This window comes from Chrysemys picta, chromosome 1, assembly GCF_011386835.1.
Source record: "Chrysemys picta bellii isolate R12L10 chromosome 1, ASM1138683v2, whole genome shotgun sequence".
In the NCBI taxonomy this organism is placed as follows: domain Eukaryota; kingdom Metazoa; phylum Chordata; order Testudines; family Emydidae; genus Chrysemys; species Chrysemys picta.
The window spans coordinates 357,928,592-358,066,474 of record NC_088791.1 but is presented as its reverse complement, the minus strand read 5'-3'; the positions used below and the strand labels follow the sequence as shown (position 1 = coordinate 358,066,474).

The 137,883-nt window shown below is 60.4% G+C and overlaps 5 protein-coding genes across 6 annotated transcripts; 1 reads left to right on the top strand and 4 right to left on the bottom strand.

The window, feature by feature from the left end:
* Positions 1–28,771: 28,771 nt before the first annotated feature.
* CNGA4 (cyclic nucleotide gated channel subunit alpha 4) lies at positions 28,772–50,852 on the bottom strand. The gene is made up of 5 exons (XM_065589448.1): positions 50,593–50,852; positions 46,403–46,510; positions 33,897–34,003; positions 29,858–30,853; positions 28,772–29,465 (listed from the first exon to the last, which is right to left on the bottom strand). Exons 1-5 carry the CDS (start codon positions 50,850–50,852, stop codon positions 29,071–29,073), a joined length of 1,866 nt encoding a protein of 621 aa, XP_065445520.1. The 3' UTR covers positions 28,772–29,070.
* A 6,265-nt stretch (positions 50,853–57,117) lies between these two features.
* FHIP1B (FHF complex subunit HOOK interacting protein 1B) lies at positions 57,118–89,742 on the top strand. 2 transcript variants are annotated; one of them, XM_065581924.1, is made up of 13 exons: positions 57,118–57,230; positions 58,146–58,190; positions 67,941–68,229; positions 78,233–78,844; positions 79,931–80,089; positions 80,641–80,727; positions 81,168–81,335; positions 81,717–81,796; positions 82,480–82,646; positions 82,864–83,820; positions 86,073–86,251; positions 86,524–86,686; positions 87,525–89,742. In XM_065581924.1, exons 3-13 carry the CDS (start codon positions 68,092–68,094, stop codon positions 87,779–87,781), a joined length of 2,967 nt encoding a protein of 988 aa, XP_065437996.1. In that variant the 5' UTR covers positions 57,118–57,230; positions 58,146–58,190; positions 67,941–68,091; the 3' UTR covers positions 87,782–89,742. The 2 variants fall into 2 exon arrangements, with proteins under 2 accessions (XP_065437996.1, XP_065437997.1); XM_065581925.1 differs by lacking the exons at positions 57,118–57,230; positions 58,146–58,190 and adding an exon at positions 58,818–58,955.
* On the bottom strand, positions 88,872–90,848 carry C1H11orf42 (chromosome 1 C11orf42 homolog). The gene is made up of 3 exons (XM_005289638.2): positions 90,777–90,848; positions 89,479–90,148; positions 88,872–88,990 (listed from the first exon to the last, which is right to left on the bottom strand). The coding sequence occupies exons 1-3, from the start codon at positions 90,846–90,848 to the stop codon at positions 88,872–88,874; spliced, it is 861 nt and encodes a 286-aa protein (XP_005289695.2).
* Positions 90,849–93,904: 3,056 nt separating this feature from the next.
* On the bottom strand, positions 93,905–103,800 carry LOC101952480 (ankyrin repeat domain-containing protein 50-like). The gene is given in 5 exon segments (XM_065581923.1): positions 93,905–97,254; positions 98,824–98,973; positions 98,976–99,052; positions 100,486–101,014; positions 103,656–103,800. Coding segments are annotated over 4 exon segments (3,708 nt in total). The 5' UTR covers positions 100,881–101,014; positions 103,656–103,800; the 3' UTR covers positions 93,905–94,168.
* A 25,744-nt stretch (positions 103,801–129,544) lies between these two features.
* LOC101952937 (olfactory receptor 52R1-like) lies at positions 129,545–130,543 on the bottom strand. The gene has a single exon (XM_042846885.2). The coding sequence runs from the start codon at positions 130,541–130,543 to the stop codon at positions 129,545–129,547; it is 999 nt and encodes a 332-aa protein (XP_042702819.2).
* Between the last annotated feature and the right edge of the window lie 7,340 nt (positions 130,544–137,883).

Here is a 137,883-nt window from a genome sequence, read left to right as displayed (position 1 = left end):
TTTCTCCACATCTTTTTTGAAATGCGGCGCCCAGAACTGGACACAATACTCCAGCTGAGGCCTAACCAGAGCAGAGTAGAGCGGAAGAATGACTTCTCGTGTCTTGCTCACAACACACCTGTTAATGCATCCCAGAATCATGTTTGCTTTTTTTGCAACAGCATCACACTGTTGACTCATATTTAGCTTGTGGTCCACTATAACCCCTAGATCCCTTTCTGCCGTACTCCTTCCTAGACAGTCTTTTCCCATTCTGTATGTGTGAAATTGATTTTTCCTTCCTAAGTGGAGCACTTTGCATTTGTCTTTGTTAAACTTCATCCTGTTTAACTCAGACCATTTCTCCAATTTGTCCAGATCATTTTGAATTATGACCCTGTCCTCCAAAGTAGTTGCAATCCCTCCCAGTTTGGTATCATCCGCAAACTTAATAAGCGTACTTTCTATGCCAATATCTAAGTCGTTGATGAAGATATTGAACAGAGCCGGTCCCAAAACAGACCCCTGCGGAACCCCACTCGTTACGCCTTTCCAGCAGGATTGGGAACCATTAATAACAACTCTCTGAGTACGGTTATCCAGCCAGTTATGCACCCACCTTATAGTAGCCCCATCTAATTTGTATTTGCCTAGTTTATCGATAAGAATATCATGCGAGACCGTATCAAATGCCTTACTAAAGTCCAGGTATACCACATCCACCGCTTCACCCTTATCCACAAGGCTCGTTATTCTATCAAAGAAAGCTATCAGATTGGTTTGACATGATTTGTTCTTTACAAATCCATGCTGGCTGTTCCCTATCACCTTACCACCTTCCAAGTGTTTGCAGATGATTTCCTTAATTACTTGCTCCATTATCTTCCCTGGCACAGAAGTTAAACTCACTGGGGTCTGTAGTTTCCTGGGTTGTTTTTATTTCCCTTTTTATAGATGGGCACTATATTTGCCCTTTTCCAGTCTTCTGGAATCTCTCCCGTCTCCCATGACTTTCCAAAGATAATAGCTAGAGGCTCAGATACCTCCTCTATTAGCTCCTTGAGTATTCTAGGATGCATTTCATCAGGCCCGGGTGACTTGCAGGCATCTAACTTTTCTAAGTGATTTTTAACTTGTTCTTTTTTTATTTTATCAGCTAAACCTACCCCCTTCCCATTAGCATTCACTATGTTAGGCATTGCTTCAGACTTCTCGGTGAAGACCGAAACAAAGAAGTCATTAAGCATCTCTGCCATTTCCAAGTTTCCTGTTACTGTTTCTCCCTCTTCACTAAGCAGTGGGCCTACCCTGTCTTTGGTCTTCCTCTTGCTTCTAATGTATTGATAAAAAGTCTTCTTGTTTCCTTTTATTCCTGTAGCTAGTTTGAGCTCATTTTGGGCCTTTGCCTTTCTAATCTTGCCCCTGCATTCCTGTGTTGTTTGCCTATATTCCTCCTTTGTAATCTGTCCTAGTTTCCATTTTTTATATGACTCCTTTTTATTTTTTAGATAGTGCAAGATCTCATGGTTAAGCCAAGGTGGTCTTTTGCCACATTTTCTATCTTTCCTAACCAGCGGAATAGCTTGCTTTTGGGCCCTTAATAGTGTCCCTTTGAAAAACTGCCAACTCTCCTCAGTTGTTTTTCCCCTCAGTCTTGATTCCCATGGGACCTTACCTATCAGCTCTCTGAGCTTCCCAAAATCTGCCTTCCTGAAATCCATTGTCTCTATTTTGCTGTTCTCCCTTCTACCCTTCGTTAGAATTGCAAACTCTATGATTTCATGATCACTTTCACCCAAGCTGCCTTCTACTTTCAAATTCTCAATGAGTTCCTCCCTATTTGTTAAAATCAAGTCTAGAACAGCTTCCCCCCTAGTAGCTTTTTCAACCTTCTGAAATAAAAAGTTGTCTCCAATGCAGTCCAAGAATTTGTTGGATAGTCTGTGCCCCGCTGTGTTATTTTCCCAACATATATCCGGATAGTTGAAGTCCCCCATCACCACCAAATCTTGGGCTTTGGATGATTTTGTTAGTTGCTTGAAAAAAGCCTCATCCACCTCTTCCCCCTGGTTAGGTGGCCTGTAGTAGACTCCTAGCATGACATCTCCCTTGTTTTTTGCCCCTTTAAGCCTAACCCAGAGACTCTCAACACTTCCGTCTCCTATGTCCATCTCTACCTCCGTCCAAGTGTGTACATTTTTAATATATAAGGCAACACCTCCTCCCTTTTTCCCCTGTCTATCCTTCCTGAGCAAGCTGTACCCATCCACACCAACATTCCAATCATGTGTATTATCCCACCAAGTTTCAGTGATGCCAACAATGTCATAGTTGTATTTATTTATTAGCACTTCCAGTTCTTCCTGCTTATTCCCCATACTTCTCGCATTTGTATATAGGCATCTAAGATACTGGTTTGATCTTTCCTCCCAGTTTTGTCCTGACCCTCCTTTCTCTCTGCCAATATAGCCCACACTCCCTCTTGTTTCCGACCCATCTCCCCGGTCTCCATGTTCCCCACTTACCTGTGGGCTTTGCTCACCTGTCCCCGTCGAACCTAGTTTAAAGCCCTCCTCACTAGGTTAGCCAGTCTGTGTCCGAATAGGGTCTTTCCTCTCCTCGAAAGGTGAACGCCATCTCTGCCTAGCAGTCCTTCCTCGAATAGCATCCCGTGGTCTAGGAAGCCAAAGCCCTCCTGGCGACACCATCTTCGCAGCCAGGCATTCACCTCCATGATGCATCTGTCTCTGCCCGGGCCCCTACCTTTGACAGGAAGAATTGAAGAGAATACCACCTGCGCTCCAAACTCCTTCACCCGTACTCCCAGAGCCCTGTAGTCACTCTTGATCCGCTCAGTGTCACACCGCGCAGTATCATTAGTGCCCACATGGATGAGTAGCATGGGGTAGTAGTCAGAGGGCTGGATAATCCTCGACAATGCCTCCGTAACGTCTCGGATACGGGCTCCCGGCAGGCAGCATACCTACCGAGATGAAATGTCAGGGCGACAGATGGGCGCCTCCGTCCCCCTCAGCAGAGAGTCTCCGACCACCACTACCCTACGTTTCCTATTCGCAGTGGTGGCAGCAGACTTTCCAGCCTTAGGGGTACGAGGCTTCTCCTCCTTTACTGTAGGGGGTGATTCCTTCTTTCCTGTATCAAGAAGAGCATAACGGTTACCTATAACCACGGCAGGAGGGTTCGGAGCAGGGGTGGAGCACTGCCTGCTGCCAGAAGTAACCAGCTGCCAGTGTCCACCCTGAGCCATCTCCTCCTCCACCAGTGGTGTATCAGCAGTCCTGTGTACTGGGACAGCTACCTCAGCTGTCTCCACATGGACACTGTCGAGGAATTGCTCGTGGATACGGATGCTCCTCAACCTAGCCACCTCCTCCTGTAGCTCTCCCACCTGCTGCCTGAGAGATTCCACCAGCAGGCACCTCTCACATTGGATGGTCCCCCCAGCCTGGATATCAGTAAGTGGAAATTGCAAGTTACAGTCTTTGCAAAACCACACCAGGATCTGGGTAGAGGCATCCATGCTCAGGTGCTCTGTCTGGCTACAGGCACAGGTGGAGGAGACAGTAGCAGTGCTGGCACAGGTGTTGCGGGTCTTCCTAACCATCGTAAGCCTCCCTCTGTCAAACTCCCGTCTGCAGCCCCCTGTCAGCCCAAAAGGGTGCTGTATTGCTCCTCCTTCACCTGGAGAACTCCCTTGTGAAACTCCCTGTTACTAGATGGGGATGGGAAATAAGGGGTGATTTCACTGAAGGATGACACTTGTTGGCCAACACATAAAGGATGGTGGCTGCCCTTCGTAACCTGAACCAGGAGAGGGTTTAGGCCAGGTGACACCTTTTGTCTGGGAAACTGGACAAAGGCTGGAGGAGGAGCCAGGGGGTGTGGCAGGGTGAGACGGCTGGAGGAGTTTCAGTTTAGAGCTGGCTGTGGAAACGGAGGGAGCCCCAAAGCTGAGGGATAAGCTCCTTACCCCCCTGGGGACCTGACTGAGGGGTCCTGGTTATACCTGTGAGCTCTGTTTGGGACTGTGTTCCTGTCATCTAATAAACCTTCCGCTTTACTGGCTGGCTGAGAGTCATGGTGAATTGCAGGAATTGGGGGTGCAGGGCTTTGACTCCCCCCACACTCTGTGACAACTGGTGGGAGCCGTGGGATCTACTGCACACCATGAGTGGCACTTCCTGCAGTAAGTGACTGGGGAGCAGTAAAACGAAGGGGGATTGATGAGGACCAGGCATGCTGAAGGCTCAGAGAGGAATGGTTTGGAGGGGCGGAGGAGCTACGCTTAGCCCCTGGGAGTGTGTGACCAGCGAGAAGGACTGTTGCAGTGTCGGGGTCCCCCTGGGGACTGTGGCAAGCGGTCTCAGGGGCAGAGAAGTCTGCGACTTGACCCTGGCAGAGAGGTGGTGACCTCGAGAAGGGCTGGCACACTAGGGGTCCCCTGGGAACTGTGGGGAGCTGTGAGCACACAGGCCGGTGAGTGGCCAGCAGGAAGATGTATGCCAAGCGGCTTAAGAGCGACCTGGTGGAGCTGTGCAAGCAGAGGGGGCTGCGCATTCGGAGGCTCACCAAAGAACAGCTCATTGCCCAGCTGGAGGAGGAAGATCGCTGGAATGAACTGATCCCTGTTGTTGAGGGAAGCCGCCCCGCAGATGCAGGGCAGGCACCAGGGTCTGTCCTGGCTGGGAGGGGTCAGACTGCTACCGAGGGCATCCCAAGACCCCTCCTACCTATGCCTAGGGGAGCGGCTGGAAGGAGTCCAGCGAATACCGAGGGCACCATGACCCCCGCAGCCAGCAGGGGATCCTCCCGGCAGAGCTCCCCGTCCCTGGAGCTGAGGCGGCTGGAATGGGAGAGGGAGCTAAAACTGAAAGAACTGGAGCTGAGGCAGCAGGAACTGCAGGAGGAGCGGGAAAAATGGGAAAAGCAACATCAGTATGAACTGGAGGAGAAGGAGAAACAGCGTCAGCATGAACTGGAGTTGGCGAGGCTGAGAAGCAGCGAGCCCCCTGCTGCGGTGAGTGAGGGGGGACCCAGGACTGTATGGAGCTTTGATAAGTGCTGTGACGGTGTGTGACGTTATGAATGTAATTGAAGGGTGACAGGGCCAGAAAGAGTTAATTAACTCGTAATGGACAAGACTTGTTTGCCTCCATCACAAGACCTGAGCAAACACCTCCCCTTCTACCTCTAACAATGCCGGCTGCATTTCAAAGCTCTGTTCATTTACAGATCTTCATAACCAGTCTCTACAGTTCAGCCATAGGTCAGGTCAGTTTGAAAGGCTGCAGGAAATGTATAAGAACCCTGGGACACGATCCTACTTCATCTCAGATCTGCTTTGGGTTTCAAGAGGGGGAAACCTTAAGCCATAAGGACTGAGATCCCCAGTTACTGACTGGAGCCACCCTGAATATGGACATTGGACTATAACCTCTGGACTATTTCTAAAAGGACTTTTGGCAACTACAAGCTCACCTCTGCTATGCATCTGGACCTCAAGAATTGAATTCAAGTCTGTCTGTATATTGATCTTTTAACCAACACTCCCTCTCTTTTCTTTTTTAACAAATTTTAGTTTAGTTAATAAGAATTGACTATAGGGTGTATTTTGGGTAAGATCTAAGTTGTAATTGAACCTGGGTATGTGACTGATCCTTTGGGGTTGGAAGAATCTTTTCTTTTATATGATGAGATCAGATTTTCAGAATTTATCATCACATCTGACAGGTGTGTCTGGAGGGAGGCCTGAGGCTGGGCACTTTAAGGGAACTGCGTTGTTTGGACTCTGAGTAACCAGGGAGGTAATACAGAAGCGGTTTTGTGCTGGTTGGTAAATCTAAGTATTGGAATAACTACCAGCATTTGGGGTTTGTCTGCCCTGTTTTGTTTGCAGTTCACCCTAATTGAGTGACCTGAGCTGGCTCCCACGGGCAGCACCGTCACAGAGTGCCACCCATAAGGCTTTATGGAAATATACTTATGAATGTATATATATAACATAACTAGAATGTGTTTTATGCTACATATGCCATGTAACATATCTCTGTAAAGGTTATGATCTACTGAATCTATTAATCCTATTTGTATGCATGTATCATTGTTGTATTCAAAGTTGTGAATATTGGCTGCATACTTGTTTGAGTCTAAGTAGGCTGTAGTGAAGCAGTTGGTCGGCTTCCTGAGAAAAGACTATTCTCAGTAAGTGCCCAATCAAGAAACACTTAAGCCAACAATGAACTTGGAGACACCAATCCACATCTGGGCTTTCCCAGGAATGTGGCTTGGCTGGTGTCACAGAGTCCCCGGGCGATGCTCTGGAACTGCTCCCCACAAAGCCAGTCAGGACTTTGGGGAACCTCTTCTCCTTCAGAGCAGACCGTCTTCAGGGCAAGAAGCTGACACGGCTTCACCTTCTGGGTCTGATCTTGGAGCATTCAGCATCCCCTGCCCCTCCGTGCACTTCCCACCCAGGCGGGTTCCTGGGGAAGCCAAGGGCCCTGCACCCCCACTTCGCAGTCAGACCTGACTCTCAGCCAGCCAGTAAACAGAGGTTTATTAGACGACAGGAACACAGTCCAAAACAGAACTTGTAGGTACAAAGAACAGGACCCCTCAGCTGGGTCAATTTTGGGGGGCAGTGAGCCAGACAACCCCGTCTGCCCTCACTCCCCGTCCCCAGCCAGCTCCCAACTGACACCCCCTCCAGCCCCTCCTTCTCTGCTGAGTTCCTTTCCCGGGCCAGGAGGTCACCTGACCTCTTTCTTCTCACACACCTTTAGCATCTCCTTGCAGGGGGGAAAGGCCCCGGTTATTAGTTGCCAGAGGGTCAGCCAGAAACTGAGGCACCCACAGAGTATTCAGAGGAAACATTAAGAACAGTCGCACTTCATCACAGCTGGTAAGGAACTCAGTCATGCATGGACATGTGACTTGCCCAGGTGACTCCAATACTCCATTTTGTAGCTGGACTGTGCATAGGAGAGAGGAGGGGGTCTCCACCCACAAGAGAAAGTCTATTTAAGTCCAGGGGAGACCCCTCCATTTTGTTTTCAGCTGGCTAAAGAGAGAACTTCTCTATCCCCAAAGCTACCTGAAAGAACCTGGAACAAAGGACAGTGACTGCAAGGGGTGGGAGTGATTGCTGGACCCAGGCTAAAAGGAGATTAGTCTGTAAAAGGGAGCATTCTGGAACTGGTGAGGCTCTTATCTATATTCAGTTGGATTAGGCATAGAGTGGTGTGTTTTATTTTATTTTATTTGGTAATTCACTTTGTTCTGTCTGTAACTACTTAAATCCTACTGTCTGTATTTAATAAAATCACTTTTTACTTATTAATTAACCCAGAGTCTGTATTAATACCTGGAGGGGGCAAACAGCTGCGCATATCTCTCTATCAGTGTTATAGAGGGAGAACAATTTATAAGTTTACTCCGTATAAGCTTTATACAGGGTAAAACAGATTTATTTGGGTTTAAACCCCACTGGGAGTTGGGCACCTGAGTATTAAAGACAGGAACACTTTTGTAAGCTGCTTTCAGGTAAACCTGCAGCTTTGGGGCAAGTAATTCAGACCCTGGGTCTTTGTTGGAGCAGACGGGTGTGTCTGGCTCAGCAAGACAGGGTGCTGGGGCCCTGAGCTGGCAGGGAAGGCAGGGGTAGAAGTAGTCCTGGCACATCAGGTGGCAACTCCCAAGGGGGGTTCTGTGATCCAACCTGGCACAGTGAGCAGGGTCTGTGCACAGCTGACTGCTTTGAGATACTGGTAGTGATTTTAAGTGAGTTTTAAGTGTGGTGGCTGGAGAACAGACAAAGTGGTTACTAGTTTGTTGTTTTCTGTTTGCTTATTTCGGGCAAGGGAAGTAGGGACAGGAAAGGAAGCAAAATAAGTAAGAGGGAAGTTCAGAAGAAGCTAAAACTGCACAAGTTGCAAATTGCCCAGAAAGGCTGAACAGTGGGCACTGGGAAAGTCTCTGTTAACTAAGAAGCCCCTGAGCTGAGGCATCCCAGGTTCAGTGAACTGCAGCGGGGTGTGGCCCAGCGCAAGAGAGCAGGAAAATGACCACCAGTGAAGCAGCTACTAAACTAGAGCTGGCCAGACTGGAAGCAAGAGAGAAAGAAAATGAACACAAGAGACGGATGGAATGAAGACAATTAGAAATGAACGCAGAGGAGGCTGCCCACAAGAGAGCTGGGGAGGCAGAAGACGCATGAACTGGCTGTTATGGGGCTGAGGAGTGTGATGTTCTGAGTGTGATATAATATCTCATTGAAAGGTGACAGGGCCAGAAAGAGTTAATTAACTCCCAGACTGACCTGACCCATGGCCGAACTGTAGAGACTGGTTAGGAAGATCTGTAAATGAACAGAGCTTTGAAATGCAGCCGGCATTGTTAGAGATCTCAAGGGTAGAGGTTTGCTCAGGGCTTGTGCTGTAAGCAAACAAGTCTTGTCTATTGCTATAACTTTAATTCAAAGCTCAAAAAGGAATATTAACATTTAGGATGATACTTGAGGGAAATAGTATTATTGTCTCTATGTCTCTTTGAAGGTTGTGGTAACCTGTATCTGAACTGTTAATGAGTAAATTACCGTGTGCTAATTGCCAGGATGTTTAGAAGAAGGAAAGTTAAGCCTATTGTTTTCCCAGGCCAAAAGGCTGCTGGAAATGTATAAACACCCTGGGGCACAATCCTGCTTCATCTCAGATCTGCTTTGGGTTTCAAGAGGGGGAAACCTTAAACCATAAGGATTGAGATCCCCAGTCACTGACTGGAGTCACCCTGAACATGGACATGGGACTATAACCTCTGGACTATTTCTAAAAGGACTTTTGGCAACTACAAGCTCATCTCTGCTATGCATCTGAACCTCAAGAATTGAATTCAAGTCTGTATTGATCTTTCAACCAACACTCTCTCTTTTCTTTTTTTAATAAATTTTAGTTTAGTTAATAAGAATTGGCTATAAGCGTGTGTTTTGGGTAAGATCTAAGTTATAATTGAACCTGGGTATGTGGCTGATCCTTTGGGATTGGGAGAACCTTTTCTTTTATATGATAAGATTTTCAGTAATCATCATCATATCTAACGTGTGTGTCTGGACGGAGGCCTGAGGCTGGGCACTTTAAGGGAACTGCGTTGTTTGAACTTCTGAGTAATCAGGGAGGTACTACAGAAGCTGTGTTGTGCTGTCTTGGTAAATCTAAGTATTGGAATATCCACCGGTGTTCGGGGTTTGTCATTTTGTTTGCAGTTCACCCTAATTGAAACGGAGAGTCTTGTGGCACCTTTTAAGACTAACAGATGTATTGGAGCATAAGCTTTCGTGGGTGAATGCTTATGCTCCAATACATCTGTTAGTCTTAAAGGTGCCACAGGACTCTCTGTTGCTTTTTACAGATCCAGACTAACATGGCTACCCCTCTGATACTTGACACCCTAATTGAGTGACCTCAGCTCGCTCCCATGGGCAGCACCGTCACAAGGGGACAAAACCCTCCACCTGCTGGCTCCACTTCCCCCAAAAATCCACAAATGGGAGCGACTGTGTCCACAGTATGATGAATCCAGCGATATTGCTGAATATTTCATCACTTTTGAGAGACTGTGCACCCTCCATGCCATCCCTAAAAACCAAAAGATGACCACATTGATGGCAAAATTGACTGGCAGAGCTCTGGACATATTCAATAAGATGCCTATTGATGATGTTTCAAACTATGATAAATTTAAGGAACTGGTTTTGAAACCGTTTCAGATTACACCTGAAACCTACAGGGTTAAATTCAGGAGTCTTAAGAGGGGATCTGGATTGAGTAATGTGGCTCATGCAAATGAAATGAGAGATTTGGTACATAAATGGGTGTGGGGAAAAGGAATTACAAGCTTGGAAGAAATGTGTGATTTGGTTACTCAGGAACACTTCCTAAATATGTGCAGTGATAATGTAAAACAGCATTTGTGGGACAAAAAGGTAAATGCAGTGGGTGAATTAGCTCAGTTTGCAGACTCTTATGAGCAAGCACAAGCTGCAATTAAACATAAACCACTGGCAGAGGGGTACAGGGTGGAGGGAAGCAGAATCACCGTTTTACCCCTGGGGAAAAAGGAGGCTGGGCGTTCACCTCCCCATTCCCCTGTTACTCATCCCAAATTTCCTGGTCAAGCAGAGGAGCCCAAGAGGTGCTATCGTTGTAAGTCCACTGAGCACCTGAGGAATAAGTGTCCTTGGCTGAGTGGAAACAGGCAACAAGTAACACATGAAGCAGCTGCTTCTCAGAGCCCGGCTGCTGACGCTTTCCACGCAGGATTTGTAAAGCTTGCTTCCTGTAGAGGAAAATGGAGTAGGCCTAAAACTTTGGTCAAGAAAACTGTGTATGTGCTAAAGTCTGGTCAGGCGGTGTGTTCGGGTCGAAGGGCAGAAGGAGGGGAAAATTACCAACTTTGACACAATTGCAACAGCCAATCTTAAGAAATGTAACCGCAAAGGAACAGCCTGTGAATAACAGGAAAAGCTCCTTTTTCTGTAGGGGAAAAACACTAATGAGGAAGTGTGCTTAACTAAATGTGGTGTTTTAAGCTAGATACGCTTCTGTGCTCCTTTGTTAGACAGACCCGCTAGGCTGGCTGTGTCTCCCTGCATGCTTGTAATACAGTGAGCCTCCGGCTGTTCTGATCCAAACACAACGCGTGGTTAACTTTTCCACAACACTTCCACACAACCAAGCCGTGAGCATATGCATGTTGTTAAACTGAACGGTAAATGACTCGTTGGATTAAGAGATACAGGTGCTGAGATTTCTGTGGTCAGGAGGGACCTGATCCAGGAGCAGGATTTGTTGCCAGGGAAAATGGCAGAATTAGAGCTGGGCGGGGGTTACAAAGTCCTGGCACCTTTAGCTAAAGTGCACGTGCGGACTGAGGGTCTGCAGGCTGAGCTGACTGTTGCTACAGTGGCACACAATTTTGCACGGTTTCTACTAGGGAATGATTTCTTTAGTGTGGCAGAATCTGTCCCAGGGTTGGTTAGCAGCGAGAAGGGATCTTGTGCTAAAAGCCCCGGGGGGGGGGCGCGGAAAGGGGAAGTCGTGTGGACTGCTGGGGGAATAGGAGAGTGTCTCTTAGATTCCTCTGCAGTGGTGACGGATGCAGCTCTGGGGGCAGGGCTGGTTGTAGCCAGTTCCTGTAGCCCTGGGGCTCAAGGGAAGTTCCAGAGGGAGGAGCTGGATGAAGCCAGCTCCTGTCCCGTAATCATCTCCCCGGGGGAGGGGGATGTACCACCTTGTAGCAAGGGGGCCGGGCCTGCCCTGGGGTGCGCAGAGGCGTGTGTCCCAAAGGTGGAAGTTGGGAACCTGGGGACCGCTGTAGTGGGAACAGACCCCATGGACTCTGTAGCTGGAAGCAAACCCAATCTGAGTAAAAAGGGGGGGATTTTGCTGGCCAGCAATGGGCCTGTCATAGCTGGTAGCTGTGAGCCCACAGCTGGAGCAGGGTCACCTTCCCTTTTGGGGGGGACACAGGAGGGTCTGACCCAGAGGGGAGCCCAGAGAGGGAAGCCCAGACGGAAGGTGAGGGGGGGCCAGAGAGTCCACCCACCTCTTGTAGGAAGAAACTTTCCCAGGAGGAGGGTGAAAAGTCTGCATTTAAAATGCCAGACCCCCTCTCCCGTGGATCGGGTTCTAAGAGAAACCTGGGGGTCAGATCTCCTGGAGGGGTGGGGGGTGTCCATCCAGCTGACCTGTTGAGAACAGAAAGTGGGGTGTCCAAAGGAGTCCAGAGCACTCCATTGAAAGATGTTCCCGCTACACTTGTAAGCGATAAAACTCTCTCTTCAAGGCAGGAGGGGAAAAATCTCTGCATGGGTGAAACTTCACAAGGGAGTGGGGTCCAGCCCACAGAAGTTCCAGAGGGAGGGGCCGAGGCTGCAGCCCACCCCTTCCTGGCCAAAGACCCAAACACATGCCTGAATTGAAAGCCTTCCCCAAAGAGGCAGAAGAATCTGCATCCGAGGGTCCACCAGGGGGCACAAAAAACTGGGAAAATCCAGTAGACACTAAACAAGCCCAATTGAGTGAACAAAGCCTGTCCACCATAGATTTGCTGTGAACCTTGTGTCTTTTACTACTTCATCTATGGAATAAAATAAAGGCGTTAATGCTAATGGTGAACGCTTTAAAGAGGTGGGACGTACCTGGGCCCTGCACCCCCGGCTTCCTGCGATTCACCATGACTCTCAGCCAGCCAGTAAAGCAGAAGGTTTATTTGGATGACAGGAATACAGTCCAAGACAGGTCTTGCAGGCACAGACAACAGGGCCCCCCTCAGTTAGGCCCAGCTTGGGGTCCCAGGGCATGCCAGCCCACCCCCCTTTGGGGGGGTCAGAGCCATCTCTGCCTCCCAGCCATCTCTCCAGCCTCCCTCCAGCCTGCTTCCAGCACTCTGCTTTCAGCGACCCCACCCACAGCCTTTGTTCAGTTTCCCGAGCTAAGGAGTCGCCTCGCCTTCAACCCCTTCCTGGGTTCTCATGTTACACACTCAGGTATGCGCCCTCCGGCGCCCTCGGGCAGATCCCATCCTACAATGCAGACTATCCCAGCACACTCCCCTGTCAGCATTCACAGACCACAGTGAGAACAGGCCCAGTTCGTCACATCTCTCCCCCCTTCGAGACCGAACTGAGCAGGGTCACTTTAGCCAGTGACCCGGGGAAGTTCGAACCTACCCCCGTTCCCATGGATGCCCCCGCATCCCTCCCATTCCTTGGTGAGAATTACACCAGGCCCCTCCAGTTTCACGCTCCCCCTTAGGTTGGGGGTGCTTGATGGCACTCGCAGTTCGCATGTGGGAAGGTTTATGCGGCCTGCGCCCTTTTCCCACCCCCATACCTCTGGGGCTCCAACTGGGCTGTGGTCTTCTCCCAGCGCTCCAGTCTGGAGGTCTGTGCTTTGGGCTCTCTTGGTTTAGAGCCGCCCTTTTTACCTTGGCCACCCTCCGAAAAGGCTCCTCTATGCTGGGCAAGGGCCCTAAAGCTGTTTTCCCCTTGTCCCAGGCCTTCCTCCCCCTCTGACAGGGGTCACGGGATCCGCAGTACTGTCGGACAGTAACAAACACCCCAGGCCAGTAAAAGCTCCGTAGCAGCCTCTGCTGGGTACGCCAGGTTCCCTGGTGCCCTGAGAGGGGAATGTCATGGGCCCGGCACAGCAGCTGGCGGCGATACTTCTGGGGTACCACCAGCTGCCTCCTGATCCCCCCTGACTCCATTTTCCCTGGGGGAGCCCATTCTCGGTACAGGAACCCCTTCTCCCACAGGAATCTTTTCCGGCCACCTCGTCCCATGGTCTGTACCGCATTGAGGTCGGCCAGGTCCCTTATCTTCCGCAAGGAGGGATCTCTCTGTAACTCGGCCTGGAACTCAGCAGCTGGGACGGGGATGGCCACCTGCTCTTTCTCGCCCGCTGGGTCCGAAGCTGCAGCCTCCCTGAGCCGCGTCCCTGGGCGTTCCCTCCCCACCAGGTTAGGGTCCCGCGCCTCAGGCAAGGCACCCCCCCCAAGGCCAGGGCGCAGTGCCCCTCGCCGGCTCTGACCGCGGGTCACAACTAAGGCGGTCTGGGGGCTGCTGGGCCAGTCCTCTAGGTCCCCCCCCATCAACACCTCAGTGGGCAAATGGTGGTGCACTCCCACGTCCTTGGGGCCCTCCTTGGCCCCCCATTTCAGGTGTACCCTCGCTACGGGAACCTTGAATGGGGTCCCGCCCACCCCGGTCAGGGTCAGGAAGGTGTTGGGCACCACCCGATCTGGGGCCACCACCTCGGGCCGGGCCAGTGTCACCTCTGCGCCTGTGTCCCAGTAACCATAAACTTCCTTCCCATCCACCTCCAGGGGAACAAGGCACTCGCTCCGCAGGGACAGCCCCGCGCCAACCCTGTAAACGGAGAACTTTGAATCTGGAGCATCTGGCCCCCCAGAGAAGCTAGCCCGGGGCTCTCCTCCCTCCTTAGCAGGTGGTACCCTGCCAGCCCCCCTTCCCTGGGAATGCTGCCTCTCGCCGGGCTGGGTCTCTACCCAGTCAACCCTCTGTGGGTTCGGCCTGCTCAGTCTGTCCCTGAGCCTGGGGCACTGGGCCCGTATGTGGCCCTTTTGGCCACAGTGGTAGCAGCCCATGTCCCATGGGTCCCCTTGAGTGGGTCGGATGGTCCTGATGCCGGATGTTTCCCTCTGATGGGGTTTTTCTGTATTTTCCCACGGGGAGGTCCCATGGTGACTCTCTCTCTGCACTGTGGTGGGACTGTTCCTTTGGGACTCCTCCCTTTTATCTCCTGACCGGCTCTTTACGAACTCATCGGCCAGCCGGCCTGCCTGTCGCGGGTTCTCTGGCTTTCTGTCCACCAACCACAGCCTCAGGTCAGATGGGCACCGCTCATACAGTTGCTCCAGTACCAGCAGTTTGACCAGGTCCTCCTTCGTCTGGGCCCCATCAGCCCACTTGCTGGCGTATCCTTCCATGCGGGCGGCTAGTTGTAGATATGAGATCTCAGGGGTTTTATCCTGACTCCGGAACCTTTCCCGGTACATCTCAGGAGTCAGCCCAAACTCTCGTAGCAGGGCCTTTTTGAATAGTTCGTAGTCCCCTTTCTCTGCCTCTTCCAGTTGGCGGTACAATGCCATGGCTTTGGGGTCCAGTAAGGGGGTAAGGACCCGGAGTCTGTCCGCGGGATCAACCCGGTGCAGCTCGCAGGCCGTCTCAAAGGCCTCCAGGAAGTCATCCATGTCCTCCCCCTCCTTGTATGGGGCCATGATGCACTTATCAAAGCTCCGTGCAGTCCTGGGTCCCCCCTCACTCACCGCAGCCGGGGGCTCGCTGCCCTTCAATCTCGCCAGTTCCAGTTCATGCTGACGCTGTCTCTCATTCTCCTCCCGTTCATGCTGTCTCTGTCTCTCTTCACGCTGATGCTGTCTCTCTTTCTCCTCCCGTTCACGCTGATGCTGTCTCTCTTTCTCCTCCCGTTCATGCTGACGCTGTCTCTCTTCATGCTGTCTCTGTTGTTCACGATCCTCCAGCTCCCTCAGTTTTAGCTCTTTCTCCCATTCCAGCCAATTCCGCTCCCCGGATGCCGAACGTCGCCGGGAGGATCCTCTGCTGGCCGGCGGGCTTCGCCGGGGGGACCCCCTGCTGGCCGGGGGGGTCACGGCGCCTTCGGTATTTGCTGGGCTCCTCCCCACCCTTCCCCTAGGCATAGGAAGGAGGGGTCTCGGGAAGCCCTCAGCAGCCGGCTGACCACTCCCAGTTGGGACAGACACTGGTGCCTGCGCTGCATTTGCCAGGCTGCTTCCCTGAGACACAGGGATCAGTTCATTCGCGCGATCTTCCGCCTCCAGCTGGGCAATGAGCTGTTCTTTGGTGAGCCTCCCAATGCGCAGCCGCCTCTGCTTGCACAGCTCCACCAGGTCGCTCTTAAGCCGCTTGGCATACATCTTCCTGCTGGCCACTCACCGGCCTGTGTGCTCACAGCTCCCCACAGTTCCCAGGGGGACCCCTAGAGTGCCAGCCCTTCTCGAGGTCACCGCCTCTCTGCCAGGGTCGAGCTGCAGACTCCTCCGCCCCTGGGACCACTCGCTGCGATCCCCCCGGGGGACCCTGTTACTGCAAAAGTCCTTCTCGCTGGTCACACACTCCCAGGGGTAATAACCGTCTCTCTCCCACTCTTCAGCCGGCCTGGTCCCCGTCAATCCCCCTTCGTTTTACTGCTCCCCAGTCACTTACCGCAGGAAGCGCCGTCCACGGGGTGCAGTAGATCCCACCGCTGCCACCAGTTGTCACGGAGTATTGGGGGACTCAGGGCCCTGCACCCCCGGCTTCCTGCGATTCACCATGACTCTCAGCCAGCCAGTAAAGCAGAAGGTTTATTTGGATGACAGGAATACAGTCCAAGACAGGTCTTGCAGGCACAGACAACAGGGCCCCCCTCAGTTAGGCCCAGCTTGGGGTCCCAGGGCATGCCAGCCCACCCCCCTTTGGGGGGGTCAGAGCCATCTCTGCCTCCCAGCCATCTCTCCAGCCTCTCTCCAGCCTGCTTCCAGCACTCTGCTTTCAGCGACCCCACCCACAGCCTTTGTTCAGTTTCCCGAGCTAAGGAGTCGCCTCGCCTTCAACCCCTTCCTGGGTTCTCATGTTACACACTCAGGTATGCGCCCTCCGGCGCCCTCGGGCAGATCCCATCCTACAATGCAGACTATCCCAGCACACTCCCCTGTCAGCATTCACAGACCACAGTGAGAACAGGCCCAGTTCGTCACAGGCTCCCATGGGCAGCACCATCACAGGGGCCAAGGAGGGCCCCAAGGACGTGGGGGTGCACCACCATTTGCCCACCAATCAACCCCCAGGGTGCCCTGGTTGTGACCCGCAGTCAGAGCCGGCGAGGGGCACTGCGCCCTGGCCTTGGGGGGGGGGGGTGCCTTGCCTGAGGCGCAGGACCCTAACCTGGTGGGGAGGGAACGCCCAGGGACACGGCTCAGGGAGGCTGCGGCTTCAGACCCAGCGGGCGAGAAAGAGCAGGTGCCCAGCCCAGCCCCAGCTGCTGAGTTCCAGGCCGAGGTGCAGAAAGATCCCTCCTTGCGGAAGATAAGGGACCTGGCCGACCTCGGTGCGGTACAGACCATGGGGAGAGGTGGCCGGAAAAGGTTCCTGTGGGAGAAGGGGTTCCTGTACCGAGAATGGGCTCCCCCAGGGGAAGTGGAGTCGTGGGGGATCAGGAGGCAGCTGGTGGTTCCCCAGAAGTTTCGCCACAAGCTACTGTACCTGGCCCATGACATCCCTCTCGCAGGGCACCAGGGAATCCGGTGCACCAGGCAGAGGCTGCTACAGAACTTTTACTGGCCTGGGATCTTTACCAACGTCCGACAGTCCTGCCGATCCTGTGACCCCTGTCAGAGGGTGGGGAAGGCCCGGGACAAGGGGGAAGCGGCTTTGAAACCCTTTCCTATCATAGAGGAGCCTTTCCAGAAGGTGGCCATGGACATAGTGGGACCTCTCAGCAAGTCGACCCGGTCAGGGAAGAAATACATCCTGGTGGTGGTAGATTTCACCACCCGCTAACCCGAGGCAGTGCCCTTATCATCCATCGAATGTGGCAGATGCGCTGCTGACCATTTTCAGCCGAGTGGGGTGTGATGTTATTGACATAATCTGGGACCATATAGATCATTGTTGCAACCAAAGTCCCGTAGTGGCACCAAATATTGTATAAAGGGGGTCAAATGGGGTGTCTAAGACAAGGTTATGGTTTACTGGTTATGATTATGCTGTCTATATGTGTGTATCACTTTTGTAGTTGAAGTTATGAATATTGGCTCTATACTGTCTGTATTTCAAACTTATGCTATGCTGCTGGTTGACATCCCAGACAAACTGGTGTTAGCTCTGCCTAGCCTGCTTGATGGCCCATTAAGGACCATCAGCTATACAATGGACCCATTGAGAGAAGGCAGATACGCCTTGTAACCCAGCAAAGTATGCAGGGACTGGCCCATGTGACTCCAGACTCCATTTTGCTGTAATTTTCCACAGTAAGAACAAAGGTGTTCTTACACCTGGAAAAGACTATAAAAGGCTGATGCCTCATTTCCATCTTGTCTTCAATCCTGCTTCTTACCTCTGGAGGGACTTTGCTACAAACTGAAGCTCTGAACAAAGGACTGAGGACCCATCCCAGCTGGGGATGTATTCCAGAGACTTGATTTGAACCTGCAGTTTATTCCATCGCTGCTGCAAGCCTGAACCAAGAACTTTGCCATTACTGTATGTCATTGATTCCATTTAACCAATTCTAACTCTCATCTCTATCTTTTTCCTTTTATGAATAAACCTTTAGATTTTAGATTCTGAAGGATTGGCAACAGTGTGATTTGTGGGTAAGATCTGATTTGTATATTGATCTGGGTCTGGGGCTTGGTCCTTTGGGATGGAGAGACCCTTTTTTCTTTTACTGGGGTATTGGTTTTCATAACCATTTGTCCCCATAATGAGTGGCACAGGTGGTGATACTGGGAAAATGGAGTGTCTAAGGGAATTACTTGTGTGACTTGTGGTTAGCCGGGGGGTGAGACCAAAGTCCTCTTAGTATGGCTGGTTTGGTTTGCCTTGGAGGTGGAAAAACCCTAGCCGTGGGCTGTAACTGCTCTGTTTAAGCAATTTGTCCTGAATTGGCACTCTCAGTTGGGTCCTGCCAGAACTGCATTATTACAGGCCCCTAGACGTGATGAGAGACGAATGGGAGGGGAAGGCCACTCCCGAGGGAGAGTCGGTGGTGGAGTATGTCCTGACCTTCCGAGAAAGACTTGCTGAGCTCATGGGCCTGGCCAGGGAGAATCTGGCCAGAGCCCAGAGGAAGCAGAAGGTCTGGTATGACCACACAGCGCGGGGCCTGTGCCTTTGCCACCGGGGATCAGTGAGGATAAACAAACTCCAGGCCACCTGGGAAGGGCCCTTTCAAGGTTGTCAGGTAACTAAATGAGGTAAATTATGTGGTGGAGCTGTCGAACCGGGCACACCACCACCGGGTGTACCATGTGAATATGATGAAGCCATATTATGACAGGGGGAATGTGGTGTTGGCCGTGTGTGAACATTGAGAGGGGCAGGGAGATGACCCTTTAGTAGATCTACTCCCTGGAAGAAGCTGGTTCCCCCCTGGAAACAATTCCCCTCTCTGATCGTCTGACCCCTGCCCAGCAAGCTGAGATCGGAGGGGTGCTGCATCTGTACCGACAACCGTTTTCCAGCCAGCCTGGACGCACTAATCTGACTGTCCACAGGGTGCAGACAGGATCGCACCCGCCTTTAAAATGGCTTTGGGGGTGATCCAGCCGTCTTCCAGCCCTTGGGCCTCGCCGGTGGTGCTGGTCCCCAAAAAGGACGGGTCGATCCGGTTCTCTGTGGACTATCGGAAGCTCAATGCCATCACTGTAGCCGATGCTTACCCCATGCCCAGGCCGGACGAGCTCCTAGACAAGCTGGGAGGTGCTCGGTACCTTACCACCATGGATCTTACAAAGGGCTATTGGCAAGTGCCGCTGGATGCAGATGCCAGGCTGAAATCGGCCTTTATCACCCCTCTGGGGCTCTGAGTTCCTGACCCTGCCTTTCGGCCTCAAGGGCGCACCAGCCACCTTCCAGCACCTGGTGGATCAGCTACTGAGGGGGATGGAGAGTTTTGCCATGGAGTATATTGATGACATCTGTGTCTTTAGCCAGACCTGGGAGGACCACATGTCCCAGGTTAGACGAGTGCTGGACCGACTCCAGGAGGCTGGGCTGACCGTAAAAGCAGAGAAGTGCAAGGTGGGGATGGTTGAAGTATCCTACCTAGGTCACCGGGTGGGGAGCGGCTGCCTAAAGCCGGAACCAGCCAAAGTGGAGGGGATCAGAGACTGGCCCGCTCCTCAAACCAAAAAGCAGGTCCAAGTCTTTATTGGGATGGCAGGATACTATCGGAGGTTCGTGCCCCACTTTAGCGCCATAGCCGCCCCCATCACTGAGCTGTGCAAGAAGGGGAAGCCAGACAAGGTGGTCTGGACCGAGGAGTGCCAGGAGGCTCTCCGGGCGCTGAAGGAGGCTCTGGTCAGTGGCCCAGTTCTGGCAAACCCAGACTTTGACAAGCCCTTTATGGTGTTCACCGACGCCTCAGACACGGGACTGGGGGCGGTGTTAATGCAGGAGGATGAAAAGGGGGAGAGACACCCCATCGTGTACCTGAGCAAGAAGTTGCTACCCCGGGAGCAGAACTACGCGGCCATCGAGAAGGAATGCCTGGCCATGGTGTGGGCCCTCAAGAAACTAGAGCCATATCTCTTTGGGCGTCACTTCACCGTGCACACCGACCACTCTCCCCTGACCTGGCTGCACCAGATGAAAGGAGCCAACGCCAAGCTCCTGAGATGGAGCCTGCTCCTGCAGGATTATGACATGGACGTGGTCCATGTGAAGGGACGTGACAACCTGATAGCGGACGCATTGTCCCGGAGAGGGAGCCCTGAACTTCCCCAGGTCACTGGTCAGAGTGACCCCGCTCAGTTCAGTCTCGAAGGGGGGAGAGATGTGACGGAGCAGGGAGCGGGGCGGATTTGACCTGGGAATGTTGCAGGGGGGTTGCAGTGGGGATGTGGGACTTCCCTTGAAGGAAGCTACCTGAGCTGTAACCTGAGCCAGGAGGGGGGTTGGGAGAAGTGACACCTTCTGCCCGGGAGACTGAACAAAGGAGAGGAGGAGCTGGGGGGCAGGGGTAGAGAGCTGCTGGAGGAGTTTTTAGTTTCAGTTTGGGGCTGGGTGGTGCAACGCAGGGAACCCCAAGGCTGGGGTCTAAGTTCCCTGCCCCCCAGAAGGACTTGACTGAGGGGTCCTGTCCTGCAGCCGTATCTATTTGCTGTAGACTGCGTCCCTATTGTCCAATAAACCTTCTGGTTTCCCGGCTGGCTGAGAGTCCCAGTGAATCGCAGGAAGAGGGGTGCAGGGCCCTGACTCCCCCACGCTCTGTGACACAGGCTTTCATTGGGATGGCGGGGTACTACCGGAGGTTTGTGCCTCACTTTAGCTCCCTGGCAGCTCCCCTCACGGAGCTGTGTCAAAAGGGAAAGCCGGACAAGGTGGTCTGGACTGAGCAGTGCCAGAGGGCTCTCTGTGCGCTGAAGGGGGCACTCATCCAGGGGCCGGTGCTGGGAAACCCAGATTTGAACAAACCCTTCCTGGTGTTCACCGACGCCTCGGACGAAGGGCTGGGGGCGGTGCTGATGCAAACGGATACTAAGCGGGAGAGACACCCCATTGTGTACCTGAGCAAGAAGCTGCTGCCCCGGGAGCAGAACTACGCGGCCATAGAGACGCAATGCCTGGCCATGGGGTGGGCCCTTAACAAACTGCAGCCGTATCTATTTGGGCGGCACTTCACCGTGTGCACCGACCATTCGCCCTGACGTGGCTGCACCCAATGAAAGGGGCTAATGCCAAGCTGCTGAGGTGGGCCCTGCTCCTCCAGGGGTATGACATGGAGGTGGCCCATGTGAGGGGGAGGGCCAATGTTATAGCCGATGCTTCATCATGGGGCGGGAACCCTGAACTTCCTCAGGTCACCGGCTAAGTGACCCTGCTCCGTTCAGCCTCGAAGGGGGGAGAGAGGTGACGAAGTGGGGGAGTTTCTTGTTTTTCCAATGGTTTGCATGCAGGGGGGTGGGACTCAGTTTCCCTGGGTGTTGCTGGTTTAACGAGGGGAGGGGAGAGGGAGTTTGTTGTTACACAGGACCGGAGAGGGAACTTGGGACCCCAGCCAATGGCCTGGAGAATGGAGATCCCAGTGACTGGTGACCAGGAGGCCCAGCTCGGGAGTCACAGCCGGTTCTGGCCAGTGGGAGGACAATGGGCTACGGGGAGAGGACCCTGGTGACCTAACCAGCCGGTTCCAGACAGAGGGGCCACAGGACAGAAGAGGGGAGAGGAGGCCCAGGCAACCCAGTTTACCTGGAGAGAAGACAATGGACAGAGTGGGGGCCTGGGGCCGGGGATCTCAGATGCCCAGCTGGGAGCAGGGGGGCTCTGGGCTGGAGAGGGGGAGCAGGCAGAGCCCACCTGGATGCTGGGAGACTGGGATGTGCTGGGCTGAGGGAGGCCAGGCCTGAGGCCAGAGAGTTTCCTATGCTGGGTTCAATGCTCAATAAGCCTTCCTGTTTTATGCTGGCTGAGAGTTGCTCCAAGCTACAGAACAGGGTGGCATCAACCCCTTCGGGGGTGGAGGCCCCGGGGCCCAGAGCGAGTGGACTCCCTGAGGGGGCCCACGGCAGAGACAGACGTGCTAAGGCTCAGAGAGGTGCGGCTCCAGGAGGTGGAGGGGCTGGACCCCTGGGAGAGAGTGGACCCCCGAGAAGGCCTGTCTCACTGAAGGGGGTTCCCTCCACAGACTGCACGGGGCCAAGAGTGGGCAGGACCTGGGAGTCCATGACGGTCCCATTCTCACACCGTTACACCAGGGCCGTGTAAGGTCCGGCTGGGAGAGGCTTTGCCCAATGGTGCCCACTGTGCCCAGACGGAGAAGCCGTGTCGGCTGGGTAAAGAAAACGTTGTCGGCAGCGTCTGTCTGGCAGTGGCATGGGGGCGAACTCCCTGCTTCTCTATGGGCGGTAACAGAGCGAGGCCTCACCGGCGTGGTACCTCCTGCTGGCATCTGGGAATTAGCTCGTCCTCCGGCCCCGGGCCCCACCAGGTCACCAGTTGCTGGGGATCGGCCTGGGGCAGCCCCCCACTCAGCCCAGCCTTCCTGCACCGAGCGAGCAGGTAACTGCCCGGCCCCAATGCTGGGCCTGGTTGGTGCTGTCGGGCTCCGGGAGGCGCAGGATCTGACTGGGTGAAAACTCGTCCGTCCGGGGCTAGGAGCAGGAACTGTCTTGCAGCTCCCGAGTGTAACACGCTGGTGTGATGTTATGAGTGTAACATATCTCATTGAAAGGTGACAGGGCCAGAAAGAGTTAATTAACTCCCAGACTGACCTGACCCCTGGCCGAACTGTAGAGACTGGTTAGGAAGATCTGTAAATGAACAGAGCTTTGAAATGCAGCCGGCATTGTTAGAGATCTCAAGGGTAGAGGTTTGCTCAGGGCTTGTGATGTCAGCAAACAAGTCTTGTCTATTGCTATAACTTTAATTCAAAGATCGAAGAAGGAATATTAACATTTAGGATGATACTTGAGGGAAATAGTATTATTGTCTATATGTCTCTTTGAAGGTTGTGGTAACTTGTATCTGAACTGTTTAATGGATAAATTACTCTGGCCTGTGCTAATTGCCAGGATGTTTGGAAGGAGAGTTAAGCCTATTGTTTTCTCAGGCCAAAAGGTGCTGGAAATGTATAAAAACCCTGGGACACGATCCTGCTTCATCTCAGATCTGCTTTGGGTTTTAAGAGGGAGAAACCTTAAGCCATAAGGATTGAGATCCCCAGTCACTGACTGGAGCCACCCTGAATATGGACATTGGACTATAACCTCTGGATTTTTAGATCCACCATCTAAAATGGGGGAGGGATAGGCTCAGTGGTTTGGGCATTGGCCTGTTAAACTCAGGGTTGTGAGTTCAATCCTTAAGGGGGCCACTTAGGGATCTAGGGCAAAATCAGTACTTGGTCCTGCTGGTGAAGGCAGGGGGCAGGGGGCTGGGGTCCCTTCCAGTTCTATGAGATAGGTATATCTCCATATATTATTATTTGACTATTTCTAAAAGGACTTTTGGCAGCTACAAGCTCACCTCTGCTATGCATCTGGACCTCAAGAATTGAATTCAAGTCTGTCTGTATATTGATCTTTTAACGATGTGACGAACTGGGACTGTTCTTGCTGGGGTGTGTGAATGCTGACAGGGGAGTGTGACTAGGATGGTCTGCATCGGGGGATGGGAGCCGGCCCAAGGGAACATACCTGAGCTTGTAACAGGAGAACCCAGGAGGGGGTTGGAGGTCAGATGACTCCGGGGCCCGGGAAACTGAACAAAGGCTGTGGGAGGGGTCGCTGAAGGCAGAGTGCTGGAAGCAGGCTGGAAGGAGGCTGGAGAGATGGCTGGGAGGCAGAGATGGCTCTGACCCCCCCCCCCCCCCCAAGGGGGTGGGCTGGCATGCCCTGGGACCCCAAGCTGGACCTAACTGAGGGGGGCCCTGTTGTCTGTGCCTGCAAGACCTGTCTTGGACTGTATTCCTGTCATCCAAATAAACCTTCTGCTTTACTGGCTGGCTGAGAGTCATGGTGAATCGCAGGAAGCCGGGGGTGCAGGGCCCTGAGTTCCCCCATACTCCGTGACAACTGGTGGCAGCGGTGGGATCTACTGCACCCCGTAGACGGCGCTTCCTGCAGTAAGTGACTGGGGAGCAGTAAAACGAAGGGGGATTGACGGGGACCAGGCCTGCTGAAGAGTGGGAGAGAGACGGTTATTACCCCTGGGAGTGTGTGACCAGCGAGAAGGACTTTTGCAGTAACAGGGTCCCCCGTGGGATCGCAGCGAGTGGTCCCAGGGGCGGAGGAGTCTGCAGCTCGACCCTGGCAGAGAGGTGGTGACCTCGAGAAGGGCTGGCACACTAGGGGTCCCCCTGGGAACTGTGGGGAGCTGTGAGCACACAGGCCGGTGAGTGGCCAGCAGGAAGATGTATGCCAAGCGGCTTAAGAGCGACCTGGTGGAGCTGTGCAAGCAGAGGCGGCTGCGCATTGGGAGGCTCACCAAAGAACAGCTCATCGCCCAGCTGGAGGCGGAAGATCGCGCGAATGAACTGATCCCTGTGTCTCAGGGAAGCAGCCTGGCAAATGCAGCGCAGGCACCAGTGTCTGTCCCGGCTGGGAGTGGTCAGCCGGCTGCTGAGGGCTTCCCGAGACCCCTCCTTCCTATGCCTAGGGGAAGGGTGGGGAGGAGCCCAGCCAATACCGAAGGCGCCGTGATCCCCCCGGCCAGCAGGGGGTCCCCCCGGCGAAGCTCGCCGGCCAGCAGAGGAGCCTCCCGGCGACGTTCGGCATCCGGGGAGCGGAATTGGCTGGAATGGGAGAAAGAGCTAAAACTGAGAGAGCTGGAGGATCGTGAACAACAGAGACAGCATGAAGAGAGACAGCATCAGCGTGAAGAGAGACAGAGACAGCATGAACGGGAGGAGAATGAGAGACAGAGACAGGAGAATGAGAGACAGCGTCAGCATGACCTGGAACTGGCGAGATTGAAGGGCAGCGAACCCCCGGCTGCGGTGAGTGAGGGGGGACCCAGGACTGCACGGAGCTTTGATAAGTGCATCATGGCCCCATACAAGGAGGGGGAGGACATGGATGACTTCCTGGAGGCCTTTGAGACGGCCTGCGAGCTGCACCGGGTTGATCCCGCGGACAGACTCCAGGTCCTTACCCCCTTACTGGACCCCAAATCCGTGGCATTGTACCGCCAACTGGGAGAGGCAGAGAAAGGGGACTACGAACTATTCAAAAAGGCCCTGCTACGAGAGTTTGGGCTGACTCCTGAGATGTACCGGGAAAGGTTCCGGAGTCAGGATAAAACCCCTGAGATCTCATATCTGCAACTAGCCGCCCGCATGGAAAGATACGCCAGCAAGTGGGCTGGTGGGGCCCAGACGAAGGAGGACCTGATTAAACTGCTGGTACTGGAGCAACTGTATGAGCGGTGCCCATCCGACCTGAGGCTGTGGTTGGTGGACAGAAAGCCAGAGAACCCGCGACACGCCGGGCAGCTGGCTGATGAGTTTGTAAAGAGCCGGTCAGGGGGTGGCAGGGAGGAGCCCCAAAGGAACAGGCCCGCCGCGATGCAGAGAGAGAGTCACCCTGGGACCTCCCAAAGGGGGAATATGGGGAATCCCCTCCCACGGGGAATGCCCAGCGTCAGGGACAACCGACCGGCTCGAGGGGACCCACGGGACCTGAGCTGCTATTACTGCGGCCGAAGAGGCCACGTTCGGGCCCAGTGCCCCAAGCTCAAGGACAGACTGAGCAGACCGAACCCGCACCGGGTTAACTTGGTAGAGGCCCAGACGGACGAGGGGCAGGCTTCTAACGCAAGAGGGGCTGGCAGCTTATCAACTGCTCAAGAGAGAGAAGGGCCCCAGGCCAGCTTCTCTGGGGGGCCAGATGCTCCGGATTCAAAGTTCTCCGTTTACAGGGTTGGCGCGGGGCTGTCCCTGCGGAGCGAGTGCCTTGTTCCCCTGGAGGTGGATGGGAAGAAAGTTTATGGATACTGGGACACGGGCGCAGAGGTGACACTGGCCCGGCCCGAGGTGGTGGCCCCAGATCGGGTGGTGCCCAACACCTTCCTGACCCTGACCGGGGTGGGCGGGACCCCATTCAAGGTTCCCGTAGCGAGGGTACACCTGAAATGGGGGGCCAAGGAGGGCCCCAAGGACGTGGGAGTGCACCACCATTTGCCCACTGAGGTGTTGATGGGGGGGGACCTAGAGGACTGGCCAAGCAGCCCCCAGACCGCCTTAGTTGTGACCCGCAGTCAGAGCCGGCGAGGGGCACTGCGCCCTGGCCTTGGGGGGGGTGCCTTGCCTGAGGCGCAGGACCCTAACCTGGTGGGGAGGGAACGCCCAGGGACACGGCGCAGGGAGGCTGCAGCTTCGGACCCAGCGGGCGAGAAAGAGCAGGTGGCCATCCCTGTCCCAGCTGCTGAGTTCCAGGCCGAGTTACAGAGAGATCCCTCCTTGCGGAAGATAAGGGACCTGGCCGACCTCAATGCGGTACAGACCATGGGACGAGGTGGCCGGAAAAGGTTCCTGTGGGAGAAGGGGTTCCTGTACCGAGAATGGGCTCCCCCAGGGAAAATGGAGTCAGGGGGGATCAGGAGGCAGCTGGTGGTACCCCAGAAGTATCGCCGCCAGCTGCTGTGCCGGGCCCATGACATTCCCCTCTCAGGGCACCAGGGAACCTGGCGTACCCAGCAGAGGCTGCTACGGAGCTTTTACTGGCCTGGGGTCTTTGTTACTGTCCGACAGTACTGCGGATCCTGTGACCCCTGTCAGAGGGGGAGGAAGGCCTGGGACAAGGGGAAAAGAGCTTTAGGACCCTTGCCCAGCATAAAGGATCCTTTCCAGAGGGTGGCCAAGGTTAAAAGGGCGGCTCTAAACCAAGAGAGCCCAAAGCACAGACCTCCAGACTGGAGCGCTGGGAGAAGACCACAGCCCAGTTGGAACCCCAGAGGTATGGGGGTGGGGAAAGGGCACAGGCCGCATAAACCTTCCCACATGCGAACTGCGAGTGCCATCAAGCACCCCCGACCTAAGGGGGGGCGTGGAACGGAAGGGGCCTGGTGTAATTCTCACCAAGGAACTGGAGGGATGCGGGGGCATCCATGGGAACGGGGGTAGGTTCGAACTTCCCCGGGTCACTGGCTAAAGTGACCCTGCTCAGTTCGGTCTCGAAGGGGGGAGAGATGTGACGAACTGGGACTGTTCTTGCTGGGGTGTGTGAATGCTGACAGGGGAGTGTGACTAGGATGGTCTGCATCGGGGGATGGGAGCCGGCCCAAGGGAACATACCTGAGCTTGTAACAGGAGAACCCAGGAGGGGGTTGGAGGTCAGATGACTCCGGGGCCCGGGAAACTGAACAAAGGCTGTGGGAGGGGTCGCTGAAGGCAGAGTGCTGGAAGCAGGCTGGAAGGAGGCTGGAGAGATGGCTGGGAGGCAGAGATGGCTCTGACCCCCCCCCCCCCCCCAAGGGGGTGGGCTGGCATGCCCTGGGACCCCAAGCTGGACCTAACTGAGGGGGGCCCTGTTGTCTGTGCCTGCAAGACCTGTCTTGGACTGTATTCCTGTCATCCAAATAAACCTTCTGCTTTACTGGCTGGCTGAGAGTCATGGTGAATCGCAGGAAGCCGGGGGTGCAGGGCCCTGAGTTCCCCCATACTCCGTGACAAACCCACACTCTCTCTCTTTTCTTTCTTAATAAATTTTAGGTTAGTTAATAAGCATTGGCTATAGCGTGTATTTTGGGTAAGATTTAAGTTATAATTGAACCTGGCTATGTGGCTGATCCTTTGGGGTTGGAAGAATCTTTTCTTTTATGTGATGAGATCAGATTTTCAGTAATCATCATCGTATCTGACAGGTGTGTCTGGACGGAGGCCTGAGGCTGGGCACGTTAAGGGAACTGCGTGGTTTGGACTCTGAGTAACCAGTGAGGTACTACAGAAGCTGTTCTGTGCTGGTTGGTAAATCTAAGTATTGGAAGATCCACCAGCGTTCGGGGTTTGTCTGCCCCGTTTTGTTTGCAGTTCAGCCTGATTGAGTGACCTCAGCTGGCTCCCATGGGCAGCACCGTCACAGCTGGTTACGAGACAGCTGAGCCGGACCCGTTTAACGACACACACGGGGTCTCCAGGGACGTTCTCTGGATCCGAGCTGCCAAAGCTCAGAACCTGCCTGGCTGGAGCCCCCTTCCCACTGGCTGCCTTATGGGGGTGGGGAGCGTGTACTCGAATCGGGGCTCCCCGTCATGGGCACGCAGGGCCTATGGGAGCCAACTGCACCCCTCCCCCGTGGGCCCCGAGCCAACTCCCCTCCCCCGTGGGCCCTGGGCTATCGCCCCTCCCCCATGGGCTGCGGGGCCTTTTCCTACAGAAGGAGCCTCACACAGTGATATTCGACCCCTGGATTTACTGCCAGGGACCAGACAGGTACATGCTGCGCATGCGCGGCCCTGCCCGCGGTGTGAGCGTCCGGGCGCGGGGACAGGACCACCCCCCCCCCGCGGTGTGAGCGTCCGGGCACGGGGACAGGACCACCCCCCTCCCCGCGGTGTGAGCATCCGGGCGTGGGGACGGGACCACCCCCCCCCCCCGGTGTGAGCGTCCGGGCACGGGGACGGGACCCCCCGGTGTGAGCGTCCGGGCGCGGGGACGGGACCCCCCGGTGTGAGCGTCCGGGCGCGGGGACGGGACCCCCCGGTGTGAGCGTCCGGGTGCAGGGACGGGACCACCCCCCCCCCCCCGCGGTGTGAGCGTCCAGGCGCGGGGACAGGACCACCCCCCCCCCCCCGTGGTGTGAGCGTCCGGGCACGGGGACGGGACCCCCCGGTGCGAGCGTCCGGGTGCAGGGACGGGACCCCTGCCCAGCCAGCCGGAGCCCTCACCCCCTCCCGTACCCCAACCCCCCTGGCCCAGCCCAGTGAAAGTGAGCGATGGAGGGAGGGGGATGGAGTAAGCAGGGGTGGGGGCTCAGGGAAGGGGGGCGCAAGGGTGTTTGGTTTTGTGCCATTAGAAAGCTGGCAGCCCGGTCAGAACCGGATCCCAGAACCGACCTTTCCCCCGGGGGGGTGGGGCTGCAAGGGAGCTGTGGGGCTGGGCTCAGCCCAGGGAGGGGTGTCCTGGGGACGAGAGGGGGCTGTTCCCTGGAGCAGGGGTCTCAAGCGCTTTCTCTCTGAGCCCCCCCGTGCCACAGCAACTGGGTTTTGGTGGCGTTGCGGGATCGCAAGCTGGGCTGCCCAGGGCTCCCCCACCTCAGCAGCCCAGCTCTGCACTGGGGGGCTGGCAGGGGCCAGGAGCTGGCCCTTGTCCCTCACTGCCTGGGCGCAGCCCCCTGGCCCTCCCCACTGGCGCCAGCCCAGCCCCGCGTCTCCCACTCCAGGTGCTCGATGCGCAGGGCTAGCTTGAAGGCGCTGGACTCCAGCTCGGCCAGCAGACGGGCGAACTTGGTCTGCAGGGCGTCCAGTGCGTCCTCCAGGGCCCCCGTGCGCCGCTCGGCCTCCTGCTGGCGCGCGGTCTCCTCCGCCTCGGCATTCACGTCCAGCTTGTCCATGCCCAGCAGGATCTCCCGGCCCTTGGCCTCCAGCGCGGCCTTGGCGCTGGGGAACTCGCCCAGCACCTCCCGCAGGTCCTCCTTGGAGAGGCAGAACAGGTCCGAGTAGCCGATGCTCCGGATGTTGGCCGTGCGCCGGTTCCCCGACTTGTTCCCTGGGGAGACAGGACCTGCTGGGACCAAGACCCCCCACTCACCCCAGGGGTGCAGCCAGGCAAGCCCCCAACATCCCGGCTGGGCCCGGCAGGGTCAGGAGTGAGGGACACTGGCAGAACTGGTTGGGCTGGAGGCAGGGCTGGGATAATGGGGGGCTGTGGGTCAGGGCACTGGCAGAGCTGGGGGGAAGCCCACCCTATGCTCCAGGAAGGGATAATGGGTGGAAGCAGGGGGCTGGAGGCAGAGCTGGGGGGAACAGGGGGTTGCAGGTTGGGGCAGGAGCAAGGGGTGGGAGCAGGGGGCTGTGGGACGGGTGGGGGGAGCAGGGCCTGCGGGGCGTGCGGGAGCAGTGGGCGGGGGCAGGGGGCGGGAGCCGGCAGCCGGGTGTTACCCTTGATGTTGATGATGCTGATTTCGCCGAAGTAGAGCCCCTCGCCCAGCACGGCGAAGCGTGTGCGCCCGTCGTCGCCCACCACGGCCAGCTGCCCCTCGCGGATGAAGTACATCTCCCGCCCGATGTCGCCCTTCCGGCACACGTACTCGCCCGGGCTGTAGACCTGGGGCCGCAGCTTGAGCACCAGCTCCTCCAGCAGGCCCCGCTCGCAGGTCTGGAAGAGCTGCACCTTGCGCAGTGTGGCCAGGTGCACGCTCACCGCCACCTCGGCCCGCAGCCGCTCGGGCAGGTGCTGCAGGACCTGCTGCTCGTTGGTCACCTTCTTGTTGAGTTGCAGGTGCTGGTGCCAGCGGGCCACGCGGGTCTCCAGGCGCCGGCCCACGCGCTGCAGCCGCAGGTAGCCCTTCAGCCGCTCGGCGTCGGGGTAGAAGGCGGCCTCGGCCTTGCTCATGCTGGAGATGACGGAGCTCATGCTGCCCATGATGGTGGCGAAGCCCATGACGGCCAGCAGGAAGCCGGCCACCATGAAGAGGAACTCCTCCTGGCGCTGGGGCGGGGGCGTGTCGCCCACGGTGGTGAGCACCAGCGTGGAGAAGTAGAAGCTGTAGAGGTACTGGCGCAGCGGGCGGGCGAAGCCGGGCCGGCTGTGGTTGGGGTACACCCAGGCGTCCGCCCCGTAGCCGATGGCGCCCGAGAGCGCGTAGTAGACGCAGGCGTTCCAGTGGATGGTGACGAAGACGTAGAGCATGAGCTTGGCGATGCGGAAGGCGTGGGGGTAGGCCGTGCGCGTCTCCCGCCGGTCGAAGGCCTCGAAGAGGCGCGGCGTGCGCAGGAACCGGTTGGCCCGCACGGCCGGCACGTGTAGCCCCAGCCGCAGGTACAGCAGGTCGGTGGGCAGCACCGAGGCCACGTCCCACGGCAGGTGTGCGGAGCGCAGGTAGCGCCGGGAGATCTGGGCCCGGTCCCGCACCAGGATGCCCTGCTCCAGGAACCCTGCGGAGGGAGGGCAGACGGGGCGGGGGGCTGAGCACAGGCCCCCACAGCTCTGTGCATGCGCCCCATGCAGGGCTCCAGGGGGGGACCCGGGGGTCGGTGTTTGCTAAGGGCTGGGGGTGCAGCTGGGGCAGAGCACAGCACGTCCCGGGGCTGGGGGCTCTCTGGGGGGCTAAGAGAAGCATCCCAAGCCCCCGGCACCAGCTCTGGCCTTGGCACTGGTTCCTCCCGGGCGTGGTGCGGCCCAGGGTGCCGGGCCTGCAGCCTCCTGCGTGCTGAGGGTGACAGTGTGGTCTGTGCAGACTACGAGTCCCAGCATGCACCGCTCTGTGCTCAGCCGGGGCATTGGGGTCTGGGTGTAGCGGTGCATGCTGGGAACTGCAGTCCCCATGGGAAAGAGAATAAGGTGATCGGCCCCGGTGCCGATTCCTGGGGGCCTGGGGACAAGCTGCCAGCACTTCCCCCCGCCCAGCCAGGCCGGGTCCCCGGGTTCCCCCTTCGGAGTCACTGCCCAGCCAGAGCCCCCAAATCCCCATGTGTGACGAAGTGGGGCAGGGGGGCTGGGTGCAGTGGGCTGCGGGGTGGCGGGCAGGGGCTTGGGGGCAGTGGGGTGGGGTGCGGCAGGTGGGTGGTTGGGGGGCTGGGCGTGTCGGGTGGGGGCAGGGGGTTGGAAGGTAGTGGGGCGGGGGTTGGGAGGCAGTGGGGCGGGGCGCGGTGGTCAGGGAGCTGGGGGGAAGTGGGGCGGGACGGGGCATGCTGGCTGGGGCCGCGGCACTCACCGGTGTGGAAGCGCAGCGGGCAGGGGGCTGAGGGGCAGTGGGGCGTGGCGCGGCGTGGCGTGGCACGGCACGTGGGGGACTGGGAGCAGTAGGGCGGGGCAGGCGGGGCTAGGCGACGTGGGGCGCGGCAGGCAGGGCTGCGGCACTCACCGGTGTGGAAGCGCGGTGGGCAGGGGGCTGAGGGGCAGGGGGCTGAGGGGCAGTAGGGCTGGGCGCGGTGGGCAGGGGGCTGAGGGGCAGGGGGCTGGCGGGCAGGGCCGCGGCACTCACCGGTGTGGAAGCGCGGTGGGCAGGGGGCTGAGGGGCAGGGGGCTGGCGGGCAGGGCCGCGGCACTCACCGGTGTGGAAGCGCGGTGGGCAGGGGGCTGAGGGGCAGGGGGCTGAGAGGCAGTAGGGCTGGGCGCGGTGGGCAGGGGGCTGAGGGGCAGGGGGCTGGCGGGCAGGGCTGCGGCACTCACCGGTGTGGAAGCGCGGCGGGCAGGGGGCTGAGGGGCAGGGGGCTGAGGGGCAGAGGGCTGAGGGGCAGTAGGGCTGGGCGCGGCGGGCAGGGGGCTGAGGGGCAGGGGGCTGGCGGGCAGGGCCGCGGCACTCACCGGTGTGGAAGCGCGGCGGGCAGGGGGCTGAGGGGCAGGGGGCTGAGGGGCAGTAGGGCTGGGCGCGGTGGGCAGGGGGCTGAGGGGCAGGGGGCTGGCGGGCAGGGCCGCGGCACTCACCGGTGTGGAAGCGCGGCGGGCAGGGGGCTGAGGGGCAGGGGGCTGGCGGGCAGGGCTGCGGTACTCACCGGTGTGGAAGCACGGCGGGTAGGGGGCTGAGGGGCAGGGGGCTGGCGGGCAGGGCCGCGGCACTCACCGGTGTGGAAGCGCGGTGGGCAGGGGGCTGAGGGGCAGGGGGCTGGCGGGCAGGGCCGCGGCACTCACCGGTGTGGAAGCGCGGCGGGCAGGGGCCTGAGGGGCAGTAGGGCTGGGCGCGGTGGGCAGGGGGCTGAGGGGCAGGGGGCTGGCGGGCAGGGCCGCGGCACTCACCGGTGTGGAAGCGCGGCGGGCAGGGGGCTGAGGGGCAGTAGGGCTGGGCGCGGTGGGCAGGGGGCTGAGGGGCAGGGGGCTGGCGGGCAGGGCCGCGGCACTCACCGGTGTGGAAGCGCGGTGGGCAGGGGGCTGAGGGGCAGGGGGCTGGCGGGCAGGGCTGCGGTACTCACCGGTGTGGAAGCACGGCGGGTAGGGGGCTGAGGGGCAGGGGGCTGGCGGGCAGGGCCGCGGCACTCACCGGTGTGGAAGCGCGGCGGGCAGGGGGCTGAGGGGCAGTAGGGCTGGGCGCGGCGGGCAGGGGGCTGAGGGGCAGGGGGCTGAGGGGCAGTAGGGCTGGGCGCGGCGGGCAGGGGGCTGAGGGGCAGGGGGCTGAGGGGCAGGGGGCTGGCGGGCAGGGCTGCGGTACTCACCGGTGTGGAAGCGCGGCGGGTAGGGGGCTGAGGGGCAGGGGGCTGGCGGGCAGGGCTGCGGTACTCACCGGTGTGGAAGCGCGGCGGGCAGGGGGCTGAGGGGCAGGGGGCTGAGGGGCAGGGGGCTGGCGGGCAGGGCCGCGGCACTCACCGGTGTGGAAGCGCGGCGGGTAGGGGGCTGAGGGGCAGGGGGCTGGCGGGCAGGGCTGCGGTACTCACCGGTGTGGAAGCGCGGCGGGCAGGGGGCTGCGGGGCAGGGGGCTGGCGGGCAGGGCCGCGGCACTCACCGGTGTGGAAGCGCGGCGGGCAGGGGGCTGAGGGGCAGGGGGCTGAGGGGCAGGGGGCTGGCGGGCAGGGCCGCGGCACTCACCGGTGTGGAAGCGCGGCGGGCAGGGGGCTGAGGGGCAGGGGGCTGAGGGGCAGGGGGCTGGCGGGCAGGGCCGCGGCACTCACCGGTGTGGAAGCGCGGCGGGCAGGGGGCTGAGGGGCAGGGGGCTGAGGGGCAGGGGGCTGGCGGGCAGGGCTGCGGTACTCACCGGTGTGGAAGCGCGGCGGGCAGGGGGCTGAGGGGCAGTAGGGCTGGGCGCGGCGGGCAGGGGGCTGAGGGGCAGGGGGCTGGCGGGCAGGGCCGCGGCACTCACCGGTGTGGAAGCGCGGCGGGCAGGGGGCTGAGGGGCAGTAGGGCTGGGCGCGGCGGGCAGGGGGCTGAGGGGCAGGGGGCTGGCGGGCAGGGCTGCGGTACTCACCGGTGTGGAAGCGCGGCGGGCAGGGGGCTGAGGGGCAGGGGGCTGAGGGGCAGGGGGCTGGCGGGCAGGGCTGCGGTACTCACCGGTGTGGAAGCGCACTGCGATGTCCAGCAGGTAGAGCAGGTCACTCAGGTAATCCAGGCTCAGCCACAGGGCCAGGTGCTGCTGCTGCACCGCGGGGAAGCAGGACCTGCGAAGGAACGAGCCAGTGCGTCACCCCGGTGCCCGGGACTGCAGCCCCTGCTGGGCACAGGCGCCTCCTTCCCCTCCTGGCGTGGACACCCCCCACCCTGCCCGGGGGCCATTTGGCTCGTGGGCTCAGCTGCAGCTGGGGCAGGCGCCTGTGACGATGCGGTTCTGGCGGGACCCAACTGAGAGTGCCAAATTGCTCAAACAGGGCACTTACAGCCCAAGGCTGGGGTTTCTCCACCTCTAAGGCACCAAACCAGCCAGACTAAGAGGGCTTCGGTCTCACCCCACTGGCTAACTGCAAGTCTCACAAGCAATCTCCTTAGACACTCCAGTTTCCCAGTATTACCACCAGTACCACTCGTTATGGGGACAAATGGTTATGAAAACCAATACCCCAGTAACAGAAAAAGGTTCTCCTGATCCCAAAGGACCAAGCCCCAGACCCAGGTCAATATACAAATCAGGTATTACCCACAAATCACGCTGTTGCCATCCTTTAGAATCTAAAATCTAAAGGTTTATTCATAAAAGGAAAAAGATCGAGATGAGAGTTAGAATTGGTTACATGGAATCAATGACATACAGTAATGGCAAAGTTCTTGGTTCAGGCTTGCAGCAGCGATAGAATAAACTGCAGGTTCAAATCAAGTCTCTGGAACATCCCCCGCTGGGATGGGTCATTCAGTCCTTTGTTCAGAGCTTCAGCTTGTAGCAAAGTTCCTCCAGAGGTAAGAAGCAGGATTGAAGACAAGATGGAGATGAGGCATCAGCCTTATATAGTCTTTTCCAGGTGTAAGAACACCTCTTTGTTCTTACTGTGGAAAATTACAGCAAAATGGAGTCTGGAGTCACATGGGCCAGTCCCTGCATACTTTGCCGAGGTACAAGGCGTATCTGCCTTCTCTCAATGGGTCCATTGTATAGCTGATGGTCCTAAATGGGCCATCAAGCAGGCTAGGCAGAGCTAATCCCAGCTTGTCTGGGATGTCACCCAGAAGCACAGCATAAGTTTGCCGTACAGACAGTATAGAGCCAATATTCATAACTTCAACTACAAAACTGATACACCCATATAGACAGCATGATCATAACCAGCAAACCATAACCTTGTCTTAGACACCCCATTTGACCCCCTTTATACAAGATTTGGGTGCCATTACAGGACCTTCGTTGCAACAGTGATCTATATGGTCCCAGTTTATGTCAATAACGTCACACCCCCAACGCAAAATGGATGCAGGAAGGGATGACACAAACATCTCTGACTGCATCATGGTGGTTAAGTCCATTAATGGCTATTAGCCAGGATGGGTAAGGAATGGTGACTCTAGCCTCTGTCTGTCAGAGGATGGAGATGGATGGCAGGAGAGAGATCACTTGATCATTGCCTGTTGGGTTCACTTCCTCTGGGGCACCTGGCATTGGCCACTGTCCGTAGACAGGATACTGGGCTAGATGGACCTTTGGTCTGACCCGGTACGGCCGTTCTTATGTTCTTAAGAGCTCCCCATCCTGGGTTCTGTCTCACTACAGCTAATATTGGGTTAGAAGCCGTACCACTGTATAACAGAAATGGTTTGTCAAAGTCATGTTCAACAACATGATCGAACCTCTTTGCAAACTCAAGGTACAACTTAGTTAGAACAATAGTGGATTGGATCTGCTCTTATGTCTCGTGATCTTGCCCAGAGCTAAAGAAAATAGCTACTTTATCCACACAAGCTCGGGCAAATGTTTGGAACCCAATTAACATCAAATAAATGCAGATATTAATGTTCTTCATAGTACAGGAATCTTGGCATTTAGCCATGAAAGCAATATGGCAGTGTGCCTCAGTCTTCCTTTTCATACAGCACATTAGGTCTGGAATGTCTTTTCCCCCCGTGAAAAGTTCCAGTATTGTTTACAGGCATTAACTGTGAAACCCCAGTGTAACAAGGCCTTTTAACGTAACGTGTGTTCTCATGTATTCCTTTTTACATGTTCAAGGGATTCTCCAAAAGTTTAGGCACATTGTACATTTTTACAGTTTGTGGCAATAGCAACACATTTGTTACAGGTTTCAGAGTAGCAGCCATGTTAGTCTGTATCCGTAAAAAGAACAGGAGTACTTGTGGCACCTTAGAGACTAACAAATTTATTAGAGCATAAGCTTTCGTGGACTACAGCCCACTTCTTCGGATGCATATAGAATGGAATATATATTGAGGAGATATATATATACACACATACAGAGAGCATAAATAGGTGGGAGTTGTCTTACCACCTCTGAGAGGCCAATTAATTAAGAGAAAAAAACTTTTGAAGTGATAATCAAGCTAGCCGAGTACAGACAGACAGTTAGACAGTTAGTTAGTACTAACTGTCTGTCTGTACTCGGCTAGCTTGATTATCACTTCAAAAGTTTTTTTCTCTTAATTAATTGGCCTCTCAGAGGTGGTAAGACAACTCCCACCTATTTATGCTCTCTGTATGTGTGTATATATATCTCCTCAATATATGTTCCATTCTATATGCATCCGAAGAAGTGGGCTGTAGTCCACGAAAGCTTATGCTCTAATAAATTTGTTAGTCTCTAAGGTGCCACAAGTCCTCCTGTTCTTCTATTTACAATCATGTTTGTCATGCCACACCTTTGGCTCAATACCATTGGAGTTTGGGCATTTTAGGGTTAACCTGTGGCTTCCCTTTGCAAAATTCAGTTTTCTCTTTCCTCCTTGTCCTGCAGAATCAAACCCTGATTTCTCTTGCTTAACAGAATTCACTGGCTGATGGGGTGGGCCCTCTGTGCTAACAGCTATTAGCAAGTCCTTCCTCTCCCAGCCAGGCAAGTAATTTGCACTACCCCAGACCGGAGCCCGTCCACCAGTTTTCATAAGACAGAGTCCAGCCTTGGAAATGATAGCAGTTACGAATATGAAAACTGGTGGACGGGCTCTGGTCTACTACACAAATCTAAAGAGTCTGAGGGTGAGAGTTTGCTTGCTCTCCCCCGCATCCTCAAGCATTCGGTCATAAAACTGCTCTGCTCTGACACATCAGTAACCAAATCAGTCCTCAGACCCTGAAGCACAAACTGCTCATTTAAAGAATCAGAAAGGAGACATTCCTGTTCCAACACCATTGTCTCCCCAACAAGTTGGCCCCACACAGCCACTTGGTTATAGGGCTGCCTCAATTCCTTAACAACTTTTACTTCCTCTGAGACCTTCTCATAGCTACCCACACTGGATCTTTTACAAGGAAAGTCAGTGGATCCATTCACAACAGACAATTTTTGGCTGCTAGGAACTGAAACTTCCTTGATTAAATCACTCTCACACCCTTCAGTTGCAGGGAACTGCTTGCACCGAGTACCATGAGGATTCCTTTCTCCAGGAGCTTTTCTAAGCAGCAATTCACCCCTCACAGAAATTCTGCCCTTACCCCCTTCACCTAGGGCTTGCTCTAAAGGAACACTTTCCTGAGCAACAACAGACTCTGTCTGGGTCTTACTTGCATTCAGGATCACCTTTGGCCCATCAGGCAGATTTCTACACAATCCCCTTTCAGGTAAACCAATAGACTTCCTAGATAAAAGGTTAGAAATACTTCCCTTCTCTTTGCCACACACAAGCTTAGGAATTTTTTCCTTTTTGCTACAAGTTGTTAAACTGTCCGTAGGTACCACAACCAAATTACCTTTCTGCTCTCCTTGTGCCCTGGCTAGGGTATCACCCTGATCAGACAGAGTTGCTACACCCTTCTCCAACCACACATGAGCAACAGGCAAAATACAAGCACCAGAATTGTCTGGTCTCTGGGATTTTGCTAAGACACTAACTGGATGCAACCTATGCATCCGCTATGCGACCTATGCGACCGCTATGCCTACCTTCATGCCTCCAGCTTCCACCCCAGTCACACCACACGATCCATCATCTACAGCCAAGCACTGAGGTACAATCGCATCTGCTCCAACCCCTCAGACAGAGACCAACACCTACAAGATCTTCACCAAGCATTCTCAAAACTACGATACCCACACAAGGAAATAAAGAAACAAATCAACAGAGCCAGACGTGTACCCAGAAACCTTCTGCTACAAGACAGGCCCAAGAAAGAAACCAACAGAACTCCACTGGCCATCACCTACAGTCCTCAGCTTAAACCTCTCCAACGCATCATCAGTGATGTACAACCCATCCTGGACAATGATCCCTCACTTTCACAGACCTTGGGAGGCAGGCCAGTCCTCGCCCACAGACAACCTGCCAACCTTAAGCATATTCTCACCAGCAACCACGCACCGCACCATAGTAACTCTAACTCAGGAACCAACCCATGCAACAAACCTCTATGCCAACTCTGCCCACATATCTACACCAGCAACACCATCACAGGACCTAACCAGATCAGCTACAACATCACCGGCTCATTCACCTGCACGTCCACCAATGTTATATATGCTATTATGTGCCAGCAATGCCCCTCTGCTATGTACATTGGCCAAACTGGACAGTCACTACGCAAGAGGATAAATGGACACAAGTCAGATATCAGGAATAGCAATATACAAAAACCTGTAGGAGAACACTTCAACCTCCCTGGCCACACAATAGCAGATGTTAAGGTAGCCATCTTACAGCAAAAAAACTTCAGGACCAGACTCCAAAGAGAAACTGCTGAGCTCCAGTTCATTTGCAAATTTGACACCATCAGATCAGGATTAAACAAAGACTGTGAATGGCTATCCAACTACAGAAGCAGTTTCTCCTCCCTTGGTGTTCACACCTCAACTGCTAGCAGAGCACCTCACCCTCCCTGATTGAACTAACCTCGTTATCTCCACACTGAGTTATACCTGCCTCTGGAGATTTCCATTACTTGCATCTGAAGAAGTGAGGTTCTTACCCACGAAAGCTTATGCTCCCAATACTTCTGTTAGTCTCAAAGGTGCCACAGGACCCTCTGTTGCTGGATCAACCTAGTTACAGTGCCATTCTTCCCAGCAGACACAAACTTAGGACTCAGGTTTCAGAGTAGCAGCCGTGTTAGTCTGTATCCGTAAAAAGAACAGGAGTACTTGTGGCACCTTAGAGACTAACAAATTTAGGACCATTCCCTTCCTGGGCTTTAGTTGAATCCAGAACCAACTCTGAGACAACTGAATTACTCTCAACCATCACAGGCCGAAAGGCACCTTCTGTCTGCTCCACAGACAAAAAAGAGTTGGAGACGCATTTTCCTTTACTAGACATACAGCTTGGGATTTCATTTCCCTTGTCCCAGCACCCCGGGCTGTTCACAGACAACTGCTTGGAGACCAAGGTAGCTTCCTCCATAGGCAAGTCAATACCCCTGACAGACACAGGCACATTTCCTTCACTGTCACTATTCTTCGCACAGGAAACAGATAAGGTATAGGGACACTCATCTTCCACTCTCCTTGCCTTCCCAAACTGCTGACTAGATAAAGCCATCAGCTCACAAGACTGCCTAGGCTCATCCAAAATCTCCTTGTTCTCCTCTCCCTTCGCTTGATCTAATTCCAGATTTACTTCGGAGACATTAGATAGACATTCAGAAACTTCATTCACAGCCAAACAGCTACTTTCCCAAGACAAACTTTTGGAGAAACCCTCCATAGGCACAACCTTAGGATCAATCCTCTCTTGTGCCTGGTTTGTGTTAACTTGACTGACCATAGCTTTAATATCATTTCCAATCATAATATCCTTAGGGATTGTGTCTTTTATTCCCACAACCATGGTGCCCTCCAATCCCTTCCATTTCAGGTGGATTTTAGCCAAAGGCACCCTGACAAAATACTTAGATAAGGCTACAACAGTTACATCTTCACCTGGCAAATAATCTTCCTCCCTGACAAGACTTGCTTTAACCAGAATAATATCTGCTGCGGTGTCCCTCCATGCCATACACCTCACTCCATTCACTTCTGCACTGCTAATAAACTCTGCGTTATTTTTTCCATATTTAGTTGTAATATGAGTTTTAAGGTCAAATTCTTCAAAGACCACAGAAACAGCATTTGCACACAGGGCACCAATGCTGGGCTCTGTGTGGCTTGCCTGTGAGTTTACAACAACAGGGTTAGCGTTGGCCATGGCATTTGGGGTTGTTGTTTTTGGGCTGCCCTTTAGTGTCGGGCAGTCTGGTCTCATGGGGCCCAGCATACCACAGTGATAGTATGTAACCTGTTCCGTCCTGGGATGTGAGTTCCTACCCTCCGGGCGCCCTTGAACTCCTTTAGAAGAGTCAGGTTTACTTTTAAATCCTTCCCTCCTCTTGAACTGGGGAGAATGGTGATTAGTTTTCCCCCCTAGGGTTTATACCCTCTCGAGTCCTGTTTTGGGTATGGGCATCCGCAATCTCTGCTGCCCGTAGGACTGACTCAGGGTCCCTGTCACACACAGCTGCTCTCACATTGTCAGGCACAATGTGTAAGAACTGTTCCAAAGTTATTAAATCCAGCAGTTTTTCAAAACTCCCATGCGCCTTGGCTCCCATAACCCACTTTTTAACAAAACCCATCAGCTTATGAGCACATTCTACAAAAGTACAATCCTTAGACATTTTAAACTCTCTAAACATAACCCTGTAAAATTTGGGAGTAACCTTGAACCGCCTTAACACAGAATCTAAGGCTTCTTGTTCCCCCAATTCATTAAATACTTCCCTGGCATTTCCAGTCAGTCTGGTCATCAGGACAGGCATTCGCTGACCCTCGGGGATCTGGTACAGATTGCAGAGGCGTTCAAAGGTAGACAAAAACTCCTCTATATCCTCAGTATCATTGTAAATGGGACACATCCTTTCCCAGTTTTTCTCATGGCGGGGGGGAAGTGGAGTACCAGGTGGGGACGACTTTCTCCGCTCTTCCATTACTTGGAGCTGAAGTCTGGCTGTCTCCTGTTCAGCAGCGAGCAGCTCTAGACGCCCCTTACGAGCTCTCTCTTCTCTCTCATCTGCCTCCTTCTTTCTTTGATCGGCTTCTTTCTCTCTCTCAGCAGCCTCTTTCTCTCTCTCTTTCTAACTCTGCTATTTTTTGCTTCTCCAGCAATCGAAGATCTGCTAGCTTCTGTTCATGCTCAAATTGCAGTTTACTTGTTGCCTTTTGCATCCTAATTTTTTCTGCATCTTCTGTAGCCTCAGGTAAGGGCTGTGCTCTTGCCCCCTGATCACTGGCTATTAGCAGATTTCTCAGTTCTTGATTTGTAGCTTTCTTTCTAAAGCATATCCTCTTTTCTGAACACAATTTTTCCAGGGCTTTTTTGCCAAGTCCCTCATATGCCCTTTGCTCAGCCATTGCAGCAGCTCTTTAACCAACAAAACTCTCAATCCCAAAATTCAGATTTGGATAGCGTGGGGTTCTGACCCAAAGCTTAATTGACCTGGTTCTGTGGATCCAAGCACGACTACGCCACTGTGACGATGCGGTTCTGGCGGAACCCAACTGAGAGTGCCAACTCAGGACAAATTGCTCAAACAGGGCAGTTACAGCCCAAGGCTGGGGGTTTTTCCACCTCTAAGGCAAACCAAACCAGCCAGAATAGGAGGATTTCGGTCTCACCCCACTGGCTAACCGCAAGTCTCACAAGCAATCTCCTTAGACACTCCAGTTTCTCAGTATCACCACCAGTGCCACTTGTTATGAAAACCAATGCCCCAATAAAAGAAAAAAGGTTCTCCTGATCCCAAAGGACCAAGCACCAGACCCAGGTCAACATAGAAATCAGATCTTACCCACAAATCACGCTGTTGCCAATCCTTTAGAGTCTAAAATCTAAAGGTTTATTTATAAAAGATAGCGATGAGAGTTAGAATTGGTTAAATGGAATCAGTTACATACAGAAATGGCAAAGTTCTTGGTTCAGGCTTGTAGCAGTGATGAAATAAACTGCAGGTTCAAATCAAGTCTCTGGAACATCCCCAGCTGGGATGGGTCATTCAGTCCTTTGTTCAGAGCTTCAGTTTGTAGCAAAGTCCCTCCAGAGGTAAGAAGCAGGATTGAAGACAAAATGGAGATGAGGCATCAACCTTATATGGTCTTTTCCAGGTGTAAGAACACCTCTTTGTTCTTACTGTGGAAAATTACAGCAAAATGGAGCCTGGAGTCACATGGACCAATCCCTGCATACTTTGCTGAGTCTCAAGGCATATTTGCTTTCTCTCAATGGGTCCATTGTATAGCTGATGGTCCTTAATGGGCCATCAAGCAGGCTAGGCAGAGCTAATCTCAGCTTGTCTGGGATGTCACCCAGCAGCATAGCATAAGTTTGCCATACAGACAGTATAGAGCCAATATTCATAACTTCAACTATATCACTGATACATACATATAGACAGCATAATCATAACCAGTAAACCATAACCTTGTCTTAGACACCCCATTTGACCCCCTTTATACAAGATTTGGGTGCCACTACAGGACCTTGGTTGCAACAATGATCTATATGGTCCCAGTTTAAGTCAATAATGTCACAGCGTCCCAGAGAGGATGGATGCCCGGGCGTCTGGGCCGGCACTAGGGCTGGCAGAGCTGTGCCACCGATGCCCCTTGCTAGGCCCTGGTCCCACCTGCCCGCTGGGGATGGCAGCGCTGTCCTGCTGTGGGTGGGGGATGCGGGAGGCGCTCGGACCTGTGGGTCCAGGGCCAGAGACAGGTAAAGGCCCCATGACCCGGAGCGGCGGGGAACTGACACCCTGGGAGGCCCCTAGTGCATCCCCTCTGTCAGGGCCGGTGCAACCACTGGGCGAACTAGGCAGTGGCCTGGGGGGCAAGTGATTGGGGGCGCCTGGGCCGTCGTCAGGCAGAGGCAGCTAAGTAGGGCACCCCACTGGTTCCCTGTCCCTCTTCTGACAGGCGCCGAGGCTTCCTGGGCAGGGGATCTAGTAGTTAAAAGAGAAACAGTCTCCAGCTGGCCAGGCCTGTTAGCTCAACCCTGAAACTGTTCAAGAGCCATTCAAGGGGGAATGAAGACATTTAACAGGCATTTGCCAACCCCCAGGTATAGACTGTCAGTTTCTGAATGGACTGACAGAAACAGTTGTTCATGACTGTAATACTCAGAACATGTCAGTCTACAGGACCTTAGTCACACTCCCAGGAGCCGCAGAGCCGAAGCGCGGCAAAGGGGGGGGGTTGGGGGGGCACATGGGGGCCTCTGCCCGCATGCATCTGCTGCAGGAGCCCCCAGAAGGCAGCTCCTCCCTGCCAAGCTGCTGCAGCGGGCCAAGCCCGGTGAAGCCAGTGAATGGACTCGGGGCGGGGGCCACCGGGGTGGGGTGGGGAGGGGAGGGCTCGCAGGGGGGCTGTTCACCCTCCAGGGGAGTTCAGGGGGCGGGGAGGAGGGAATCTGGTCTGGGGAGCAGCCCCTGGGCACGGCTGGCCCCTGGGGTCTATAAAGGCTCGTTGGGATTTGCCCCTCAATGAACCCATGTTACGGGGGGGGGGGGGGGGGGGGAGCGCAAGGTGGAAGTTTTGCCTAGGGCGTAAAATATCCTTGCACCGGACCTGCCGTCAGCCAGCCCATCCCCCTGAACTCGGCTGGGCCAGTAACAACCCCCTCTCGGCCCACAGCCGCCCACCCATGTGACGTTATTGACATAAACTGGGACCGTATAGATCATTGTTGCAACCAAGATCCTGTAGTGGCACCCAAATCTTGTATAAAGGGGGTCAAATGGGGTGTCTAGGACAAGGTTATGGGTTACTGGTTATGATTATGCTGTCTATATGTGTGTATCAGTTTTGTAGTCGAAGTTATGAATATTGGCTCTATACTGTCTGTATGGCAAACTTATGCTATGCTTCTGGGTGACATCCCAGACAAGCTGAGATTAGCTCTGCCTAGCCTGCTTGATGGCCCATTAAGGACCATCAGCTATACAACTGACCCATTGAGAGAAGGCAGATACACCTTGTAAGTCAGCAAAGTATGCAGGGACTGGCCCATGTGACTCCAGACTCCATTTTGCTGTAATTTTCCACAGTAAGAACAAAGAGGTGTTCTTACACCTGGAAAAGACTATATAAGGCGGATGCCTCATCTCCATCTTGTCTTCAATCCTGCTTCTTACCTCTGGAGGAACTTTGCTACAAGCTGAAGCTTTGAACAAAGGACTGAGGACCCATCCCAGCGGGGGATGTATTCCAGAGACTTGATTTGAACCTGCAGTTTGTTCCATCGCTGCTGCAAGCCTGAACCAAGAACGTTGCCATTACTGTATGTAATTGATTCCATTTAACCAATTCTAACTCTCATCTCTATCTTTTTCCTTTTACGAATAAACCTTTAGATTTTAGACTCTAAGGGATTGGCAACAGCGTGATTTGTGGGTAAGATCTGACTTATATATTGACCTGGGTCTGGGGCTTGGTCCTTTGGGATCAGGAGAACCTTTTTTCTTTTACTGGGGTATTGGTTTTCATAACGGTTTGTCCCCGTAACAAGTGGCACTGGTGGTGATACTGGGAAACTGGAGTGTCTAAGGAGATTGCTTGTGAGACTTGCGGTTAGCCAGTGGGGTGAGACCGAAGTCCTCTTAGTCTGGCTGGTTTGGTGCCTTAGAGGTGGAAAAAACCCCAGCCTTGGGCTGTAACTGCCCTATTTTAGCAATTTGTCCTGAGTTGGCACTCTCAGTTGGGCTCCGCCAGAACCGCATTGTCACAGCCCAGCCCTGGGATGCAGCCACCTCTGGGGTGGAGCTCAGCAGCCGGTAGCCGCGCACTGGAAGAGGACAGGAAGGAGGACGCTGGGGTGAGGGAGCAGCAGCAGCCAGGACTCTGGGTACTTGGCAGCCTCAGCACCAGGGGGCGATGCTGAGCTGCCTCCCGGGGCACGTGGGCTGGAGAGGGACAGTGGATCTGGGGCGTCCCCATCAGTGCTGATCCCCTGGGCTGAACCCGCAGTGGTGCCCCCGCTGCCCCCCCCAGCCCTGCCCCCACTGCCCCCAGCCTGTGCCCCAGTCACCCCCCCAGCCCTGCCCCCACTGCCCCCAGCCCCCAGCCCATGCCCCCACCTCCCCCAGCCTGTGCCCCCGCTGCCCCCCACAGCCCTGCCCCCACTGCCCCCAGCCCTGCCCCCGACGCCCCAAGCCTGTGCCCCCGCTGCCCCCCACAGCCCTGCTTCCACTGCCCCCAGCCCTGCCCCCGATGCCCCCCAGTCCTGCCCCCCCTCGCCCAGCCTGTGCACCAGTCGCCCCCACAGCCCTGCCCCCACTGCCCCCAGTCCTGCCCCCGCCGAACCTAAAGCCCAGCTCCCACCTCCCCCAGCCTGTGCCCCAGTCGCCCCTCGCAGCCCTGCTCCCACTACCGCCAGCCCTGCCCCCGACGCCCCCCAGTCCTGCCCCCCCTCGCCCAGCCTGTGCACCAGTCGCCCCCACAGCCCTGCCCCCACTGCCCCCAGTCCTGCCCCCACTTCCCCCAGCCTGTGCCCCAGTCACCCCCTGCAGCCCTGCCCCCACTTCCCCCAGCCCTGCCCCTGACACCCCCCAGCCTGTGCCCCAGTCACCCCCTGCAGCCCTTCCCCCACTGCCCCCAGTCCTGCCCCCGACACCCCCCAGCCTGTGCCCCAGTCACCCCCCACAGCCCTGCCTCCACTGCCCCCAGTCCTGCCCCCACTTCCCCCAGCCTGTGCCCCAGTCTCCCCCCACAGCCCTGCCCCCACTGCCCCCAGCCCTGCCCCCGACACCCCCCAGCCTGTGCCCCAGTCACCCCCCACAGCCCTGCCCCCGACGCCCCCCAGTCCTGCCCCCACTTCCCCAGCCTGTGCCCCCACTGCCCCCAGCCCTGCCCCCGACACACCCCAGCCTGTGCCCCAGTCACCCCCTACAGCCCTGCCCCCGACGCCCCCCAGTCCTGCCCCCCCTCGCCCAGCCTGTGCACCAGTCGCCCCCACAGCCCTGCCCCCACTGCCCCCAGTCCTGCCCCCACTTCCCCCAGCCTGTGCCCCAGTCACCCCCCACAGCCCTGCCCCACTGCCCCCAGCCCTGCCCCTGACACCCCCCAGCCTGTGCCCGTTACCCCCTGCAGCCCTTCCCCCACTGCCCCCAGTCCTGCCCCCACTGCCCCCAGCCTGTGCCCCAGTCACCCCCTGCAGCCCTGCCCCCACTGCCCCCAGCCCTGCCCCTGACACCCCCCAGCCTGTGCCCCAGTCACCCCCCACAGCCCTGCCCCCACTGCCCCCAGTCCTGCCCCCACTTCCCCCAGCCTGTGCCCCCACTGCCCCCCACAGCCCTGCCCCCACTGCCCCCAGCCCTGCCCCCGACGCCCCCCAGCCTGTGCCCCAGTCACCCCCCACAGCCCTGCCCCCGACGCCCCCCAGCCTGTGCCCCAGTCTCCCCCCACAGCCCTGCCCCCGACGCCCCCCAGTCCTGCCCCCACCGCACCCACCTGCAGATCAGGATGACCCAGTTGTACAGGACGGGAAGCACCATGATGCTGAGCCACCAATAGTGCACGTCCCCGGAGGGGTCCAGGACCCAGGTCCTTGGGGCACGGCTGCTGGGAGAGACACGGGGGTTAGCGCCCAGCACCGACTCTGAGCTCCCCGGGCTCTGGGGCGTCTACCTGCCGGCTGGCACCAGGGGCAGGGGAGGGCAGCAATGGCTCCGTCGCACAGACCCCCCCGGCTCTGACCCCACCCCACCCGCGACACAGGGCCCAGAGGGAAGCCCCCAGGCCCCGGATAGCCTCTCCCCAGCGTCCCTTGGGGCCAATTCCCCTCCCCTCCCCTGCACCCCCTGGGACCTGTCCTGGGACTGACACTGTCCGGGCCTCGCTCAGCACGTGGGGCACCAGGGAGCTCTGCCCCACCCCACCCCACTCACCCCTCTGCAGGCCCCACCCCCGTGCTGGACTGTGCTGTGGTGATCAGCCCCCGCTTGCCCGCCTGCGGCGGGCGGCTCATTCTGGCGCTGGGCTGGGTGAGGTGCCAGGCCTGTCCCTGCGAGCCTGGCCCAGAGCAGCGGCTCCTCCGGCAGCTCACACTGGATCTTAGCAACCGAGCCGGGGCCCCACGGGGCCCCACGCACCTGAGCCCGGAGCCTGTGACTCTAAAGGCTGCAATGAGGCCAGGTGCCAGGCTGTAATGGCAGCCCCGGGGAGCAGGCAGGTTAGAACCACGGGGGGGAGGGATAGCTCAGTGGTTTGAGCATTGGCCTGCTAAACCCAGGGTTGTGAGTTCAATCCTTGAGGGGGCCACTTAGGGATCTGGGGCAAAATCAGTACTTGGTCCTGCTAGTGAAGGCAGGGGGCTGGACTCCATGACCTTTCAAGGTCCCTTCCAGTTCTAGGAGATGGGATATCTCCATTTAAAAAACAAAACAAAAAAAAAAGGGCCCCTGAGGGCGGCATGCCAGGCTGGCGGGAGGACCTCGCCTGCTCCCCCCGCAGCTAACAGGGCTGATGCTGCCGGGCTGGCTTTCTGAGACAGGGCCTCACTGTGACCACCTGGGAATTTTCTGCCATGCGTGCCTCAGTTTTCCCACTGTACCTGGCATTGCTGCCCCGTGGGGGCAAAGGGGTTAAACGGCTGCTTGTGGGGCAGGACTTTGGTGTCCCTGCCTTGGTGCTAAGGCCTGGCTGAGACCGACCCAGCTTGGGAGGGTCTGTGGAGCCAGTGGGACCACCCTGTCACGGAGTGTGGGGGAGTCAGGGCCCTGCACCCCCACTTCCTGCGATTCACCGTGACTCTCAGCCAGCCGGGAAAACAGAGGGTTTATTAGATGACAGGAACACAGTATAAAACAGAGCTCGTAGGTACAGAAACCGGACTCCTAAGTCAGGTCCATCTTGGGGGCAGGGAGGCCAGACCCCGGGTCTGGGCCTCCCTCTCTTTCCCCAGCCAGCTCCAAACTGAAACTCTCCAGCCTCTCCTCTGCCTTTGTCTCTGTCCCAGGCCAGGAGGTCACCTGATCTCTTTCAGTTGGCACCTTTGCAGGGGAGGGGCCCAGGCCATCAGTTGCCAGAAGACAGGGTGTGGGCCCTTCTCTGTGCAGACACCGTCACACTGGTCTCCTAGGGCTCTGCAACAATCACACCCTCTTATCCCACCACCTAGATACTTAAAACATGCATAGGGGAAACTGAGGCACCCACACAGTATTCAGAGAAAACACCAAGAATAGTCCCACTTCGTCACTCATGGGGGAAGGTTTATGCGGCCCGAGCCCTTTTGCCACCCCAATGCCCCTGGGGTTCAAACTGAGACCGGGTCTTCTCCCGGCACTCTGGTCCGGAGGGCTGTGATTCGGGCTCTCTTGGTGAAGAGTCCCCTTGCGACCTTGGCCACCCTCTGACCGGGTGTCTCTGTCACCTGCAGCTCGGCATCAGGCCCTTGCATGTGACGCCGCCACCTCGGAGGAGAGTGGTCAGTTTACACAGTAAAGCGCTGCCCAAATAGATACAGCTGCAGCTTTCTAAGGGCCTGCCCCATGGCCGGGCATTTCTTCTCTGAGGCCGCATAGTGCTGCTCTCGGGGCAGCAGCTTCTTGTGTTGTACTTAAAGTACTGCCCGGGGGATAAGGCAAAGCGCCACATTTATTGGTAATACATGTATCACTCCACACAGTATCACATGCACATGATCTATATTACACACACACTCTGTCTCATGGTTGTTAGCAACTAGTCGCTCCCCTTAACTGCACTGGCCAGGTGAGTTAGATGGGGGAGGGGTGGAGCCGGATCAACGCTCCATGTTGACAAGACTAGACCCAGGTCCTCCGCAAGACACCTCCCATTTATAGCAGCTTCCCTCCCATGCCAATCTGTACCAGCTTCAAAATCTGTGTCTGTGGCCTTGGTCCTTTGTGCTGCTTCCTTCTGGGGGTGTCCCACTGCTGTTCAGAGGGTGTTCCCAAAGGAAGGTGCTCGCGTCTAACCCCCGAGGCCGTCAGGATGTCTGCTCTTCTCTCCTGAGCCCACTGGACAAGTGCTCTTGTCCTTGGGCCTGGCTTCATTCACCCCGTGGTCATTCAACAGGGCAATTGATTAAAACGGGGAGATCTTGTTCTACTCCTAGCAAAAAGACATGTTTCTTCTACCTTAACTATCCGTAGGGGCGATAACATTATAGCAAAGGCAATGCAAAGTTTCTATATAAGGATTTGATACAAAGTTTCTATATCAAAGGACTTGATACAAAGTTGTATGAAAATAGAGGTTATATATGGAAAGACTTAATATAAGGTTATATGAAGAGGCATAATACAAAGTCATATGAAAATGATACACACTTATGCAAAGATGCTTAATACAGAGATTTATCTACACTTGCTTCGGTACCCGATGGGGTGTCTCCCCCCCCTTAGCATCAGCACCATGCCCAGCCCCGCATCTGAGGCGTCGGTGAACACTGCAAAAGGCTTGGCAAAGTCTGGGTTTACCAGATTTACCGGGCCCTGGATTAGAGCCTCCTTCAGTGCACAGAGAGCCCTCTGGCCCTGCTCAGTCCAGACCACCTCGTCTGGCTTACCCCTCTCACCTAGCTCAGGGATGGGGGCAGCTAGGGATCTAACGTGGGGTACAAACCTCTGGCAGCACCCCGCCATCCTGAGAAAGGCCTGGACTTGTTTCTTGGGCTGGGGAATGGGCCAATCTCTGATCATCTCCACCTTGGCCAGCTCTGGGCTCAGGCAGCCGCTCCCCACCCAATGACCCAGGTAAGATACTTCAGCCATCCCCACCTTGCACTTCTCGGCTTTTACCATCAGTCCAGCCTCCTTGAGGCAGCCCAGCCCCCTCTTCACCTGGGACACATGTCCCTCCCCGGTCTGGCTAAAGACACAGATGTCATCGATATACGCCACGGCAAAACTCTCCATCCCCTCAGCAGCTGATCCACCAGGCGCTGGAAGGTGGCCGGCGCTCCCTTGAGGCCGAAGGGCAGGGTCAGGAACTCATAGAGCCCCAGAGGGGTGACAAAGGCCGATTTCAGCCTGGCATCCGCATCCAGCGGCACTTGCCAATAGCCCTTTGTAAGATCCATGGTGTTAAGGTACCGAGCACCTCCCAGCTTGTCTAGGAGCTCGTCCGGCCTGGGCATGGGGTAAGCATCGGCTACAGTGATGGCATTGAGCTTCCGATAGTCCACACAGAACCGGATCGACCCGTCCTTTTTGGGGACCAGCACCACCGGCGAGGCCCAAGGGCTGGAAGACGGCTGGATTACCCCCAAAGCCAGCATGTCCCTGACCTCTCTTTCCAGGTCCTGAGCAGTTTTCCCTGTGACTCGGAAGGGGGAGCATTTTATAGGAGGACGTGATCCGGTCTCCACCCTGTGGACAGACAGATTAGTGCGTCCAGGCTGGTTGGAAAACAGCTGTTGGTACAGATGCAGCACCCCTCCGATCTCAGCTCGCTGGGCAGGGGTTAGCCGATCAGAGAGGGGAATTGTTTTCAGGGGAACCAGCTCTTGTTCCAGGGAATAGATTTACTAAAGGGTCATCTCCCAATGTCTACACACGGCCAACACCACATTCCCCCTGTCATAATACGGCTTCATCATATTCACATGGTACACCCGGTGGTGGTGTGCCCGGTTCGACAGCTCCACCACATAATTTACCTCATTTAGTTGCTTGACAACCTTGAAGGGCCCTTCCCAGGCGGCCTGGAGTTTGTTTTTCCTCACGGGGATGAGAACTATCACCTGATCCCCGGTGGCGAAGGCGCAGGCCTGCGCTGTGCGGTCATACCAGACCTTCTGCTTCCTCTGGGCTCTGGCCAGATTCTCCCTGGCCAGGCCCATGAGCTCGGCAAGTCTCTCCCAGAAGGTCAGGACATACTCCACCACCGACTCTCCGTCAGGAGTGGCCTTCCCCTCCCATTCGTCTCTCATCGGGTCTAGGGGCTGGGATGGTGCTGCCCGTGGGAGCCAGCTGAGATCACTCAATCAGGGTGAACTGCAAACCAAACGGGGCAGACAAACCCCAAAAGCTAGTGGATATTCCAATATTTAGATTTACCAACCAGCCCAAAACAGCTTCTGTAGTACCTCCCTGGTTACTCAGAGTCCAAACCACGCAGTTCCCTTAACGTGCCCAGCCTCAGGCCTCCGTCCAGACACACCTGTCAGATATGATGATAATTACTGAAAATCTTGTCTCATCATATAAAAGAAAAGGTTCTTCCAACCCCAAAGGATCAGCCACATACCCAGGTCCAATTATAACTTAGATCTTACCCAAAATACATGCTATAGCCAATTCTTATTAACTAAACTAAAATTTATTAAGAAAGAAAAGAGAGAGAGTGTTGGTTAAAAGATCAATATACAGACAGACTTGAATTCAATTCTTGAGGTTCGGATACATAGCAGAGGTGAGCTTGTAGTTGCCAAAAGTCCTTTTAGAAATAGTCCAGAGGTTATAGTCCAATGTCCATATTCAGGGTGGCTCCAGTCAGTGACTGGGGATCTCAGTCCTTGTGGCTTAAGGTTTCCCCCTCTTGAACCCCAAAGCAGATCTGAGCTGAAGCAGGATCGTGTCCCAGGGTTCTTATACATTTCCAGCAGCCTTTCGGCCTGAGAAAACATTAGGCTTAATTCTCCTTCCAAACATCCTGGCAATTAGCACAGGGTAATTTATCCATTAAACAGTTCAGATACAGGTTACCACAACCTTCAAAGAGACATATAGACAACAATACTATTTCACTCAAGTATCATCCTAAATGTTAATATTCCTTCTTCGATCTTTGAATTAAAGCTATAGCAATAGACAAGACTTGTTTGCTTACATCACAAGCCCTGAGCAAACACCTCCCCTTCTACCTCTAACAATGCCGGCTGCATTTCAAAGCTCTGTTCATTTACAGATCTTCTTAACCAGTCCTTAAGGTTCACCCATGGGTCAGGTCAGTCTGAGTTAATTAACTCTTTCCGGCCCTGTCATCTTTCAATGAGATATTTTATCATACTCATAACGTCACAGGGCCCCCTTACCCTCCAGCCATATAACAGTTCAAAAGGCAAAAACCCGGTAGACTCCTGGGGTACCTCCCTGTATGCGAACAGCAGGTGAGGTAAGTACTTGTCCCAGTCCTGCAGGTGCTGGTTCATAAAGGTTTTCAGCATCGTCTTTAGTGTCCCATTGAACCTCTCCACCAGCCCGTTGGATTGGGGGTGATACACTGAGGCCCAGGTGTGCCGGACCCCGCATTTCTCCCACAAGCACCGGAGTAGGGCCGACATGAAGTTGGACCCTTGGTCCGTCAAGACTTCCTTGGGGAACCCCACTTGGCTGAAAATGGTCAGCAGCGCATCCGCCACAGTGTCTGCTTCGATGGACGATAAGGGCACTGCCTCGGGGTAGCGGGTGGCGAAATCTACCACCACCAGGATGTATTTCTTCCCAGACCGGGTCGTCTTGCTGAGAGGTCCCACTATGTCCATGGCCACCTTCTGGAAAGGCTCCCCTATGACGGGAAAGGGTTTCAAAGCCGCTTCCCCCTTGTCCCGGCCCTTCCTCCCCCTCTGACAGGGGTCACAGGATCGGCAGTACTGTCGGACGTTGGTAAAGACCCCAGGCCAGTAAAAGCTCCGTAGCAGCCTCTGCTGGGTACGCCAGGTTCCCTGGTGCCCTGCGAGAGGGGGGTGTCATGGGCTCGGTAGAGCAGCTGGCGGCGATACTTCTGGGGTACCACCAGCTGCCTCCTGATCCCCCCTGACTCCATTTTCCCTGGGGGAGCCCATTCTCGGTACAGGAACCCCTTCTCCCACAGGAACCTTTTCCGGCCACCTCGTCCCATGGTCTGTACCGCATTGAGGTCGGCCAGGTCCCTTATCTTCCGCAAGGAGGGATCTTTCTGCAACTCGGCCTGGAACTCAGCAGCTGGGACAGGGATTGCCACCTGCTCTTTCTCGCCCGCTGGGTCTGAAGCCGCAGCCTCCCTGAGCAGTGTCCCTGGGTGTTCTCTCCCCACCGGGTTAGGGCCTGTGCCTTGGGCAAGGTACCCTCCCCAAGGCCAGGGCGCCGTGCCCCTTGCTGGCTCTGGCTACGGGTCACGACCAGGGCACCCTGGGGGTTGCTTGCCCAGTCTTCCAAGTTTCCCCCCCGCCCCCATTAACACCTCAGTGGGCAAAGACGGGCATACCCCCACTTCCTTGGGGCCCTCCTTGGCCCCCTATTTCAGGTGTACCCTCGCCATGGGCACTTTGACTGGGGTCCCGCCCACCCCCGTCATGGTCAGGTAGGTGTTGGGCATCATCCGATCTGGGGCCACCACCTCGGGCCGGGCCAGTGTCACCTCTGCGCCCGTATCCCAGTATCCATTGACCTTCCTCCCATCCACCTCCAGGGGAACAAGGCACTCGCTCCGCAGGGACCGTCCTGCACCCACCCTGTAAATGGAGAACCTGGTGTCCGGAGCATCGAGCCCCCAAGAGGAGCTGACCTGGGGCCATCCTCACTTCTGAGGCATTAGGAACCTGCCCCTCGTCCGGCTGGGTCTCTACACAGTTAACCCGGTGTGGGTTCGGTCTGCTCAGTCTGTCCCTGATCCTGGGGCACTGGGTCCATATGTGGCCTCTCTGGCCACAGTAATAGCAGCTCATGTCCCGTGGGTCCCCTCGAGCCGGTCGGTTGTCCCTGATGCTGGGCATTCCCCTTTGGAGGGGGTTCTCCATATTCCCCCTTTGGGAGGTCCCAGGGTGACTCTCTCTCTGCATCGCAGTGGGCCTGTTCCTTTAGGACTCTTCCCTGCCTCCCCGTGACTGGCTCTTCACAAGGAGAAAATAGTTAAGGACAGTGAAGTCAATGGTAATTGGGATAAAATACAACATGGTTTTACAAAAGGTAGATCGTGCCAAACCAGCCTGATCTCCTTTTTGAGAAGGTAACAGATTTTTTTAGACAAAGGAAATGCAGTGGATCTAATTTACCTCGATTTCAGTAAGGCATTTGATCAGTTCCACATGGGGAATTATTAGCTAAATTGGAAAAGATGGGGATCAATATGAAAATTGAAAGGTGGCTAAGGAACTGGTTAAAGGGGAGACTACACTGAAAGGTGAACTGTCAGGCTGGAGGGAGGTTACTAGTGGAGTTCCTCAGGGAGTGGTCTTGGGACCCGCTCAGTTCGGTCTCCAAGGGGGGAGAGGTGTGATGAACTGGGACTGTTCTTAATGTGGTCTTTGAATGCTGAGTGGGGAGTGTTGGCCGGGGAAGGTGGCAGGGGGGTTTGGCTGGGACGGTCTGCATTGGGGATGGGAGACTGGCCTTGAGAGAAGATACCTGAGCAGGTAACGTGAGAACCCAGGAGCAGGGTGGGGCCAGGTGACATCTCTCCCCAGGAAACTGGATAAAGGCTGGGGGAGGAGCCGGGGGAGGCTGGGTGAGAGGCGCTGGAGGGAGTTTCAGTTTGGAGCTGGCTGGGAAAATGGAGGGGAGCCCAGACAGGGCTCTGGCCTCCCTGCCGGGGGGGCAGGGCCTTGTGTCCCCCACACTCAGTGATAGACGTACCGATGGGGGGCGGAGGGGGAAGGGTCAATTCCCCGGGGGGCCAGGGGGAGGGGGGAAGGGTCAGTGGGCGGTGGGTTGTTGTGGTCCGGGGCAGGGTGCAGGGGCGGGGGAAGTATCAAGGAGGGGAAGGGTCAGAACCAATGCGGGGATGGAGGGGAAGGGTTGGGGGGGAAGTACTGATGGGGGGAAAGGGTAGGTACCTGGGGGGGGGCAGGGTCAGTACTGGGGGGGCAGGGGGAGGGGGAAGTACCGATGGGGGGACGGAAGGGAAGGGTTGGGGGGCGAAGTACCGAGGGGGGGGGTCAGTATCCGGGGGGGGTCAGTACGGAGGAGGCGGGGGGTCAGTATCCGGGGCGGGGGGGGGAAGTACCGATGGGGGGACGGAGGGGAAGGGTTGGGGGGCGAAGTACCGAGGGGGGGGGGTCAGTATCCGGGGGGGTCAGTACGGAGGAGGCGGGGGGTCAGTATCCGGGGCGGGGGGGGGAAGTACCGATGGGGGGACGGAGGGGAAGGGTTGGGGGGCGAAGTACCGAGGGGGGGGTCAGTATCCGGGGGGGGTCAGTACGGAGGAGGCGGGGGGGTCAGTATCCGGGGCGGGGGGGGGAAGTACCGATGGGGGGACGGAGGGGAAGGTGTGACGGAGCAGGGAGCAGGGCAGGATTTGACCTGGGAAGGTTGCAGGGGGGTTGCAGTGGGGATGTGGGACTTCCCTTGAAGGGAGCTACCTGAGCTGTAACCTGAGCCAGGAACGGGGGTGGGGAGAATTAACACCTTCTGCCCGGGAGACTGAACAAAGGAGAGGAGCAGCGGGAGGGGCTGGAAGGTTAGTTTCGGTTGGGGCTGGGTGGTGCAACGCAGGGAACCCCAAGCTGGGGTTTAAGCTCCCTGAACCTCCCAGAGGGACCTAATTGAGGGGGGTTTGGTTGTACCTACACGCTCTGCTTGAGACTGTGTTCCTGTCCTTAAATAAACCTTCTGCTTTACTGGCTGGCTGAGAGTTGTTGCCCCTGCCACCAGTTGTTGCGGATTGTGGGGGAGTTAGGGCCCTGCACCCCTCTTCCCGAGATTCACTGCGACTCTCAGCCAGCCAGTAAAGCAGAAGGTTTATTTAAGGACAGGAACACAGTCTCAAGCAGAGCGTGTAGGTACGACCAGACCCCCCTCAATTAGGTCCCTCTGGGAGGTTCAGGGAGCTTAGACCCCAGCTTGGGGTTCCCTGCGTTGCACCACCCAGCCCCAACCGAAACTAACCTTCCAGCCCCTCCCGCTGCTCCTCTCCTTTGTTCAGTCTCCCGGGCAGAAGGTGTTAATTCTCCCCACCCCCGTTCCTGGCTCAGGTTACAGCTCAGGTAGCTCCCTTCAAGGGAAGTCCCACATCCCCACTGCAACCCCCCTGCAACATTCCCAGGTCAAATCTGCCCTGCTCCCTGCTCCGTCACAGAAGGGTTGGGGGGCGAAGTACCGAGGGGGGGGGTCAGTATCCGGGGGGGTCAGTACGGAGGAGGCGGGGGGTCAGTATCCGGGGCGGGGGGGGAAGTACCGATGGGGGGACGGAGGGGAAGGGTTGGGGGGCGAAGTACCGAGGGGGGGGTCAGTATCCGGGGGGGTCAGTACGGAGGAGGCGGGGGGTCAGTATCCGGGGCGGGGGGGGAAGTACCGATGGGGGGACGGAGGGGAAGGGTTGGGGGGCGAAGTACCGAGGGGGGGGTCAGTATCCGGGGCGGGGGGGGGGAAGTACCGATGGGGGGACGGAGGGGGAAGGGTTGGGGGGGAAGTACTGATGGGGGGAAAGGGTAGGTACCTGGGGGGGCAGGGTCAGTACTGGGGGGGCAGGGGGAGGGGAAGTACCGATGGGGGGACGGAAGGGAAGGGTTGGGGGGCGAAGTACCGAGGGGGGGGGGTCAGTATCCGGGGGGGTCAGTACGGAGGAGGCGGGGGGTCAGTATCCGGGGCGGGGGGGGAAGTACCGATGGGGGGACGGAGGGGAAGGGTTGGGGGGGAAGTACTGATGGGGGGAAAGGGTAGGTACCTGGGGGGGCAGGGTCAGTACTGGGGGGGCAGGGGGAGGGGGAAGTACCGATGGGGGGACGGAGGGGAAGGGTTGGGGGGCGAAGTACCGAGGGGGGGGGTCAGTATCCGGGGGGGTCAGTACGGAGGAGGCGGGGGGGTCAGTATCCGGGGCGGGGGGGGGAAGTACCGATGGGGGGACGGAGGGGAAGGGTTGGGGGGCGAAGTACCGAGGGGGGGGTCAGTATCCGGGGGGGTCAGTACGGAGGAGGCGGGGGGTCAGTATCCGGGGCGGGGGGGGAAGTACCGATGGGGGGACGGAGGGGAAGGGTTGGGGGGCGAAGTACCGAGGGGGGGGTCAGTATCCGGGGCGGGGGGGCGAAGTACCGAGGGGACGGGAGGGGGGGTCAGTACGGAGGAGGCGGGGGGGGTCAGTATCCGGAGGGGTGGCGGGGGGGGGTCTGAGCTGCGCCCCGGGGGCGGGGCCGGGCCGCGGGAACCCCCCTCTCGCGGGCGCTGCAGCGCAAGGAGCGGCCCGGGGGGGCGGGGCCAGGCCGCCCCACGTGCAGGGAAGCCCCGCCCGGCCAATGAGCGCCTGCCTCATGGTTAATGCAGCAGCGAGGCCCCGGCGGTGGTGGGCGGGGCCTGGGCGGCCACGGAAGGGCGGGCTCGGAGCGCGCCCGGTGCGTCGGTGGGAGGCGGGTGGCGGCAAGATGGCGGCGGCTGGAGCGGGGGGATGGGCCGGGCCGGTGAGGGAGAGACGGGCCGGGGGAGCGCGGGGGGCAGTGCGGTGTATGGGGGGCTGGGGGGCAGCGCGGTGTATGGGGGGCTGGGGGGGCAGTGCGGTGGGGGGGTCGGGGGGCTCGGGCGGGGGCAGTGCGGTGTGGGAGGGGTCGGGGGGTCCCTGGGGGGCAGTGCGGTGTATGGGGGGCAGGGGGGGCAGTGCGGTGGGGGGGGTCGGGGGGGTCCCGGGGTGCAGTGCGGTGTATGGGGGGCAGGGGGGGCAGTGCGGTGGGGGGGGTCGGGGGGCTCGGGCGGGGGCAGTGCGGTGTGGGAGGGGTCGGGGGGTCCCTGGGGGGCAGTGCGGTGTATGGGGGGCAGGGGGGGCAGTGCGGTGGGGGGGGGTCGGGGGGGTCCCGGGGTGCAGTGCGGTGTATGGGGGGCAGGGGGGGGCAGTGCGGGTGGGGGGGGTCGGGGGGGTCCCGGGGGGCAGTGCGGTGTATGGGGGGCTGGGGGAGCAGCGCGGTGTGGGGGGGGATGGGGGGGCAGTGCGGTGTGGGAGGGGTCGGGGGTCCCTGGGGGCAGTGCGGTGTATGGGGGGCTGGGGGGGCAGCGCGGTGTGGGGGGGTCGGGGGGCTCGGGCGGGGGCAATGCGGTGTGGGAGGGGTCGGGGGGTCCCTGGGGGGCAGCGCGGTGTGGGGGGGTCGGGGGGCTCGGGCGGGGGCAGTGCGGTGTGGGAGGGGTCGGGGGAGTCCCGGGGAGCAGTGCGGTGTAGGGGGAGCAGCGCGGTGTGGGGGGGTCGGGGGGCTGGGGGGGCAGCGCGGTGTGGGGGGGTCGGGGGGCTCGGGCGGGGGGCAGTGCGGTGTGGGAGGGGTCGGGGGGTCCCTGGGGGGCCGGGCTGATCGTGTCTCGGGCTCACTGGAGCTTCCCCCGTTTGTTCCCAGCCCTGGCGCTGCTTGGACATGAACCCGGGTCACCTCGGCTGCCAGGTAAGGGCTGGGGCGGGGGCGGGGGCTGGGAACGGCTGGGGGGGCACGCGGGGGGCTGGGCCAAGGAGGGGCGCAGATGGCAGGGGGGTAGGAGGCGCTGTCTCACTGCTGTGGGATTGGCACGGGCTGGGTTTGTGCCCGCTGCTTGAGGACTGGCACTGGCCTGGTATGAGGGGCAGGGGGCAGCGGTGGGGCCGGGCGGCGCGTGGGCAGAGCCCGCCGGGAGCTGGGGCAGCGGTGGGGCCGGGCGGCGCGTGGGCGGAGCCCGCCGGGGGCTGGGGCAGCGGTGGGGCCGGGCGGCGCGTGGGCGGAGCCCGCCGGGGGCTGGGGCAGCGGTGGGGCCGGGCGGCGCGTGGGCGGAGCCCGCCGGGGGCTGGGGCAGCGGTGGGGCCGGGCGGCGCGTGGGCGGAGCCCGCCGGGGGCTGGGGCAGCGGTGGGGCCGGGCGGCGCGTGGGTGGAGCCTGCCGTGGGGCTGGGGCAGTGGTGGGGCCGGGCGGCGCGTGGGCGGAGCCCGCCGGGGGCTGGGGGCAGCGGTGGGGCCGGGCGGCGCGTGGGCGGAGCCCGCTGGGGGAGGGGGCCCCCCCCCGCACTGGGTGTCGGGCGGGGGAGGTGGGCAGCTGGCCCTCCCCCGAAGAGCCTCACCCTCCTGGACTGGGGAGGCAGTGGCCCCACTTGGCGGCCTCCTGAAGACTGAAGATGGGGTGGCCCCACGGCCTGCCCGCGGAGAGCGTGGCGGGGGAGAGGCTGACCCAGAAGACTCCAAGGGTGAGTTGCGGGCAGGCGAAGGTGCCAGGCTCTCTGCGGGTGTGACTGGCACGGCGTATCTCAGACAGGCGCTGGGCAGGGTGCGTGTGAAGGCGCCAGGCTCTCTGCGGGTGTGGCTGGCACAGCATATCTCACACTGCCCTGGGCCTGGTGCGTGTGAAGGCGCCAGGCTCTCTGCGGGTGTGACTGGCACGGCATATCAGGCTGCCCTGTGCCGGTGTGCGGGTGAAGGCGCCAGGCTCTCTGCGGGTGTGACTGGCACGGCGTATATAACGCTGCCCTGGGCCGGGTGCGTGTGAAGGCGCCAGGCTCTCTGCGGGTGTGACTGGCACGGCGTATCTCAGACAGGCGCTGGGCAGGGTGCGGGCGAAGGCGCCAGGCTCTCTGCGGGTGTGGCTGGCACGGCGTATCTGAGGCAGGCGCTGGGCCGGGTGTGGGTGAAGGCGGCCAGGCTCTCTGCGGGTGTGACTGGCACGGCGTATCTCAGACAGGCCCTCGGCTGGGTGCTGGTGAAGGCGCCAGGCTCTCTGCGGGTGTGGCTGCCACGGCGTATCTCACACAGGCGCTAGGCCGGGTGCGTGCGAAGGCGCCAGGTTCTCTGCGGGTGTGGCTGGCACGGCGTATCTGAGGCAGGTGCTGGGCCGGAGACAAGCGAAGGTGCCAGACTCTCTGCGGGTGTGGCTGGCACGGCGTATATCACGCTGCCCTGGGCCTGGTGCGGGCGAAGGTGCCAGGCTCTCTGCGGGTGTGGCTGGCACGCATATCTCACGCTGCCCTGGGCCTGGTGCGGGCGAAGGCACCAGGCTCTCTGCAGGTGTGGCTGGCACGGTGTATCTCACGCTGCCCTGAGCCTGGTGCGGGCGAAGTGCCAGGCTCTCTGCGGGTGTGGCTGGCACGGCATATCAGGCTGCCCTCTGCCGGGTGCGGGCGAGGGTGGCCAGGCTCTCTGCGGGTGTGACTGGCACGGCGTATCTCACGCTGCCCTGGGCCGGGTGCGGGCGAAGGTGCCAGGCTGTCTGCGGCTGTGGTTGGCATGGCGTATCTCAGGCAGCCCCTGGGCCGGGTGCGGGTGGTGACTGGCACGGCGTATCTGAGGCAGGTGCTGGGCCGGAGGCAAGCGAAGGTGCCAGGCTCTCTGCGGGTGTGGCTGGCACAGCGTATCTCAGGCAGGCCCTGGGCTGGGTGCTGGTGAAGGCTCCAGGCTCTCTGCGGGTGTGGCTGGCACGGCGTATCTCACGCTGCCCTGGGCCGGGTGCGGGCGAAGGCGCCAGGCTCTCTGCGGGTGTGACTGGCACGGCGTATCTCACGCTGCCCTGGGCCGGGTGCGGGCGAAGGCGCCAGGCTCTCTGCGGGTGTGACTGGCATGGCGTATATCACGCTGCCCTGGGCTGGGTGCTGGTGAAGGCGCCAGGCTCTCTGCAGGTGTGACTGGCACGGCGTATCTCAGACAGGCGCTGGGCCGGGTGCGTGCGAAGGCGCCAGGCTCTCTGCCGGTGTGGCTGGCACGGCGTATCTCACGCTGCCCTGGGCCGGGTGCGGGTGAAGGCGCCAGGCTCTCTGCGGGTGTGGCTGGCATGGCGTATCTCACGCTGCCCTGGGCCGGGTGCGGGTGAAGGCGCCAGGCTCTCTGCGGGTGTGGCTGGCATGGCGTATCTCACGCTGCCCTGGGCCGGGTGCTGGCGAAGGCGCCAGGCTCTCTGCGGGTGTGGCTGGCATGGCGTACCTCACGCTGCCCTGGGCCGGGTGCGTGTGAAGGCGCCAGGCTGTCCGCGGGTGTGGCTCGCACGGCGTATCTCAGGCAGGCGCTGGGCTGGGTGCTGGTGAAGGCGCCAGGCTCTCTGCGGGTGTGACTGGCACAGCGTATCTCAGGCAGGCCCTGGGCTGGGTGCTGGTGAAGGCGCCAGGCTCTCTGCGGGTGTGGCTGGCACAGCGTATCTCAGGCAGGCCCTGGGCTGGGTGCTGGTGAAGGCGCCAGGCTCTCTGCGGGTGTGGCTGGCACGGCGTATCTCAGGCAGGCGCTGGGCTGGGTGCTGGTGAAGGCGCCAGGCTCTCTGCGGGTGTGGCTGGCACGGCGTATCTCACGCTGCCCTGGCCCTGGTGCGTGCGAAGGCGCCAGGCCCTCTGCGGGTGTGGCTGGCACAGCGTATCTCAGGCTGCCCTGGGCCGGGTGCAGGCCAAGGCGCGCCAGCCCGGGGCACCCCAGTGGCAGGCTGTGCGGGCAGCAGTGGTTCTGTTTTGTGTGCCATGTTCAGGGCTCTGGGCTTTTCTGTCAGGAGTCCCCCGAGAGTCTGAGGTGAAAGTGCTCTTCCCTTTGCAGCTCCCGGGAGGCACCGCGGGCCTAGCTTCCTGGGGCGCCGCGCCGGCATGGGCCCCTCGCTTTGCCGGGTTGCTCAGCGCGGTGCTTGTTCCTGGGGCGTCTCCTCTCCTGCCCGGGGGCCTAGAGCTGCATCGCGCCCTGGAAGATGCCCTTGCTTGGCTAGACGACTGCACACGCTCAAACAGTGGCTCACTGCTGCCTTCGTTGGGCACAAGAGGCTGCCGCTTTTCCAGCAGCGCCGTGCCAGCATTGTCTGACTGGCCACTTGCAGATGTGAGGCGCTCTGGCTGGCAGGCCTCGGCGGAGGGAATGCACTCCGCTGCCCCCCGGGAGCGGGCTTGGAGGGCTGGGGGCGCGCTCTGGCCGGGTCGGGTGAGGGATTCTCAGCCGCTGGCACATGCCAGCCTGGTGCTGTATTGCCATCCAGGCCAAGCTCCCTGCAGGGTGTGTGTGTGGTGCTTGGCAGGGAGCTGGAGCGCAGGCAGGGGCTCGCTGGGCTCGCTGGGCTCCAAGGCTCCCAGCCAGAGGGTCGTGCTGGTGGCCCAGCGCCTGCTGTCTCCTGGGCTCTGCGTTGCCAGGCTGGAGGGTTGAGCTCTGGGCCCGTTGTGGAGCTGCCTCATTGCCCTTTGAAGCCCCTGGGATGTGGGAGTCCTGGCTCTGAGTCCTAGCAGCTCCCACCAGGTCCCCTGCTCGTGCTGCAAGGAAATGGCAGTGCCCACCCAGCACGGCCCCGGCGCCCTGCCACTGCTCTTGGCGGGCAGCTGAGCTCCAGGCTGGAGCGGCTTGCAGGAGGTCGGGTCTCTGGCGCGGGCCTCAGGCTGGGCCAGTGACCCTTGAGCCCCCCGGCGCTCTCAGGCGGATCCAGCGGGTCTGGTTTATTCAGCCTTGTAGTGGAATTAAACCCCAAAGGGCGTGTCCCCGCCCGCTGCCCTGGGTCGAGTTCCACCCTTGCGCTGGGCCTGCGGGCGCGGCTGGTCGGCGTAGCACTGCGTGTAGGAGCTCCCTGGCCCCAGCTCCGGGTGCCGCGCTGCGGAGCCGAGCTGCTCCAGCCCTTGCCGCCAGGAGAGCTCCCAGATCCCCTTGCTTGGCTTTGGCTGAGAGGGGCGTGGGGGCTCACACCAGCCTGGGCCCCGACAGCTCTGCTGAGCTTCGGCTCTGCATGGAGCCCCCAAGGCACAAGGCCCTGCCTCCCCCCAGAGTGGCTAGCGCTGGGTGGGCTGACGGATCCACACCCTTCTCCCGGCGATGCAGCACCTCTTGCTGGCTCTGCTTTCTGGGCCCGGCTCCCTGCCCTGCGGGCCTGGGCGCGTGCATCGCTCAGCTCCCGGCCCCTCTGCTCTGGTGGTGGCTGCCTGGGCGGGCGGGCCCAGCCCGTGCTGGCTGGCTGCTGTGAGCCGCTGACTCACGGCCTGGGAGCAGCTCCCACAGCCTGTCCGACCTGTCGGGCTCTGCTGGGCAGGGGGGCCCGAACCAGGGAGCGTCTCCGGACCCTCCTGCTTCAGCTCCGGTAATTGGGCCGGGGATCCAGCAGCTACGGAGCACGGTCTGCTCCTGCCCCTTCTCTGGGTTGGCCTCTGTCCCTGTGGGTGGAGAGACGGCGCCCAGCGCTGGGCCAGGGCTGTCTGGTCTGAGCTGGAGCAGTGCAGCCCGGGCTCTGCTGCCCTGCCGCAGCGCTTTGGCCCAGCTCCTTTCCCTGGGGGCGGGCACGGCAGGGCCCAGCTCCCTCTGCCTGGCGCACTCAACGGAGCGCCCCTTCGCTTGGCCAAGGCCGCGCCCTTCCCCTGCTGCCTGAGGGCTGGGCCCCAGGCTGCTGCTCAGGCGAGCCCTGGCCAGGTGCTGGCACTGCCCAGCCTGGCTCACTTGCCAGCTGGAAGCAAGGGTGCAGAGGCTCTGGCTGGGGAGGCACCAGGCGGCCCAGCTCTGAGTCCTGCCTGCAGGGCAGCGTTCTCCGGGCTCAGAGAGGGGCCTCGCAGAGCAGCTGTAGGCCCATCGCCCGGCCCCGATCCCAGCGGGATGCCAGTCGCCTGAGGGACAGCAGCAACAGGGCCGTTATAAATAGCCCGCTGGTCCCCCACCCAGCTGCACTGAGCAGGAGGGGACCATGTGGCTGCCGCTCTGCCACCCTCCCTCTTTGGGCTGAGCAGTGTCTGGGGGAACCCTTCAGCTGGCCACACCCCCGGGATCCCGCACTGCCGCGGGCAGTTCTGGGGAGGGGCCCCACTCACAGGGAGCCGGGGCAGGGAGGCCGGTGCCAGTGTTTGACGTCCTGGTGCAGCAGACACGGCTGGCAGGTGGCACTGCTCTTGCAGCAGGGAGGGCACAGGGGCCAGGCGGATTCTGCCGGCCCTGCCCTTCGCCGGCTGGCGTCCTTCGCTGCCCCCAGGGCCAGGCAGCCCTCAAGGGTGTCCTAAAGGTGGTGGCGTCCCGCCGGCGTGGAAACGTGCCCAGGCCTGGAGAGCGGCCCAGCCTGCTGGCAGCAGGCCTGGGGAGAGCCGGGCGGCTGGCGCTACTGGGGCACGGCGGGGGCAGAGCCCTTGAGCCAGGGCCGCCGGGGGGGCACGGGCCTGCGTGTGGCGCTGTTCTGGCTGTTGGCAGGAGCCAGCCAGCTGCAGGGTGTCTGCATGCAGCGAACACACGGTGCAAAGCCCCCTTTGGTCCTGTGTTATGGGTGTGGGGCCCAGGCGTGGGATGTGAGTAGCCTGGGTGTCCTCACCCCCCTCAGAGCAGGGAGTGCAGGGGCGGTGCTGGGACCCTGCTGACGTTCCCGTCCCGTCCGACCCGGTGTCCTGTTCCACACACCGGCTCCGGGACAGAGAGCCCACCCCGGCCGAGGGCATTGGTGCCGTGCTTGTCCCTCTGCTGTCTGTCGCCTGCCAGCCACTGTGGGCTCTGCTCAGGCCCCCCCTCTCCTGGAGAACTGCCAGCAGGAGCTCCGGGCGCACTCGCTGCAGAGGGGTACGAGGGGGCGGTTCCCGGGGGCTCCTTGCGGGCGTGGGGGCTGCCTGGGGACGGCGCCAGGGGCTGCAGCCTGCCCAGCAAGGCCCCGGTTCCTTGGGCTCCCCGTCTGCAGCCCGTCGGGGCTCTGGGCCCGTCTCGTGTGGAAGCTCTTTGGGGCTATGTTCTGTCCGTACAGCACCCGGGGGGGGGCCTCCAGGGCTAACACAGGGCCGGTGTTCCAGTCCCCCCCGTTGCTGAGCGGGCCCCGGCCCCGGGGATGCTCGCTGAGGGCTGCGACACCACCGCCCTGCTCCTCGCTATCCACCCAAGGCCGGCCTAAGACCTTTCTGGGGGGGCTGCTTCCCAGGGTGAGCCCCAGCCAGGCCTGTGGCTCCGCCTGGATTGACTCGCACGGTGCTACGGGATGCCCAGTGCCCGCTCGCTCGGGGCCCAGCCAGCCACCCCTTACCCCCCATTTCCCTGCAGCACGTAGGGAGCCCGCCCACCTCCCCGTTCAGTAGCATCTGCTCAGCGGTGGCCTGACAGCAGAGCCTCAGGTGGCCTCCCCGCCCACAGCACTGCACCCTGGCGCCCTCCCTGCCCTCCGGGGGCCTGCCACCCACCTGCTGCTGAGCTCTGACCTGGGGCACCCTGGCCTCAGTGCCGCACCTCAGCCCTGCTTCGTGTGGTGCCTGGGCTCCCGGCTGTCACAAGCTGCTGTTGGGTTCCCCCAACATGTTCCGGGAGGGCACGGTGCCGGGTCTGTGGGTGGCACAGTGTGACGAAATGGGGTTTTATTCATCTTGTAACATGAGTCTTACTGTCCTATACCAATACTGCGCGTGCCTCAGTTTCCCTGTGTGCCGCACCAATGGGAATTGGGGGGTGATTTTGCTGAGGCCCTCGGGGCAGGTGAGGCTGCCCAGCTGCTTGCACGTGTGTAACCTGAGACCCGGGCGAGCGGGGGGAGGAGGGGGTACAAACAGGTGACACCTTTTGCTGGGGAGGAGCGGGACAAAGAAAAGGAGGAGGGGCATCCAGGGGGGTGTCGGAGGTGGGGTGGCTGGAAGTCTGCGTGGGGGGACTAGAGGGGGGAATCCAGGGCATCTGGCCTAGGACTCCCAAAGATGGACTTGGCTGAAAGTCACTGATTTCTGTGCCAACAAGCTCTGTTCTACGCTGTGTTCCTGTCGTCTAATAAACCGTCTGTTCCCGGCTGGCCGAGAGTCACGTCTGGCTGCGGAGTGGGGGTGCAGGGCCCTTGGCTCCCCAGGACCCCACCTGTGGGGACTCGCTGTGGGAAGTGCTCGGAGGGGCAGGGGAGGCTGAATGCTCCGAGGTCAGACCCAGGGAGGTGGGAGCTGGGGCAGCGTCACCTCCAGGACCAGTGACCTGCTTCCCATCCACCTCCAGGGGACCGGGGCCGCCCCACCCCCACCCTGTAGATTGAGCTGGCCTGGGAGCCATTGCGAAACTGCCAGCCCCTCCTCCGGCTGGGCCCCCTCCCAGGTAACCACGTGAGGGCTCGGTTCGCTCATCCTGTCCCTGAGCTCATGGCACCGGGCCCATCTGCGGCCCCTGCCCACAGTCATTACACCTCAGGGCCCGTTGGCCCTGGGGCCGGTCGGGCGGCTCGGGTACTGGCTGTGCCTCTCGGGAGGGATTTATCTGAGGAAGCCCCTGGGTGAGCCCCCTTCTGCCACTGCTGTGGGCCTGTCCCCCTGGGACTCCATATCCCCACGGGCTGTCAGCCAGCCGCCCTGCGCAGCACAGCGCCGGTCCTTCGGCCTCTTGTCCACCAGCCACATCCTCAGGCCAGGGGAACAGAGTTCATGTATCAGAGGGGTAGCCGTGTTAGTCTGGATCTGTAAACAGCAACAGAGAGTCCCGTGGCACCTTCTAGACTAACAGACGGATTGGAGCATAAGCTGTGGTGGGTGAATGCCCACTTCGTCGGATGCATGTCAGCTTATGCTCCAATACATGTTAGTCTTAAAGGTGCCACAGGACTCTCCGTTGCTTTTTAGAGTTCATATAGTCGCTCCAGCCCCATCCGTTCAATCACATCCTCCTTGGTCTGGCCCCTGGCCCCATTCACCACTTGTGGGTCCCCACGGAGTGTGGGGGAGTCAGGGCCCCGCACCCCTCCTGCGATTCACCGGGACTCTCAGCCAGCCGGTAACACAGAAGGTTTATTAGATGACAGGAAACACAGTCCCAAGCAGAGCGTGTAGGTACAACCAGAACCCCTCAATCAAGTCCTTCTGGGGGGTTCAGGGAGCTTAGACCCCAACTTGGGGTTCTCTGTGTTGCACCACCCAGTCCAAGACTGAAAACAAAAACTCCTCCAGCAGCTCTCTCCCGTCTCCCCTCTGCTTCTCCTCTCCTTTGTCCAGTCTCCCGCTCCTGGCTCAGGTTACAGCTCAGGTAGCTTCCTTCAAGGGAAGTCCCCCATCCCCAATGTAACCCCCTGCAACATTCCCAGGTCAAATCCGCCCCTCTCCCTGCTCGTCACAGGGGTGGTATGGCCCCTGTCATTGGTCGGGTGGCTCAGCGCCGGGTCGTTGACTGGGTGGTTGGGTGGCTCAGCGCCGGGTGGTAGTGCGTCTCGGCGCCGGGTCGTTGGGCAGCTCAGCACCGGGTCAGTGGCCGGGTGGTTGGGCGGCTCAGTGCAGGGTTGTTGGCCGGGTGGTTGGGCGGTTTGGCGCTGGGTCGTTGGACGGGGGTTGGGCAGCGTGGTGGCCGATTCGGTGGGCGGGTCGTTGGGTGGCTCGGTGCCGGTTCGGTGGGCGGCTCGTTGGCCGGGTCGCTGGGTGGCGTGGTGGCTGGTTCGGTGTGTGGCTCGTTGGCAGGGTGGTTGGCCAGGTGGCTTGGCGCGGGGTGGTTGGGCAGTGTGGCGGCCGCTGCGGCGGGCGGCTCATTGGCCTGGTGGTTGGGCGGCTCAGTGCAGGGTTGTTGAGCGGCTCGTTGGCCGGGTCGTTGGGCGGCTCGTTGGGTGCTCGTTGGCCGGGCTCCGGAGCTCCACGCTCCTCTTCTCCCACGTGGGTCTGCGCAGCCCAGGAGCTCTCCTGCCTTTCGCGGCCAGGGCCGGGCAGCTCCGGGATAGGCTGCCGAGCAGAGGTGGGGCCTGGCTCGGCTGAGCTCCTGAGTCTGGTCGGCCAGGTGCCCGGGTTCCTTGTTCCCAAGGCAGGCGAGAGCTGGGGGCTACGGGCAGGGAATGTGCTGTAGGGAACAGCCCAGCCACTGGGCCGGGACGAGTAGGGTAACCCCACTCCTCCCGGGGCTGAGCACTGTGGGTGCCCTCGGGCTCTGGGCAGGTCAGTGGCCGAAGGGAGACGTCTGCTCCCTGCCCCTCTCTGCTGTCCTTGTGCAGATCGGGGGGACGTGGACATGGCTGCCTGGCTCATCTCCTGGGCCCTGCCGCAGAAGGGGCGGGGGGTTGCCATGGGGGGTGAGGAAGTGGTGCAGCCGAGGGGCTGAGTGCCAGGCTGCCAATGCTGTGTGCTGTGTGTGTGGGCACCCCCTGCCTGCAGGCTCTGCTCTGGGTGTGCCCCGCGCTGCTCCTGCCCTGGCAACGCCCGCCTTTCCTGCTGCTCCTTGCACTTTGCCCCTGCTGCGGGCGGGCGGGGCGGGGCTCGGTTCCCTACAGGGGGCTGAGGCGGGAGTCCCAGGCAGTGGCCCCTGCTCGCCCCACACGGGCTCCCTGCCTCATGTCGTGTCTCTTCTTCCAGCCTGGTGCCACCCTGGCCGCAGCATGGAGCGCTGGGCCTGTCCTCGCCCATCCGGCTCCACCGAGCAGCCGTTGCCTCAGCCCGTGGAGCGCTCAGGGGCCGCCCGTGCCCTGTAGCCCCCCCTGGCCGGTGCGGAGCTGTGCCCGTGGGCATGGAGAGGATGAGCTGGCTCAGCAAACTGCACCCCCGGGCAGCGGGGCACAGGGCCAGCCGCGGCGCCAGTCTGCAGAGCCCCGTGACGGCTGACCCCGAGACCTGCCTCATGGTCTTCAAGAACCACTGGTGCCAGGTGAGGGGCCCAGCTGGGGGACTAGAGATGGGGCCTCGGAGGGGTGTGGGGGCGATGCAGGGGGCGGGGGAGAATCGGGGGAGGAGGGAGACCTGAGGGCCCCCAAGAAGGGGGGGGTCGTCTCCCAGGTGCTGGGGGGGGGGGCGGGGTCTGTCACCGAAACCCAGGACTCGCGCTTGGCCTCTGGGGGGAACCCCCTTCAGTGTGTGTGTGGGGAGGTGGGAGGGGAGGGTTAAGCCATAGGCCCCTCCGCCTCCTGGAGCCGCACCTCTCTGAGTCTCAGCGCACCTGTCTCTGCTGTGGGCCCCCCAGGAAGTCCCCTCGCTCTGGCCCCGGGGCCTCCCCTCCCAGAGGGAATAATGCCCCCCCCCCCCCCGCCCTGATCTCTAGCCCGGAGCGTCTCTCAGCCAGCGTAACGCAGGAGAGGTTATTGAGCCCAGCACAGGAAACTCTCCAGGCCTCAGGCCTGGCCAGTCTCAGCACATCTAGGTCTGCCCTGCGTCCAGGGGGTCTCTGCCTGCTTCCCCCTCCAGCCCCGAGCCCCGGGATCACCGACCCCACCAGCTCCTCCCCTGGCCTTTGTCCTCCGTCCCAGGTAAACAGCTCACTGTCCGCCGGTCACTGGGCTCCTCTCTCCTCAGCCCTTTGTCCTCCCACTGGCCAGAACCGGCCTCTTAGTCTCCAGGTCACCAGTTGTTAGGGTCCCCCAGCAACAACAACCCCTCTCCCACCACCTTGTTAAACATGCAGCTCACAGGGAAACTGAGGCACACACACGCTATTCATGTCAAACACCACAACAATCCCCACTTGGTCCCAGGCAGCACCTGGCCCGGGGGCACTGCCTGTCCTGCTGGAGCGGTTCTCCCGGGGGCGGGGTGAGGAGAGGTCTCCTGGGCACCCCGGGGCGGGGGGCTCAGCTCTGTCTCCCACCCGCAGAGACAGGGATTTGCCAGGGTACGTCCCCAGGGCCAGCACACTGCCTGTGCTGAGCGAGTGCAGCGCCTGCCTCGGTTTCCCTCCGCGGGGGCTGCCTGGGGGTCGTAACTGGGGCGTGAGGCCCATTGGGGCTGTGGGCAGAGCAGCCCGAGACCAGGTGTGGTAAGAACTGGTACTGCGCCGATGGGCACCTGGCACGGTGTGGCAGCCCCAGGAGGGCCTGGCCTGGGTGCCATGGGCTAGTCAGCCCCCCCTCTCCCTCCCCTCTCTGATGGACCCAGAGGAGTTATCCCCTCCCCCACCTTGTCTCCACACCCAAGACCGGCCCTGCTTTGAAACGGCTGGTGGTCCCCGCAGCTCCCGGCTGGGGGTTGGGGGGGGCCCAGGGGCTGATCTAGGCCCCTTCCCTCCGTGAGCACTCCCTGCGACCCCCCCCCCCCCCCAGTGGGCCAGACCTCCGGGGTCCTGCTCTCCTGCCAGGGCTGGCCATGCGGCTTCACCGCCTGCGTCCCACCCTGAGCTCTGCCCAGCGCATCCGTCCGACGGGTCCCGGGGAGCCGTGTCCCCACTGCAGGCCCCCTCCTCCCCCCCCCCCCCAGCCAGGAGCTGCCTCCCCCCCTTCCCCATTAACCAGCTGGGACCTGCAGCCCTCCTCCCCCTCCCCTGCCCGGAGTCTCCTCGCCCAGCTGGGAACTGGAGCCCCTCCTCCCCCTCCCCTGCTGGGAGCCGCTGCCCACCCCCACACACACCCGCAGGGTCTCTGCGCCCAGCTACGAACTGGAACCTCCTGAGACCGGGTCTGCGGCCCCCCTGCTGCCCCCCATGAGCTCTGCCCTGGGGGAGCCAGGCCCTCGCCACAGAGATCAGTGCCCCGCGCCCAGCATGGACAGCAACGCTCTCACAGCAACGCTCTCACAGCATCACCCCTGTGTCTTATCCTGCCGTGACAGCAGCCAGACCTTTCCCACCCCACTGGGCAAGAGGGGAAACCGAGGCACACACAGGACTCCTAACATTATTACAACCCCCCTTTGTCCCAGAGGCCCCGTCTAAAAGCTGAGGGAAGCCATGGTCACACCGTGCCCGGTCCACCTCAGCATTTCAAACAGCCCCTCGCTCAGCGCGTGCTGCCCCCCTCACTCAGCCGGTGCTGCCCTTCCCCCCTCGCTCAGTGTCTGCAGCCCCCCGCGCCCTCCTCCCTCGCTCAGTGCGTGCCCCTCCCTGTGCCCTGCCCCCCTCGCTCAGCATGTGCTGCCCCCCACGCCCTCCCTCCTCGCTCAGTACATGCTGCCCCCCCCCCCGGGTCCTCCCCCCCTTGCTCAGCGTGTCCCCCCCTGCCTTGCCCCGCCGCTTAGTGTGTGCTGCCCCCTGTGTCACGGAGTGCGGGGACGTCAGGGCCCTGCACCCCTCTTCCTGCAATTCATTGTGACTCTCAGCCAGCCAGTAACACGGAGGGTTTATTGGACAGTAGGAACGCAGTCTACAACAGAGCTTGTAGGTACAACCAGGACCCCTCAGTCAAGTCCTTCTGGGGGGTTCAGGGAGCTTAGACCCCAGCTTGGGGTTCCCTGGGTTGCACCAAACTGAAACTAAAAACTCCTCCAGCAGCTCTCTCCCCCCCCCCCCCCCCCAATCCTCTCCTTTGTTCAGTTTCTGGCCAGGTGTCACTTCTCCCCACCCCCTCCTGGCTCAGGTTACAGCTCAGGTAACTTCCTTAACTCCCCTGCAACATTCCCAGGTGAAATCCGCCCGCTCCCTGTTCCCTCACAGCCTGCTCCCCCCCTGCGCCCTGCCCCCTCGCTCAGCACCTCTACCCCCCCCCGTACCCTCCCCCTCGCTCAGCGCGTGCCCTTCCCCGTGCCCTGCCCCCCCTACTCAGCATGTGCTGCCCTCACTCAGTGCCTGCCGCACCCTGCCCTGCTGTCACGGGGTTCCCGGGTGATGCTCTGGGACTGCTCCCCACAAAGCCAGTCAGGACTTTGGGGAGTCTCCTCTCCCTTGGGGCAGACTGTCCTCAGGGCAAGAAGCTCACACGGCAAGAAGCTCACACGGCTTCATCTCCTGGGTCTGACCTTGGAGCATTCAGCATCCTCTGCCCCTCCATGCGCTTCCCACAGCGAGTCCGCCCCGGCGGGGTCCTGGGGGAGCCAGAGGGTCCTGCACCCCCTGTGACAATGCGGTTCTGGCGGAACCCAACTGAGAGTGCCAACTCAGGACAAATTGCTCAAATAGGGCAGTTACAACCCAAGGCTGGGGTTTTTCCACCTCTAAGGCAAACCAAACCAGCCAGACTAAGACTTCGGTCTCCCCCACTGGCTAACCGCAAGTCTCACAAGCAATCTCCTTAGACACTCCAGTTTCCCAGTATTACCACCAGTGCCACACGTTATGAGGACAAATAGTTATAAAAACCAATACCCCGTAAAAGAAAAAGGTTCTCCTGATCCCAAAGGACCAAGCCCCAGATCCAGGTCAATGTACAAGTCAGACCTTACCCACAAATCACGCTATTGCCAATCCTTTAGAATCTAAAATCTAAAGGTTTATTCATAAAAGGAAAAAGATAGAGATGAGAGTTAGAATTGGTTAAATGGAATCAATTACATACAGTAATGGCAAAGTTCTTGGTTCAGGCTTGCAGCAGCGATGGAATAAACTGCAGGTTCAAATCAAGTCTCTGGAATACATCCCCAGCTGGGATGGGTCCTCAGTCCTTTGTTCACAGCTTCAGCTTGTAGCAAAGTTCCTCCAGAGGTAAGAAGCAGGATTGAAGACAAGATGGAGATCAGGCACCAGCCTTATATAGTCTTTTCCAGGTGTAAGAACACCTCTTTGTTCTTAAATTACAGCAACATGGAGTCTGGAGTCACATGGGCCAGTCCCTGCATACTTTGCTGAGGTACAAGGCGTATCTGCCTTCTTTCAATGGGTCCATTGTATAGCTGATGGTCCTTAATGGGCCATCAAGCAGGCTAGGCAGAGCTAATCTCAGCTTGTCTGGGATGTCACCCAGAAGCATAGCATAAGTTTGCCATACAGACAGTATAGAGCCAATATTCATAACTTCGACTACAAAACTGATACACACATATAGACAGCATAATCATAACCAGTAAACCATAACCTTGTCCTAGACACCCCATTTGACCCCCTTTATACAAGATTTGGGTGCCACTACAGGACTTTGGTTGCAACAATGATCTATATGGTCCCAGTTTATGTCAATAACGTCACACCCCCAACGCAAAATTGATGCAGGAAGGGATGACACAAACATCACTGACTGCATCCCAAGAGCTCCCCATCCTGGGTTCTGTCCCACTACAGCTAGTATTGGGTTAGAAGCCATACCCGTGCATAACAGAAATGGTTTATCAAAATCATGTTCAACCACATGATTGAACCTCTTTACAAACTCAAGGTAACACTTAGTTAGAACAATAGTGAATTGGATCTGCTCTGGCAGCATGGTTCCTGTATGTGTCATGTGATCTTGCCAAGAGCTAAAGAAAACTGCTACTTTATCCATACAAGCTCGGGCCAATGTTTGGAACCCAATTAACATCGAATAAATGCAGATATTAATGTTCTTCATAGTCCAGGAATCTTGGCATTTAGCCATGAAAGCAATATGGTAGTGTGCCTCAGTCTTCCTTTTCATACAGCACATTAGGTCTGGACTGTCCTTTCCCCTGTGAAAAGTTCCCATATTGTTTATATGCATTGCCTGTGAAACCCCAGTGTAACAAGGCCTTTTAACATAACGTGTGTTTTCATGTATTCCTTTTAACATGTTCAAGGAATTCTCCAAAAGATTAGGCACATTGTATATTTTTACAGTTTGTGGCAATAGCAACACATTAATTACAAAATCTAGCAATAACAACAAGTTCATTGCAAGTGTCCATCTACAGTCATGTTTGTCATGCCACCCCTTTGGCTCAATACCATTGGAGTTTGGGCATTTTAGGGTTAACCTGCGGCTTCCCTTTGCAAAATTCAGTTTTCTCTTTCCTCCTTGTCCTGCAGGATCAAACCCTGATTTCTCTTGCTTAACAGAATTCACTGGCTGATGGGGTGGGCCCTCTTTGCTAACAGCTATTAGCAAGTCCTTCCTTTCCCAGCCAGGCAAGTAATTTGCACTACCCCAGACCAGAGCCAGTCCACCAGTTTTCATATTCGTAACTGCTATCATCTCCAAGGCTGGACTCTGTCTTAAAGAGATACCACACAAATCCAAAGAGTCTGCGGGTGAGAGTTTGCTTCCTCTCCCCCGCATCCTCAAGCATTTAGCCATAAAACTGCTCTGCTCTGACACATCAGTAACCAAATCTGTCCTCAAACCCTGAAGCACAAACTGCTCATTTAAAGAATCAGAAAGGAGACATTCCTGTTCCAACACCATTGCCTCCCCAACAAGTTGGCCCCACACAGCCACTTGGTTATAGGGATGCCTCAATTCCTTAACAACTTTTACTTCCTCTGAGACCTTCTCAAAGCTACCCACACTGGATCTTTTACAAGGAAAGTTAGTGGATCCCTTCACAACAGACAATTTTTGGCTGCTAGGAACTGAAACTTCCTTGATTAAATCACTCTCACACCCTTCAATTGCAGGGAACTGCTTGCACCGAGTACCATGAGGATTCCTTTCTCCAGGAGCTTTTCTAAGCAGCAATTCACCCCTCACAGAAATTCTGCCCTTACCCTCTTCACCTAGGGCTTGCTCTAAAGGCACACTTTCCTGAGCAACAACAGACTCTGTCTGGGTCTTACTTACCTTCAGGATCACCTTTGGCCCATCAGGCAGATCTCTACACAATCCCCTTTCAGGCGAACCCATAGACTTCCTAGATAAAAGGTTAGAAATATTTCCCTTCTCTTTGCCACACACAAGCTTAGGAATTTTTTCCTTTTTGCTACAAGTTGTTAAACTGTCGGTAGGTAACACAACCAAATTACCTTTCTGCTCTCCTTGTGCCCTGGCTAGGGTATCACCCTGATCAGACAGAGTTGTTACACCCTTCTCCAACCACACATGAGCAACAGGCAAAATACAAGCACCAGAATTGTCTGGTCTCTGGGATTTTGCTAAGACACTAACTGGATGCAACCTAGTTACGGTGCCATTCTCCCCAGCAGATGCAAACTTAGGACCATTCCCTTCCTGGGCTTTAGTTGAATCCAGAACCAACTCTGAGACAACTAAATTACTCTCAACCATCACCGGCCGAAAGGCACCTTCTGTCTGCTCCACAGACAAAAAAGAGTTGGAGACGCATTTTCCTTTACTAGACATACCGTTTGGGATTTCATTTCCCTTGTCCCAGCACCCCGGGCTGTTCACAGACAACTGCTTGGAGACTGGGGTAGCTTCCTCCATAGGCAAGTCAATACCCCTGACAGACACAGGCACATTTCCTTCACTGTCACTATTCTTCGTACAGGAAACAGATAAGGTATAGGGACACTCATCTTCCACTCTCCTTGCCTTCCCAAACTGCTGACTAGATAAAGCCATCAGCTCACAAGACTGCCTAGGCTCATCCAAAATCTCCTGGTTCTCCTCTCCCTTCGCTTGATCTAATTCCAGATTTACTTCTGAGACATTAGATAGACATTCAGAAACTTCATTCACAGCCGAACAGCTACTTTCCAAAGACAAACTTTTGGAGAAACCCTCCATAGGCACAACCTTAGGATCAATCCTCTCTTGTGCCTGGTTTGTATTAACTTGACTGACCATAGCTTTAATATCATTTCCAATCATAATATCCTTAGGGATTATGTCTTTTACTCCCACAACCATGGTGCCCTCCAATCCCTTCCATTTCAGGTGGATTTTAGCCAAAGGCACCCTGACAAAATACTTAGATAAGGCTACAACAGTTACATCTTCACCTGGCAAATAATCTTCCTTCCTGACAAGACTTGCTTTAACCAGAGTAATATCTGCTGCGGTGTCCCTCCATGCCATACACCTCACTCCATTCACTTCTGCACTGCTAATAAACTCTGCATTATTTCCCCCATATTTAGCTTTAATGTGAGTTTTAAGGTCAAATCCTTCAGAGACAACAGAAACAGCATTTGCACACAGGGCACCAATGCTGGGCTCTGTGTGGCTTGCCTGTGAGTTTACAACAACAGGGTTAGCATTGGCCGTGGCATTTGGGGTTGCTGGTTTTGGGCTGCCCTTCAGTGTCGGGCAGTCTGGTCTCATGTGGCCCAGCATACCACAGCGATAGCATGTAACCTGCTGGGGATGTGAGTTCCTACCCTCCGGGCCCCCTTGAACTCCTTTAGAAGAGTCAGGTTTATTTTTAAATCCTTCCCTCCTCTTGAACTGGGGAGAATGGTGATCAGTTTTCCCCGGGGTTTTACACCCTTCTCGAGCCCTGTTTTGGGTATGGGCATCCGCAATCTCTGCCGCCCGTAGGACTGACTCAGGGTCCCTGTCACACACAGCTGCTCTCACATTGTCAGGCACAATGTCTAAGAACTGTTCCAAAGTTATTAAATCCAGCAGTTTTTCAAAACTCCCATGAACCTTGGCTCCCATAACCCACTTTTTAACAAAACCCATCAACTTATGAGCACATTCTACAAAAGTACAATCCTTAGGCATTTTAAACTCTCTAAACTTAACTCTGTAAGATTCAGGAGTAACCTTGAATCGCCTTAACACAGAATCCTTAAACCGCTCATAATTTAATGCTTCTTGTTCCCCCAAGTCATTAAACACCTCCCTGGCTTTTCCAGTCAGTCTGGTTAGCAGGACAGGCATTCGCTGACCCTCAGGGATCTGGTACAGATTGCAGAGGCGTTCAAAGGTAGACAAAAACTCCTCTATATCCTCAGTATCATTGTAAATGGGACACATCCTTTCCCAGTTTTTCTCATGGTGGGGGGGAAGTGGAGTACCAGGTGGGGATGACTTTCTCCGCTCTTCCATTACTTGGAGCTGAAGTCTGGCCGTCTCCTGTTCCATCCTGTGAGTCTCCTGCTCAGCAGCGAGCAGCTCTAGACGTCCCTTACGAGCTCTCTCTTCTCTCTCAGCAGCCTCTTTCTCTCTCTCTCTTTCTAACTCTGCTATTTTTTGCTTCTCCAGCAATCGAAGATCTGCTAGCTTCTGTTCATGCTCAAATTGCAGTTTACTTGTCACCCTTTGCATCCTAATTTTTTCTGCATCTTCTGCAGCCTCAGGTAAGGGCTGTGCTCTTGCCCCCTGATCACTGGCTATTAGCAGATTTCTCAATTCTTCCTTTGTAGCTTTCTTTCTAAAGCTTATCCTCTTTTCTGAACACAAATTTTCCAGGGCTTTTTTCCCAAGTCCCTCATATGCTCTTTGCTCAGCCATTGCAGCAGCTCTTTAACCAACAAAACTCTCAATCCCAAAATTCAAATTTGGATAGCGTGGGGTTCTGACCCAAAGCTTAATTGACCTGGTTCTGTGGATCCAAGCACGACTACGCCACTGTGACAATGCGGTTCTGGCGGAACCCAACTGAGAGTGCCAACTCAGGACAAATTGCTCAAATAGGGCAGTTACAACCCAAGGCTGGGGTTTTTCCACCTCTAAGGCAAACCAAACCAGCCAGACTAAGACTTCGGTCTCCCCCACTGGCTAACCGCAAGTCTCACAAGCAATCTCCTTAGACACTCCAGTTTCCCAGTATTACCACCAGTGCCACACGTTATGAGGACAAATAGTTATAAAAACCAATACCCCGTAAAAGAAAAAGGTTCTCCTGATCCCAAAGGACCAAGCCCCAGATCCAGGTCAATGTACAAGTCAGACCTTACCCACAAATCACGCTATTGCCAATCCTTTAGAATCTAAAATCTAAAGGTTTATTCATAAAAGGAAAAAGATAGAGATGAGAGTTAGAATTGGTTAAATGGAATCAATTACATACAGTAATGGCAAAGTTCTTGGTTCAGGCTTGCAGCAGCGATGGAATAAACTGCAGGTTCAAATCAAGTCTCTGGAATACATCCCCAGCTGGGATGGGTCCTCAGTCCTTTGTTCACAGCTTCAGCTTGTAGCAAAGTTCCTCCAGAGGTAAGAAGCAGGATTGAAGACAAGATGGAGATCAGGCACCAGCCTTATATAGTCTTTTCCAGGTGTAAGAACACCTCTTTGTTCTTAAATTACAGCAACATGGAGTCTGGAGTCACATGGGCCAGTCCCTGCATACTTTGCTGAGGTACAAGGCGTATCTGCCTTCTCTCAATGGGTCCATTGTATAGCTGATGGTCCTTAATGGGCCATCAAGCAGGCTAGGCAGAGCTAATCTCAGCTTGTCTGGGATGTCACCCAGAAGCATAGCATAAGTTTGCCATACAGACAGTATAGAGCCAATATTCATAACTTCGACTACAAAACTGATACACACATATAGACAGCATAATCATAACCAGTAAACCATAACCTTGTCCTAGACACCCCATTTGACCCCCTTTATACAAGATTTGGGTGCCACTACAGGACTTTGGTTGCAACAATGATCTATATGGTCCCAGTTTATGTCAATAACGTCACACCCCCACTTCGCAGTCGGACGTGACTCTCAGCCAGCCAGTACAACAGAGGTTTATTAGATGACAGGAACACGGTCTAACACAGAGCTTGTAGGTACAGCGGCGAACGGGGCCGGGTCCATGATGGGGTTCAGAGAGCCAGACACCCACGTCTGCCCTCACTCCTAGTCCCCTGGTAGCTCCAACTCTCAAACCCCCTCCAGCCCCTTCTTCTCCGGGCTTTGTCTCTTTCCTGGGCCAGGAGGTTACCTGATCTCTTTGTTCACCTTTAGCTATTACCTTGCAGGGGGGAAGGGCCTGGCCATTAGTTGCCAGGAGACAGTGTGTCAGTGATTTATGCGCACTGGCCTTTCCCCACCACCTAGAGACTTAAGAAATGCATGGGGGAAACTGAGGCACCCACACAGTATTCAGAGGAAACATTAAGAACAGTCCCACTTCGTCACACCTGCCCATACAGCGTGTGCCCCCCCCCAGAGCCCGCGCCCCCCCCGCTCAGCGCCTGCTGCTGTCTCCCCAGGTACTGAGGATCCTGGAGACGCGGGGCCCCAGGCCGGGCCCGGGCACGGCGGACGACGCGAGCGCCGTGCGGAACAACACCTACCAGATGCTGACGCTGCTGGCGGAGGAGCGGGCGGGCGCCGGGGCGGGCGCGGGGCCCATCCTGCAGCTGGTGCTGGCGGAGAACCTGCTCGAGCGCCTCCTGCACTGGCACCTGCAGCGGGACAGCGGCGAGGAGCAGCGGGCGGAGCAGCTGAAGCTCTACGAGATGCTGATCAGCCAGAGCCACCAGCCCCTGCTGCGCCACCCGCCCGTGCGGCGCCCGCTGCTGCACCTGCTGAGCCTGTGCGCCGAGCCGGCCTCGCCCTCCCTGCAGACCAGCCTGGTGCTGCTGCTCAACCAGCTCTGCGGCTGCGTGGCCAAGGAGCCGGCGCTCCTGGAGCTCTTCTTCCACCGGCCCACGGAGCAGGGCCCCGGCGACCTGCTGCTCTTCTCCCTGCTCGTCCCCTTCATCCACCACGAGGGGCCCACGGGGCAGCAGGCCCGCGACGCCCTGCTGCTGCTCCTGGCCATGGCCGCCAGCAACCACGCCGTGGCCACCTACATCACCGGCAGCTCCTACTTCTGCCCGGTACGGTCCCACGCGGCCCTGCGCCCGGGCTGCTCCCCGGCCGGTCCCACGGGGCCCCTCCCGGCCGGAGCCAGAGGGACGGGCCGGCCCCAGGGGGTCCTCCCGACCAGTGCCACCGGAGCCAGCCCCAGGGGCCCCTCCCGGCCGGAGCCAGAGGGACGGGTCGGCCCCAGGGGGTCCTCCCGACCAGTGCCACCGGGGCCGGCCCCAGGGACTCCTCCCGGCTGGAACCAGCGGGACGGGCCGGCCCCAGGGGCCCCTTCCGGCCGGAGCCAGCGGGACGGTCCAGCCCCAGGGGCTCCTCCCGACCAGTGCCACCGGAGCCAGCCCCAGGGGCCCCTTCCGGCCAAACCCAGCGGGACGGTCCAGCCCCAGGGGCTCCTCCCGACCAGTGCCACCGGAGCCAGCCCCAGGGGCCCCTTCCGGCCAAACCCAGCGGGACGGTCCAGCCCCAGGGGCTCCTCCCGACCAGTGCCACCGGAGCCAGCCCCAGGGGCCCCTCCCGGCCGGAGCCAGCGGGACGGGACAGCCCCAGGGGCCCCTCCCGACCAGTGCCACCGGAGCCAGCCCCAGGGGCCCCTCCCGGCCGGAGCCAGCGGGACGGTCCAGCCCCAGGGGCCCCTCCCGGCCGGAGCCAGTGGGACGGGGGCTTGTGCATGCTGTGGCTGACTCCTGGCAGGGGCGCTCCGGGGGGCTGGCAGGGCACCTCCTCCGGCCCATCACTGCAGCATCAGTGCCCCCCGGGGCAGCCACGGAGGCCCACAGAGATGTGGTGACTCAGCCCAGGTCGGGCTGAGTTCAGTGCGTCCCCCGTGCCCCTGCCCTGCACAGCAGCTGGTGAGCCTGGCCCGGCGTGAGGGACCCAGAACGGGGTCCAGCCGAGTGCCCAGCCTGGCCCTGAGCTCCCTGCTGGGCGCAGAGTGGCAGGGTGCCAGTGTGTCCCTGCCCAGACGCTGGCCCTGGCCCCTCTCCACCTGCCTCCCCGTGTACTGGGGGAAGCGTCTGTCAGGGCAGCACCTGGCACCAGGTGCCCACTGCTGGGGGCTCTCCCTAACCATCAGCCTTTCGCCGATCCTGTGTCCCCAGGTCCTCGCCACGGGCCTCAGCGCCCTCTACTCCTCGCTGCCCCGCAAGATCGAGGTGCGGGCGGACGACTGGCACTGCCTGCGCCGCGAGGACTGGATGGGGGTGCCCGCCCTCGTCCTCTTCATGAACTCGCTGGAGTTCTGCAATGCCGTCATCCAGGTGGGCAGGCCGCAGTCCGCGGGTGCCCACCTCAGCCAGCTCTGCCCAGCACTGTGCCCACCCCGAGATCCCCTTCCCATCCGGGGGCTGCCCGGCACCGTGCCCGCCTCAGCCAGCCCTGCCCAGCATTGTGCCCACCTCAGCCCATGCTGCCCGGCACCGTGCCCACCCCGAGATACCCTTCCCATCCGGGGGCTGCCCGGCACCGTGCCCGCCTCAGCCAGCCCTGCCCAGCACCGTGCCCGCCTCAGCCCATGCTGCCCGGCACCGTGCCCACCCCGAGATCCCCTTCCCAGCCGGGGCTACCCAGCACTGTGCCCACCCCGAGATCCCCTTCTCGGCCGGGGGCTGCCCAGCACTGTGCCCGCCTCGGCCAGCCCTGCCCAGCACTGTGCCCACCCCGAGATCCCTCTGCCCCACTACACCCTTCTCCTGGTGCGGAGCGGAAGCTGTGGCCCAGATCGCAGTGTCTGGCTGCGCTGGGAGGGACCCAGGCGTCCTGCAGTCCCTGCTGTCGCTGGGAGCCCACTCTGAGCTCTGTGCTCCTGCAGGTTGCCCACCCGCTGGTGCAGAAGCAGCTGGTGGATTACGTCCACAACGGCTTCCTGGTGCCCGTGATGGGCCCAGCCCTGCACAAGGTAGGCCCATAGCCGGGGGGGCTGCTAGCATGGGTAATGTGCTCCGCTCTTGCCTGACCCCTGGGGGCTTCTGCCCCCTGGCCTGGCTCAGCTGCTGCGGAGGGGGCGGGGGGGAGAGTGTCCCTGGCGGCCGAGCCCTGCGGCTTGTGGGGAGCGTCCGGGCGGCCGAGCCCTGCGGCTAGGGGGGAGCGTCCAGGTGCCCGAGCCCTGCGGCTAGGGGGGTTGTCCCGGGTGCCCGAGCCCTGCGGTGGGTGGGGTCCCTGGCGGCCGAGCCCTGCGGCTAGGGGGGTTGTCCCTGGCGGCCGAGCCCTGCGGTGGGTGGGGTCCCGGGCGGCCGAGCCCTGCGGTGGGTGGGGTCCCTGGCGGCCGAGCCCTGCGGCGGGGGTGTCCCCAGCGGCCGAGGGGGGTCCCGGCAGTACGGCTGAACGGCTGTCCCGCAGACGGCGGTGGAGGAGCTGATGGCCAGCACGGCGTACCTGGAGCTGTTCCTGCGCAGCGTCAGCGACCCGGCCCTGCTCCAAACCTTCCTGCGCTTCATCCTGCTTCACCGGCATGACCACAGCACCATCCTCGACACGCTCGTCGCCCGCATCGCCGCCAACTCCCGGGTACGGCCCCCAGCTCCTGCGTATGGGCCCCCAGCTCCTGCGTATGGGCCCCCAGCTCCCGGGGACGGCCCCCAGCTCCCGGGGACGGCCCCCAGCTCCTGCGTATGGGCCCCCAGCTCCCGGGGACGGCCCCCAGCTCCCGGCGACGGCCCCTAGCACATCTTGGCTCCAGGGGACGGGCCCTGCCCTTCCCCCAGCTCCCTGGTTCGGGGTTCCAGGGGCCTGTCCCCCCAAGTGCTCAGCTTCCCGGGGGACGTGCCGAGGGGCCGGGTGCTGCCCCGCTGCTGGTGCTGGCAAGGGCCAGGAGCCAGCCTGGGCCGCCTAGTGCCTGCCATGGGGCCAGCCCCCCTGCCCGCCTAACCCCTCCCTCTCTCCCCCCAGCTCTGCATGGTGTCTCTGAGTCTCTTCCGCACGCTGCTGAACCTGAACTGCGAGGACGTGATGCTGCAGCTGGTGCTCAGGTGAGCCGGCGGCTGCGTCCTGCCTTCCAGCCGGGAGCCCTGCCCCGCTCTGCCTCTCTTTCCCTGTCTGCCAGGGAGGGCCTAGAGCGGAGGCTCTCCAGCCGCGCCATGGCTCCTGGCTGGCCTGTGTTGGGCCCCGAGGGCTGCCGGAGCAGATCCTGGCCCCGGCTGCTTCCTCCCAAAGCGAACAGGCCCCGGGCCCCCCTCGCTAGCCGGCCCGGCTGTCAGGGTGCGCCTTCCCCTGCCCAGGCCTGGAGCACCCAGGGGCTGGCGTGGGGCAGGGGCTAGCAGGAGGGGGAGGAGCTGCCCCGGGGCTGGTGGGCGGCGTGTCCCAGGGATGTGCAGCAGGCACGGCCAGTTCCCAGTGGCACAGGGGGCGGTGGCCATCTGAGCAGGGCCTGGAGCTGGCTGAGGCTGGGGGCCCTGGAGAGCCCCCCAAGCTCCTGCAGGAGCCCCGAGCCCCTCCGGGCTGGGGACAGGGCTGGGGACGCGTCACCCGCGGGGCCGCAGAGGGGAAGCGTGGAGCACACCGCCCCCTAGTGCCCGCTCCTGGCATGGCTCTGCTCTGGTTGCCCACGCAGCCTGGGAACATCGGGCGCCTGCCCCCCGATGGGCTGAGAGCGGGGCCTGGGCGAGCCCTGGCGGGACGGCCTGGTGTGACCGGGCTGCTCCACTGCCCCCAGGTACCTGATCCCCTGCAGCCACGTCATGCTGAGCCAGAGGCGGGCGGTGAAGGACCTGGACATCTACGGCAAGACGGCCGCCAAGTTCCTGTCGCTGATCCCGCGCTGCTGCCGGGCCGAGAGCCTGCCCGCGCCCGACCGGGAGGAGCACGCCACCTGGGCCAAAGGTGGGCCGGCCCCTGGTGCCTGTGGGGAAGGGGGCCCTTGGCGTGGTCTCTGGGGGTGCCCAAGCGGTGGCTGTTGGGGGCTCGCCCGCGGGAGTCAGGCCGGTGGGAGGTGCCCACCTGGGAGATGGGGGTGCTGCTCGGGGTGCCTAGCGGTGAGCTCCGTGGGCAGGTCTCCATTTCCCCCCGATAACGCTCCCTCTCGGCTCTCTCCTCGCAGCCCACGGGAGCCCCACCGTGGACACCTCCTCCGTGGTCACCGTGCCCAAGCCCTCCACGCCCTCCCGCCTCGCCTTCTTCATGCGCCAGCAGAGCTCCAGCTCAGAGGCGGGGAGCCCGGCGCCCCGCTCGCCCGGCCTGGCCACGCCCAGCGGGAGCCCCTCCCACCGCCCGGCCCGGTGGGAAGAGGTGGCGGAGCTGGACGGGAACTACCTGGAGTACTTGCGGGACGCTCAGCTCAGCGTGGAGCAGTGCGTGCTGGCCTGCCGCATCTGGTCAGCCCCCTACGATGGGGAGCAGCCTAGCGCCGGCCCCCCCGGCCCCGCCACCCCGCGCACTAAGAAGAGGGGCCTGCCAGAGGAGGGCGGGGGGCCGGCCGGGGCCCCCAGCAGCAGTGAGCCTAGCGCCGGCCCCCCCATGCCCGACGTCGAGGACTCGGCCCCCCTCCTGAACGGGGCCCCCGGGGCGGAGCCGAGCCGGCCCAGCAGGCCGGACGGGGACGTGGTGGTGAAGAAGGTGCGCCGGGGCCCCCCCTTCGCCGGCTCGGAGCGGGAGCGGAGGGGGCTCAAGGCCCAGGCGGAGAACGGCTCCCCCACCAGCCTGGCCCCGGCCCCGGCCCCGGCCTGGGAGCAGCCGTCCGTGGACTCCCTGATCGACGAGCTGCTGGCCCGGGCGCCCAGCGAGCCCAACGGCTCCAGCCTGAGCATCGAGAGCTTCTCGCGGGAGCTGCGGGAGCTGGAGGCTGAACTGCAGAGTGGGGCTGGGCAGCCCCCCGCCTCGCCCGCCGGGCCCCTCTCCCGGGAGGAGGAGGAGGAGGCTGACGAGAGGTTCGCCGAGCGCCCGGCTCCGCTCGTCTCTGGGGGGGCCCCAGTGCAGCCCCGGCCACCGGAGCCCCTGGCCCAGCTTGTCAGCAGCCCCCTGCGCACTCCAGGGCAGCCGCCCAGCCAGCCCTTCACAGGTGAGTGTGGGCGGGGCCGCATCCCGGGTCCCAGCGCCGGAGCCAGAGCCTGGCTAAGGGCCTGCGATGGACCTGTCCCCTCTGGGGGGCGCTGGCTCCCATCCGGGCCAGGGCAGGGACTGGCTGGGTTGGGGGTGGGGTATGGGGACATGGGGCCTGTTGAGAGGAGGAAGGGTAAGTTGGGGGCTGGAGGACAAAAGGGTGGGATGGGCTGGAGCGTCCGGTGGGCAGGGTGGGGGCTGGTGTGGGGTGGGGGCCAGTGCCCCAGTGAGCAGGGCAGGGTGGGGGGCCAGGGGCTGGTGGGCAGGGCAGGGTGGAGGCTGGTGTAATGATGCGGTTCTGGCAGGACCCAACTGAGAGTGCCAATGCAGGACAAATCGCTCAGAGCAGGGCACTCACAGCCCAAGGCTGGGGTCCCTTGGCACACCCAGGCACCAAACCAGCCAGACTAAGAGGACTTCGGTCTCACCCCACTGGCGAACCACACGTCACACAAGCAATTCCCTCAGACACTCCAGTATCACCACCAGCGCCACTCGTTATGGGGATGAATGGTTATGAAAACCAATACCCCAGTAACAGAAAAAAGGTTCTCTCGATCCCAAGGACCAAGCCCCAGACCCAAGTCAATATACAAATCAGATCTTACCCACAAATCACGCTGTTGCCAATCCTTTAGAATCTAAAATCTAGAGCTTTATTCATAAAAGGAAAAAGATGTAGATGAGAGTTAGAATTGGTTAAATGGAATCAATTACATACAGGAATGGCAAAGTTCTTGGTTCAGGCTTGCAGCAGTGATAGAATAAACTGCAGGTTCAAATCAAGTCTCTGGAACATCCCCCACTGGGATGGGTCCTCAGTCCTTTGTTCAGAGCTTCAGTTTATAGCAAAGTCCCTCCAGAGGTCAGAAGCAGGATTGAAGACAAGATGGGGGAGATGCAGCAGCCTTTTGTATCCTCTGCCAGGTGGCTTGTGCTTCCTTTGTCTCAAATACAAGCTACCCAGCACATGGCCTGGAAAAACCTTAGAGTTCTGTCCATAGGCGTGTGTCGCGGAGTGTGGGGGACTCAGGGCCCTGCACCCCCCACTTCCTGCGATTCACCGGGACTCTCAGCCAGCCAGTAAAGCAGAAGGTTTATTTAGCCGACAGGAACACAGTCCAAGACAGGTCTTGCAGGCATAGACAACAGGACCCCCCTCAGTTATGTCCATCTTGGGGTCCCCGGGCGCCCCAGCCCCCTTGGGAGGTTAGAGCCCTGTCTGCCTCCCAGCCATGTCACCAGCCAGCTCCTGAAACTCCCCTTCAGCGACCCCTCCCACAGCCTTTGTTCAGTTTCCCAGGCAAAGGTGTCACCTGGCCTCCAACCCCTTCCTGGGTTCTCATGTTACACGCTCAGGTATTCGCCTTTGGGCAGACTCAGTCTCCCATCCCCCAATGCAGACTATCCCAGCCACACTCCCCTGTCAGCATTCACAGACCACAGTCAGAACAGTCCCAGTTCGTCACAGCATGTCCCTGCCTTGCTGAGCACAAGGGTATCTGCCTTCTCTCAGTGGGGCAGTTGTAGCTGATGGTCCTTAACGGTCCATCCAGCAGACTAGGCAGAGCTGACACCAACTTGTCTGGGGTGTCTCCCAGCAGCACAGCACAAGTTTGAACTACAGACAGTCTAGAGCCAATACTTATAACTTTAAATACAAAAATGATACACGCCCACAGATCACATAATCATAACCAGCAAACCAGAACCTCCTCATAGGCACCTTACTTGATCTCCTTTGGACAAGATTTGGGGCCACTACAGGACCTTGGTTGCAACAGTGATCTATACGGTCACAGTTTGTGTCAATAACATGAAAGCTGGCACTCGGCAGGCAGGGGGAGGCTGGTGCCCGGCAAGGGCTCGTGGGCAGGCTGGCACCTGGAGGGCAGGGGCAGGCGGGGGCCCGGCAGGCATGGGAGGTTGGCACCCAGTGGGCAGCTGGCACCCGGGGGGCAGGGGCAGGCGGGGGCCCAGCGGGCAGGGGGAGGCTGGTGCCTGGAGGGCAGGGGCAGGCAGGCATGGGCCCGGCGGGCAGGGGGAGGCTGGTGCCCGGGGGGCAGGTGGGGGTCCAGCGGGAGGCAGGGGGAGGCGGGGGCCCGGCAGGCATGGGGAGGCTGGTGCCCGGGGGGCAGGTGGGGGCCCAGCGGGAGGCAGGGGGAGGCGGGGTCTGGCGGGCAGGCCCTGGTGACACCGTGCCCTGCGCAGGTCCCTTCGTGGCCGTGCTGCTGGCGAAGCTGGAGAACATGGTGCAGAACTCGCTGTACGTCAACGTGCTGCTGACGGGGCTGGTGGCGCGACTCGCCTGCTACCCGCAGCCCCTGCTCCGTTCTTTCCTGCTCAACACCAACATGGTCTTCCAGCCCAGCGTCAAGTCCCTGCTGCAGGTACCGCCCGGGCATGGCCCCTGCCCGCTCTCGGGGTCCTGGGGTCCCTGCTGGGCCTCGCAGCTCGGTGGCAGGGCAATGACCTGCGGGCGGGGGGGCACCCAGATTGCTGGGGGGGTCGCAGGGCTTGGGGCTGAGTCAGTGGGGAGCCCCTGCCCAGGGCTGCAGGTTCTGGGGTCATCGTATGCTGCCCCTTGGCATCCCCACAGCCTGGCCTGGCGCAAGCCGTCGCTGGGGCCCCCTGCCTGGGCACTGAGCCGCCTGCCTTGCAGGTCCTGGGCTCGGTGAAGAACAAGATCGAGAGCTTTGCCGCCAGACAGGACGACTTCCCCGCCCTGCTCTTCAAAGCCCGCAAGTACCTGCTCGCCCGCGGCCAGCTGGACTGGGCCGACGCCCCCAACGCCGCGCCGGCCCTGCGCCGCTCGGAGACGCTGGGTAGGGCCAGGGCACGGGGGGGAGGCAGGCGGGGGGCTGCCACCTGCTTCGGGCCCGCCTGGCACCGTGCTCGGGCTGTATGTAGCAGGGTTGCCAAGCTCACCCTGCCCCCGGCCACTGAGCCAGCCCATCCCTGTGGGCACAGGGTTCCCTGCTGTGACCGTTCCCCCGGCCCGGCTTGCCCGGCCCGGCTCCCCCAGTGCAGCTTCCCCGGCCCGGCGCCCTCGCCCGGCGCCCTCACCCAGCTCCCCCGGCCCGGCTCCCCCAGTCTGGCCTCCCCGGCCCGGCGCCCCCAGCATCAGCCCCCTCTGGGTCATACTCGCTGGGGTCAGCCCCTCGGCTTCCCCCCCCCCCCAGGGACCGACCCTTGGAGCCCCCAGCCCCCGCGTCACGCCGGGATCCCCCTCAGTGAGTCCCCCTGGTGGGAGCCCGGCGGGAGACTTGTCCCCAAAGGGAGCCAGGCATCCCCCTGCCTGACTCTGCAGTGACTCTGCCGGCGGGAACAGCAGGGGGGTGCCTGGGGGTCTGGACCCAGTGCAGAGTCCTGGGTTAGCGCCGGGTCAGATCAGAGCCCAGAGCCCCCCGGCCCCTCTGTAATCCCCAGGACAGGAGCGTGTCCGGCTGACTCCCTTCTCTGCCCCCCCGGGAGCCAGGCCCAGCTCATTCCCTGCTCTCTGCCCCCCCCGGGAGCCAGGCCCGGCTCACTCCCTGCTCTCTGCCCCCCCAGGAGCCTGGCCCCGCGCTCTGCCCCCCCCCCCTCCGGGAGCCAGGCCCGGCTCACTCCCCGCGCTCTGCCCTCCCAGAGCCGGGCCCGGCTCACTCCCCGCTCTGCCCGCAGTGAAGAGCCGCAAGCCGTCCATCGGGGAGCTGATCCTGCGACACGCCAACAGCCCGACGCGGGCGCGGCAGGCGGCCCAGCTGGCGCTGCAGCAGGTGCGGGAGGCGCCGGCCGGCGCAGAGAAGCAGAGCGAGGCGCTGCGGGTGAGGAACGCCGTGTACTGCGCCGTCATCTTCAGCGAGTTCCTCAAGGAGCTGGCGGCCATCGCCCAGGCCCACGCGGTCACCTCGCCCTTCCTGCTGGAGCCCGAGGAGTGAGGGCGCCCGCCGGCCCCGGCGCCCGCCGGCCGGGACTCGCCGTTTTAACCTGCCCTCAGGACACGGACCTTAATTTATTGGGGGGGGGCGGGGGGGCTGCACTGCGGATAAAGGAGAGTGTCCCTCTGCCTGGTGTATGTGTGCGTGTGTGCGGGGCCCCCACCCCTCCGGGCTGCCCCCTGCTTCCCCCCCGCTGCCCTGCCCCATGGGCTGCCCCCTGTCCCATGGGCTTCCTCCCACTGCCCCCACAACCCCCTGCTGCAGGCTGCCCCCCGTCTTCCTCCACGACCCCCTGCCCAGCGGGCTGCCCCCCCCGTCTACCCCCACACTCTCCTGTCCTTTGGCTGCCTCCATGACCCCCAGCCCGTGGGCTGCCCCATGGTTCCCTGCCCCACCTGGCAGCTTAGAAAGGGGCCCAGCAGAGTGGCAGGGACATTGGGGGTCTGGACCCTGCCGGGCAGCGGGGAATACTCTGTGCCCAGGCCCGCTCACCCAGTGAAGGCTGAGGGGTGCTGGGTCACTGGCTGTGCCAGGCCAAAAGAGAACGTGGCACTGCGGTCAGCCCTCTCCCCCCCACCCTGTGCCAAGGCGCCTGGCTGGGCGCTGCACCGCTGGCCGTGTGCTCCCTGCCTCAGGTCTTCGCTCCCCCAGGGGCTCCGGACGCCTGGGTTCTCGTTCTGGGCCCTTGGGCAGGGCCCTTCCCCCTCGGAGCCTCCGCCCTCCCCACTGCAATGGGCGACCCCCGCACCGGGCCCTGCCCCGCAGCTGGGGCCGAGGGGGGGTTGCCATGCAGGGAGCAAAGGCCCTGGCCTGAGGGACCTGCTGCCAGCAGCACCTTGGGGGTGTGGGGGGAGGACACTGCCCTGGGGCCTGCCCTGCCCTCCCCTCCCCTGGGACCTCCCCTGGGGCGTGCCCAGCCCTGCCCTGGGACCTGCCCTGCCCTCCCCTGGGGCCTCCCCTGGGCCCTGCCCTGCCCTCCCCTCCCCTGGGTTCTGCCCTGCCCTGTCCTGGGCCCCCAGGACACGCAGACGCCCAGCTGGGTTCAGTGCAGATGCCGTGTTTCATGGCGGGCCGGGGTTCGGGGCCCGGCTCAGCCGTCGCTGTCGGACTCGGTGCTCGGCAGCAGGGGCAGGGACATGGCATGCCGGTCGGGGTCCCCGCGCCGGGGGGCAGCTGGCTGGGCGCGGCGCCTGGCGAACGGCCACTTCCCTGAGGGCAGAGAGGGGGCTGGTGTTGCAGGGCGCTTAGGGGTCCGTACTGCCCTAGGGCGGGCACTGGCTGGGCGCGCTTCGGCCCAGAGCTGAGGGGAGCCAAGCCAGGCTGCCAGCCGGACCCTGCCGGGGCTCCCTGAGATCCCCAGAATCCCCCACCCCTGGGCTGCCCTAAATAACCCCGTGCTCCCCACCCCCCCGAGCCAGGCGACCCCCGGGGCCGGGCTCAGTCCAGTGCTGCCTGCTCCGGAGTGAGGGCCAAGTCTGGGGCTGGTCCTAAGCTCCCCATTGCCCCCAGTGTCCCCAGCACCACAAGGGCCCCCCAGTGCCCATGGCCCCCAATGCCCCCAGCACCCCAAGGGCCCCCCAGTGTCCATGGCCCCCACCCAGGCCTGGTTACCTGTCCCCCAGCAGTGGCCAAGGCTGGGGCTGGCCCTACGATCCCCATGCCCCCCCCTCGAGCCCCACGGCCCCCCCGCCCGTTACCTGTCCTGGCGGCCCTGCAGAAGGGGCTCTGGCCCTCGGGGCTGCTCTTGCTCTCGGCGGGAGGGGCCGGGGGCTCCGGCACGGGCAGCTTGAGCCAGGCAGCCCGGGCGGGCAGCGCAGGCCCCAGGGGTTTCTGGGGGCCAAGGAGGCAGCGGGGGCCGAGGGCGAACTTGAGGCAGCAGAAAGCGAGGGGCCGGGGCCCCGGCAGGCGCAGGGTGCGCTGGCATTGCCCCCGCCTGACGGCCAGCGCCAGCCCGCCGCAGTAGAAGACCTCATGCAGGAGGTAGAGGCTGCGCAGGCCGCGGAGCCAGGGCAGGTCGGGGCGCAGCGCCAGCTGGCCGGGGCGCAGCGCCAGGAAGGCCACCTTCTTGTGCACGCTGGCCAGCTGCAGCTGGATGTGGCAGGGGGCGCCCGCCACCAGCCGCGTCTCCTCGTAGTGCGCCTCGCCCCGCGCCCTGTATTCCCGCGTGCAGCACGCCAGCGCCCCCGGCTCCAGCCCCTGCTGCACCAGCTGCGCCAGCGCCCCCACCGGCACCAGGGGCCGGGCCCGCCCCAGCAGCCGCCGCGCCCGGCCCGGCTTCCTCACCAGCACGCTCAGCAGGTCGTAGGCCGCCGCGTCCTCCAGGAAGGGCACGGGCACCGCGACAGGGCCAAAGCGCTCCTCGACCACCTGCTGGGACAGTGCCGGTTGGAGGGGCTGGGGACGGGGACCCCTCGTGGGCCACCGAGCCACGCGCAGCCCGAAGGAGGAATGGCTGGACTCCCCCCTCGCCCGGCCCAGAGCCGCAGCCCCTCTGGGGTGGGGCAGGGGGGCTGGTTCTATGAGGACCCTGCAGCCAGTGGTGAAATGTGACTGGCTCTGGTGTAGCGTGCACTGGCTGGTTATACGGGGACCCCTGGCTCGGCCCGGAGATGCGGCTGGCTCTGGGGTGGTGCATGGGGGGCTGGTTATATGGGGACTCCTGGTCCAGCACTGAGATGCAGCTGGCTCTGGGGTGGGGCACAAGGGCTGTTTATGACCCCTGGCCCGGCCCGGAGATGCGGCTGGCTCTGGGGTGGGGCACGGGGGCTGGTTATACGGGGATCCCTGGCCCGGCCCGGAGATGCGGCTGGCTCTGGGGTGTGCGCCCAGCACCACAGTGGTGCTCTGCCCTCAGTGCACCTCAGGGGCTCCCTTCCCAGCACCGAGCAGCCTTGGTCTAGGCTCCCTCCGGGCTGGACGTGGGGCTGGGCATGTGACCCCCCCCACAGGCAGAACCTGGGCTGTGGCCCCCGCCCCCCGCCAACCATGCCCCCACCTTGTCTCTGATAAGCGCCCAGTTGGCATCGGCCTCCCCGATCTCCAGTGCCGAGGGCCCGCTGTCCGCCATGGTGGAGGGCCGGGCTTGGGGCTGCACTGGCCCTGCTCGGAGAGCCTAGGTCTGGGGCCCAGCTGGGTGTGGGGCCAGGCTGTGAGGTCACAAAGTGCTGCTGGCTCCATCACCCCCTCCCCCCCGCCTCAGGGCACTGCCAGGGGGTGCCCCCTGTGGGGGGACGTGGCTGGTGCCCTGGGTGGGGGTGTGTGTGTGTCAGACCCTGCTGTGCGCCCTGCTCTGGCACTGTGCGGCTGGGGACCTGGGGATGGGGAGTTCCACAGGCCACTGGGGCACCGGAGGGGGGGGGGGGGGCTGCAGCGTTGGGTGTGGCCCCCCCAGGCTCCTGGCCCCAGTTGATGCAGGCCGGTCGGCACAGGGGCCACAGTCCCATGGCCCGGGGCAGGCAGGGTCACTGGGTCCCCGCCCCACGGCTTGGGGGCTGCAGCTGGAGCCAGGCCCTGCCCCCGCCCCATGGCACTGCTGTGGGGATGGGGCGCAGCAGGTTGGGGACAGGAAGGGAGGGAGCCGGGGGGGCAGCTCCCAAGGGGGAGGGCAGTTCACGGGGGGGGGGGGGGGGCTGCTCAGCAGAGCATCTAACATTGCTGTGGCAGGAGCTGGAGTCTGTTTCGTGGCATTTGGGGTGATTTGGGGGGGTCACAGCTGGGGGGGGCTGCACTGGGGTGGGGGGGGATGAGGGGGGTGCTCACCCCTCGTAGTCAGTGACAGCCCCAGACCCCACAGTCAGACTTTCACCTGACCTCCCAGCTGGGCCTCCCCTGGGCGTGTCCACGGATGGCAGTGGTTAACCAGCCCCCCGCCCCCGCCCCACCCCAGAGGTGGCTGCGCCGGGCAAGGGGTCCGTGTCTAACCAGCCCCCCGCCGCACCCCACCCCAGAGGTGGCTGCACCGGGCGAGGGGTCCGTGTCAAACCAGCCCCCCCCGCGCCCCACCCCAGAGGTGGCTGCCCCAGCCCCGGCAGTTTAAGGCCCATTCCCAGCAGGTGACGCTGGGCGGTGGCTCCCCCGGGGGCTGGAGGTGCAGGTGCTGGAGCTGGGTGCAGAGGACACAGCTCGGGCAGCCGGGCTCCCCCTGCCCCCAGGGGCCGGCAATGCCCCCACACAACGTGGGACTCCCGGCGCCAGCCTGGGGCGCTGCCCGCGGGGGCCGGGGTGGGGCTGGGGGAGCAGCTGCCCGGGGGGACTCAGGCCCAGGATCCAGCACCCGGAGCCTGGCAGGAGGGAAGAGCAGGTGCCCAGCCAGGAGGCTCCCCCCGCCCAGCTCATGGGGCCCCTCTGTGGGGCAGCGCCAGGTGTGAATGGGCCCTGGGGCGGTGCGGGCGTCGCTGAGAGCCAGGGCCCATGGCGGCAGAGGGGGCTGGGCAGGAGGTGGCCACCCTGGGCTCCCGCCAACCGTTGTGCGGCTCCCGGTGCCTGCCAGGCGGGGCCCCCACAGCAGCATCGGGCAGGCGGCCGGGAGGGCCCCAGCCCTGTTCCTGACTCTGCCCTGGGCCCTGCAGCCCACACGCCGTGGGGCCCGTCCAGCGGGGCGCGGCTGGGCCACCATGGGGACAGCGCAGGGGCTAGGCCGGGGCCGTGACCCCCCAGCCAGGACAGCGTGTGGCCCCCGCAGCACCACGGGCCTCCAGTCGGCTCCAGCCCCGTGTGAACGGCCACCTGGTGCTGGGCCCTGCCCTGTCCCCTCCCTGCCTGTCCCAGCTCTGCGCTGCTCCACCCAGCCCAGCCCGTCCTGTCCCCACCCAGCCCGTCCCATCCCTGCCTGTCCCAGCTCTGCACTGCCCCACCCAGCCCAGCCCGTCCTGTCCCCGCCCGTCCCAGCTCTGCCGTCCCATCCGAGCTCTGTCCAGCCCGTCCCATCCCCACCCAGCCCGTCCACGGGCGCCAGTCGTAGCCACCGGCCCCGGGACGCGTCTCCATCTGTTCTCTGCTGGGAATGTTGCCCAGGCCTCCCGGCCGTGGGGCGCGTGGAGCGAGTCAGGGGCAATGGGAGGGGGGGGGTTCGGGGCCCACGAGCCCATTGCATGCCGTGGGGGGGGGCTGGCAGATGCCCGTCGGGGGGTGCCAAGCAGTGACCCCTGAGCAGCTGGTGGGCACAGCCCAAGGGAGAGGCACTGGCTGGGGGAGGGGAGGCTTGGGGGGGCTCTGCCCCCCACCCAGGTGCAACCCCTCCCCCATGACTCTCCCAGGCCCCTCCTGGGCAGTGGCTGAGAATAACGCGGGCGGGGGGACCCGGTACCAGAGTGACCTGCCCCCCAGCCAGCCTTGACCCTCCCCAGTTACTGACCCCCAGGCGAGCCCTCCCCTCCTCCCCACCAACACGCCAGATCAAGGTTGTGGGTATTTATTACAGAAAGTTATGCAAATATATGCAAATCAGTGCAGCCCCCAGCCTCCTGAGACATTGTAGCAGCACCAGATACAGCCCCGGATTGTGCAGGACCCAGGCGACCGGGTCTGGTGCCGGGGGGGGGGCAGCCTGCCCCCCCGCTGCCCCTCACTCCCGACCCACAGCCCCTGCCCCCTGGCTGCCCCTCACTCCCGACCCGCAGCCCCTGCTAGCCCTGCCCTGCCCTCCCCAGCCCTGCCGGTGCCCCTCACTCCCGACCCACAGCCCCTGCTTGTCTCTGGCCACCTGGGTCACTCCCCACAGCAGCTAGGCCGAGGACGCCCCAGCCCTGGGCACAGCCCCCATGTCCCTGGCAGCTTGTCCCAGCCAGCAGCCAGGGCAGGTCCCATCTCCGTGCGGCCAAGTCTCTTGCCCCATGGGGCTGTTCTCCTTGGGCGGCTCCGCGGGGGGCAGTGAGGGGCTGTGGGGAACAGGCTGGAGCATCCCCTGGAGTAACCCCGGCCCACCCGCCCCGGGCGCTAACCGCGCTCCATCCGCCAGCAGCACGTCCGGCCCCCTGGCTGCCTGGCCCCACAGCCAAGCAGGAAGACAGTGGGGAAGGGCCAGCCCCAGCCCCTCCCCCCTAGCACTGCCCCCCGCCTCTGCTCCCTTCACCTTCACAAAAAGAAGAACAGGAGTACTTGTGGCACCTTAGAGACTAACAAATTTATTAGAGCATAAGCTTTCGTGGGCTACAGCCCACTTCTTCGGAGAGTTGGTAAGACAACTCCCACCTGTTCATGCTCTCTGTATGTGTGTATATATATCTCCTCAATATATGTTCCATTCTATATGCATCCGAAGAAGTGGGCTGTAGTCCATGAAAGCTTATGCTCTAATAAATTTGTTAGTCTCTAAGGTGCCACAAGTCCTCCTGTTCTTCTTTTTGCGGATACAGACTAACACGGCTGCTACTCTGAAACCTGTCACCTTCACAGTGGCGTCTCCTTCCTGGGGTCGTTGCAGCAGGTGGGGCCCTCGAACTGCAGCTTGACGGCTCGCTTGAGGTGCAGCTGGGGGTCCAGCGTGGCGAGGGAGAGGAGGGAGAGGGTCCCTGTCGGCCCCCCATCCTGCCAGGGCAGGAGGCCGTTGGGCTTGGGGTCCCACCCGGGGGATGGCACCTCCCGCCCCGGGCTGCCTGCCTGCGGCTCTGGGGCTCCGGGCAGTGCCAGGCTGGGCTGGGGGCTCTTGGGGGCGGGGGCTGGGCGGCTGCGGGGCAGCGAGTGCTGCAGCTGCTGGGTGAAGGTCGGGCTGTCGGCCGGCACCGTCTGTGCCGTGGCCAGGGAGGGGCAGGTGGAGCCGCGGGAGCTGTGCAGGGAGGCGTCGGCTGTGGACTGTGGCGAGTCCGAGCCGGGCCCCTGGCTGGGGGCGGTGGGGGTTGGGGGGCTGGCGCAGGAGTGGCCGGAGGCGCCCGGTGGGGAGCAGGTGGTGGCGGTGGGCACCCCGTGGCTCTGCAGCAGGCGCAGGATGGCGGCCTCGCCCCGCCGGGCGGCCACATGGCTGGGCGTGCGCCCGTACCGGTCGGTGTGGGTAGGGTCAGCACCCATCTCCAGCAGCGCCCACGCCACCTCGCCGTGGCCCTCCTGGGCAGCGATGCCCAGCGCTGTGGCGCCCTGGCTGCAGGCCTGGTCCACGTGTGCCCCGCGCTCCAGCAGGAAGCGCACAGTGCTGGCGTGGCCCTGCCAGGCGGCCAAGTGCAGGGCTGAGCGCTGCTCCGTGTCCAGCGCGTTGACGTCAGCGCCGTGGTGCACCAGCGCCCGCGCCGCCTCCAGCCGCCCCTGCCAGCAGGAGACGTGCAGCGCCGTGCGCCCCTGTGCGTCCCGCGCCTCTGGGTCGCTGCCACTCGCCAGGAGCAGCTCCAGCAGGTCCTGACAGCCCTGCAGCACCAGCAGGTAGACCAGGGGCCGCCCCGCGGCATCCGGCAGATTGGGGTCAGCTCTGCGGCGCAGCAGCAGCTCGGCCATGGCCCGGTGCCCCCCCAGTGCAGCCGCGCCCAGCGCCATGCGCCCGTCATGGTCCCGGTGATCCACGGGGGAGCCACTTCCCAGCAGCAGCCGCACGCACTCGCCGTGGCCCTCCTGGGCTGCCAGGATGAGGGGGGTGCGGCCGTCCTGGTCCTGCTGGTCCAGGCGGGCGCCATGCTCGGCCAGTACCCCACAGGCCCCCGCGTGCCCCTCACAGGCAGCCAAGTGCAGCGGGCTCCAGCCCATGGCGTCCGGGTGGTTCTTGTCCAGCCCGCGCTCCAGCAGGGCCCGCACCACGTGCTTGTTGCCCTGGGCGGCCGCCAGGCTCAGAGCCGTGCAGCCCTGGGCATCCTTGACGTCTACAGCCGCGCCCCACAGCAGCAGGGTCTGCACCATGGTGCTGTGCCCCATGGCGGCAGCCACCAGCAGTGGGGTGCGCCCCACGGCGTCCGCCTGCTCCATGTTGGCCCCGCCCTCCAGCAGCAGCTCGGCCACCTCGGTGTGGCCCTCGCAGGCGGCCACCAGCAGCGGGGTCATGCCGTGTCGGTCACGGTGCCCCGCGTGCGCCCCGCGCTCCAGCAGCAGGCTCACCACGTCGGCGTGCCCGCAGCTGGCTGGCACACACAGGGCCGCCAGAGACAGCGCCGTGTGCCCGTCCGCGTCGGCGTGGTCGATGTCAGCGCCGTGCGCCAGCAGCAGCTCCGTGATCTCCCGGTGCCCCATGTAGGCGGCAGCGATCAGGGCCGTGCGCCCCTCAGTGTCGGCCCGGTTCACCTGGGCGCCGTGTGCCAGCAGCGTCCGCACGATTCCCTCGTGCCCCCCCCAGGCGGCTGCCCGCAGTGCCGTGCGATCATCCACGTCCCGCCAGTCCACATCCGCGCCCGCCCGCAGCAGGGTGCCCACGGCCTCGGCGTGCCCGCCCCAGGCGGCCGAGCGCAGCGCCGTCCAGCCCCTCCGGTCAGCGTGGTTGACGTTGGCGCCGTGGGCGAGTAGGTAGTGCAGGAACTTAGCGTGGCCCTGCAGTGCGGCCAGCGTCAGCGGGGTCTGCCCGTGCCGGTCGGGCGCCTCCACCTCGGCGCCCCAGCCCAGCAGCAGGCTGGCCACCTCGGGGATGCCGCTGTGGGCAGCACTGGCCAGCAGGGTGCGCCCGTTGGCATCCCGCTGGTTGGCGCTGGCCCCGTTCTCCAGCAGCATGCGGACAGAGTCCTCCCGCTCCAGGGCCTGGTGCAGCAGGGCCCCCGCGCCCGCCTCCCGCTCGCCCAGCCGCGCCCCCGCCAGCACCAGCAGCTGCAGCACGTCCGTCTCCAGCGGCAGTGTCGGCAGGTCGGCCAGCAGGCAGTGGGCCACGGGCACGTCCTGCCACACCATCCAGAGTGCCAGCTGGCAGGGCGGCAGGCGCAGGTCGGCGCGCAGCAGGTGGCGGGCCAGGTCGTGCACCTCACGGGGGCTGAGCTGGGGGCCACGGCAGGCGGCGCTCAGGGCCAGCAGGCCGTGGCCCTCGGCCGCGCTGCACAGGTAGCGCTGGGTGCAGTACTTCACGTCCAGCAGCCACTCGGCGAAGCTGGCGTGGAAGAGGATCCGGGTGCCGCCTGGGCCGTCCAGCAGCAACGTGGCCAGGCTATCGAGCTGGCGCTGGATCTCCTCCCAGCTGGGGCCGGGGCCGGCCTGGCGCGCCCAGAGGGTGCTGTGGAGCTGGTGGGGGCACAGCGGGCGGGGCGCGGCCACCAGCACGTTGAGTAGCGGCCGCACGCGGGCGAAGAGCTTGCCGGTGAAGAGGCGCTGGCACAGCCACAGGTAGAGGCCGTTGAGCGTGCCGGGGATGTGGCGGATTTCCCGCAGCGCCACCGACCCTTCAGCCACCCCATCCAGCACCCGCTCCAGGTACAGAACGCACCCATTGCTCTTAATGCGCAGCTGGTTGAACATCTCGGCCGTCTCGTGGGTCAGGCGCCGGCGCAGCCCCTCCTCCTGCTCCAGCCGGCACAGGATGTATCGCTGCACGTCCCGCACCACCGGCGCCCGCCGCAGGTCGTCCAGGCAGATCCGCCGGAACCCTGGGGGCCAGGCGGGTGGGTCAGCACGGGGGTGCCACCGGCCTCTGCCCACCGGCAACTAGCCCGCCCCGTGTGCAACCCCCCCCATGCTCCTTGTGTAACCGACCCCTGTGCCCCCCATGTGCAACACCCCACCGTGTGCAACCCCCCCATGCTCCTTGTGTAACCGGCCCCTGTGCCCCCCATGTGCAACACCCCCCCGTGTGCAACCCCCCCATGTGCAACACCCCCCCATGTGCAACACCCCCCCATGTGCAACCGGCCCCTGTGCCCCCTGTGTGCAACCCCCCCCATGTGCAACACCCCCCGTGTGCAACAGGCCCCTGTGCCCCCCGTGTGCAACCCCCCCCATGCTCCTTGTGTAACCGACCCCTGTGCCCCCCATGTGCAACACCCCCCCATGTGCAACACCCCCCCGTGTGCAACAGGCCCCTGTTCCCCCGTGTGCAATCCCCCCCATGTGCAACACCCCCCTGTGTGCAATTGGCACCTGTGCCCCCCCATGTGCAAGCCCCCCACCCTCAGAGTGTAGCCATCCCCCCAGCACGCTGCTGGCCCCCATCTGAATTAATCATAGAATCCTAGAGTATCAGGGTTGGAAGGGACCTCAGGGGGTCATCTAGTCCAACCCCCTGCTCAAAGCAGGACCAATCCCCAATTAAATCATCCCAGCCAGGGCTTTGTCAAGCTGGGCCTTAAAAACCTCTAAGGAAGGAGACTCCACCACCTCCCTAGGTAACCCATTCCAGTGCTTCACCACCCTCCTAGGCCTAGTCTTCACTTACCGCCATCGATGTTCTGGGATCGATTTATCGCGTCTGGTTAATACGCGATAAATCGATCCCGGATCGATCCCGGAAGTGCTCACAGTCGGCGCCGGTACTCCAGCTCGCCGAGAGGAGTACGCGGCGTCGACGGGGGGAGACTTCCTGCCGCGTCTGGACCGCGGTAAGTTCGGACTAAGGTACTTCGAATTCAGCTACGTTATTAACGTAGCTGAATTTGCGTACCTTAGTCCGAAGTCCGGACTAAGTGGGGACCAGGCCCTAGTGAAAAAGTTTTTCCTGATATCCAACCTAGACCTCCCCCACTGCAACTTGAGACCATTACTCCTTGTTCTGTCATCTGCCACCACTGAGAACAGCCGAGCTCCATCCTCTTTGGAACCCCCCTTCAGGTAGTTGAAGGCTGCTATCAAATCCCCCCTCATTCTTCTCTTCTGGAGACTAAACAATCCCAGTTCCCTCAGCCTCTCCTCATAAGTCATGTGCTCCAGCTCCCTAATCATTTTTGTTGCCCTCTGCTGGACTCTTTCCAATTTTTCCACATCCTTCTTGTAGTGTGGGCCCAAAACTGGAGACACAGTATTCCAGATGAGGCCTCACCAATGTCGAATAAAGGGGAACGATCACGTTCCTCGATCTGCTGGCAATGCCCCTACTTATACAGCCCAAAATGCCGTTCGCCTTCTTGGCAACAAGGGCTCACTGTCAACTCAATTCCAGCCCCTCCCTGCCATGCAAACAGCCGCCCCCCCAAGCGTGCCCAGCGCCCCCCGCGGGCTCTCACCGGCGAACATCCGGGCGAGCGCCTTGCCATGGGGCCGGGCCGAGCAGACGAGCAGCAGCCAGGGGGGCAGCAGGTGGTGGTGGGTGGCCAGCAGCTGGGCGATGGTGGTGCTGGGCCCCCCCGGCTGCCACTCGCTGGCCCCCAGGCGCCGCCAGCGTCCACCGCGTCCACCAGCAGCAGCAGCCTCTGGGGCGGGGGTGGCAGGTCCAGCAGCGGCAGCAGCACGGCCCTGGGGAGACGGGGGGTCAGAGGAGCGAGGGAGGGGTTACAGGGGCAGCCCCCCCCCCCCGGGGAGAGGCTCTACCCCTCTGATGATCCAGCTCCCCTACAGCCCCCCCCCCCAGCTGGGTCTCTTCCTCTTCAGTGCAGGGCTGGGGGCCCGTCCCCCCCACCGCCCAGGGGCGCAGCCTGGCCCCCCAGGGAGCTCTGGAGAGAGGGCGCCACGTGGGCTCGGGTGTGGGGTACCGAGGGGACGGGGTGCTGGGGGGCATATGGGGATACTGAGGGGATGGAAGATCCCATGGGGGGGGGAGCGACTCTAGAGGGGGCAGCGTCGGGGGGGGGCACAAGATGCAGAGCCTGGCAGGCCCACAGGGGGGCTCACACTGAACAGGTGCGGTTACCTGGTGGGTGGGGCTGACCGGCTGCCCAGGCTGAGAGGGGCCTTGGGGGCAGGGAAAGCCCCCACTGTGCTGGGCTCCCCCCTTGGGTACGAGGGGCACAGTGCTGGGGCCCCTCTTGAAGGGGCACTGGGGGAGCACAGCACAGAGAATCTGGGGGGGGTATCGGTGCAGGATGGGGACACCGGGGGGTACAGGGCACAGTCTGGGGGTGCTGGGGGCACAGGGCACAGGCTGGGGGCGCTGGGGGACACAGGCCCCAGGCTGGGGGCACAGGGCACAGGGTGGGGGCACTGGGGGGCACAGGGTGGGGGCACAGGCCCAGGCTGGGGGCACTGGGGGCACAGGGTGGGAGTGCCGGGGGCACAGGGCACAGGGTGGGGGCGCTGGGCACACAGGCCCAGGCTGGGGGCTCAGGGCGCAGGGTGGGGGTGTTGGGGGGCACTGGGCACAGGGTGGGGCCGCTGGGGGCACAGGGTACAGGGTGGCGATGCTGGGGTCACAGGGTGGGGGGCGCTGGGGGCGCCGGGGGGCACAGGGCACAGGTTGGGGGCGCTGGGGGCACAGGGCGCAGGGTGGAGGTGCTGGGGGCTCAGGGCGCAGGGTGGGGGCACCGTGGGGTGCAGGCTGAGGGCACCGGGGGCCACAGGATGCAGGGTGGGGCGCTGGGGGCACAGGGCACAGTCTGGGGGCACTGGGGGATGCAGGGTGGGGGTGCTGGGGGCACAGGCTGGGGGCGCTGGGAGGCACAGGGTGCAGGGTGGGGGCGCTGGGGGCACAGGGCACAGGGTGTGGGCGCTGGGGGCACATGGCGCAGGGTGGGGGTGCTGGGGGCACAGGGTGGGGGGCGCTGGGGGCACAGGGTGGGGGTGTAGGGGGGGCACAGGGCACAGGGTGGGGGTGCTGGGGGCACAGGGTGGGGGTGTAGGGGGGCACAGGGTGCAGGGTCTGGGCGCTGGGGGCACAGGGTCTGGGCGCTGGGGGCACAGGGCGCAGGGTGGGGGTGCTGGGGGCACAGGGTGGGGGCGCTGGGAGCTCTCACCTCTTGAAGGCCTCGTCAGGGTGTCCGCACTGGGCAGGCTCCAGGCTGGCACGGGCCCCGGGCTGGCGCAGACGGGGGCCGTACCCGGGCAGAAGGGGGCACTGCTCCATCTGGCGCACCAGGCCCCGGAGGAAGTGGTGTGGGGACAGCGTGGCCGCGTCGTGGGCCTGGCAGAAGTGCCAGCCCAGTGCCCGGGCGCCCAGCCCCGCCTGCCGGCCCTGCTCCGACGTGGGCCACAGCAGCTCGGTGCACAGCGCCGTCTTCCCGCAGCCGGGCCCCCCCGTGAGCAGCAGCCCCCCCGGCCCGGCCCGCGCCAGCCCCCGCGCCAGCCGCTGCAGCGCCCACTCCCGGCAGTAGAAGGGTTTGTCCCGCAGCTGGCTCCCTGCCCCCTCCATGCCGGGCCTCAGCCAGCCTGCGGGGGGCGCTGCAGGGGGCCCCCCCACCCCGGGCCAGGCCCCAGATCCGGGCAGCCACGCCGCGCCCAGGCCGTCGTGCTCCGCGGGGGCAGCATGGCCGGGCGTGGGGAGACCTGGGGAGAGAAAGAGGAGAGTTCACCTGGCAACGCCCCGGCTGCCTGTGTTTGTCCCCCCTCGCCCACCCTGCCATGCCCATCCCCCGCCCTGCCACGGCCCCACGCCCATCCCCTGCCTTGTCACACCCATCCCCCGCCCTGCCATGGCCACACGCCCACCCCCCGCCCTGCCACCACCCCCTGCCATGGCCCCACCCCCACCCCTGCCCTGCCACGGCCCCATGCCCATCCCCCACCCTGCCACGCCCATCTCCCACCCTGCCAACCTTTGTTTCCTGTCTTTCAACCAGTTACTGATCCATGAGAGAACCTTCCCTCTTATCCCGTAGCACTTTACTTTGCGTAAGAGCCTTTGGTGAGGGATCTGGTCAAAGGCTTTCTGGAAATCTAAGTACACTCTATCCACTGGATCCCCCTCGTCCACATGTTTGTTGACCCCCTCAGAGAATTCTAGTAGATTGGTGAGGCATGATTTCCCTTTACAAAAGCCAGGTTGACTCTTCCGCAACAAGTTATGTTCATCTATGTGTCTGACAATTCAGTTCTTTATTATAGTTTCAACCAGTTTGCCCGGCACTGAAGTCAGACTTACTGGCCTGTAATTGCCAGGCTCACCTCTGGAGCCCTTTTTAAAAATGGGTGTCACATTAGCTATCCTCTGGTCATCTGGTACAGAAGCTGATTTAAATGATAGGTTACAGACTATAGTTAGGAATTGTACAATTTCACATTTGAGTTCCTTCAGAACTCTTGGGTGAATCCCACCTGGTCCTGGTGACTTACTGCTGTTTAATTTATCAATTTGTTCCAAAACCTCCTCTAATGACACCTCAATCTGGGACAGTTCCTCAGATCTGTCACCTAAAAAGGACGTCTCAGCTTTGGGAATCTCCTCAGCCGTGAAGACCGATGCAAAGATTTCATTTAGTTTCTCCACAATGGCCTTAACGTCCTTGAGTTCCCCCTTCAGCACCTCAATCGTGCAATGGCCCCACTGGTTGTTTAGCAGCTTCCTGCTTCTGATGTACTTAAAGAATTGCTGCTACTTTCAGCCGGTTGCTCTTGGAATTTTGTCCGGCCGCCCAGTTACAATTTTACACCTGAGTCCCCCGTGTTTGTTCTCCATTCTCCTCTCTGCACAGCCCCCCACCCCCGCCACGTCCACCCCGTCCATCCCCCCACCCACCACAGCCCCTCACCCCCGCCACGTCCACCCCGTCCATCCCCCCACCCACCACAGCCCCCCACCCCCGCCACGTCCACCCCGTCCATCCCCCACCCACCACAGCCCCCCACCCCCGCCACGTCCACCCCGTCCATCCCCCACCCACCACAGCCCCCCCACCCCCGCCACGTCCACCCCGTCCATCCCCCACCCACCACAGCCCCCCACCCCCGCCACGTCCACCCCGTCCATCCCCCCACCCACCACAGCCCCCCACCCCCGCCACGTCCACCCCGTCCATCCCCCCACCCACCACAGTCCCCCACCCCCGCCACGTCCACCCCGTCCATCCCCCCACCCACCACAGCCCCCCACCCCCGCCACGTCCACCCCGTCCATCCCCCACCCACCACAGCCCCCCACCCCCGCCACGTCCACCCCGTCCATCCCCCACCCGCCACAGCCCCCCACCCCCGCCACGTCCACCCCGTCCATCCCCCCACCCGCCACAGCCCCCACCCCCGCCACGTCCACCCCGTCCATCCCCCCACCCGCCACAGCCCCCCACCCCCGCCACGTCCACCCCGTCCATCCCCCCACCCGCCACAGCCCCCCACCCCCGCCACGTCCACCCCCGTCCATCCCCCCACCCGCCACAGCCCCCCACCCCCGCCACGTCCACCCCGTCCATCCCCCACCCGCCACAGCCCCCCACCCCCGCCACGTCCACCCCGTCCATCCCCCACCCGCCACGTCCACCCCGTCCATCCCCCACCCGCCACAGCCCCCCACCCCCGCCACGTCCACCCCCACGGCCCCACCTCCCTCTCCACGGCCGCCGATGTCCCGTTTTTAGAGGGACAGTCCCCGTTTTTTGGAACTTTTTCTTATATAGGCGCCTATTACCCCCCACCCCCGTCCTGTTTTTTCACAGTTGCTGTCTGGTCACCCTACTCCTGCAGGATGAGGCTGGGAGGAGAAGGCCCTTTCTCCCCACCCAGACACAGCTCAAAGGGCCTCACAAACCCCTCCCAGGAGGCAGGGCCAAAAGGAGAAACTGAGTCATAGACGGGGAGGGAAGGGGGGCAGCTCAAGGTCACACACATCACATAGCGGCCCAGGGATGGAACCCAGGAGTCCGGGCTCCCAGCCCCCCCCCTCTAGCCCCCACTGCCCTTCTGGGGCCAGAGGAGATCCCCCCGCCAGACGGTGCTGGGGGGGAACAAGTCTGGAGCGACAGCAGGGAAATGCCCCAGGCGGCAACACGGGCAACACAGGGGGCTCAAACACAACTGGGGAGGGGTAATCAACACAGAGAACCACCCCCAGCTCTGCGGTGCCCCTCACTCCCGACCCGCAGCCCCTGCCAGCCCAGCCCTGCCGGTGCCCCTCACTCCCGACCCCGCAGCCCCTGCCAGCCCAGCTCTGCGGTGCCCCTCACTCCCGACCCGCAGCCCCAGGCTCCACACTCACCCCACGCTCCCCAGCACCCAGGGGTCTGGGCTCTCACTTGGTCTGTAGCTGTTTTGGGGTCAGTGACCCAGAGCCCCACAGGGACTGGTGGCCCAGGCAGCGTGCGGAGCCGGCCTGGCTGCTGCTGTGCTGGGCTCCCTGCCCGGCCGATCCCACCGGTGGACACGCCCCTGGGATGCGGCTGCTGATTCACCGGGTCCACACCTTAACCCAGCCGCCCGGGTGCCAGTAACCCCGTCTTGCCCTGAGGGAACCGCGCAGCCCTGGATGGGAGGGTGCGGGGGGGGGGGGGGGGGGGAGCTGACAGAGCTGGGGGCACGTACAACTGAGCCCGAGCTGGGATGCTCTCCCCAGCAGTCGGCGCTGGCCCCAATGGGGCACTAGGGGGCGCTGTGCTGTGGGGCAGTAGCTGGGCAGGGGGCGCTCTCCCCAGCAGTCAGCGCTGGCCCCAGAGGGGCACTAGGGGGCGCTGTGCTGTGGGGCAGGGGCTGGGCAGGGGGCGCTCTCCCCAGCAGTCAGCGCTGGCCCCAGAGGGGCACTAGGGGGCGCTGTGCTGTGGGGCAGTGGCTGGGCAGGGGGCGCTCGCCCGGCAGTCGGCGCTGGCCCCAATGGGGCACTAGGGGGCGCTGTGCTGTGGGGCAGGGGCTGGGCAGGGGGGCGCTCGCCCGGCAGTCGGCGCTGGCCCCAATGGGGCACTAGGGGGCGCTGTGCTGTGGGGCAGGGGCTGGGCAGGGGGTGCTCGCCCGGCAGTCGGCGCTGGCCCCAATGGGGCACTAGGGGGCGCTGTGCTGTGGGGCAGTAGCTGGGCAGGGGGCGCTCTCCCCAGCAGTCGGCGCTGGCCCCAGAGGGGCACTAGGGAGCGCTGTGCAGTGGGGCAGGGGCTGGGCAGGGGGCGCTCGCCCGGCAGTCGGCGCTGGCCCCAATGGGGCACTAGGGGGCGCTGTGCTGTGGGGCAGGGGCTGGGCAGGGGGCGCTCGCCCGGCAGTCGGCGCTGGCCCCAATGGGGCACTAGGGGGCGCTGTGCTGTGGGGCAGGGGCTGGGCAGGGGGTGCTCGCCCGGCAGTCGGCGCTGGCCCCAGTGGGGCACTAGGGGGAGCTGTGCTGTGGGGCAGTAGCTGGGCAGGGGGCGCTCTCCCCAGCAGTCGGCGCTGGCCCCAGAGGGGCACTAGGGAGCGCTGTGCTGTGGGGCAGGGGCTGGGCAGGGGGTTCTCGCCCGGCAGTCGGCGCTGGCCCCAGTGGGGCACTAGGGGGCGCTGTGCTGTGGGGCAGTGGCTGGGCAGGGGGCGCTCTCCCCGGCAGTCGGCGCTGGCCCCAATGGGGCACTAGGGGGCGCTGTGCTGTGGGGCAGGGGCTGGGCAGGGGGCGCTCTCCCGGCAGTAAGCGCTGGCCCCAGTGGGGCACTAGGGGGCGCTGTGCTGTGGGGCAGCGGCTGGGCAGGGGGCGCTCGCCCGGCAGTCAGCGCTGGCCCCAGAGGGGCACTAGGGGGCGCTGTGCTGTGGGGCAGGGGCTGGGCAGGGGGCGCTCGCCCGGCAGTCGGCGCTGGCCCCAGTGGGGCACTAGGGGGCGCTGTGCTGTGGGACAGCGGCTGGGCAGGGGGCGCTCTCCCCGGCAGTCGGCGCTGGCCCCAATGGGGCACTAGGGGGCGCTGTGCTGTGGGGCAGGGGCTGGGCAGGGGGCGCTCGCCCGGCAGTCGGCGCTGGCCCCAATGGGGCACTAGGGGGCTCTGTGCTGTGGGGCAGGGGCTGGGCAGGGGGCGCTCGCCCGGCAGTCGGCGCTGGCCCCAGAGGGGCACTAGGGGGCGCTGTGCTGTGGGGCAGCGGCTGGGCAGGGGGCGCTCTCCCCAGCAGTCGGCGCTGGCCCCAGAGGGGCACTAGGGGGCGCTGTGCTGTGGGGCAGTGGCTGGGCAGGGGGCGCTCTCCCCGGCAGTCGGCGCTGGCCCCAATGGGTCACTAGGGGGCGCTGTGCTGTGGGGCAGGGGCTGGGCAGGGGGCGCTCGCCCGGCAGTCGGCGCTGGCCCCAGTGGGGCACTAGGGGCCTCTGTGCTGTGGGGCAGGGGCTGGGCAGGGGGCGCTCGCCCGGCAGTCGGCGCTGGCCCCAGAGGGGCACTAGGGGGCGCTGTGCTGTGGGGCAGCGGCTGGGCAGGGGGCGCTCTCCCCAGCAGTCGGCGCTGGCCCCAGAGGGGCACTAGGGGGCGCTGTGCTGTGGGGCAGTGGCTGGGCAGGGGGCGCTCTCCCCGGCAGTCGGCGCTGGCCCCAATGGGTCACTAGGGGGCGCTGTGCTGTGGGGCAGGGGCTGGGTAGGGGGCGCTCTCCCCGGCAGTCGGCGCTGGCCCCAACAGGGCACTAGGGGGCGCTGTGCTGTGGGGCAGCGGCTGGGCAGGGGGGCGCTCGCCCGGCAGTCGGCGCTGGCCCCAGTGGGGCACTAGGGGGGCGCTGTGCTGTGGGGCAGGGGCTGGGCAGGGGGCGCTCTCCCCGGCAGTCGGCGCTGGCCCCAGTGGGGCACTAGGGGGCGCTGTGCTGTGGGGCAGCGGCTGGGCAGGGGGCGCTCGCCCGGCAGTCGGCGCTGGCCCCAGAGGGGCACTAGGGGGCGCTGTGCTGTGGGGCAGCGGCTGGGCAGGGGGCGCTCGCCCGGCAGTCGGCGCTGGCCCCAGTGGGGCACTAGGGGGCGCTGTGCTGTGGGGCAGGGGCTGGGCAGGGGGCGCTCGCCCGGCAGTCGGCGCTGGCCCCAGTGGGGCACTAGGGGGCGCTGTGCTGTGGGGCAGGGGCTGGGCAGGGGGCGCTCGCCCGGCAGTCGGCGCTGGCCCCAATGGGGCACTAGGGGGCGCTGTGCTGTGGGGCAGTGGCTGGGCAGGGGGCGCTCTCCCTGGCAGTCGGCGCTGGCCCCAGTGAGGCACTAGGGGGCGCTGTGCTGTGGGGCAGTGGCTGGGCAGGGGCGCTCGCCCGGCAGTCGGCGCTGGCCCCAATGGGGCACTAGGGGACGCTGTGCTGTGGGCAGGGGCTGGGCAGGGGGCGCTCGCCCGGCAGTCGGCGCTGGCCCCAGAGGGGCACTAGGGGGCGCTGTGCTGTGGGGCAGTGGCTGGGCAGGGGGCGCTCTCCCCAGCAGTCGGCGCTGGCCCCAATGGGGCACTAGGGGGCGCTGTGCTGTGGGGCAGTGGCTGGGCAGGGGGCGCTCGCCCGGCAGTCGGCGCTGGCCCCAGAGGGGCACTAGGGGGCGCTGTGCTGTGGGGCAGGGGGCGCTCTCCCCAGCAGTCGGCGCCTGGCCCCAGAGGGGCACTAGGGGGCGCTGTGCTGTGGGGCAGTGGCTGGGCAGGGGGTTCTCGCCCGGCAGTCGGCGCTGGCCCCAGTGGGGCACTAGGGGGCTCTGTGCTGTGGGGCAGGGGCTGGGCAGGGGGCGCTCGCCCGGCAGTCGGCGCTGGCCCCAGAGGGGCACTAGGGGGCGCTGTGCTGTGGGGCAGCGGCTGGGCAGGGGGCGCTCTCCCCAGCAGTCGGCGCTGGCCCCAGAGGGGCACTAGGGGGCGCTGTGCTGTGGGGCAGTGGCTGGGCAGGGGGCGCTCTCCCCGGCAGTCGGCGCTGGCCCCAATGGGTCACTAGGGGGCGCTGTGCTGTGGGGCAGGGGCTGGGCAGGGGGCGCTCTCCCCGGCAGTCGGCGCTGGCCCCAATAGGGCACTAGGGGGCGCTGTGCTGTGGGGCAGCGGCTGGGCAGGGGGCACTCGCCCGGCAGTCGGCGCTGGCCCCAGTGGGGCACTAGGGGGCGCTGTGCTGTGGGGCAGGGGCTGGGCAGGGGGCGCTCGCCCGGCAGTCGGCGCTGGCCCCAGTGGGGCACTAGGGGGCGCTGTGCTGTGGGGCAGCGGCTGGGCAGGGGGCGCTCGCCCGGCAGTCGGCGCTGGCCCCAGAGGGGCACTAGGGGGCGCTGTGCTGTGGGGCAGCGGCTGGGCAGGGGGCGCTCACCCGGCAGTCGGCGCTGGCCCCAGTGGGGCACTAGGGGGCGCTGTGCTGCGGGGCAGGGGCTGGGCAGGGGGCGCTCGCCCGGCAGTCGGCGCTGGCCCCAGTGGGGCACTAGGGGGCGCTGTGCTGCGGGGCAGTGGCTGGGCAGGGGGGCGCTCGCCCGGCAGTCGGCGCTGGCCCCAATGGGGCACTAGGGGGCGCTGTGCTGTGGGGCAGTGGCTGGGCAGGGGCGCTCTCCCTGGCAGTCGGCGCTGGCCCCAGTGAGGCACTAGGGGGCGCTGTGCTGTGGGGCAGTGGCTGGGCAGGGGGCGCTCGCCCGGCAGTCGGCGCTGGCCCCAATGGGGCACTAGGGGACGCTGTGCTGTGGGGCAGGGGCTGGGCAGGGGGCGCTCGCCCGGCAGTCGGCGCTGGCCCCAGAGGGGCACTAGGGGGCGCTGTGCTGTGGGGCAGTGGCTGGGCAGGGGGCGCTCTCCCCAGCAGTCGGCGCTGGCCCCAATGGGGCACTAGGGGGCGCTGTGCTGTGGGGCAGTGGCTGGGCAGGGGGCGCTCTCCCCAGCAGTCGGCGCTGGCCCCAGAGGGGCACTAGGGGGCGCTGTGCTGTGGGGCAGTGGCTGGGCAGGGGGTTCTCGCCCGGCAGTCGGCGCTGGCCCCAGTGGGGCACTAGGGGGCTCTGTGCTGTGGGGCAGCGGCTGGGCAGGGGGCGCTCTCCCCAGCAGTCGGCGCTGGCCCCAGTGGGGCACTAGGGGGCTCTGTGCTGTGGGGCAGGGGCTGGGCAGGGGGCGCTCGCCCGGCAGTCGGCGCTGGCCCCAGAGGGGCACTAGGGGGCGCTGTGCTGTGGGGCAGCGGCTGGGCAGGGGGCGCTCTCCCCAGCAGTCGGCGCTGGCCCCAGAGGGGCACTAGGGGGCGCTGTGCTGTGGGGCAGTGGCTGGGCAGGGGGCGCTCTCCCCGGCAGTCGGTGCTGGCCCCAATGGGTCACTAGGGGGCGCTGTGCTGTGGGGCAGGGGCTGGGCAGGGGGCGCTCTCCCCGGCAGTCGGCGCTGGCCCCAATAGGGCACTAGGGGGCGCTGTGCTGTGGGGCAGCGGCTGGGCAGGGGGCGCTCGCCCGGCAGTCGGCGCTGGCCCCAGTGGGGCACTAGGGGGCGCTGTGCTGTGGGGCAGGGGCTGGGCAGGGGGCGCTCGCCCGGCAGTCGGCGCTGGCCCCAGTGGGGCACTAGGGGGCGCTGTGCTGTGGGGCAGCGGCTGGGCAGGGGGCGCTCTCCCCAGCAGTCGGCGCTGGCCCCAGAGGGGCACTAGGGGGCGCTGTGCTGTGGGGCAGCGGCTGGGCAGGGGGCGCTCGCCCGGCAGTCGGCGCTGGCCCCAGTGGGGCACTAGGGGGCGCTGTGCTGTGGGGCAGGGGCTGGGCAGGGGGCGCTCGCCCGGCAGTCGGCGCTGGCCCCAGTGGGGCACTAGGGGGCGCTGTGCTGTGGGGCAGTGGCTGGGCAGGGGGCGCTCGCCCGGCAGTCGGCGCTGGCCCCAATGGGGCACTAGGGGGCGCTGTGCTGTGGGGCAGTGGCTGGGCAGGGGGTTCTCGCCCGGCAGTCGGCGCTGGCCCCAGTGGGGCACTAGGGGGCTCTGTGCTGTGGGGCAGGGGCTGGGCAGGGGGCGCTCGCCCGGCAGTCGGCGCTGGCCCCAGAGGGGCACTAGGGGGCGCTGTGCTGTGGGGCAGCGGCTGGGCAGGGGGCGCTCTCCCCAGCAGTCGGCGCTGGCCCCAGTGGGGCACTAGGGGGCTCTGTGCTGTGGGGCAGGGGCTGGGCAGGGGGCGCTCGCCCGGCAGTCGGCGCTGGCCCCAGAGGGGCACTAGGGGGCGCTGTGCTGTGGGGCAGCGGCTGGGCAGGGGGCGCTCTCCCCAGCAGTCGGCGCTGGCCCCAGAGGGGCACTAGGGGGCGCTGTGCTGTGGGGCAGTGGCTGGGCAGGGGGCGCTCTCCCCGGCAGTCGGCGCTGGCCCCAATGGGTCACTAGGGGGCGCTGTGCTGTGGGGCAGGGGCTGGGCAGGGGGCGCTCTCCCCGGCAGTCGGCGCTGGCCCCAATAGGGCACTAGGGGGCGCTGTGCTGTGGGGCAGCGGCTGGGCAGGGGGCGCTCGCCCGGCAGTCGGCGCTGGCCCCAGTGGGGCACTAGGGGGGCGCTGTGCTGTGGGGCAGGGGCTGGGCAGGGGGCGCTCGCCCGGCAGTCGGCGCTGGCCCCCAGTGGGGCACTAGGGGGCGCTGTGCTGTGGGGCAGCGGCTGGGCAGGGGGCGCTCTCCCCAGCAGTCGGCGCTGGCCCCAGAGGGGCACTAGGGGGCGCTGTGCTGTGGGGCAGCGGCTGGGCAGGGGGCGCTCGCCCGGCAGTCGGCGCTGGCCCCAGTGGGGCACTAGGGGGCGCTGTGCTGTGGGGCAGGGGCTGGGCAGGGGGCGCTCGCCCGGCAGTCGGCGCTGGCCCCAGTGGGGTACTAGGGGGCGCTGTGCTGTGGGGCAGTGGCTGGGCAGGGGGCGCTCGCCCGGCAGTCGGCGCTGGCCCCAATGGGGCACTAGGGGGCGCTGTGCTGTGGGGCAGTGGCTGGGCAGGGGGCGCTCTCCCTGGCAGTCGGCGCTGGCCCCAGTGAGGCACTAGGGGGCGCTGTGCTGTGGGGCAGTGGCTGGGCAGGGGGCGCTCGCCCGGCAGTCGGCGCTGGCCCCAGTGAGGCACTAGGGGGCGCTGTGCTGTGGGGCAGTGGCTGGGCAGGGGCGCTCGCCCGGCAGTCGGCGCTGGCCCCAATGGGGCACTAGGGGACGCTGTGCTGTGGGGCAGGGGCTGGGCAGGGGGCGCTCGCCCGGCAGTCGGCGCTGGCCCCAGAGGGGCACTAGGGGGCGCTGTGCTGTGGGGCAGTGGCTGGGCAGGGGGCGCTCTCCCCAGCAGTCGGCGCTGGCCCCAATGGGGCACTAGGGGGCGCTGTGCTGTGGGGCAGTGGCTGGGCAGGGGGCGCTCGCCCGGCAGTCGGCGCTGGCCCCAGAGGGGCACTAGGGGGCGCTGTGCTGTGGGGCAGGGGGCGCTCTCCCCAGCAGTCGGCGCTGGCCCCAGAGGGGCACTAGGGGGCGCTGTGCTGTGGGGCAGTGGCTGGGCAGGGGGTTCTCGCCCGGCAGTCGGCGCTGGCCCCAGTGGGGCACTAGGGGGCTCTGTGCTGTGGGGCAGGGGCTGGGCAGGGGGCGCTCGCCCGGCAGTCGGCGCTGGCCCCAGAGGGGCACTAGGGGGCGCTGTGCTGTGGGGCAGCGGCTGGGCAGGGGGCGCTCTCCCCAGCAGTCGGCGCTGGCCCCAGAGGGGCACTAGGGGGCGCTGTGCTGTGGGGCAGTGGCTGGGCAGGGGGCGCTCTCCCCGGCAGTCGGCGCTGGCCCCAATGGGTCACTAGGGGGCGCTGTGCTGTGGGGCAGGGGCTGGGCAGGGGGCGCTCTCCCCGGCAGTCGGCGCTGGCCCCAATAGGGCACTAGGGGGCGCTGTGCTGTGGGGCAGCGGCTGGGCAGGGGGCACTCGCCCGGCAGTCGGCGCTGGCCCCAGTGGGGCACTAGGGGGCGCTGTGCTGTGGGGCAGGGGCTGGGCAGGGGGCGCTCGCCCGGCAGTCGGCGCTGGCCCCAGTGGGGCACTAGGGGGCGCTGTGCTGTGGGGCAGCGGCTGGGCAGGGGGCGCTCGCCCGGCAGTCGGCGCTGGCCCCAGAGGGGCACTAGGGGGCGCTGTGCTGCGGGGCAGGGGCTGGGCAGGGGGCGCTCGCCCGGCAGTCGGCGCTGGCCCCAGTGGGGCACTAGGGGGCGCTGTGCTGCGGGGCAGTGGCTGGGCAGGGGGCGCTCGCCCGGCAGTCGGCGCTGGCCCCAATGGGGCACTAGGGGGCGCTGTGCTGTGGGGCAGTGGCTGGGCAGGGGGCGCTCTCCCTGGCAGTCGGCGCTGGCCCCAGTGAGGCACTAGGGGGCGCTGTGCTGTGGGGCAGTGGCTGGGCAGGGGGCGCTCGCCCGGCAGTCGGCGCTGGCCCCAATGGGGCACTAGGGGACGCTGTGCTGTGGGGCAGGGGCTGGGCAGGGGGCGCTCGCCCGGCAGTCGGCGCTGGCCCCAGAGGGGCACTAGGGGGCGCTGTGCTGTGGGGCAGTGGCTGGGCAGGGGGCGCTCTCCCCAGCAGTCGGCGCTGGCCCCAATGGGGCACTAGGGGGCGCTGTGCTGTGGGGCAGTGGCTGGGCAGGGGGCGCTCTCCCCAGCAGTCGGCGCTGGCCCCAGAGGGGCACTAGGGGGCGCTGTGCTGTGGGGCAGTGGCTGGGCAGGGGGTTCTCGCCCGGCAGTCGGCGCTGGCCCCAGTGGGGCACTAGGGGGCTCTGTGCTGTGGGGCAGGGGCTGGGCAGGGGGCGCTCGCCCGGCAGTCGGCGCTGGCCCCAGAGGGGCACTAGGGGGCGCTGTGCTGTGGGGCAGCGGCTGGGCAGGGGGCGCTCTCCCCAGCAGTCGGCGCTGGCCCCAGTGGGGCACTAGGGGGCTCTGTGCTGTGGGGCAGGGGCTGGGCAGGGGGCGCTCGCCCGGCAGTCGGCGCTGGCCCCAGAGGGGCACTAGGGGGCGCTGTGCTGTGGGGCAGCGGCTGGGCAGGGGGCGCTCTCCCCAGCAGTCGGCGCTGGCCCCAGAGGGGCACTAGGGGGCGCTGTGCTGTGGGGCAGTGGCTGGGCAGGGGGCGCTCTCCCCGGCAGTCGGCGCTGGCCCCAATGGGTCACTAGGGGGCGCTGTGCTGTGGGGCAGGGGCTGGGCAGGGGGCGCTCTCCCCGGCAGTCGGCGCTGGCCCCAATAGGGCACTAGGGGGCGCTGTGCTGTGGGGCAGCGGCTGGGCAGGGGGCGCTCGCCCGGCAGTCGGCGCTGGCCCCAGTGGGGCACTAGGGGGCGCTGTGCTGTGGGGCAGGGGCTGGGCAGGGGGCGCTCGCCCGGCAGTCGGCGCTGGCCCCAGTGGGGCACTAGGGGGCGCTGTGCTGTGGGGCAGCGGCTGGGCAGGGGGCGCTCTCCCCAGCAGTCGGCGCTGGCCCCAGAGGGGCACTAGGGGGCGCTGTGCTGTGGGGCAGCGGCTGGGCAGGGGGCGCTCGCCCGGCAGTCGGCGCTGGCCCCAGTGGGGCACTAGGGGGCGCTGTGCTGTGGGGCAGGGGCTGGGCAGGGGGCGCTCGCCCGGCAGTCGGCGCTGGCCCCAGTGGGGCACTAGGGGGCGCTGTGCTGTGGGGCAGTGGCTGGGCAGGGGGCGCTCGCCCGGCAGTCGGCGCTGGCCCCAATGGGGCACTAGGGGGCGCTGTGCTGTGGGGCAGTGGCTGGGCAGGGGGCGCTCTCCCTGGCAGTCGGCGCTGGCCCCAGTGAGGCACTAGGGGGCGCTGTGCTGTGGGGCAGTGGCTGGGCAGGGGGTGCTCTCCCCAGCAGTCGGCGCTGGCCCCAATGGGGCACTAGGGGGCGCTGTGCTGTGGGGCAGTGGCTGGGCAGGGGGTTCTCGCCCGGCAGTCGGCGCTGGCCCCAGTGAGGCCCTAGGGGGCGCTGTGCTGTGGGGCAGTAGCTGGGCAGGGGGCGCTCGCCCGGCAGTCGGCGCTGGCCCCAGAGGGGCACTGGGGGGCGACAGCGGATTGGCTAAGCCACCGACCTCACTGGCCAGAGGGGTCATGACTCCCCTCCCCCCAGTAGGATCGGCCTGGGCCAGCCCATCTGGAAACTCCACGGATTGGACCCATAGGCTGTCACTCGCTCTGGTAGCCATGCGAACACTCAGAGCAATCCCATTGGATGCCCACCCCTCCATGATGTTTTTGGCCTCAAACCTCCCCCCCCCCCAGGCCAGTCCCACGTGCGCTGACCCGGGTCCCGGGGGCCGGGCCTGAAACACCAGGGGCCTGGCACAGGGCTGAGAACTGCCCAGCACCGGCAGGCAGCCACCTCTGGGCTGGGGCGCAGCAGCTGGGAGACGGGCGCAGGCTCCCAGGGTTGGCGCCAGGGCTGTGAACGGGCAACTTGCGCGTCACATCGCCACGGAGAGATGTCAACTCCTGCAGCCCCACGACCCCCAGCGCCATGGGTCAGCGCCCGCCACCCAGCCCCAGCTCACTCCCTGCAGCCCCACCCCCTGCAGCATTGTGACCCTCACCCTGCCCCCTGCCCGCACTGGGGGGGGTCAGCTCATCACACCTGCAGCCGCTGCTCTCCCAGCCAGCAGCTCCGTGGGGCGGGGCCGTGACGCTGGTGCCAGAGGCTGGTTTCGGCCCCATCAGGCCCTGACACGCCGGCGCTGGGCCTGGTGCCGGTTCCCTGGGGACTGGAATTTGGCAGCGGCCCCCGTTCCCGGCCCTGCCCACGGCTATGGCTTCCCCGAGCTGGCAGGGCGAGGCCTGGCGAAGGGCGGCCCTCGCTCCAGGCCATCCCTGCTCCGCTGCTCGCATGGGCCGGAGCCGGCCTGGGGCAAAGAGCAGGTCCCAATGGAGCCACCTGGGGCAGGGACCCCTCCTGGAAATGGCTGCGGGTCGAGAGTGAGGGGCACCGGCGGGGAGCGGGGGGCAGGGCTGGGCTGGCAGGGGCTGCGGGTCGGGAGTGAGGGGTACCGTCGGGGATGGGGGCAGCGGGGGGCTGCGGGTCAGGAGTGAGGGGCACTGGGGGGGCGGGGGGAGCGGGGGGCTGCGGATCTGGAGTGAGGGGCACTGTGGGGGGCGGGGCGGGGGGAGCGGGGGGCTGCGGGTTGGGAGTGAGGGGCACCGGGGGGGGGTGGGAGGAGTGGGGGACTGCGGGTTGGGAGTGAGGGGCTGTCACGGAGTATTGGGGGACTCAGGGCCCTGCACCCCCGGCTTCCTGCGATTTACCATGACTCTCAGCCAGCCAGTAAAGCAGAAGGTTTATTTGGATGACAGGAATACAGTCCACGACAGGTCTTGCAGGCGCAGACAACAGGACCCCCCCAGTTAGGTCCATCTTGGGGTCCTCGGGCACCACAGCCCCCTTGGGAGGTCAGAGCCCCGTCTGCCTCCCGGCCTTTTCACCAGCCAGCTCCTGAAACTCCCCTTCAGCGACCCCTCCCGCAGCCTTTGTTCAGTTTCCCGGGCCAAGGTGTCACCTGGCCTCTAACCCCTTCCTGGGTTCTCATGTTACATGCTCAGGTATTCTCCGGTCAGTCTCCCATCCCCCAATGCAGACTATCCAGCCACACTCCCCTGTCAGCATTCACACACCACAGTGAGACCAGGCCCAGTTCGTCACATCTCCCCCCTTCGAGACCGAACTGAGCGGGGTCACTTCAGCCAGTGACCCGGGGAAGTTCGAACCTACCCCCGTTCCCATGGATGCCCCCGCATCCCTCCCATTCCTTGGTGAGAATTACACCAGGCCCCTCCAGTTTCACGCCCCCCCTTAGGTCGGGGGTGCTCGATGACACTTGTAGTTCACATGTGGGAAGGTTTATGCGGCCGGTGCCCTTTTCCCACCCCCATACCCCTGGGGTTCCAACTGGGCTGTGGTCTTCTCCCAGCGTTCCAGTCTGGAGGTCGGTGATTCGGGCTCTCCTGGTTCAGAGCCCCCCTTTGAACCTTGGCCACCCTCTGGAAAGGCTCCTCTATGCTGGGCAAGGGTCCTAAAGCCGTTTTCTCCTTGGCCTTCCTCCCCCTCTGACAGGGGTCACAGGATCGGCAGTACTGTCGGACAGTAACAAAGACCCCAGGCCAGTAAAAGCTCCGTAGCAGCCTCTGCTGGGTACGCCAGGTTCCCTGGTGCCCTGAGAGAGGAATGTTATGGGCCCGGCACAGCAGCTGGCGGCGATACTTCTGGGGTACCACCAGCTGCCTCCTGATCCCCCCTGACCCCATTTTCCCTGGGGAAGCCCATTCTCGGTACAGGAACCCCTTCTCCCACAGGAACCTTTTCCGGCCACCTCTCCCCATGTTCTGTACTGCACTGAGGTCGGCCAGGTCCCTTATCTTCCGCAAGGAGGGATCTTTCTGCAACTCGGCCTGGAACTCAGCAGCTGGGACGGGGATGGCCACCTGCTCTCTCTCCCCTGCTGGGTCTGAAGCCGCAGCCTCCCTGAGCCGTGTCCCTGGGTGTTCCCTCCCCACCGGGTTAGGGCCCTGCGCCTCAGGCAAGGTACCCTCCCCAAGGCCAGGGCGCAGTGCCCCTTGCCGGCTCTGACTGCGGGTCACAACCAGGGCACCCCGGGGGTTGCTTGGCCAGTCCTCCAGGTCCCCCCCCATCAACACCTCAGTGGGCAAATACGGGTGTACTCCCACGTCCTTGGGGCCCTCCTTGGGCCCCCACTTCAGGTGTACCCTTGCCACGGGCACTTTGACTGGTGTTCCGCCCACCCCCGTCAGGGTTAGGTAGGTGTCGGGCACCACCTGATCTGGGGCCACCACCTCGGGCCGGGCCAGCGTCACCTCTGCGCCGGTATCCCAGTATCCATTGACCTTCCTCCCATCCATCTCCAGGGGAACAAGGTACTCGCTCCGGAGGAACCGCCCTGCGCCCACCGTATAAACCAAAAACCCTGAGTCTGGAGCATCCAGCCCCCCAGAGGAGCTGGCCTGGAGCTCTCCTCCCTCCTTAGCAGGTGGTACTCTGCCAGTCCCCCTTCCCTGGGAATGCTGCCTCTCGCCCGGCTGGGTCTCTACCCAGTCAACCGTCTGTGGGTTCGGTCTGCTCAGTCTGTCCCTGAGCCTGGGGCACTGGGTCCGTATGTTGCCTTTCTGGCCACAGTGGTAGCAGCCCATGTCCCGTGGGTCCCCTCGAGCGGGTGGGATGGACCTGACGCTGGATCTTTCCCTTTGGTGGGGGTTCTCCATATTTCCCCGCTGGGAGGTCCCATGGTGACTCTCTCTCTGGGTTGTGGCAGGCCTGTTCCTTTGGGACTCCTCCCGGTTATCCCCTGCCCGACTGTTCACAAACTCGTCGGCCAGCTGGCCTGCGTGCTGCGGGTTCTCTGGCTTTTGGTCCATCAACCATCGCCTCAGGTCGGATGGGCACTGCTCATACACGTGCTCCAGTACGAATAGGTCAAGCAGGTCCTCTTTAGTTTGGGCCCCAGCTGTCCACTTGCGGGCATACCCCTGCGCCCGGTTGGCCAGTTGTAGGTATGTGACCTCACGGGTTTTACGCTGACTCCGGAACCTTGTCCGGTACATCTCAGGGGTCAGCCCAAACTCACGGAGCAGGGCCTTTCTGAACAGTTCGTAGTCCCCTGTCTCCGCCCCTTTCAGTCGGCTGTACACCTCCCTGGCCGTGGAGTCCAGTGAGGGAATGAGAAACTGGAGCCTGTCTGCAGGGTCAACCTGGAGCAGCTCGCAGGTATTCTCAAAGGCCGTCAGGAAGGTATCCATGTCCTCCCCCTCCTTACGCTGGGTCAGGAAGCACTTATCAAAGCTCTTTGCAGTCTTGGGTCCCCCCTCGCTCACCGCAGCCGGGGCCCCACTGCTCCTCAGCCTGGCCAGTTCCAGCTCATGCTGACGTTGTTTCTCCTTCTCTTCTCTTCCCGCTCCTGCTTCAGTTCTTGCTGCCTTAACTCAAGCTCTTCCCGTCTCAGCTCCCTGTCATATTCCAGTCGCATCCGTTCCAGGGACAGGGAGCTCTGCCGGGACGATCCCCTGCTGGCTGCCGGGGTCGGGGTGCCCTCGGTATTCGCTGGGCTTTCCCCAACCCCTCCCCTAGGTATAGGTAGGCAGGGTCTCGGGATGTCCTCGACAGCAGTCTGCTCCCTCCCAGCCATGTCAGGCCCCGGGGCCCACGCTGCATCCACCGGGCGGCTTCTCTCAGGGACAGGGCTCGGTTCATCCAAGCGATCCTTCTCCTCCAGCCGGGCAATGAGCTGTTCTTTGGTGGACCTCCCAATGCGCAGCCCCCTCTGCCTGCACAGCTCCACCAGGTCGCTCTTAAGGCGTTTACATACATCCTCCTGCTGGCCACTCGCCGGCCTGTGCTCTCCGCTTCCCACCGTTCCAGGGGGACCCCTAGTGTGCCAGCCCCTCTTCAGGTCCCCCCCTCTCTGCCCGGGTCGAGCTGCAGACTCCTCCGCCCTGGGACCGCTCGCTGCGATCCCCCAGGGACCCTGTTACTGCAACAGTCCTTCTCTCTGGTCACACACTCTCAGGGGTCAATCGCCCCCTGAAACCATCTCTCTCTGACTCTTCAGCCCACCTGGTCCCCGCTGATCCCCCTTCGTTTTATTGCTCCCCAGCCACTTACTGCAGGAAGCGCTGTCCACGGGGTGCAGTAGATCCCACCACTGCCACCAGTTGTCACGGAGTGTGGGGGGACTCAGGGCCCTGCACCCCCGGCTCCCTGCGATTCACCATGACTCTCAGCCAGCCAGTAAAGCAGAAGGTTTATTTGGATGACAGGAATACAGTCCAAGACAGGTCTTGCAGGCACAGACAACAGGATCCCCCTCAGTTAGGTCCATCTTGGGGTCCCAGAGCACCCCAGCCCCCTTGGGAGGTCAGAGCCCCGTCTGTCTCCCAGCCATATCACCAGCCAGCTCCTGAAAACTCTCCCTTCAGCGACCCCTCCCACAGCCTTTGTTCAGTTTCCCGGGCCAAGGTGTCACCTGGCCTCTAACCCCTTCCTGGGTTCTCATGTTACATGCTCAGGTATTCTCCGTGGGTCAGTCTCCCACCCCCAGTGCAGACCATCCTAGCCACACTCCCCTGTCAGCATTCACAGACCACAGTAAGAACAGTCCCAGTTCGTCACAGGGGCACCGGGGGGCGGGGCGGGGAGAGCGAGGGGCTGCGGGTCTGGAGTGAGGGGCACCGGGGGGGGCAGGGGGCTACAGGTCGGGAGTGAGGGGCACTGGGGGAAAGCGGGGGGCTGCGGGTCGGGAGTGAGGGGCACCGGCAGGGAGGGGGGCTCAGCACAGGGCGCCCCAGGGGAGCATGGGGGGGGTGACTGGAGCTTTTCCCCGCCAGGGGGCGCCGGGACGCTGCAGTTCGGTGCCAGGCGCTGCGCCCGGGGAGGTGTGGGCGGGGCGGGGCTCCAAGGCCGCGCTGCCCCTCCCTCTGTGTCCCCCCATCACGGACAGGTCAGCGGAGGGGGGAGCAGGAGGGGCCCCAGGACTAAACCCCTCCCCCGCCTGCACGGGGCTCCCTGGGGGGGGCGACTGGCCCCGCGCAGCCCTGGCTCTGTCCTGGGCGGAGGGATCCGGGGGGGGGGGTGCACAGGGGTCCGGGGGGGGGCGGGTCTCACCTGGCAGCGCCTCCGACCCAGCCCGCGGCGCCTGCAGGAGCCGCTAAACTTCCGCTCGCTCCGGCCTGGAGACAGGAAACCGGCGGCGGCCCCAGCGTGGAGCTCCGCCAGGGGGATCAGGGCCTGAGCGCGGAGCTCCGCCAGGGGGATCACGGGTCTGAGCGCGGAGCTCCGCCAGGGGGATCAGGGGTCTGAGCGCGGAGCTCCGCCAGGGGGATCACGGGTCTGAGCGCGGAGCTCCGCCAGGGGGATCAGGGGTCTGAGCGCGGAGCTCCGCCAGGGGGATCACGGGTCTCAGCGCAGAGCTCCGCCTGGGGGATCACGGGTCTGAGCGTCGCACCAGCCGTTGAAAGGGCCTCCTAGGCCCCTTAAAAAAAAAAAAAAACGTCAGAAGACGCCTCAGCCACAAACCTAAAAGGTGCCCTAAGAAGAGGAAGCGACGCGTCGCCCGTGGTAAAAGGGATATATTTTAAAATGGCTTTTATTCATTGTGGCTCCGACGAATGCACCAAATCGGAACTGGATTTATTTCAAATAGCCCCCACACAAACCAGTATCGAGAATAGCTTTTATGTAGAGGTGCCGCCCTTGGCTGCTTTAACGGTGAATGCCCCACTAGAATTTTTTAGTTCAGAGCACGGGAATCATTACTTAGACCTTAACAACACGCTGCTGTATGTGTGTGCTGCAAGGTGGTAAAAGAAGATGGGTCAGACATTGATGACGATGCCAGGGTTGCCCAAACAAACTACCCCATCGCCACCCTTTTTAACCAGCTGGATGTCACTCTAGGCGACCGTCTTATCAGTCAGAGCAACAATTGTTACCCTTACAGAGCCTTGATGGAGCTGATTTTGAACTACAACCATGACACCCTCGCTTTGCAGTTTTTGACAGGAGGGTTTTATAAAGACATGGCTGGGGCCCATGAAAGCACTCTTTTAGTCGGCGCGACTAGTGAGGGGTTTATGCATAGGACCGGACTAAGGGCTGGCAGCAGGGAGCTGGATTTGTTGGGGCCTCTACACAGCGATTTGTTTTTTCAAGAAAAACTCTTGCTGAACGGCGTGGACTAGAAAATTAAACTGACGCGTAGCAAAGATGGTTTTTGCCTCATGAGCGGGGATGCCAACCAGAACTATAAAGTTCACATTATTTCAGTGTCCCTGTTTGTAAAACGGGTAAAAGTGACCCCAGGGGTCCGTTTGGGGCATGCTGAAGTCCTAATAACCGCCAATGCTAAGTACCCGGTAGACAGAATGGGCATAAAGGTGTTCAGCATTCCGGCCGGCAGTCGTGTCAGTAACCAGGAAAACCTCTTTTTGGGACAGCTACCCACGCAGCTCGTAATCAGTTTTATAGATAACGATGCTGTCAGCGGCAGCTACGTAAAAAACCCTTTTAACTTTAGGTTTCAGAGTAACAGCCGTGTTAGTCTCTCTAAGGTGCCACAAGTACTCCTGTTCCTTTTAACTTTAAACATTATAACATTAATTTTGTGATGGCGAACAGGTGCCGGCAAAACCCCTACAACCCGATTTTGAGAATGGAAACTGTGAGGGAGTGGTGGCAGCCAGAGCAGATCTAAGCTGTTAATTGAGCTTGGAGCTTCTCATGCAGGTCCCCACATCTGTACCCTAAAGTTCAGAGTGGGGAAGGAACCTTCACGTGTTGAGCAGCGGTGAGGGAAAAAAGCCAGATTTTTTTCCCTCTCCTTTGAGATGCTGGGGAAGCAATGAAGGAGAGATAAGAGCTTCTAACAGAGAGCTTTTTGTTAGGAGGGACGCTCCAGCTCTGATCACTGGAGGGTCATTAACATATTGCCAAGACAAGTCACAAAAGCCTGTTTTACTTGGGTTTTTTTTAAAGAGTCACATTACAGTAACCAAAGATTCCAAGCGTCCCCCCCTCCAGATAGCTAAGGCAGACCGGGGGAAAATGTCAGGCAAAGGAAAAAAAACTATGCAACAGGACCTAGAATTAGCCAAATTCCGGGCTGAGGAGAATGAAAAGGAACATGACAGACAGATGGCCAGGGCTGAGGCTGCACACAAAAGAGCTATGGAGGAAAAACAAAAAGAGATGGAGCTGAGAGAAAAAGAGATGGAGTAGAAACAAAAAGGGATGGAGGAGAGGGAAAAAGAGAGGAAGCATGAACTGGAATTGGTAAGGGCTAGGCAGGATACAGCAGCCAACCCTAACAACCCCTCTCTAGGTACCGCTTCCCATCCCAGAAAACTCCCCACCTACAAGGCAGGCGATGATACTGAGGCCTTCTTAGAAAATTTTGAAAGGGCCTGCCTTGATACAGCATCACTACAGACCAGTACATGGTAGAGCTGAGGCCGCAGCTCAGTGGACCCTTAGCAGAGGTAGCGGCTGAAATGCCTAAGGAACACATGAACAGTTATGAACTTTTTAAAAACAAGGCCAGAATCAGAATGGGGCTAACACCCCAGCATGCCCGTCGGCGGTTCAGAGCCCTAAGGTGGAAACCAGACGTGTCATTTACCCGACATGCCTACCACATTGACAAAAATTGTGATGCCTGGATATCAGGAGCAAATGTTAAATCTCTGGAAGATCTGTTTTTCCTAGTGAAAATGGAGCAGTTTTTAGAGGGTGTTCCTGAGGAAATAGAAAGGTACATCCTAGATGGGAAGCCCAAAACTGTAACCGAGGCAGGGGAGATTGGAGCCAAATGGGTGGAGGTGGCAGAAAAGAAAAAAACTAGTAGCAGTTGGAGTGAATATCAGAAGGGGCAACCTGAAACCAAACCTTACCACCGGAGACAACCCAAGGCCCCACCCACATCCCAAGGGAAACCCCAGACCCCTTCTCACCCCACCACACCAGTCTCCGCCAACCAACATCGCCCCGGTGATACCTTAGCAGGGCGATGTTTTAAATGTAATGAACTGGGACATATAAAGGCTCACTGCCCCAAGAACCCCAACCGATTACAGTTCATTACACCCCAATCACACCAAAGATCCCCAGGCCCAGATGCCTCTCTCATACCCTCGGAGCGAAGGAAAACCTTGAGAGTGGGCGAAAAGAAGGTTATCGTGTGGAGGGACACTGGGGCACAAGTGTCGACTATCCACCAATCCCTAGTGGACCCCAAACTCATCAACCCGGAGGCTCCGGTGACAATTCAACCCTTCGTGTCACAGTCTGTAACCTTGCCTACAGCCACGTTGCATGTCCAGTACAAGGTCTGGTCAGGAATGTGGACTTTTGCAGTCTATGACAATTATCCCATCCCCATGCTGCTGGGGGAAGACTTGGCCAACCATGTGAAGGTAGCCAAGAGGCTGGGAATAGTCACCCGCAGCCAGGCTAAGCAAGCTTTCACCCCCATCCCTGTTCCTGAGCCGTCCACCAGGGCCCCGTCTGTGTTACCGGAGACCCAGACAAAGGTGGTGGAACCGGATCCCCTGCCAACGACTGCAACCGCCATAGTGGATCCAATCCCAGAGACCCAGCCAAAGCCAGTCCCAGAACCGGAACTGGCACCGCAACCAGCACCAGAACCATTGCCAGCACTGAGTCTAGCGCTTGCAAACCCGTCTACCACTCCAACGCCAGAGGGCACCAGCGAGCCTGACCTGGCAGAAGCAGCAGATAACCCTACCCAAGAGGCTCAGCCAGAGCCTGAGATACCACATAGTGCACCAGCGGACAGCGGTTCACAGTCAATGGAAACAGCCCCAGCACCTGCATCGCTTCCAGAGGGACCAAGCCCCAGTCCACAGTCCAAGGAGGAACTGATGTCTCCAGCGTCAAGGGAACAGTTCCAGGCCGAGCAGGAAGCAGATGACAGCCTTCAGAAAGCTTGGGCGGCGGCAGCACAGAGCACCCCACCACCTCTCTGCTCTTCTAACCGATCCCGGTTTGTTGTAGAACAAGGACTTTTATACAAGGAGACTCTTTCTGATGGGCACCAGGAAGACTGGCATCCTCAAAGACAGTTGGTAGTTCCCACTAAGTATCGGGTAAAGCTCTTGAGCTTAGCCCATGATCATCCCAGTGGCCATTCTGGGGTGAACAGAACCAAAGACCGATTGGGAAAGTCCTTCCACTGGGAGGGAATGGGCAAGGACGTTGCTAATTATGTCCGGTCTTGTGAGGTGTGCCAACGAGTGGGAAAGCCCCAAGACCAGGTTAAAGCCCCTCTCCAGCCACTACCCATAATTGAGGTCCCATTTCAGCGAGTAGCTGTGGATATTCTGTGTCCTTTCCCAAAGAAGACACCCAGAGGAAAGCAGTACATACTGACTTTCATGGATTTTGGTACCCGATGTCCGGAAGCAGTACCCTTAAGCAACACCAAGTTGGTGAAGCAGCAATGGGAGGGTGTAGCGGGGTGGCCTGGCTCACAGGCGCCCCTGAAAGGGACGAGCCAGAACAGCCGCCAGAGTGGGCGGAGCCACCGCTGCCTGTCTCCGCCCCCCGGAAGTCAAGGGGCGGGACAGGAAGTATAAAGGCCAAGCCACAGCACTCAGTAGCTGGCCAGCAGCGGGAGAGGACAGATGCTGGTGCTCAAGCTCCCGCGGGCCTGAGCCTGCCAAGAGCCCGGTATCCAGGGGAGGACTGGCCGAGCCTGCCGAGAGCCCGGTATTCAGAGGAGGACTGGCCGAGCCTGCCGAGAGCCTGGTATCCAGAGGAGGACTGGCCGAGCCTGCCGAGAGCCCGGTATCCTGAGGAGGACTGGCCGAGCCTGCTGAGAGCCCGGTATCCTGAGGAGGACTGGCCGCGCCTGCCGAGAGCCCGGTATCCTGAGGAGGACTGGCCGAGCCGGCCGAGAGCACGGTATCCTGCTCATGGAGCAGGTCCTCAAGGAATCAATTATGAAACATTTAGAGGAGAGGAAAGTGATCAGGAACAGTCAGCATGGATTCACGAAGGGGACGTCGTGCCTGACTAACCTAATTGCCTTCTATGATGAGATAACTGGCTCTGTGGATGAGGGGAAAGCAGTGGATGTGTTATTCCTTGACTTTAGCAAAGCTTTTGATACGGTCTCCCACAGTATTCTTGCCGCCAAGTTAAAGAAGTATGGGCTGGATGAATGGACTGTAAGGTGGATAGAAAGCTGGCTAGATCGTCGGGCTCAACGGGTAGTGATCAATGGCTCCATGTCTAGTTGGCAGCCGGTTTCAAGTGGAGTCCCCCGAGGGTCGGTCCTGGGGCCGGTTTTGTTTAATATCTTTATTAATGATCTGGAGGATGGTGTGGACTGCACTCTCAGCAAGTTTGCAGATGACACTAAACTAGGAGGCGTGGTAGATACACTAGAGGGTAGGGATCGGATACAGAGGGACCTAGACAAATTAGAAGATTGGGCCGAAAAAAACCTGATGAGGTTCAACAAGGACAAGTGCAGAGTCCTGCACTTAGGACGGAAGAATCCCATGCACTGCTACAGACTAGGGACCGAATGGCTAGGTAGCAGTTCTGCAGAAAAGGACCTAGGGGTCACAGTGGACGAGAAGCTGGATATGAGTCAACAGTGTGCTCTTGTTGCCAAGAAGGCTAACGGCATTTTGGGCTGTATAAGTAGGGGCATTGCCAGCAGATCGAGGGACGTGATCGTTCCCCTTTATTCGACATTGGTGAGGCCTCATCTGGAATACTGTGTCCAGTTTTGGTCCCCACACTACAAGAAGGATGTGGAAAAATTGGAAAGAGTCCAGCGGAGGGCAACAAAAATGATTAGGGGTCTGGAGCACATGACTTATGAGGAGAGGCTGAGGGAACTGGGATTGTTTAGTCTCCAGAAGAGAAGAATGAGGGGGGATTTGATAGCAGCCTTCAACTACCTGAAGGGGGGGTTCCAAAGAGGATGGAGCTCGGCTGTTCTCAGTGGTGGCAGATGACAGAACAAGGAGCAATGGTCTCAAGTTGCAGTGGGGGAGGTCCAGGTTGGATATCAGGAAAAACTATTTCACTAGGAGGTGAAACACTGGAATGCGTTACCTAGGGAGGTGGTGGAGTCTCCTTCCTTGTAGGTTTTTAAGGCCCGGCTTGACAAAGCCCTGGCTGGGATGATTTAGCTGGGAATTGGTCCTGCTTTGAGCAGGGGGTTGGACTAGATGACCTCTTGAGGTCCCTTCCAACTCTGATATTCTATGATTCTATGATCCTGAGGAGCGGTCTGAGCTTCCCCCCGCCAAGGGCCCAGAGGGAGAGACAAACCTACCCGGTGCTCGGGGCCCGGAGGAGCCCATGATCTGGGACACGGCAGACGAGACTCAGGAGGAGCAGGTACCCATGGAGGAGGAGATGGGAAGTTGCCCGGGGATAGCAGACCCCGAACCCATGTCAGTGTGTTGCGGTCAGGATCCCCACTGAACGCGCGGCAGACGGACTGCTGCGGATAGGGCCCCGGGCTGGAACACAGTGGAGTGGGTGGGCCTGTGTTCCCCCCTGCCACCCCGCGCCGGGTGTCAGTCTCTCCTCCTCCTTGTCTAAGGGGCCTGGGCTTCTGACAGACTGTTTGCTGCCCTGCCCTGACCTAGGGCCTGGGCTATCACAAACTGACCCAATCCCTGCCTAAGGGCCTGAGCTCTGAACTGCTATCTGTGTGCTCAATCCCTGCCCAAAGGTCTGAGCCTTAAACTGTTATTAGCTTTGTAGTGGGGTGGCCTGGCTCACAGGCGCCCCTGAAAGGGACAAGCCCCACCCCGGAACTACTACACAGGGGTTTACGCCTTCTCCAGGAACTAACATTCTAGACTTTGTAAGCAACCTACAAAGCACCCTCCGACACTCTTTAGCTCTTGCTAAAGAAAACCTAAAGGATGCTCAGGAAGAGCAAAAGGCCTGGTATGATAAACATTCCAGAGAACGGTCCTTCAACTTAGGAGACCAAGTCATGGTCTTAAAGGCGCTCCAGGCCCATAAAATGGAAGCGTCGTGGGAAGGACCATTTACGGTCCAGGAGCGCCTAGGAGCTGTTAACTATCTCATAGCCTCCCCCACCTCCAACATAAAGCCTAAGGTACACCATGTTAATTCTCTTAAACCCTTTTATTCCAGAGAATTATAGGTCTCCCAGTTTACAGCCCGGGAAACAGATGACGCGGAGTGGCCTGAAGGTGTCTACTATGAAAGAAAAAGTGACGGTGGCGTGGAAGAGGTGAACCTCTCCGCGACCCTTGGACATCTGCAGCGACAGCAGATCAAGGAGCTGTGCACTAGCTTTGCAGCGATTTTCTCAGCCACTCCAGGACGGAGCGAACAGGCATACCAATGCATTGACACAGGTAATGCTCACCCAATTAGAACCCCACCCTACCGGGAGTCACCTCATGCCCAAACTGCTATAAAACTCTGATGTGCTCCTCTTGTGCCGATGATGTGCTCCTCTTGGTCCAGAACCTGGGCAACCTGGGGCAGGTGGAGGCCTGTCAGGTGATCTACTCAGCAGCCTCCTCCGCCTGGGTCAACTGGGTCAAGAGCTCTGGCCTGATGGTCGGGCACAGGTGGCAGACGAGCTCCCTCCCACCCACGCGCACTAGAAGCGGGTCCACTGCTCTATCTCGGCATTTACCTTTCTTCCACTGTAACAAAGCGGCCTTTGGCAGGACACTACTGAGAGTATCAATTCAGGACAAATTGCTTAGAGCAGGGCAGTCACAGGCCAAGACTGGGGTTTCTCCACTACTGAGGCACACCAAACCAGCCAAAAAGAGACGACTTCGGTCTCACCCCACTGGCTAATCAGAAGTCACACAAGCAATTTCCTCAGACACTCCAGTTTCCCAGCATCACCACCTGTGCCACTCGTTATGGGGATGAATGATTATGAAAACCAATACCCCAGTAAAGGAAAAGAGGTTCTCCCAATCCCAAAAGACCAAGCTCCAGACTCAGGTCAATATACAAGTCAGATCTTACCCACAAATCACGCTGTTGCCAGTCCTTTAGAATCTAAAATCTAAGGGTTTATTCATAAAAAGGAAGAAATATGGATGAGAGTTACATTGGTTAAATGGAATCAAATACATACAACAATTGCAAAGTTCTTAGTTCAGGCTTGTTTCAGGCTTGATGGGATTACTGCTGATTCAAACCAATCAAGTCTCCGGAGTACAAACCTCCCAGCTTGGATGGGTCGTTCAGTCCTTTGTTCAGAGCTTCAGTTTCAAGCACAGTTCCTCCAGAGGTTAGAAGCAGAATTGAAGACAAAATGGAGGCGTTTCCAGGGCCTTTTATACCTTCTGCCATGTGGAAGGAAACCCCTTTGTTCTTACTGTGGAAAATCACAGCACACATACAGACAGCATAATCATAACCAGCAAATTACAACCTTTCCATAGACAGCTTGCCTGATCTCTTTGTACAAAATTTGGTGCAACTATAGGACCTATATGGTCCCAGTTCACGTCAATAACATCACAGCCAAGCATCCTTCTCTGGTAGGATTTGGAGGCCAGGGTGGGTGAGTGGCTGTGGAGATGGACAGGACTGCTCCAGTGCCTTTCCCATGCTCTGGCACCGGCTCAACACCCTATGCCCAGATCCAGAGGATAATTCTGGAGTTCTTCTGGCCAGGACTGCACTGGGACTCTCCAGGGATTCTGAATCTTTTTTGACTGCACGCTGCACGGATGTTTTCAGAAAACTATCCACAATGACTCCAAGGTCTCTTTCTTGAGTGGTAACAGCTAATTTAGACCCCATTATTTCATATGTATCGTTGGGATTGTTTTCCAATGTGCATTAATTTGTCGTCACCATCCTGGAACATACATTGGGATTTGGTCAGAGCCCTCCAGGATGTCTAGGGACCATCTCCTGCAATTCACGGCTTCTCCTCCAGCTGGAGTCTATCTCTCTGCTGCAGCCACAGCCCTGCAATGAAAGAGCCCCCTCTGCCACCCTTGTGCTACTCTCCTGCCCCATCATCTTCCAGCTCATCTAGTCTCTGTGGACTAACACTTTCTCTCTGTGATCCCTCTTCTGGGAGGTTCCATTCCTTCCATGCCCACCAGTGCACAGAGAAGCTGGAGAAAACTGTTTTATCTAGAATGCATTTACTCCCTTCTTCTGTCCGGGCAAGATCTTGGTAGGGCTGATAGTTATTAATGAGCAGCCTATTTATAGACAGATGCCTCCATCCCAGCCTTCTGCCCCTTAGTACAAGGAGGATGAGTGAAGAGTTCAGGAAAAGCCCAAAGATATAAGGATACTCACAGTTCATACAATCTGATGAAAGTTAATAGGGTTAAAACATCTGCTCAATGTGCAGTGGCAATCAGACAAATGAACAGAATGTTGGGAATCATAAGGAAAGGGATAGATAAGAAGACAGGAAATATCATATTGCCTCTATATAAATCAATGGTACAACCACATCTTCAATACTGTGTTCAGATGTGGTTGCCCCATCTCAAAAAAGATATATTAGAAATGGAAAAGGTACAGAGAAGGGCAACAGAAATGATTAGGGGTTTGGAACAGCTTCATATGAGGAGAGATTAATAAGACTGGGACTTTTCAGTTTGGAAAAGAGATAACTAGGGGGGATATGATAGAGGTCTATAAAATCATGACTGGTGTGAAGAAAGTAAATAAGGAAGTGTTATTTACTCCTTTTCATAACACATGAACTAGGGGTCACCCCACAGAATTCGTCGGCAGCAGATTTAAAACAAACAAAAGGAAATATTTCTTCACAGTCAACCTGTGGAAACTCTGTGCAGGGAAGTTGTGAAGATGAAAACTATAACACAGTTCTAATAAAAACTGGATAAATTCATGGAGGATAGCTCAATCAATGGCATTATCCAGGATGGGCAGGGGTGGTGTCCCTAGCCTCTGTTTGCCAGAAGCTGGGAGTGGGCAAGAGGGTATGAATCACTTGATGATTACCTGTTCTGTTCATTCCCTCTGGAGCACCTGGCACTGGCCACTGTCCGGAAGACAGAATACTGGGCTAGATGAACCATTCGTCTGACCCTGTATGTCCATTCTGATGTTCCTAGAGAGACCCCAGATGTATCTGCCCCCCGCCCCCCACTGTAATGCATTAGACCCTACTCCCCTCCCAGAGCTGAGATAGAACCCAGAAATCCTAATGGGGTCTCTCTCTCTGCAGAGTTAGTAACAAAGTAAGAATATACATTAATATTTTAAACCTAACCAGTGTCCCTTAAGTGACTGGGCAGAAGATGTCAGAACATGTTAGTATTAGAGCTGAATGGATCTAATATTTATTTTATTTTATTTCTTTTATATCAGAATTAGACACAGTGCTCCTGTCAGCTAATTGCTAAGTTATCTGCCACAAAGCTAGAGTTTTCAAGACCCTAAATAGCCCTTGGAATCACGGTTAAAGTTGCCACCCCAGCAAAATCTGAAATGTCTCCCTTGTAGCTCGGATGGGGGGAGGGAGGTGGAAATGTTCCAGCAAGTGACACGGGGAGGGGAATAAAGAAGCAAGAACAGGTGCGGGGCCTTGCGGGGGAAGAGGAAAAGCAGGGAAGGGGCCTTGGCAGAAGAGGTGAGGAAGGGGTGGGGTTTCGGGGTCCAGTTACCAGCAAGTAGAGACGTGGCAACCCACTGAATTGTCCATAGACCTATTTCCCAGTTTGTCATGCTGACACAGCACAGTAAGGTCAGGAAAGGATTTAATGTCTTTTTGACTGTCCGGGAAGTGATTCAGGGATGAGGGCCCAGCACCATGTCACCAGCCAGCTCTGCACGGAGCTCGGTCTGAGAGCCAGAGGACTAGGAGAAAACTTTACATCCCTTTATGAGTAAAGAGCCGGAGCAGCCTGTCACGGATCTGTTTGGTCCTCATCCCGTAGATGATGGGATGTAGCATGGGGGGCACGAGCAGGTAGGCGTTAGCCATCAGAATCTGGAAATGTACAGCCACATTGTGGCCAAACAGGTGTGTAAGAACAGAGAAGAGACCTGGGATGTAAGAGGCTAAAATGACACAGATGTGAGAGCCGCATGTCCCAAAAGTCTTGAGCCGGGCGTCCTTTGTGTGGAGTCTGAAGATGGCCCTGAGGATCTGGATATAGGACATGGCAATAAAAAATACATCCAGACCTATCACCAAGAATGCCACAGAGAGGCCGTAGTAACTACTGACGCGGATGTCGGCGCAGGCCAGCTTCACCACAGCAATGGGATCGCAGAACGAGTCGGGGATGATGTTGGTTCTACAATATGGCCATTGCCTCGCTAGGAAGGGATAGGGCAGTACGAGTATGCCGCCGCGCAGCACCACGGCCAGGCCAATCTTGGCCACCACAGGGTGTGTCAGGATGGTGGAATGTCTCAGGGGATCACAGATGGCCACATAGCGATCCAGAGCCATGGCCACGAAGATCCCAGACTCTATCGCTGAGAAGCAGGCAACGAAGTACAGCTGGGTGAGGCAGGCACTGAACTCGATCTCCCTTGAATTGAACCAGAAGATTGCCAGCAGTTTGGGCAGGATGGATGTAGTCAGGACTAGGTCGGTGATGGCCAGCATGCAGAGGAAATAGTACATGGGCTCATGTAGGATCTTCTCCCTCTTCACAATGAAGAGGATGGTGAAGTTCCCCAAGATGGCTATGATGTACATGGCGCAGAAGGGGATGGAGAGCCAGACATGGGCCGCCTCCAGCCCAGGAATGCCCACCAGGATGAAGGTGGAGGGGTTGGTGAAGTCGGTTGTGTTGGAATCAGACATGGAGTAGGGGAGAAGGTGTCCAACTCTGAGGCAGGACGGTGTCTCCTGCATGTACCGTACTTTCCCCTGATTTCCTGTATGTGCCCAGGCTCTGGGGTGATGGTCACAATACAAAAGCCTGGATGGAGAGACAATGTTAATATGAGACACTACATGCACTACTGGAGGCTGTTCTCACACTGAGAAATGACATTTTCATTATTCAGATAAATGAATTATGAACAACTGGCCCTACTAATGCAAATTCTATATTTGATGGTGCTCCGTGCATCAACAATTCCTACATGTCGTAGTGTGGGAAACCTTAATAGGCACCAGCAAGAAACACGAGTGTGGATACTGGTTATCCCTCATTGTTCCTTAATGCAATGAAAGCCAGGCTAGGGAGCCCATGCAGTAGAGAGTTCCCCATTCACCCGGCTGCTCAAAATCTGAGAGTGTAAAAAAACCCAAACCTTTGCCAAGACATGTGCCAGGGAGAAACATCCCAACTAGAACACAAATCAGGGAAAAGACCTGGAAGTCATTGGTAGCAGGTCAACAAAGCACATGCTCATTTGCAATGGTCGCCAAATCAAAGACAATGTTTGGATGCCTAAGAAATGGGATGGAGAAAACCTGCTCTGGATATGTGTTCAGTTTCGGTCATCCAGTCTCTAAAAAACATACAGCATTATAAAGAGGATTTCCGAGAGGTTCTGAGAATGGGGAAAGGCAAACTGAAAAGTCTGGGACTGTTTAATTTAGAGAAGAGACAAAGAAGGGGGCAGATAATAAAGGAGAGGAATATAAAGAATAGAACTGATTACATTCAACTGGAAAAAAAGAGAACAGTTCCCAACCAGTAATATCTATAGATACTTAGGCTTCAAAAGGGCTAATTCCCCAAAACTGAAAAAAATTATCAAGAAAACAGATTGGGAGGAAAATATTAGACATAAATATGGGAGTGAAACTTGGGAATTCTTTAAGAAGAGTTTATTGGACAGCTAAAAAGTCACGATTCCACACTCAAGGAAGTGGAGAACTTTGGCTAAAAACCCCTTTCAATGGCAAAGTGAAGGCAGCAATTATGTGGGAAAAAGCAATATACACAAATGGGGGGAAAGGGGAAATAGATAGCAAGCAATACAAATTGGAAGCTATGAAAATTGATAAGGGATGTTAAAGACATTAGGGAAAAATCCATGTTTTGCTGGGCTAAAGATAACAAAAAGGACCTTGAAAAGGTTTAGGCCAATTCCTAGAGGGAGAAAAGAAACTTGTTAAAGTTGCAGAAAACATAGCTGTGTTGAAGAAATAGTTTTGTTCTGCCTTTAGAAAGAAGCGGTATGAGGTACTCATATCACATGAGGTGATGAAATAGTCTCCAATCCATTAGCTGCCAAGGAGAATGTCAAACAGCATCTACATAGAACCTTAGATTTACAAACACTAGAGTTACAAACTGACCAATCAACCACACATCTCATTCAGAAGCAGAGCCAAAAAAAAGGGGGTGGGGATAAATACAGGACAGCTCTGTGTTAAATTAAAAGTATGAAAAAAATGAAGTGAAATCTAGTGTACGTTTGGCTGGTCAAGGGTACTGTGTAGATGAAATAAACTTTAATTTCTGTGAGACATTTGATTTAGTAGGGAAAACATTCAGATAAAAAATGAACAGTACAATATCAGTAGAGCATTTTGAAAGTGGATTAAAAACTAGCTAACTGACAGGTCTCAGAAAGCCTGGGGTTGAATGGGAGTGTTTCTAGTAGGGTAGTGTGGGGATCAGTTCTAGGCCCGATGTTATTGAATATTTTCATCATTGATCTGGAAGGAAATAGAAAATCACTACAGATAAAATTTGTGGATGACGCAAAGCTTGGCAGAGTGGGAACAATGAGGAGGCCAGGGCAGGCATACTGATTGATCTGGAGCATTTGGTGAGCTGGGCTGATACAAACAAACTGTTTTAATACAGTCACATGAAAAGTGATTCCCTCGGAACAGGCAATGCAGGCCCGACCCACAGACTAGGGCACTGTATTATGGAACGCAGGGACCCTGAAAAGGGTTTAGGGGTCACTGTGGACACCCAACTCATTGTTAACTCCCAGTGCGATGTTGTGGCCAAAAGGGCTGATGTGATCCTTGGATGTATAAACAGGGGAGTGGTGAGTTGGAGCAGGGGAAGGATTTTACCTCTGCACATGGCATTGGTGAAACCAACTGCGTCCAGTTCCGGGGTCCACATTTCAAAAAGGTTGTTGAAAAATAGAAGAGAGTGCAGAAAAGAGCCACTAAAATGATTGTAGGGTGGAGAAAATAGCGGACATTGAGAGATTTAAAGGGCATCGTATATTTAACTTATCAAAAGACGATCAAGTGGAGACTTTCATGGGGTGAAAACCATTGGTAAAGTGAAGAAAGGCAGAGCAAGACCCAATGGCTGAAAGCTGAAACCAGACAAATTCCAGCTGGAAATAAGGGCCAAATGTTTAGCACTGAGGGTGATTAACCTTTGGAACAAACTGCAAAGGGAAGTGGTGGATGCTTTTTTGGAAGATCTGCTTGAGGGCTTGTCTACACTCAGAACGCCACAGCAGCACTGCCATAACGCTTCAGTGTAGACACGACTTACACCGACGTCAGGGGTTCTCCCATCCGTGTAGGTAGCTCATTTCCCCAAGAGGTGGTAACTAGGTCGATAAAAGAATTCTTCCATCGACCTCATGCTGTCTACATGGGGGTTAGGTTGATACAGCGACATCTCTCAGGAGTGTGGATGTTTTTGCTATTACACAGGAAGAAAACGCAGTTGTGGGTTGCATTAACAAAGGCAGCGCATGCAAGTCTCCGGAGGTGATAGTATTCCTCTACTCAGCGCTGGTTAGGCCTCAGCTGGAGCATTGTGTCCAGTTTGGCTCACCAGTGTATAGGAAGGATGTAGAGGAACTGGAAAGGATTGAGCCGGGACATGACAATGGTCTTCAGCTACATGAAAAGCTGCCATAAAAAAGATGGAGAAAAGCTGATCTGTCTCACCAGAGCGGGTTAAGGTTGTCTGACACCTTCAATTTGGAGACCTGATTTTCAGTTGCTTATAAATTTGCCAAATTTTAAGTGTTTGGACTGAAATTTCCCATGCTGGGTGTCTGCTTCTGGCTGAATTGTTTTTTGAACGTTTCAGTCATAATAGTTCAGCTGACTTCTCGAGTGAAACTAGGAGAGAACATGTCTTACCCATGTTGAAAAATTCTTATCATTGTTCCAGTGAGGAGCCCTAGCACCTCCGCGTTTTCCAGCAGACAAAAGTGAAGTAACAGCCCCCCATTAACAACCAGAGCCATGAAATGCAAGAGTCTGAGTATTAACACACAGCTGGCTCCTGAGGTCTTTAATCAGTTTTTACTCCCAGGGGAGTTTTGCCCCAGTGGAGCCTGAGCAAACTACGGGCCATGGCCTCAGGATTTGGCCTTGTATTGTCCATTTACTGACACCTTTCATCCTGAAGGATCCACTGTGCCGCTGAAATGCAGCCACCTCAGGGCTAGAGGCCATCAGCCGAGGTGGGAGGGCCTGTACAGCAAAGAGTGACATTTTGCCAAGGGATACTCTGAAATGCAGAAACAAAATTTCTCGATACTTTAAATGACTGCTTCTTGGAGCAGCTGGTACGGGAACCCACAAGGGGAGAGGCAACTCTAGATTTAGTCCTGAGTGGAGCGCAGGAGCTGGTCTAAGAGGTTATAACAGGACCGCTTGGAAATAGTGACCATAATACAATAGCATTCAACATCCCTGTGGTGGGAAGAACATCTCAACAGCCCCACACTGTGGCATTTCATTTCAAAAGGGGGAACTATGCAAAAATGAGGGGGTTAATTAAACAGAAATTAAAAGGTACAGTGACTCAAGTGAAATCCCTGCAAACTGCATGGGCGCTTTTTAAAGACACCCTAATAGAGGCCCAACTTCAATGTATACCCCAAATTAAGAAACACAGTAAAAGAACTAAAAAAGAGCCACCGTGGCTTAACAACCATGGAAAAGAAGCAGTGTGAGATAACAAGGCATCTTTTAAAAAGTGGAAGTCAAATCCTAGTGAGGTAAATAGAAAGGAGCATAAACACTGCCAAATTAAGTGCAAGAATGTAATAAGAAAAGCCAAAGAGGAGTTTGAAGAACGGCTAGCCAAAAACTCCAAAGCTAATAACAAAATGTTTTTTAAGTACATCAGAAGCAGGAAGCCTGCTAAACAGCAAAAGGAGCACTTAATGATGATAAAGTCATTGCGGACACACTAAATGGATTCTTTGCTTCAGTCTTCACGGCTGAGGATGTTAGGGAGATTCCCAAACCTGAGCCGTCCTTTGTAGGTGACAAATCTGAGGAACTGTCACAGATTGAAGTGTCACGAGAGGAAGTTTTGGAATTAATTGATAAACTTAACAGTAACAAGTCACCGGGACCAGATGGCATTCACCCAAGAGTTCTGAAAGAACTCAAATGTGAAGTTGTGGAACTATTAACTAAGGTTTGTAACCTGTCCTTTAAATCGTCTTCTGTACCCAATGACTGGAAGATAGCTAATGTAACGCCAATATTTAAAAAGGGCTCTAGAGGTGATCCTGGCAATTACAGACCGGTAAGTCTAACATCAGTACTGGGCAAATTAGTTGAAACAATAGTAAAGAATAAAATTGTCAAACACATAGAAGAACATAAATTGTTGGGCAAAACTCAACATGGTTTCTGTAAAGGGAAATTGTGTCTTACTAATCTATCAGAGTTCTTTGAGGGGGTCAACAAACCTGTGGACAAGGGGGATCCAGTGGACATAGTGTACTTAGATTTCCAGAAAGCCTTTGACAAGGTCCCTCACCAAAGGCTTTTACGTAAATTAAGTTGTCATGGGATAAAAGGGAAGGTCCTTTCATGGATTGAGAACTGGTTAAAAGACAGGGAACAAAGGGTAGAAGGACTTTTCAGCTCGGAAAAGAGGAGACTAAGGGGGGATATGCTAGAGGTCTATAAAATCATGAATGATGTGGAGAAAGTAGATAAGGAAAAGTTATTTACTTATTCCCATAATACAAGAACTAGGGGTCACCAAATGAAATATATGGGCAGCAGGTATAAAATGAATAAAAGGAAGTTCTTCACACAGCACACAGACAACTTGTGGAACTCCTTACCTGAGGAGGTTGTGAAGGCTAGGACTATAACAGTGTTTAAAAGAGAACAGGATAAATTCATGGTGGTTAAGTCCATTAATGGCTATTAGCCAGGATGGGTAAGGAATGGTGTCCCTAGCCTCTGTCTGTCCGAGGGTGGAGATGGATGGCAGGAGAGAGATCACTTGATCATTGCCTGTTGGGTTCACTCCCTCTGGGGCACCTGGCATTGGCCACTGTCGGTAGACAGGATACTGGGCTAGATGGACCTTTGGTCTGACCCGGTAGGGCCGTTCTTATGTTATGTTCTTACCTGTGGCAATGGCCCTGAGATGTTTACTGGCTGTGCAGATCGGAAAGGACCCCAGACCTATTCTCCGTCCCATCACGCTCACATTGCACTGGTTTGTCAAGCAGGTGAGCTCCTCAGCAAGATATGGGTACCTGTGAATCCTGAGACGGAACCGTCTTCCCTGGGAATCCCTCTCAGGTAGTCGTGTCCCACCTCTCTCGCCCCAGCATTGGCAGCAGCATCCCACGCCGAGAGCCAATACAGGGATGTGCAACTTTTATAATATAGCTCAGTGCAATCCCAGTGGGGTTTGCTCAGCCTCTAGTGGCGAAGCGGCATCTGGATGTAAACAGGCTTGAGACCAGCCTATCTGCACTTTTGTGCTATTTATCCAGTTTAGGAGTAAACAGTAATTAAAGGACCTTCCCAAAGGGAGATGAGAACTCTTGGGCTCTGTGCTGAGTCAGAGAGGAATTGGCTGCTCTGTGCATTTGTGTTCATTTAAAAATTGTAGTCGATTAGGAAAAAAACTAGGGATAATGTCTAAGTCTCCATAGGGACTGAAACCCTGTAAATGCCCAGGATGGATGGGTCGGTAGTAGACAGACAGATCTGGGGATAGATGACTTAGGACAGATACAAACACTTTCTGCAGCCATCCTGGACTCTCGCTAAGGGATCAGAGATCAGTAATTCTCATCAGTAATGATCATCATACTGTGCAGCACCTTTCATTCAAAACACCTAGCAGAGGAAAGTCACCATGAATATATCCCCATTATACAGTTAGGAAAGTGAGGCACAAGGAGATTTGATTTGGCCCAGGTGTCACAGAGATTGAGTGTCAGGATGACAGACAGAACCCGGTGTGAACTCCGGGACCCCACTTCAGCTCCCACTCAGAAACCTGCCAACGCATCACAGTCACTGGGGTCACTTCAGGGGAACAGACTCAGTAAAACCAACACCAATAGAACGTTCCTGTGGATAGAGAGCAACCCGGGCCTGTCCTGGGGACAGAGGCCTCGCCCCATACCAAAGCTGCGTTGGAAGAAGGGGGCCTGTAGTGAGGCAGTGTGGCTCCCCGCCACCCCAGAGAGGGATGAGCCCATCCGGAGGCCAGGGTGGGCGGAGCTAGGGAGCTCTAAGCCCGCCCCTCAGAGGGTCAGGCGGCGATCCGGAAGTATAAAGGCTCGCCCTCAGAGCTCTCTGGAGGGCCAGCCGCAGGGGAGGCCAGATCCCTGTGGCCTAGCCCGTGACTGGGGAGCCTCCATGGCCCAAGGTGCCCGCCAGGACTTGCTGGACCTGCCCCGTGCCTGCCATCCGCAGGAGCTGCCGGACCTGCCCCGCGCCTGCCACCCAGAGGAGCTCCCGGACCTGCCCCGCGCTCGCCACCCGGAGGAGCTGCCGGACCTGCCCCGCGCCCGCCTCCCAGAGGAGCTCCTGGACCTGCCCCGCGCCCGCCTCCCAGAGGAGCTCCTGGACCTGCCCCGCGCCTGCCACCCAGAGGAGCTCCCGGACCTGCCCCGTGCTCGCCATCCGCGGGAGCTGCCGGACCTGCCCCGCGCCCGCCTCCCAGAGGAGCTCCTGGACCTGCCCCGCGCCCGCCACCTGGAGGAGCTCCTGGACCTGCCCCGCGCCCGCCTCCCAGAGGAGCTCCTGGACCTACCCCGCGCCCGCCTCCCAGAGGAGCTCCTGGACCTGCCCCGCGCCCACCACCCGGAGGAGCTCCTGGACCTGCCCCGCGCCCGCCACCCGGAGGAGCTCCTGGACCTGCCCCGCGCCCACCACCCGGAGGAGCTCCTGGACCTGCCCCGCGCCCGCCACCCGGAGGAGCTCCTGGACCTGCCCCGCACCCGCCACCTGGAGGAGCTCCTGGACCTGCCCCGCGCCTGCCACCCGGAGGAGCTCCTGGACCTGCCCCGTGCCCGCCACCC

What these genes read in the sequence shown, in the direction of transcription:
- CNGA4 (XM_065589448.1), bottom strand. Translation starts at nt 50,852, where the DNA reads ATGAGAGACGAATGGGAGGGGAAGGCCACTCCTGACGGAGAGTCGGTG. An exon ending in TGGGTCATCCTGATCTGCAG is followed by an intron (nt 34,004 to 46,402) that starts GTGGGTGCGGTG and finishes GTTCCTTCGCAG; the next exon opens with GTCCTGCTTCCCCGCGGTGC. An exon ending in CGCAGTGCGCTTCCACACCG is followed by an intron (nt 30,854 to 33,896) that starts GTGAGTACCGCA and finishes CTCCCTCCGCAG; the next exon opens with GGTTCCTGGAGCAGGGCATC.
- FHIP1B (XM_065581924.1), top strand. Translation starts at nt 68,092, where the DNA reads ATGGAGAGGATGAGCTGGCTCAGCAAACTGCACCCCCGGGCAGCGGGG. An exon ending in GCAGCTCCTACTTCTGCCCG is followed by an intron (nt 78,845 to 79,930) that starts GTACGGTCCCAC and finishes CTGTGTCCCCAG; the next exon opens with GTCCTCGCCACGGGCCTCAG. An exon ending in GCGTCAAGTCCCTGCTGCAG is followed by an intron (nt 86,252 to 86,523) that starts GTACCGCCCGGG and finishes CCTGCCTTGCAG; the next exon opens with GTCCTGGGCTCGGTGAAGAA.
- C1H11orf42 (XM_005289638.2), bottom strand. Translation starts at nt 90,848, where the DNA reads ATGGCGGACAGCGGGCCCTCGGCACTGGAGATCGGGGAGGCCGATGCC. An exon ending in GGGCGCTTATCAGAGACAAG is followed by an intron (nt 90,149 to 90,776) that starts GTGGGGGCATGG and finishes CTGTCCCAGCAG; the next exon opens with GTGGTCGAGGAGCGCTTTGG. An exon ending in CTGCAGGGCCGCCAGGACAG is followed by an intron (nt 88,991 to 89,478) that starts GTAACGGGCGGG and finishes CTCTGCCCTCAG; the next exon opens with GGAAGTGGCCGTTCGCCAGG.
- LOC101952937 (XM_042846885.2), bottom strand. Translation starts at nt 130,543, where the DNA reads ATGCAGGAGACACCGTCCTGCCTCAGAGTTGGACACCTTCTCCCCTAC.